Source organism: Lemur catta, chromosome 5, assembly GCF_020740605.2.
Source record: "Lemur catta isolate mLemCat1 chromosome 5, mLemCat1.pri, whole genome shotgun sequence".
NCBI lineage: Eukaryota > Metazoa > Chordata > Mammalia > Primates > Lemuridae > Lemur > Lemur catta.
This window is the reverse complement of record NC_059132.1, coordinates 22,644,399-22,788,577: the sequence shown is the minus strand read 5'-3', so window position 1 is coordinate 22,788,577 and position 144,179 is coordinate 22,644,399. Positions and strand designations below refer to the sequence as shown.

General features: G+C 44.1%; 1 protein-coding gene and 1 non-coding gene across 2 annotated transcripts; one reads left to right on the top strand and one right to left on the bottom strand.

Annotated features, from left to right (window-relative positions):
• Positions 1-45,014: 45,014 nt before the first annotated feature.
• On the bottom strand, positions 45,015-136,195 carry ATP10B (ATPase phospholipid transporting 10B (putative)). Its single transcript, XM_045551239.1, has 22 exons — positions 135,786-136,195; positions 134,302-134,496; positions 119,745-119,949; positions 104,749-104,834; positions 101,380-101,486; positions 97,658-97,789; positions 96,662-96,789; positions 94,821-95,073; positions 93,421-93,659; positions 83,247-83,438; positions 80,836-81,436; positions 78,240-78,349; positions 76,182-76,308; positions 72,652-72,836; positions 68,299-68,626; positions 65,368-65,444; positions 64,096-64,221; positions 60,098-60,298; positions 58,493-58,573; positions 57,027-57,131; positions 52,905-53,092; positions 45,015-47,823 (listed from the first exon to the last, which is right to left on the bottom strand). Exons 1-22 carry the CDS (start codon positions 136,151-136,153, stop codon positions 47,367-47,369), a joined length of 4,491 nt encoding a protein of 1,496 aa, XP_045407195.1. The 5' UTR covers positions 136,154-136,195; the 3' UTR covers positions 45,015-47,366.
• On the top strand, positions 104,036-104,152 carry LOC123638963. The gene has a single exon (XR_006735533.1). It is a non-coding gene; the product is annotated as a U5 spliceosomal RNA (small nuclear RNA).
• Positions 136,196-144,179: the final 7,984 nt, after the last annotated feature.

Here is a 144,179-nt window from a genome sequence, read left to right as displayed (position 1 = left end):
CAACAGTCAAATACACATGAGGACTTGTTAGTCTAAAATAATTTCTTGAAATTACAGAGCCATTTTTCCCTAAATGGTGCAAAGTAGTCCACAGAAACAAACAATCTAAATTCACCCTTGTGTCAATCTTGTAAAGAAGATAGCCAACATTTAACCTCCATTTCATGGACAGATGCTTACAGAAAGAGTTTGGGCAATTTATCAAATAGGCTGGAAAAAGACATCATTCATATTAAGAAGATCTCAATAGGCTGGAGGGATGGATGGGCTAAATTAAACAAAGTGAACTGTTTTAGGGGAAAATGTAAAATTTATCTCTTTGGCTCTGTTTCTTTTCTGTCTTTCTTTGTTTTTTGTACAATATGGAATGGGAGAATGTGACTTAATAGCAGATATGAAAAAGGCTTAGAGATTTTAGGTGGCTGAAGTTCAATGTGAAGCCATAGTGTGATCCATCCAGCCACCTAAATAAGCAAATGTAATCTTAGTTCTCGTAAAGAGAAGCAGGAAATTCAGAATGAGGAAGGTGGTGACTCCACTTAGTTGGCCCTTGTTAGACCACATGCTCTAACAGTGGGGATGGCAAGTAACTGGCATGCAGGCTGAGGTTTCTCGTTGGCATGCCCACGACAGACACCACTAATTAATCATATTCCACCGAACTTAGATGTAGCCTCTGAAACTTTTTCACGACAGTCTTTTAGGCAGCCAATTTTTTTTTTTTTTTTTTTTTTTTTTGAGACAGAGTCTCACTCTGTTGCCTGGGCTAGAGTGCTGTGGCGTCAGCCTAGCTCACAGCAACCTCAAATTCCTGGGCCCAGGCAATGCTTTTGCCTCAGCCTCCTGAGTAGCTGCGACTACAGGCGTGCGCCACCATGCCCAGCTAATTTTTTCTATATATTTTTAGTTGTCCAGCTAATTTCTTTCTATTTTTAGTAGAGACAGGATCTAGCTCTTGCTCAGGCTGGTCTCAAACTCTTGAGCTCAAATGATCCACCCGCCTTGGCCTCCCAGAGTGTTAGGATTATGGGCATGAGCCACTATGTACAGCTGGGCCAGCCAATATTTTGTATGGACAAAACCTATTGGTAACTGATGGACTCCTGGCTATTCCTACCTCTTCTTCTAAGGGGACAGCGCTTGCTTATATCATGTCGTCCAACCTTTTACCAGCCACAAAAGATTGGAAAAGGACTCAGGGGATGCCAATCTATAGGCTACTTTGAAGAGCTTTATCTAAACTGGGACAAGCTCACTCACTTGGATTCTCTCTTTTGGGAATTTCAACTGGGAAAAAGAAAGCAAATCAGGCAGTTGGTGGTGTGCCCAGAAGCTGAAGTGTTCATGGAGGGAAACCATGCCATTTTAGAGGCCCAAAGGGAGCATAAGGAAACAAGAAAACAGCAACAAGAATGAGGAAGCAGAGGCTATGCGGTAGAGAAAACCTTCATGGGGAACAATTGGTTGGTGGCAGCAGAAATAATAGAGGAGGCAGAGATAGCTGAGGACAATTAGATCCCTGCTGCTAAGGGACTAGCAAGGTCTCTTGTCCTCTGGGTAGAAATCCAGGTGCACTGCTATCTCTTCTCTCCCTCAGAGGCCTTCCCCTCCTGAGGTCCCTTGAGGCTGGCCATGAACGTGAGGTTCCTCTTTTTTTTACATCCAAAATAAGCACCTCCTTTCCTTGAGGTAGTCTGAGGGATATCTTTGTTCCTTGTAACCCCAAATGTCTACTCAAGGTTCCTTGTCTAGTTCTGGGTGCCATATTGGCAAAACGGAGCAGGTCCCCGAGAGGGAGATGAGGGTGGTAAAGAGGCCTGGGAGCTGCTCTCACACCAAAGGAGTTTGCAAAGGAATGAGGAGTGCTTATCCTGCCCTGTGGTTCTCAGAGTGTGATCACCAAGCAGCAGCAGTGGCATCTTGCAGATATACATTTCTGGGCCCACCCCAGACCAATTAAACCAGAACCCCCCCAGGGGTAGGACCCTGCCCCGTGTGGCTTAGCAAGATCTCCATGTCTGATGCATGCTTAAGTTTGAGAATCACTGGCCTAGAGAAGAGAAGTCCCAGGCAGATCATGAGGATGGTCTCCAGTTCTTTGAAGGAGTCAGGAGGAGGTGTGCTATGAGATCCTTGAGGGCAGCACTAGAACTGTTGGCTGGAAAAATGGGAGACAGATTTTGGGGTAATAGAAGGAAGAGTTTGCAAACAAGGCTGCTTTGAGAAAGATTTGGGCCTGGGGGTAGTGAGTTGCTTGTCCCTGGGGGTGTTCAAGGAACGACTGCGTGACCACCAGTTGGTAGATATTGCAGAGGACTGTGAATTACACAGGACAGAGAAGAGGGAACTGAAAGAGGAAGTGTGCATTAGGAAAGTTCTGCAAATCAGGAACAGCGATGGAAGACTGGCATCCCAGGGCTCTCTCATTGCCACGGTACCAGTGGGGGTGGGGGTGGTAACCAGCTAATTGTGTTTATGAGCTTCAGCTGGGGCTTTTTCCGGGCACTTTCTTGAGTAAGAGGCAGATCCAGGATCCTGGTCTCTGCCACACAACAAATTCTAACTCCTGGGACCAGGATCCCACTTGGGACTTGCTCATGTTCCCATCTCTAGATTCCAGCTCCTCACTAAACTGACTTGAGCAAAGGCAGAGACTCCAGTATGGGGGCAAACAGGTGGAGGAAATCTGATCACCTAACCAAACATCTTGGAATAGGAAACTGCATCTAGAGCAACTACATATTGGGTTTAGTGGGTAAAAGTGTTGGCCCTGCAGTCAGAAGGCTGGATATGGAATCGCAAAACTTTGAGAAAGTTACTTTTCTTTGCCTTATTTTCCTTATCTCTCACAATGAGGCTTATACTAGTTGCTGTCTTAAAGGATTGTTTTTGGATTAAGACAATAGCACTGTGCTAGTACATGAAAAGCACTCAATATATTTCAGCTATTATTATTGCTATGACTGTTTTAGCTCATTGAACTCCTAATGTGCCTATAAGAAGGGTAGAGTAGGTTTTATTAACCCCATTTTACAGCCTTAGAAACTGAGGCAAAGGATAAGTAAGACCCACTCTGACATCACACTGCTTCAGTATTACCGGTAGAATAGAACGAGGGCTTAGTTTTCCTGACTTCAAGTGGACAAGACAAAGGACAGATTCTGTATGTGTCTTCTAGAAAGGGGAGCAGAACTTATTTTTTGAAAAAGGCAATATATTGCATGTAAGAAAAATTCTACAAAAATGTGTGCAGTGAAAAATCAGTCTTATTCCCATCCCGTGACCCTCCAGTCATTTGGTGCCTTTCTGTTGGCAGTCTGTGCATCCTTGAGGAGCTCTTTCATGCACCTGTAAACCCAGTGTGTGTGCATATCCCTAGGAACTATCTCTCAGGCCCCATCCTGCTCCTGTCCCCGATGCAGGGGTGTGTGTGTGTGTGTGTGTGTGTGTGTGTGTGTGTGTGTGTATGTGCACGCGCACACAGGGGCAGGTGGACAGGGCTGACTCTGGAGGTTTTCTGGGGGCGGAAGCAGTGGTTTGGGATGAGAGGCTTGCCCTTGGGAAGAGAGGACAGTAGGTCTTGGGCAGCACCAATGATAGACCAAGGCCAGCACTGTCTCCCACCTCCCTCAGATCTGGAGCGTCTGAGCTCTTACTCTGTGCGGTAAGGCACAGGAGGGTGGCCTGGTGCGAAAGCTGGACCACTTGCCCCTCCCTTCCCCTGGCTTTTGTCTCCTTAAGATGCTGCCATTTCCCCTGCGGCCCTGACCTTCCTGGGGAATGCTCGTGGGGAACCCAGGCCCCAAGCTGCTGACTGTCAGGCTTGGAGCACAGGACATGTCATGGGGGTGTGGCTCACAGGCCCAGGGACCCCATCTCTTTGGCTCTTCCCTTCTCTCCGGGGGGGTCTCTGCTCACCTGACTTCTGGGGAAATGTCAGACTTGTTCAGCTTCAGTAATCCTGCCACTTTCCCAGCTATGAGGAATAGTCTTTGTGTTTATTATTACTATTATTGCTATTATTATTTAATATCTAGAAGCTGGTCCCTGACAAACACAGAATGGCTTTGGCTGCCTGCCATCCTGGCCAGGAGACTAGGGATGGGGCGGGCTGAGCATACAGTCCTCCCTGGGGTCTGCTGGGGCAGGCGGGGAAAGGCAGCTGAGACGAGGCCACCTGTCGGAGCCAGTTCCCACAGGCCTGTAGGTGTCAGAGGAGGTTTCTGTGCTCCCCAGTTGCTGCTTTTCTCCAGCTTTCACCTCTGTTTTCCCTCTTCCCTGGCCTGAGAATTCAGAGGGCGCTGGGTGAAAGCCTGGGTCCCCTGCTGCATGCATCCTCTGAGCCACCCTCGGCAAGACCCCGACTCTCTGATCCCCGAAACGATTTTAGAACATCCCTGTTCAACAGCTTTTTGCTGGCTGCTGCCAGCTTGAATATATCCAGTCATGGGGAACTCAGCACTTCCTGAATCTCTCCATTTCGTTCTTAGATGGTTCTAGAGGGAGGAGCAGAACTGGAATTTCTGTCTAGGGCTGTGGTGAATTGACAGCTTCTGGGCTCCTAACCACAAATTCCTCTGTCACTTAAAAAATCCTGTGGGCTCTTGCTATTCGTGTTTCCAGCTCTTCGGACACTTCCCTTAGGGTCAGGTGTCCAGTGGGCCCGTCTAAAACTTAAGTGAGCGGGGCCCATCGCCAGTGGGAAGGGGTGTAAGTGTAGCAGAAACCCATCTGTCACTAGGGAGAATCAGGTAGGGGATGGGCAAGGGGACTTCTTGGGTTCTGTCCTTGGCACTTGGGCTTCCACCTTCTTCCCTCATTCTACGAAGCAGGTCGGGTCTGCAATTCTTGGACCTTATCCTCACTCAGCACGAGGAAAACAAGTTGGAGAAGTGACAGTGTCCTGGGATGAGCCCAGCAGCCTTCTTCCTTTTCTCACTCAGCCTCTGCCTCTCTCCTCCTCCCCACCGTTTCCTGCCTGGGGCGGTACAGCCAGCAGCCAAAGCGCCTGAGCCCTGTTATTTAAAAATTCAGCCGTCACCATGGCAACCTGCATCCTGCTCCATTTCAACCAGAGATACAAAGAAGCAGTGAAAGGGAAAGTTTAATAAGATTTTTTTTTTTTTTTTTTTTTTATGAATCTCACTGACAGTGTCCATCTTTTTGGGAAATAGAAATGTTCCATTTTAGTGGTATTATCAAAATGTCATTTGTTTTCATGCCCTGTGGCTTCTGGAGGGTCAAAGTCACTGCTGGCTTTCTAGGGTGGCTGACGTCTCCCCTTTCCCCGTTCAGAGTGGGTGAGGAGTGTTATTGGGCGGTTAGCCTCTTGGAAAGGTTTGGGCTGGGCTCTCCCTAGAGAGTGTCCATGGCTTTATTCTCCCTTCCATTTCCCTGGTGTCAAATCCCAGAGTCACGGCAGGGTGAAAAGGCTGGAAGAGTCTTAAAGATCACTTACTCTGCGGTGCCGTTTTTGTTTTCGTGGGTCTAGCAACTGTTCCGCATCGTTCTGAGAGTGCTTCCTGATTACTCTCCTCGGAGCTTGGCCTCTGCCGGTGTCGTCCCTGTCATTCTCCTGGAGCCCAGTCTTTCCCCTGTCCACTGCAGTTGGCTCATGTGGCCCAAATGGCACCACTGAGGGACAGTTCTGGATCTCTTGTCTGCCACTTTTCTGCTGTGGGAATGAAAGCCTGGAGCTGCTGGAGACTCCCCCAGAGAAGGAACTTGCCTGCAAGCAGAGCAGAAGCAAGGGGAAACAGACCCTGTGGATGGAGAAGGGAAACCAGCCTGCGATGACGTTGCTTGAGATCCTGGACTGAGTTAACCCTGAATCCATGGCTTTGCAGTTCCATGAGCAATATGTTCCTTCTTTTCCCCTCTGAGCCAGTTTAAGATGGAGTTTCTGACATCTGAAAACTATGATTTTGATGTTACATACCCCAAGATCCTTCTTTTACAAATGGGACAATGGAGACCCAGTGCAGAGAGGCAACATCCAAGTTCGCCCAGGGAGGCAGTTCCGAGGATCAGGTCTCCTGATGTCCTCACAGCCTTTCAATCTACTTGCTCTTTGGTTCTCAGTTCTCAGACGGATTTCACTACCTCGGGATAAAAGCTGAGCCTATGGATGCTGCCCAGTAGAAAGTGTAATTTTGGTGAAGGCCTCTGCCTAGCTCCCCACCCCAGGGCCATGGTGAGCATTTGGGCTGCCAGTCAAGGGAAATCTCTACTCTCTGAAAGTTTATGTGACTTTTTGAGACTGCATGGCAAGAAAAGCACCTACCATAGCTGGCTCTGCAAAGCCCCCAGACAAATCCGACATGCAGTCCGCCTGCTTTCTCCACCGAGATAAGATCTGCTTGTTTAGTCTGTAAACAAATGTAATGCAGTCATTCAACCACTTAGGATTTTATTAATTTCATTGAACAGTATCAATGGAGAGCCTCTTATGTGCTAATCACTGTTTTGGGGGCACAGATTCAATAGTCAACAAGTCAGCCTCAATGTCCTTCCTCGCGGAACTTATACTTTACTGTGGGCATGAAAATAATCAGAGAAACATAAAATTAGGGACTGTGAAACATGTCTTATGCTGGGACAGTTCCCAATGCCATGAGAGTGTAAGATGAAGGGCCCATCTCATCTGCTGAGTCTGAGGACGCCCTGAGCTGAGACGTCCTCTGAGCAAAGGGAAGTAGCGTTAGAGACCAGGGGACTGAATGTTGGGCACAGCCTGTGCAAAGTTGCAGGGTACGGGAAGGGGGACAGGACTTTGAGTCGATCCATGCCGGTGTTGGTGGGGGCACCATATGCCGATGTCATCCTCTTTTGCCATTTTAAGCCCTTCGGTGACTGCCCTGTAGATTCCCTGAGCCCCCTTATTCTCACGAGTCCCCGAGTCAGTTATATAATCTATTTCTCAGCCCAGGATCCTTGGTGCCCAACTTCAGATCTGTTTCAGGCTAACGTCTAATTAGTCACGTTTTTGTGTGTGAGGTTAAAAACCTTTCCCATTGTAATGAAGCCTGCTTTTTTAGAGAAGGATGCAGGTTACCTTTGTCCTTCCCGAAAAGTATTATCTTCTCCCCAAATTTCCCTTCGATTTGTCGTCTGCAGACGAATGTGACGGAAGTAAAGTTTGTTGCCACTAGGGGGCAGGAGCACCAAGGCAAAGGCCCACGGCCCGAGAAGGCCGTGGAGTCCGCGGCAACACCGACCCTCCGGCCCGGTTTGCGCTGGCGGGGGCCGCGCCAGGTTCCAAGCCCAGGCTCTGCGTGTCTTGATTCAGATACACCGCGTCCACTTCCCCCGACGATTTCATGCTACACACTGTGATCGCTACAGATGCTAGTGCCAGAAAAGGAATTGTGAAAGAAGGGCTTTTGGTGGGGGAGGTTCCTACCGTTTGTAAAACAAAAGAATGGGGGCTTGGATTAGAATTTAACTTTTTAAGAGTCTTTTAAAATGTGCATTGGAGTCAGAGGGCCCCAATCCTGGTTCCTAATGTGCTGTGTGACCTCGCTTAAGAGACAAAGTCCCTCTGAGCCTAAGTTGTCCCTTCATAAAAGGATGCTATGATGTGAAAAGTCCCTTCTGATTCAAAGAATCCGAGCGGTGAAGACAGTTGAGACTGGAGAACTGCCCCCTTACATGCCTATTTGTGTCCTTTCTAATTTTGGGGGCTCTTTCCCACTGAGGGAGTTTTGTTTTCCTGACTCATACCTTTTTCATTTCAGCAGATGAATATACTTTAAGCACAAAGGAATGAAGAGTGAAGGCGGCATGCTGGCAAGGGGTGAGAGAGGTCCTCTGGGCTCTTTCCTGTGACATCAGGACAGTCAGTATTTTCTTTGCCTTGAGGGGGATGAGGCATCTGGCCCTGGTTTGGGAGACTTGGGGAGTATCTGCGAGAATTGAGTCTCTCCCCGAAACTCAGGCGAAACTCTCCATTACCCCGGGATCCAGAGCCTTACTGAAGCAGGGGCTGCCAGTTTGTGAACAGAGTGGAAACAGGACTGGTTTGGAAGTGAGGGATGATCTGCGAGACCCGTTTCTCACCATTCCAGAACGAGATTTATGCGCAGACAGGGACTCTCTTTAGCAGGCTGGGCCCCAGCTACAGGGGGAGCTTCTGCCTAAAGCCACAGTCTTTTTCTAAAAGGGCCCCAAAGGGACTGGGTCTACGCTCCTCCTGCTGCCTCAGGCTGGGGAAGGGTGGTGGATTGGGGTCTCCCTCCGTGCACTTGGCCATGGAACATCATGAAGACAAAACCCCAAAACGAATCAAGACGAGGCAAACACAAATCCTATCGAGAAACCTTTCTCTGGCAGCCCCAGTCTCTGGGAGTCACATTCCCAGACAAGTTAGTCTGAAAATACAGAGGGGAGGGGTCAGGAGGGGGGAGCTGGGGCTCTGCTGGGAGGCCCCTTCGGGTCCAGACCCCCGCGGACGCCCCTCCGCTGTCTGCGATCGCCTCCCGCGTTCCACGCCGCCTGATTGACGCCGAACGGCTGCTCCACGCTGCTGCTGCCACCCCGGCTTAGCGAGCTGTTATAAATGCCTTCAGTCTCAATTAATATAGATTAGCAACATTTTTTTTTTCCTGTAAAGCTGACTGTAATGGAAATTCATTTTTTTGTTGGGTGGTATCGGGACCGCGACTTTTAACGATGGTGGAGGGTTCGGTCACGACTGCCCACAGTTGCCTTGACCGGCTGCTCTCCGCCGGCGTCACCTGTTGCACGTCCTGTTAGGGCCGCCCTCGCTCCTGTCGCAGGCGGAATCACAGGATGCCAGGGGCCACCCTCTGCAGCCAGCCCTTCCCTGTTACAGAGAAGGGAGACGGCTTTCAGCTGAGGGCGGACTAGGCCTGGAACCCAGGTTTGCTGATTTCCCACCTGCTGCTGTTCCTGCCTTGTCAGCCTTACCCAGGGCAGGCGTGAGGGGAAGCAAAGGGACTTCGCAGTCCTGTGCACTAGACAATCTACAGACAACGAACACAAATGTCCGCTCACACATTTTTGCATTCTCTCCCATGCTTCTAGAATAAGTGTCCCCAGCTGACTGCTTATTGGCCACGTTTGGTCTCACCCTCCTTCCTGTGCCCCCAAACATCATTTAAAACCCCTCCTTCTCCTCTCCCAGTTCTGTCCCACCCCTGCGTCCCCCCCGCCAAGGGACGATTGAAATTCCCAAGGGCGATTGCCACACAGTGGCAGCAACCCAGTCACAAGACGGCTAAATATAAACGATGCAGACTGCAAATAAGCCTCCGCCGATCATCTGCTCCTTTGTTGAGTTTATTATCCGCCCGAATCAAACTCCAGAGGAGGCTCGCGCATCGTGCACGCTGGGCAGGACCTGTAGGGTGTTTGTGTCCGACAGGAAAAACCAAACAAACGGAGAAACTCTGCTGTGAGCCGAGTCATTCCTCTTCCGCAGCGGAGCAGGGCCTGCTTTTTAGATAAAGCCGGCAATCCCCAGGCTTTGATTTCCTAAGCAAATCACTGCGAATCACATCAATATTGGGAACAGATGCAGCAGTCTGGCCGACCAGCTGTGTGCAGCCAAGCAGCCAGGGACATGGAACCAGGAACAAAGAGGTGCTGGCATCGGGATGCATTTCATCTCTGCTGTCTCTGCCTCCCCCGGGGCAGGGGATGGGGAATGGAGACAATGAGGCTGGCAGGGGAACCGGGGTCTAGGCTGCACGGTGATGCCAGGACCGGAGGTACAGAGTCCCCCCAGAGACATACACTTCTAGGTGGAGCTTCTGATCCCTTCGTGATGTGGACCCAGGTTTGGTAGGTATTAAGAGGCACGCTGCATATTTCCCATCTTTGACATAGACGAAAGCAATCTTAGTATGTAGGATTTCTTATCACGTAGGGTAGAGTGGGGTCTCCAGGATGCTACAGGCTTAGCTGAAACAGTCATAGCGTTTGAGTCCTCAAGGAAGACTGGTTTTCCCAGAGGTTGGAGGTCACTTGGAATCTTGGATGACAATGGGTGCAAGAGACAGCAAAGAACTCGTGCTTGCAAAAGACCTGGAGTTTGATCTCTATCATGAAAGGGCACTGATGATGTCCATTGCTCATCCAATGGCTATTTTTCAGTCTTTATCCTAAATGAATCCTTATCAGCACTTTGTTCCTTCCCTGGCTTGTGAGCACTATCCTGCCTTTTCTTGTCTCTATGTTCTCTCCTCTGTTGCTCCTGGGGTTCCTCCTCCTCCACTGCTAAATGTCACGGTTCCTCTGTGCTGGCCCCAGGCCCATTCCTTTGCCCTCCCTGCATTCTCTCCCTAGGCGGTCTCATTCTAGCCAGTTACTGCAATTCCCACCTTCATGTATGTACTTAACATTTTATACCTGAGCCACGCAAAGCCTCTCAGCTCCAATGGCCTGACATCTCCACTAGGATGTATCAAATTCAACCTGCGATCTCCTGTTTGCCTCTAGTTTACTGTGATACAGGTTGAGCAGCCCTTATTTGAAATGCTTCGGACCACAAGAGTTTTGGATGCAGATTTGTCTTTATTCAGATCTGAAATGCGGGGACAACAGATCAGTCCTCTCGTGGCTTCTTCTCCATGACTCTGCGTGACTATGACTGGAGGCTGGATCACAGCTTGATGGCTCCCAGAGAAGGGCTGGGGTTTTAGTCTTGCTTGGGAAAAGACTGAGTGTGGGAGGAATGAAAGCCCCCAGTGTTCTGACAGAGAGTTAACGAGAGGTGAAAACATTCCACTGTGAATGAGCTCTTGTGACATCTTGAAATAAAAGTAGGTAGGCCACAGGAATGGAGAATCTGACAGCAGAAAGAGTCAAGGCAATGAAGCACCAGTGATCACAGGTTCCCAAATACAATCTGTATGTCTGAGAACACACCAGAAGTTTATGTATATGGTATAGGTTGCTGCATCTTCTTCAGTATGTCTGAATTAAAGACTTCTACAGCTGCAGAAGATTGCTGTTGGGTTGAATGAGCAGGAGGAATTCCTTTTGTTGAGGTGGCCTTTCTCTGGGAACTTTTCATTAGGCTGGAAACAAAAATACAGACATTTCCTTATCAAGGGCATGAATATGACACATGGCCAATCCGTGCACCATGTAGAGCAGGGATGGTAAATAAGGTCTGTTTCCTGTGGAATCCCTGACTGTATGGTGGCGGCTGTGTGGAACACTAGGATGAGTAAGATTTAAAAGCCAAACGTGGCATTGATGGGGAACCATGCGACAATGGATTAGCAATGTCTGCCATGGCTGAGGAATGATGCATCAGGAGTGTCAGTGCTGACCTGGAACAGCGCTACCCAAAGTGTGGTCTGCAAATGGGCCTAGGTCTACAAAATATCTGTTACTCATGAGGAAGTGAGTACAGAAGTGAGGAGCAAGCATTTAGAAACACTTATGGCAAGTTGACATTGCTGCCACATCCAAGCATACAATTTCTGTATTTTATAAAGTATCGATCTATGATAGATTGGAAATAAAAATGAAACTTGGCCCTTGACTAGAGGTCGTTTGAGAAGCACTGTCCTAGAGGACTACATTTGACCTCATTGGTTCCTGTGAAAGACTCTGAAATGCGCTGGACTTGGGAAGCTGGAGTCCTATGCACGTCATGTTTATATAGCATCGTTAATGGAGCATGGCTGTTTGCTAGTTTTCCTCCTCTTGCTTGGCAGAAGGATTATGACAATAACTACTCAGAGATTGCCAGAAATGCCTTCCCTCCTCTACCTGTTTCCACTTTCCATTTACACCATAAAGCCTTTGCTAACATTGGTTTTTCCTAGGAGTGTGTCAGTGCGGCCAGCAGAGTTGTGTCAGTAGAAGTACCGAAGGCTGATCTTAGAGCAGTGTCTAAATCAGCTGTGGAGCTGACCTGGGTGGCTGCTGAGGCCATTCATTTACCAATTCTTGCATTCTCACTCATTCATTCTGTCCTTCAGCAACTCTTTGCGGAATGCCAGCTCTCTGTGTCACAGTGCCAGGTCGGGGGGATATGAGGACGATCAAGACAGACAAGTTCTCTGCCTTCGTGAAAATGACAGTCTAGGAAGGGAGACAGGAATTAAATCCATAATGTATACAAGTAGTGATATAAATACTGCTAGGTGCTCCAGTGGGGAAACTCTGAGAATTTTTAGCAGGGGCCTTATCCTATCCTACGGTGTCTTGGAAGGGCCCCTGGAGAACTGATGTGTCTGCCAGTGTGGCTGGCCCATGGAGAGCCACCAGAGGACAAAGGAGGTGACTCGAGACGATCCTGCAGAGGTGAGCAAGGGACTGATGGTACAAGGCCTTGCAGGCTGCAAAGGAGTTTGCACTTGATCCTGAGAGTAGTGGGGGGCCAGATGGAGTTACAAATAGGGTCCCTGCTCTCACGACGCCGTCAGTCTGGTGGGGGAGAAAGATACCCAAGCAGCTAGCTGTGATGTCGTGTGGCCTGGGTTACATCGAGGTGTACACACAGGTGGGAAATGATGGGGTTAGGGAACTGAAATGATTTAACAGAAGAGGTCTGACCTTGTCACACTCCCGCTTTAAACACTTCTGTAGCTGCATGTTGTTCTTAGAATACAGTCACAATCTTTTTACTTGGCCCCCTGATCCAGTGGCTGCCTCCCTCCTCTGCCTCTTCTATGGCGGTCTCTCTCTCTCTCTCTCGCTCTCTCTCGCTCTCTCGCTCTCTCTGCGCCCGGTGTCCCAGCCCGTCTTTCTTCTCAGATGCCACAGGTCTTCTTCCTATCTCATGGTCTTTGTACGTGCTGTCCTTTCATTTGGGACGTTCTCCCTATGCCCTGCGCACACTGTTTGACGTGCTAATTCTCTAGTTTTCCAGGTCTTAGTCTAAATGTCTCCATTTCCCCAGAGAATCCTGCACTTCTCCCTCATAGTACTTAGGACAGTGCAATTATTTATTTGTATGATTAATTAAATATCTGTCTCCCTTGGTGCAGTAAATATCCATTAAATACTCCATGAATGAATGAATGAATGAATGGCTAAAAAGACAGCTGGCCTGGCGGGGGGCAATGAGCAGTACTGGCGTGAGAGACAGTGGATGTGGGGTGTGGCTGGGGCCAAGCGTGGAGAGTAGCGCATGACCAGTCCCAGAGCACAGCTGTTTCTTCTTGGTTGGCTTTTCCTCTTTCCCGAGCATGTGTGAAATGAACCACAACATGATGGGAGTTTCTGAAAGGCCACTTTCAAGGGATTATCAATGCCAATCCTTAGCTCTTTAGGGAAAGCAAACATCCCAGGTTAATAAACTGTGCTTAGTTCTATCTCTGTGAATTATAGGAAAATCCTTCAACTGTAAAATTGCTCAGGACTAAAGAGCTCCTTTTGGAATATGTGGCCCAGTGGGGTGAGGGGCATGTTGGAAGACTGGCGGCTGAGACAGCAGTCAGGCACAACTGGCCCTCCTCTGCCTTCCCCTCTGTCTTGAATGGATGAAGCCTTGCTGATCTTATGGTCTTCATTCGAGAATCAGGAGGCCCAATGTCTGTAAACATTCCTGCATTAGTCATCTAATGCTGTGTAACATCTTATTCCAAAATTTAGTGGCCTAAAATAATCATTTCATATCTCTCACAGTTTCTGCGGGTCAGGAATTGAGAGCACAGGGGCAGGACTTGTCTCTGTTCCAAGGTGCCTGGGGCCCCAGTTGGGATGGCTTGGAGGCTGGAATCATCTAAAGGCTCATTCACTTATGAGTCTGGTGGTTGATGCTGCTGTTGGCTGGGGGCTTCGCTGAGTCCGTTGGCCAGAACACCTAAGTGTGGCTTCTCCATGTGCTTGGGCTTCCTCACAACATGGCAGCCGAATCCCAAGGGCAAGCATGTCAAGACAGAGAGCAAGGTGAAAGCTGTATTTTTTTTAAGAACCCAGTTCTGGAAGTCACACAGCATCCTTTTTATCACACTTTATTTGTTAAAAGGGAAACACAAAATCCTCCCCATGTTCCAGGGAAAGGAAATTAGACTCCACCGTTTAGAGACGTATTTTAACACAACCACATTCTCTTAAAGAAAAGTTCAGAGAGGACCCTGGAATAGCAATACGAGTTCAAATTTTGCATCATAGCAAAAATGTCTCTTCTGAGATCTCATAGGACTCTACCCTGGACAGTGTTTTGGCAGCTGCCCTCTACCTTCCACCTCCTTTACGGAGATGCACTGGCTTTTGAGAAGCTTCTCTACCCTTGTTTAATTAAATGTAGGACAATCTAACTTTGTTGTGTTTGTGTCTATGTGTGGGGGGTGGAGGCCATCCATAGTTCACCTGAAACACTGCAGACACTGTAGTCCCTCTCTTGGAATATCGGGTAGATTCTCAAAGTTAAATTTGTGATATTTTAGAGCTGCCCAAAGAGAAAATAATTAAATAAGCCACATTAATGGTGAAGAGTTATATTTAAGAGAAGGTTCTTTGACTGAACTAGTTTAAATGTTAATTTTATTACTCAAGAGAGCACTTTGGAACTCCCTGTCATTATGGAACAATTAAACTGTAGTTCCTTATTAATTTTTACTGCCTTCCTAGGGTAATTAGTGGTATATAATGTGAATCGCAACCCATTAATGAATAGATTTTTGAATGTGAGTGGGCAAAATCTTTTATTTGGCTATCCAATGAGACAGGCCTAGGAATGGAACAAGTTAGGGCCCTTCCAGAATAGGCAGCCTCCACACCCCTCCCTGAGTCTAGGACTAACCCTGGCAATACCCTAAATAGAACATAAAGTCATCCAATGTTCGAGAAGGTACGATGGTTCTGGCTCCCTCCTTAATCATGAAGTTGGCAGTCAGAAAATGGATAATTCTTTTGGAACAGAGATTTGGAAATCAAGACAGAATATTGAGATTTCTGAAGTCCTAGTGGCAGATAATCACTGGAGGATTCATCTTTTTGTTTTGTTCGAAGTAGCATTTATGAAATACCCAGTTTGTCCTTGGCATTTTACTAGGCAATATAAACCTATTATTTAATTCTCAAAACTTGCTATTATTATCTCCACTTTATAGATGAGGAAACATATCTCAGGCTTAAAAACATAAAGTCATACAGTAAGTGACAGATCTCAGCCCTAAGCCCAGGTCTGGCCCAGTCCAGAGCCTGAACTCTCAGCCACTGCCTCACACTGCCCCTTGGTCGGGCCATATCTTTATATCCTCAGTTGCTCTGATTTTAACTCCATTCTTGTTTGTGTACACCTTAGCTACAAAACAGACCACAGTGTTAAAAGGATTTCAGACTGTGATGTGATCTCTGCATCTCTTAGATAAGGCAGCTGAGGCCCAGGGAGGAGCATGGACCATCTAAACCAGGGAGGGAGTCATGGATCCTATCCAGGCACAGCTCATGGGAGGGGGAATCTTGGCTGCCAGCAGTTCCCCGACGCCAGCCCTGTCTGCCCGGTCCTCAAATCCCCACGCAGAATTCTAACTCTGGTTTCTTGGGCACGTACTCACCAACCGTGTCACCTGCGCTGAGAATCTAGTTAGGCCAGCGTCATCTGTGTGGGAAACTGTAGCCAACTCTGTCTCGTTCAGTTGCAACCCAAATGTCACCAGCCTGTACAATACAAATTATGTTGGCACGAGCCCCCACCTGCTTGGTTGTCGGCATTTGGCCCCTCAAAGTATTCCCTGGATTTCCACGGCTTGTCTCGGGAGCACCATGGCCAGGCTGCAGCTGTGGCCTCCACATGGCCCCTCCGTGCTCTCTTCTGCCTCTCCCCAATCGCGTCCATTGCCTGGCAAGCTGCTTGCTGAAGCCTTGCTGATGCCCACCACAAGGGCATTGCTGGCTTTCCAGGCCAAAGGGACTCTCCCCGGAGGCTCCTAAAGCTTCCAATTTCTCATGGGCAGAGGATTGCTGGGTTTTGTGGTGCCCAGAGAAGGCCCCAGCCCCATGTTCTACTGCTACTGGGCCTTGTGAGCAGAGCCATGGGCTTCCGGCCGTCACCCCTTACCTAGAAACTCACCAGGGTGCTCCTGACGTAGGGGCCCATCAGTTTCTGGCCTTTAGTTCCTTAACCACAGAAGCTCAAACCCCTTCCAAGAATAGATGGGAAGCAGATGCCACCCCATTCCTTCCACCATTCATTCTTTGCTCCCCACTCCACACTCCTCCCTCCATCCTTGCAGAACAAAGGTGTTCACGGATTCATCGAATGTGCTTTCACTGGACACTGGCTATGTGCCAGGCCTTCTGCGGTGTGCTGGGTATACCGCTGGGACCGACATTGCTATTGGCTAATCTTCCTTTCTTCGTTTTTCATAGTATATCAGTTTTGTTTGGGGCAACAATTTGTCAGACCCCAGTGAAGAATCATTCATGAATGTTCTAAATTGATTAGGACGATACCTCCCCTTTCCCCCCCCATCTAGTGGACACGTGATCCTAACTAGATGGGATGTGAGAGGAAAGGAGGGTGTGACATGAAAGGGGGCCTGGGTGGTGCAGACTTGGGCGATGCTGCCACCTTCCTTCCGAGTTCCTGCATTGAACAGGGAGCTGATGCTCGGGGACCGAAAGCCTGGAGCATGGAGCCTGGGCAGGAAGAGCCCAGGTGGAGAGTGGCTGAGCAGATACAGGAAGAGCCTGGATCCTGATGGCGTGGTTGAGCTCTCAGACCAACTCTGAGCCTGCCTTCCTTTGGGCTTCTCACTTAGAAAACAACAAATGCGGAATGGTTTTAGACAGCCCATTTATGGGTCATTTCCGACTGAAAGCTATGTGATATGCTTTGGATGTTTGGCCCCTCCAAATTTCATGCTGAAATTTGGTCCCCAGTGTTGGAGGTGGGGCTGGTGGGAGGTGTTTGGGTCACGGGGGCGGATCCCTCACGAATGGCTTGGTGCCCTCCCCGAGATAATGAGTGAGTTCTCACTCTATTAGTTCACAGGAGAGCTGGTTGTTTAAAAGAGCCTGGCGCCACCTCCTCCTGCTCTTGCTCCTGCTGTCACCAGGTGACACACCTGCTCCCGTTCACCTTCTGCCTTGATTGGAAGCTCCCTGGAGCCCTCACCAGAAGCAGATGCTGGTGCCACGCTCCTCCTACAGTCTGTAGAACTGCGAGCCGAATCAAACTCTTCTCCTTATAAGTTACCCAGTCTCAGGTATTCCTTTAGAGCAATGCAAAACAGACTAACACACTCTCCTAACAGACACCAGAGTGGTGAGGGATACAGACACACACCCGGCCCCGGAGTTCGCAGGTACGTGCGTGGGTATCGGAGATGCTGCGAAGGGCATGGAGTTGCCAACTCAGGCAAATGCCTGGCACCAACCTGACCATTCCCTTTTGCTTTCTTTGTACACTGGGTCTTTGCTCTGTATAATTAAATCCCACCTCTATCTGCTTTGACTTTTAACTTCTCATTTCCTAGTGTAAATATGAGCCAGGAAGAGCTGATCAAGGAAGGAGCTGCTCCCACGGCCCTGGCTGGTCTGGGACCTGGCAGATCGCGAGCTCACTTAGAGGACACTAGATCGATGATGATTGCAGTTACACAGAGGCAGAGTGTTTGAAGCCAGTGATTCCGAGGGGTGGTGGGTGGTGATTGTTCCATTTGGAATGCTTGGGCAAAGGGTGAAGTCTCGTTCCTTCTCTCTTCCTCTTCTTAGGGAGAAGTAATTTCTTTTTTGGGCTGTAGGGTTGCTAGGTCAGTCAGCCCTAGGAAGGGCTGATTCACTGCTTAGGTTTTCTCCCAGAAGGGGCTAGTTTTGCTGGCGGAGATGCAGTGTCAGGTGGTGGGTAAGAGCTCCAGCTCTGAGAATCTGGATCTGCCTCTTTGCTGTGTGACCTTGGGCAAGTTACTCAGCCTGGCTGAGCCTCTATTTCTTTACCAGAGTATTCTGTGGATCATCACAGTGGATAACGCTTCTGTTGGCGCTTAGCAGGCCTTTGGTAAATCTTCTGAGCAGTGTGATTACCAAGGCGTGGAACTGTGGGGAAGTGGATTTGTGAAATGCATAGGAATAAATTCTAACAGCTGGGGGTGCAAGGCACAGGGGCAAAACAAAACAAAATAAAAATGCAAAACAAAATGCGAGCCGTGTTGGGGAGGGCACCTAGGGTGTTGCCAGGAGGGATGGGGAAGAGCTCATTTTTTGTCCACCGGTACTGCCAAGATCCTGTCCTGTGAGAAGTGCCTCATGTTAAGATTGAACTAAAACACTCCCCCAAGTATGGCGGCTGTAAATAAATATTTTAAATGATGTTCAAAGTTTCCATAGTTTGTATGGGGGAAATAGGCACCTTTATGCTGCTGGTGGATTGTGTCTTAATAAAATATTTTAGGAGCCCAATTTGACAATATGAATCAAGAGCCCTAAAAATGTTCATATTTTTTGACCTAGCAATGCCATTTTCAGGAAATGATTCTAACGAAATATAAATCTGGACATGGGAAAATTTAGTTAATGTGCTTTTTACACCATGTTGTAAAATTTAAGAGAAACTATCCAACAATTTCGTAAATAAATTCTGGTGAATCTGTACGTCGGAATACCAGGTTGCCATTAAAAAAAAGTAAAACAATATTGAAAACCTGAGAAGAGATTCAAGACAAATGCAGGTATGACACATGAAGACAATGGACTTATACTACTGGGGTTTAAACCTGCTTCTTCCACTTCCTAGCTGTGTGATGTTGGACAAATTACATAACCTGTCTGTGTCTAAGATTTTTCATCTGAAAATAGGGGTTATAGATAATAATCACTCTATGGGTTTGTCATAAGTAAGGTAATGATTGTAAAACTTGTAAAACAGTGACAAGCACATGGTAAGTGCCTTGCCTGTCATTCAGTGAAAACTATGAGGGTGTGTTTCAAAAATAAAAAAAAAAAGGAAGCAAGCAAGAAAAATATATATGCGCAAGGAAAAAAGATAGAATAGAATTAATCAATTGATTAATTAATTCTATACATATTTATTGAATACCCCCTATGTGCCAGGCTCTGGGATACACTGTGAACAAAAGAAATACAAATATCTATATTCAGAGGGTTTACAGTTCAGAGAAGTCTTCCTAAGAATGGTGCCTTTTAAAAATGTAGATGCTGGGGACCCATCCTTAGAAATCTTACTTTCTGCAGATGTGGGGGTAGGTCCAGGTGGCTTCATGTTTTGTCTGCACCAGGGGATTCTGCTGCAGGCCTTTCTTTTGAGATTATACTGGTAGGTATACCACCAAGCAATGGTTGGAAAGGGATTCGGAGTAACTTTAATTTTTTTTTTGTTTCCTGTGTTTTGTAAAATTTCTACATCAAGTAAGAATATATTTTTTTAATAATTAGAAAAAAGTAAACATATATATATATATACACACACACACACACACACACACACACACGCGCACACACACACAAATATGCAGCAGCTACGCCCTGCCAGTCTGTCTTCCCCTACACCCAACCAATCCTCATTTCTTGGACGATAACAGAAGCACATCGTACAGACTCCAGATTAGGAAAGGCCTCTGGGAATGGACGATGGGGGCTGTGATTCTCAGATAGCTGCAAAATCACAAGGAAAAGGTGGAAAATTTCTTGCCCAAATCATCTGCTTTTGTTTGAACATGCTCCAGCCCCGCCTCTCCTATGCAAAGGGACCTCTTTAAAGATACATTTCATTTGCTTTTGTTTTCCTGCAAATCTTCCTGACCTTGAGGTTTACCCAGTGGCTCTGGTAACTGGTGCAGTTTCCAGAATCATTTGTATGGACACTGTGTAATTCAGAGGTAGGGGGAGAAATCTCCACAGTCATCCTGCGCTTGTATCAGGTGAATTTGTATTTTATGGTTTTTGGTCAGATTGATTTTTGCAAAACACCCTGGGGTGTTTGCAAATATGAAAGTTCTTGTGGTGCTGGTTACTTGTTTGCATTTACAGGAAGAATAAAAAGAAGAAGAAAAAATCGTTCTCTCTGCCGACAAACTCCGTCTTCCCCAGGTGTGTGGTGGGGAAGGAGATGAAGGGTTTCCAACAGGAAGGAAAATGAGAGGCCATGAGCTCAGAGATCAGGGGGTGAAGCTGCCTGTGAGGGCTGATCTGCACCAGAAATCCTCGGCAGGCGAGGCAGCAAGCTCACGAATACTGGCTAGGTCTCACCAAAGAAACAGGTTAGGATAAACAAAACTTCTGTGATTAAAGGCTTTAAAATCCATAAACTCTGTGGTGAGTGGGCTCTGTGATCCTGCCTTGAGTTCATTCTGGGGTATAATGTCCATTTTGGGCTGGTCTTTTATATAGAATGCATACCTGCTAACTTGGTTATATAAATTGAAAAATATATCTTCCTCAACCCCAAACTAAAGCAAAGCAAAGCAAAGCAAAGCAAAGCAAACCAGATCACCTAACTTTCTGCACAAGTCAGTTCTCATGCCAGAAACACTTTTTATTTTGGTAAAAGTAGGCATGGTAAGCATGTAGCACATATAGCACTATTTCCTACTTCTGAGCCCATGGCAGACATTACTAATCAATTATAATACTCTCTATTGCTGAGGCTAGATGTTAGTACTAGTGCCTAATATTCTCACCTATAGTCTAGGGCAGAACATTCTTTTGGGTTGGTCTTAAGTGTATATAGAATGGGTGTTTAACCTAATTAGCAGAACTTGTAAGTCCTCCACTGCCCAATAAAACTTTCTCCATTAAGCAAACTTGATGCTTGAATTTGTCACTATCATAGTCATCCCTTTTGGATAAACTACGGTTGGCAGATACAAGGCATCTGCACCGCCATTCTTTCTTTTTTTCCCCCATAATCTTCAAAAACCTGGATGCACTGCCATTCTTACTGTAATTCCTCCTACTAATAATAAATCACAACACTCACGATGTGCTCAGGTGTGACCTTAGAATCTTTCTCAAAACAGTTTTCCACTCAGCTTCTACCAACAGATGGAATTTTGTAAGGAAAAGGAAAGGTGTTAGCCATTCCTGGGTTATCAGAAAATGAGGGAGCAAGGTGTCTGCCATTAACCCATTTGCAAATTAATTCATCAGATCAGTGTCACCAGGGAATGGAGGGAAAAAGTCAAGTGTAAACTCTGCAGCCTGAGATTTATGACCCTTCTTGGTTAAGCTTCCGTTTCTATTTCTAATCATGCAGCTTATATCTGCTCAATCTTTTCTACTTGTTTCCACACATCTTGTCATTTTCCTTTTTTAGTCCTCTGCTCACTCAGTTGCCCCCACCTGGAATACCCTTTCTCCTCCCCACGCATCCAATTCTTGCCATTTTCTAAGGCTCAGCTTGTGGTCCATATCTTTTGCTAAGTCTTTTCTGAATATGAGCAATGACTTCCCTGTGGTCTAAATTCCCATGGCATTTATAATTTCTTCAACTCACTTGGCATTGAATTTCTTCCCCCCGAAATGTTTATTCTCATTTAATGTCTATGTGTTTTAATTTGTTAACCACTACACTATAAGTCTTGCCAGCAGGGTCCAGGCCTTCATCCTCCTTTGTGTTAAATATATACATTGGGCAAGAGTCCTTTGTTTGTCCGGGGGTGGTGGGAGGAGAAGATGCTGCTAGAGGAGGGAGTGAACCCCCACTTCATCTGCTCTGCACTCTGGTTGAAGCCCATCTCTGTTTCCATTTCACATCTTTTAAAGAGGATCCAAAACATACATTAGGATGTCTGAGGGTTTTTCCAAGAAAAGCTAGCACAGCATCAAGAGATACTGAGAGGATCTGGAAGATGCCAAAACATTTACAAATCCCCAGGTGGTGGGATGTAGTACAAAATACGTTGCAGTTCCCTTTCTAAGAAGTTATGAAGATATTTAATATTCACAAGCATTTAATTCTCAGTCCTGGCATTGGGGAAGAATTGCATTTTATCAAGTCAACTAGCTTTGTTGTCCCTCTGCCCTGCTCAGCATTAGGCATCACACAAAATAAGAAGAGCTTATTTTGTATATTTGAAATATTTCTTAGTAAGTTTCAAAAAAAAAAATAAAGCTTCAGTGCTACATAAAAGTGATATAGTTTTTATCATTCAAAGCACAGAAGAGAAATAACAGAAATCAGATTTGATATTTGCTTTCTGAGTTTTTTCTATGTATTTCCAAATTATGTAATGATGTTTTTCTCCTAAACAATTTTCCTTACCTATAATGTCAACATATTTTTATTTTTATTTTATTTAGGGAACAAATTCATGGCAAACACACCAAGTTGTATAAAAATATTCAATGAAAAATTGGTATGCAAGTCACTGAGCACATACATGATCTGTTTTCTTCGTGGTTATGGAAGCTAAGGCGTAAGTTACTGAGATCAGAAAGTTTAATGGAGAAACTGAAACTCAAAGGATGAGGGTCTCTGCCAAGGTCCAGGCTTTGATAATACAACTTAAAAAATAAGCCCTAGATTTTTCTCCACTGCCTAGGATGTATACATCCTGTTTCCATAGCTAGCTGGTAAATCCCTTGATATTGGAGATCTAGTGTCTAGCTCAGGCAGTCAGTCCCTGATTAGCTGTGTGACCCTGGGCAAGCGGTTACACTGTCGATTCCCACAATCCTTGTCTGCAAAATGAAGAGATTCGCTGTGGGTTTCAAACTGTGCTCTCTGGTTCCCTGGGTAGGGAAAGAGGGCAGCTCTCCTTGTATCAAGCCCTTCCACTAGAGCAGCTCTGTTTTTAGTTATTGTTTTTTGGTGTTACAATTAAGATTTGATTTGGAAAAAATGGAGTGGATGGTATCTAAGTTGCTCAGCTTTAAAAAATTCTAATTCTATATCCGGGTTTTATTCCCGATGGTTAGTTCAGCCAACATGAAAGGGCTTAATAAGTTTTGTTGGCAAAGGAAATACAAGGAAAATTTTTGTGAATAATGGCTAACATTTATGGGATACCTATACTGTCTTTTAATTGCCAGGGAGGGGGAAAAAAAGAACATTAAAATGACAAGCTTCATAGAAGGGATCAGGATGGTAGCTCATTCCTTATCCTTAACAGAGTCTCTCCATTAGTTGTTTTTCTTATTCAGATTCTGGCATTGAAGAAATATTCAGTGTTGAAACATTAGGACATATTAATAAGTGAAAAGAAAAATACATAAGTGTCTATATTCTATTTAATGAAGAATAATGAGAATCAAGTCTAATCATCTTAATTGACGGTGGTGTTCAAGCGCACATGGTACATTTCGAGTTTGAGAAAATGAATGACTAGCAACAGATGCAGAGATTTTTTGTCACTGTTGCTTGTATGTGGAGGCAGATGAACCAAGCCCCCAAAACAAGAGTGATGTCCAAAACCTGTAACAGCTGATGTGGCCTGGACACTGGGGCCGGCCAGTACACAGCTCTGGTCCATGTTGATTGAACACCAACTCTCCAGATACATTTGACATAAGGGTACTAAGGTTCCTCTGCTGTCACCAAGCTACCCCACTTGCCTGTCACATTGTCTAAGGTTCCACCATTCTCTTGAGTAAAGATTTTTTTTTCTCAAAATAGTTTTTACTACCCAGTTAAATGTTTTTAAATCCAATTGTTCCCTTGACGTAATTTTGCTGACTTGCATACTGGTTTATATTCTCATTTATTAATTTTTTAGTTGGATTTTTTAAAAAAAATTTCAAAATATTAAAAGGGTACAAATGTTTTTGGTTATATGGGTTGCTTTTGTAGCGCTTGGGTCACGACTCTTAAGTGTGCTTGTCACCGAAATAGTGTCCATTGTACCCGTTAGGTAGCTTTTTGCCTGTCTCTTCTTTCCCTGCCGTCCTTGAGTAAAGATTTTATCTTCCCTGGGAGGTAAACACAGATACCCCTTTAAGGAGGGTGGGTGTGTGGGACTTTCCTCTCTGAATAGCTTTTGCTTTGGCCTTGATGACTTCATAGTTTATAATATAACATAAGCAGATTCTCCCTTTGAAAATTTCCCTGATGGATTGGACACGGGACATGTCAGTGTTGATGGGGAGAGAGAAAATTCAGGACTATGGAGTCCTGCCTGGGGAGAAAAGGCCTCACTCATGAAATATTCTTATCATTAGGGATGGGGGAATGGGAAAGGGGCTTGGAGATCAGTCTGGCCTGTTTTTATCATTTGCCAAGTAATTAACCTCGCCAAAGAATACCAGATCTATAAGGCACTGTACAGATGGCCCATTCTACTTGCTCCAATTTTCCTATGAGGAAACTGAACCCAGAGAGGGAAAGTGACATGGCCAAGGCCACACAGCTACTTAGTTGGGCAGGTGGGAAGAACTTGTGTCTGCAAAATGGGTCATAAGTTTCAAAACAATTTAAAACAATTCATACAAAAGACAATGAACATATGTCAAAGATTTTGTTCAGCACATTAATGAATGAATGATTCAGTAAGAAAGTAGAGCTGGTTCAACAAAAGAATTTGAGGAACAGAGATTTATATAGTAAATCAGTCAAAGAAATGTGGAAATGAATTTGCTTAAAGATAAGAATTGGTTAATGTTTTGCAGGGTAATGCGATTGTAACCTTTGGGACAGAAATCGATAAGTCAGCATTATTTTCACAATGTCTGTTTTTTGATCAAGTAGTGAAGGGCAGTATCAAATGAAGTCCTTGATAAATTCAATAATCCTCTCGTGAGTCTATTAATGACATTGAAAGGGCATGCATTGATCACCTTATTTTACTTCCAAATTTTAGATAATCTTTCTTAATAAGGATTAGCATGACGGTGTGATGAAAAAAGACTGTCTGAAGTGTTCCTCAAGTGTTACTATTAATATTTAGCAGGAAAATGTGTTTCTGGACTTTTCTGGGTCCTTGATTCTTTGAGAGTCCATCCATCTACATTTCTCCTATGTACACATTGCAGGAGAAAGTTGTCCTTGGAGGGAAAAAGTCTCTTTCTTTCAATCCTCCCAATACCAACCAGCCAAACTGCTGAATATTTGAGATCTCAGGCCCAGGAGGTGCCTAATCTTTGCTAGAAGCCAAAGTAAACAGACCCTTGTCAGTTCAGCCAACAATGTGTGGAAATAAGTCCATGTTTTAAAGTTTTTGGAGCAGAAGGCCTGATGAATTGGGGTGGGGGTTGGGCAGCTACAGCTGTCCCTTTCTTTTTTGAGGGGTAGAGCAGCAGTGCCTGAAATCATTTCACTTCCTTCTTTTCTCACCTCAGTGTCAAGATACAGCTACATGCTTTGGTGATTCTGCAAGTCTAGGCCTTGCCCGTAAGTTCTGGGCAGAGCTGAATCAGCCCCAGTCAAGGTTCTCTTGGGACCTCCTATTTCTGAATTTGTCTCTGTTTGCATTTCAAATGCTTTCATTATTTGATTAAGAAATTGGCTGTTTGTTCCTTGTTCTTAGACTGGCAGTGATCCCATGGAAATAGTTTGGAAATACCAAGTTTATTTGTATTAATATTTCCCACAGCTCACTGAGTCCCGGAGCTGAACTCTGTGCTCTCTCACATACCTGCAGAGGTGCTAGTTAGCTTCTAGCAAGGCTGTCTCTGGCCATGTTGTGACATGTTTGGAGCATGTTCTTCCCTGTACCTATGAACCTGTTAGACAGACAGCCCCCACCCCAGGCCTCCTATCTTCTACCCACCCCATCAAAGCTCTCATGTGGGTGATATACATTCCATTCACTCATGCCAAGGAATAAATGACTGGCTGATCTTAACTCGTTACCCATCCTAGAAATTTAATTTTTAAGAAATGTGTTTTTTTAATAAGAAAAAGTTTTTGTTTGTTATTAAAGGTTTAGAAAATACAGAAATGTATTAAGAAGAAAATGTAAATCACCTCTAATACCACTATCCAGAGATAATAAATGTTGTGTTGTTAATATTTTGGTGTATTTGTTTTCACATATACACATGCTTAAAAATTATTATTGTATTAACATTTTAATTGTGATGGAAGCTAGCTCCAAGGGTGAAATTTCACTTATCAATCAGGGGATTGAGGAGATTTTTTTTTGGAGGGGAAAGTGGAAGGATGTAAATGGGAGTGGGAGTGGGAGCATGTGGATGCCTATGAGCTAACACCCTGGAGGTCCAACCATCCAAAGAAATGATCCTCTGGCCACATGTTGAGTTGGCAGAGGTGATATCTTAGAAAGGGAAGATTTTTGGAGCTATTTGCAAGACTGTGTATGCAGGGGGCAGGTGAATCTAAGGCATTGTCTTTCTGGTTTGAGAATGTACTCCAGCCCTCCCCAGCTTTGTACATGGCACCACTGCCCACCTGGTTACCCAAGCTACCTTGCCTCACTGCCTGCATTTTGAATATTTTACCTTTAAAATATATCCAAAATCTGATCACTTCTCACCATCTTCACCGTTACCACCTTGATCTAAGTCTCTATCATTTCTTACCCAGATGAGTTCAGTTAATGCTTATGGAAATAAACTAAGACCACCCCAATGAGAACAGGCAAAGCCTGTCTATTCAGAGCTTGCTATAGCAAGGGAGTCAACCACAACCATTTGCATTTGGTAGCAGCTCAAAGGTAAACAGAGGGGTGGAAAAATTTTATATTAATAGTAGAAAAAAGTAAGGCTTCAGATATGCCCTGATTGGAGGCTGTTGGCAGGGGGAAGCTGGAGGCAGGCTGACTAGGAGTGGGAGTTGGTTAAGGGTGTATATTTGGGTTTCCCGGGTTGGTTCTAAGTTGGAAGCAGGAACAAGATTTAGTGAAGCTACCGGTTATTAATCAAGTCCTGCTTGTTTTGGTCTGGTTATACAGGGGATATTATTTGGCTTCCTGGGTTGTTTGCTTCTCTAGCCAACAATAGTCTAGTGGTCTGACTTCCTACAAAAGTGTGTCTTGGCTGGTTACTGAAGATAATGGTGTTATCCAGAAGACAACCAGGATGGCTGAATAGTAGAAAGGAGAGCTTTGTTGGTGATATCAGTTTGCAAACTAGGAAGAAACAGTCTCTGGCATGTGCCAACATTGATTTCTCTTTGTAAAGGAGAAAGGCAGGTTGAGTTTTATGCCTTGTGAAGCCTGTATCATACATACTCAGCAAGTTTTGGGGAAAATCTATAATATTTATGAGGGAGCCGAGTGCATGTGCAGTGAGAACAGAGGAGGAGGGATGAGGGGCTGGAGAGCCGGAGACAGGAGCCCCATCACGAATGACCTCCAATGCCACATTCACAGTTTGAACTTTTCTTGGAAAAGATTGTGTGTCATCGAAGGAGTATAAGCCAGACAGTGACTGGGTTTAAAGAAAAAGTGTTGAATTCAGTAAAAGAACCATTGTGTGATTTGCATTTGCATTATTCACATATGTATCTATGAATGCACAGGTATACTGAGGGCTGTTGGGAAAGTATCCAGCCACGGATATGATGAATATGTGGATATAATGCCTGGATACTTTCTGGACAGCACTTACATGTTGCTAAATGTTGGCTTCCATGATGCTAAATGTGAGGTTAGTTTCAGTTGTTTCATTTCAGGTTGTTTTGGCATCTGGACCCAACCAAATACTGAAGATTTAAGGCAGAGGCCAGAGCACTGAGTGGCTTAGTGAAGGGAGCTAAAGACCCCTAGTGATTACAAGGCTTTGCTGACACCTAGACCTGAATTTCATTTTCTCAGGTTGTCATTTAGTCATCTATACCCCAGGACAAATTGCTTAATTTCACTGACCTTCCTTACAGGTAAAATGAGAATAATAGTCCCTACTTGAAAGGTTTTGGTGTGGATTAAATGACATCATGCAGTAATGTACTTAGTAAAGTGACTGTCACATGTAAGTTCTCAGTAAATATTTCTTGTTATTTTCATGGTGTATTAGTGTCAAAGCCCACACATCTCTTACGTTACTTCCTCTGTGGTTTGGCTGCACATCGGAATCACCTTGTTCTAGTTTTTAAAAATACACATACCTTGGTCCTACCCATGGGATTGTGATGTAATTGGACAGGAGTATGGCCTGGGTGATTTTATAAGCTCTGCAAGGTAATTCTGTTGTGCAGTGAAGTTGAGTGCTGCTGATTCTCCAAGTGTTAGACCCTGAACCAACAGCATTGGCATCACCTGGGAACTAGTTAGCAATGCAAAACTTCCTAATCTACTGAATCAGAAAACCTGGGGTTAGGGCCCAGCGACCTGTGATTTAACAAGCTCCCCAGGTGATTCTAATGTACAACTTAGGTTTTAAAACCACTGGTCTAGGGCTAGCGATTCATAGTGGTCAGTTAGCCTTTCTGGTATCTCTTGAACTGAACCTTACAGGTATCTCAAGTCCCCAGACTGCCCCCTCACCTTTTTTTCTTACTGGTTAGATTTAGGGTTGAGATTTCTTGTTCTTTGGCTTATTTAATATCGTACTTTTTGTTTTTTTCCCAGAGATTCTTCCATACTCCCAACAAAATATAAGTGCTGGGTATTGATGATATGGAGCTGAATGAGGAAGACAGAGTTCCTAATCCCAAGAAATGTGGGGGGTGGGGTGGGAAAGTGGCTAGCTGTGCTGGCCTTTGGCAGATGCATGAAGGGTGATTTAGTTCCTCAGCCTGCCCATTTCTCATCATCTCTACCTGGAATCCTGTACTCTCTGCCCTGCCCATGTGAAAACCTATTCTCAGGTATGGCTCTAATCTCAGTCATTTGTAATTTAGTGTGAGCGATTCTGAGTGAGTCCTGTTTGCTTACCAGACTGCATGCACCTGGGGGAAGGGACTGTGTCTGTATTTCTTTGCACGCATGTGCTTCTCCCTAGCCCTCTTCCCAGTTCAGGTTCCTGCAATAACGTGCCACTTACATTTTAAGTGGTACAGTGCTAAAGAGTGCTGACTTTGGCACCATGGACATGGGTTTGAATATATGGTTTATTAGCTGTGTAATCTTGGGCAAATCGTGGCACTTCTTGGCAACCTCAATTTCCTCATCTATAAAGTGGGCTTAATAATTTTTTTTTTTTTGAGATAGGGTCTTTCTCTGTCACCCAGGCTGGAGTGCAGTGGCATGATCCTAGCTCACTGTAACTTCTAACTCCTGGGCTCAAGTGATCGTCTTGCCTCAACCTCCCCCAATAGCTGGACTATAGGCATATGCCACCACATCCTGCTAATTTTTAAAATTTTTGTAGAGATGAGGTCTTGTTATGTTGCCCAGGCTAGTCTCAAACTCCTGCCCTCAAGTGATCCTCCTACTTCGGCCTTCTAGAATGCTAGGATTACAAGCATGAACTACTATGCCTGGCTAGCTTGATAATTTTTAACCTCATACAATTGTTGTGGAGGCTATGAAAATAATGAATGGAAGGTGCTGAATTCTAGGATATAGAAAGCTGCAGTGAAAATGGATGGTATTTTAAGATAATAGTTATTAAACTTCATTTCCCTATATGGAAAGATAGGTTTTGTCAGGGGCAATATGCTAAACTCAGTGGCTCCCAGTGAGCCATTGGCAAGCTTTGGGGCAGAGTCTGTTGTCCCTGAAGCATAGTTTCCACGTTGACAATCCCTTTCCAAGCAGCCCGGAACCCACATCCGCTGATGCCTCCCGGCGCACTCACTGCCAGCCAAGCCCTTACGCTTCCTGCAGTCTCCCCAGTGCCGATGCTGAAGCTGGCTTCAGCCAGTCCTAAATCTTCTCTTCAGGGAATTTAATACCTTGCAAAAGCTTCAAGCCTATTTTAATTGAATTATTTCATTCAGTGTCAGGCTTAAAGAGCACCGTACAGGGCCTCAGTTCTGAATGAACACATTAAAAAATCAAACAGTATAGATTATGGCATAATCCTTGAGGGAGATATAAATAGAATCCCCTCCATTGCCTTTTCATTTCCCTACATTAGTTAATAAACACACTTTTATAGCATCTGATTTTTCTTTTCCTCCCCTAATCCTCTTTAGTTGCCTTAATAAGAAAGAGAATAAATGTCAGAATACAACAAAATGTTGGAAGAATTTACCATATTAATCTTCAGGGCTGGAAGGTATTTTAGACGTTATCTGGTCTAACCTCTACTTAATTTACCGGGGGTGGGCAGAGGTCTAGAAGAGGAGGTCATAGGAAGTCATAGAACTTCATCTCCGGTTCAACATCACTAATCATCAGGGAAATGCAAATCAAAACTACAGCGAGATATCATCTCATGCCAGTTAGAATGGCTATTGTCCAAAAGACAAATAGCAAATGCTGGCAAGGATGGAGTGAAAAGGAAACTAAATTAGTATAGCCATTATGGAAAACAGTATGGAAGTTCCTCAAAAAACTAAAAATAGAAGTACCACAAAATCCAGCAGTCTTCCTATTGGATATTTATCCAAAGAAAAGAAAATGAGTATATCAAAGGGATGCCTGCACCCCCAAGATACAGAATCAACATGCTTCCATCAACAGATGAATGGATAAAGAAAATGTGGTATGTATATACAATAGAATACTATTCAGCCATAAAAAAGAATAGAATCCTGGCATTTGCAGCACCATGGATAGAACTGGATGTTACTATATTAAGTGAAATAAGCTAGACCCAGAATGACAAATACCACATGTTCTTACTCATATGTGGGAGCTACAAAAGTTGACCTCATGGAGGTGGAGAGTAGAATGATGGTTACCAGAAGCTGGGAAGGATTGGGAGGAGTGAAGAGAGATTGGTTAATGGGTATGAACATACAGTTGGGTAGAAGGAATAAGTTCTAGTATTTGCTAGTGCAGTAGGGAGACTATAGTTAATAATTTGTTGTATATTTCAAAATGGCTAGAAGATTTGAAATGTTCCCAACACAAAGAAACGATAAATGTCTGAGGTGATGGATGTCCTAAATACCCTGATTTAATCACTACACATTGTATGCCTGTATCAAAATATCACATGTATCCCCTAGGCACAATTATGTATCAATAAAAATGAAATTAAGGACCATATATTTACATAAAAATGGATACAGTATTCATTGTGTGTGTGTATTGGATTTTGATTACAGAATACTGTGTACACACACATCAGTGGAGACAACTCTTTTCATTAGTATCTCTCTTGGGGAACACACTTTATGTCTTTAAAAAAAATACTTTGCTTGGGGTGGAAGTGGTCTGGGCTAAATCTTAAGTAACAGAAAATGGTGCTAAATTGCCCAAATAGTAAAGCAATGTTTTGGAGGGAAGGAGGGTCCAATAAGGCAGGACATTATGGATAGGAACAGGAGAGAAATTTTATATTCTTCCCTGGCCTCCCTTCTACCCTCTTTCTCCCTGATGTTCCCCCTCCTCTCCCCAAACACAGCCCAGGAGGGACTTTGAGACAACAGAGACCTAAAGAAGGAGATCAGAAGTGGTTTCCATGGAGTGTGTGATGTAAACGCCTTCTCCCTCTTTCCTCTGAGATCTGCACTCATCTGTTCCCTGCTCTTTTCAGTGAGTGTAGAAGAATATACTTAAGGTGTGGACAGTGATTGTTTTGGGGGTACTGGGAATTTGACTTCTTTCCTTATTGTTTATTTAAAACATATTAGTTTGTATTTAAAAACATCCCTTCTTTTTTCTTGGGTGAACTCAGAAGAATTGATCAGCCTGTTTTGTGTCTTCCCCTGAGGCAGGATTTGGGGTGCTCCTTCCTCCAGAGCAGGGGCAGGTGACTGGCTTCAGCGTTGGCTCTCCACATCTGTCACCATAGGAATGGGGACTTTTTGGCCATTATTATGGGAGAGTCTGTTCATGACTCTGATAGAAGTTTGAATCTGGGTATTTGGATCCATACCAGATTCATAGTGTTTCATTTTATTTTATTTTATTTTTTTTTTTTTGAGACAGAGTCTCGCTCTGTTGCCCGGGCTAGAGTGAGTGCCCTGGCGTCAGCCTAGCTCACAGCAACCTCAAACTCCTGGGCTTAAGCAATCCTACTGCCTCAGCCTCCCCAGTAGCTCGGACTACAGGCATGCACCACCATGCCTGGCTAATTTTTTCTGTATATATATTTTAGTTGGCCAGATAATTTCTTTCTATTTTTAGTAGAGGCAGGGTCTCGCTCTTGCTCAGGCTGGTCTTGAACTCCTGACCTCGAGCGATCCATCCGCCTCCGCCTCCCAGAGTGCTAGGATTATAGGCGTGAGCCACCGTGCCCTGCCGGTAGTGTTTCATTTTCTATTCTGCAATTCTACTTTAGAGAACAGAATCGGAGAAGAGAAAAACAAGACCTAACACATATTAAGTTTTTACAAACTTTGTTTCGTTTATTTTTCACAACAGACCTTATTTTGCAGCTGAGAAAATTTGAGGTTCAGAGAGCTTAATGACTTACAAAAAGTCACATAGTAGAGCTGAAATTATCTAAGATCAATCTGATGTCAGTTTTTTTTAAAAAATAATTCCAATGGGCCAAAGATGAAAGTTAAAGAATCTGGCTGGGGATATTTAAACTAAGAAAAGAAAGTGTTTTATTTATAGAAAATAGCCTTAAAAAAGGAGAAAATCCTGCCACTTGTGACAATAAGAATGAACTTAGAGGACAATGTTAAGTGAAATCAGCCAGACACAGAAAGACACATACTGCACAATCTCACTTGTATGTGGAATCTAAAGAAATTAAACTTACAGAAATAGGGAGTAGAAAAGTGGTTGCAAGGGGCTGGGAGGTGGGGGAACTGGAAGGATTTTGGTCAAAGGGTAAAAACTTTCAGTTATAAGATGAATAAGTTCTGGAGACCATATGTATAGCATGATGACTATAGTTAATGATAATGTATTGTATACTTGAAATTTGCTAAGACAGTAGATCTCAAGCATTCTCCCCACACTACACACACAGAGAGATAACTATAGTCATGCATCACTTAATGACAAGGATATGTTCTGAGAAATGTAAGGTGATTTTGTCATCATGCAAACATCATAGAGTGATGGCATAGCCTACTACACACTTAGGCTATATGGTATAGCCTATTGCTCCTAGGCTATAAACCTGAATAGCATGTGACTGTACTGAATACTGTAGGCAATTGACACAATGGTATTTGTATATCTATCTAAACATAGAAAAGATACAGTAAAATATGGCATTATAATCTTATGGTACCATCATCATATATGAGGTCTGTTGTTGAATGAAACATTGTTATTTGGTGCATGACTGTATATCTTGATGGTGGTAATCACTTCACAGTGTCTACAAAAATATCACATTGTACGTGTTAAATGCATACAATTTTTGTCAATTATAAATCCATAAAGGTGGGGGAGAGGGGCAAGACAATTTCTACCAGCCACTCTTTTTTCCTTCTGAGAAAGAAATAAGAGGAAAGAGACAAAAACTGCAGCTTGGGGGAACGAGGCTAATGATTACAGAAAAAAGAATCCTTGACAATGATGCGACATTCACTGGACACTGGAGTTGGTTGCCAGGTATTTAAACAGGCTGAGCAAGATTGGCCTGAAGGTAATCTTGTCTCTAAACTGCCTGACCGGGGAGAACGTGGACAGGGTGATCTCCTCAGCCCCTTGAAAGCTATGTTTGGTACAGAATGGTGTGAGACCACATGCATCAAAATTGCCTGGGGTGCTTGAATTGAGGTTTTACATTTTTAACAACTTTCCTTTATCAATCATGGTCCAGTCAGAAAAACAGCAATGGAGAGAGATTTAATGCAAGGAATCAGTTACTGTATCAGTTACCTATTGCAGGGTAACAAAACATCCTAAGATCAGTAGCTTAAAAGAACTATCATTTATGGTTGTTGTGAATAAGTAAGTCTACTGGTCAGCTGATTGTTGTTCTGGTCTTGGCTGGGCTCCTTCATATGCCTGGAGGATACCAGGTCAGCGAGGTGGCTCGGAATATCGGTCTGATGATTATTGGCTGGGGCCATGTGCTTCTCCTCTGTGATATCCCTCATCCTCCAGCAGCCTGGGCTTGTGCATGTAGCACCATGTAGCATGTAGGATTTCAAAAGAGAGCATGGAAGCATGCAAAGTCTCTTTAGATCTAGAATCGGAACTGACACAATAGTGCTTTTGCTGCAATTTATTGGCCAAAGGAAGTCATAAGGTCAGCTCAGATGCAAGAGGTAGAGAAATGGACTTCACATTTTGATGGGAGAAGCTTTAAAGTCACATTGCTAAGCACCATGGAGAGAGGGAAGGGATTCATTGGGACCATTTTCTGCCAATAGTCTACCATTGTTATAAAGGTGCTAGGAGGGCTGGGGGAATAGAATGAAGGAGTATGCTAAGGATTAAAAAGAAGAGGGGAGCCTCTTGATGAGGAAGCTCCGATCTGGAGCCCACATGGGTAGTGCTGGGGCCTCAGAGAGAGATGTGTCATGTCACCGCTGCTGCTGGAATTGCTCAAGAGACACCACCTTCCGCTGATGCTAGAATCAGGATGACTTCTCCTTTCTGGCTGCCAGTGATTCAGATCGGATGAACCTAACCAAAGCCCTGGCAAGAGAATCTGGGAAGTGCAACAGGCAGGATTCCAGGGCAAGCAGTATAGAGCAGGATACAGAAGTGGGAAAACAATTGTCACATTTTACGACATTCTTATCATATTACAATTTTGGGACCCATTGCTCTAACATGCTATGATTCTAGGGGTGTACTGAAGTGTAAACCCCATTCCAAAGAGGAGCACTGGCTGATTCAACTGTGAGCTGGTGAAGAATTCCCAGGGAAGTATCCATGTTAATTTTGCATTGTGGCTTGGCTGGGGGTAGAGATGTGGACTAGATAACTAGTTTGAAAAGGCAAGAAAGTCAGATTTTAATCGCATCATTATCTTGAAAGAGATAATCTCTAGGAAGAAAGAACAGATATAAAAATCTTGATGTTTGCTGTCTGACGTGTTGTTTAGTGAATGGTCTTAGCACAGAGTTTTCACAGGCAGGTGTACGTGAGTGGGGTACAGAGAGACAGGCAATCAGAAAGAAAAAGTGCAAGGATATTAATCAAATGGAAATGATTAAGCAAAAAGTCAGTCTATTAAAAGTCTTTCAAGACACAACTATAGATTCTTGAATGAGAAGAGATTTAGAGACATATTATTAGGGAAATCCAGTAGCTGCCACTTAGAGCCAATACTAACTACCCCAGCTGTGCAGACACCCACAGGATAGTGACAGGGGCAGGAGGAAGAAGGTAGGGCAACAAATAGTCCAAGGATGAGTCTGCTACGGAGGAGTTTATATTATACAAATTCCACAGCTTAATTATGGATCCTGGAGACATGTAAGTATATAATGGACTGGTCTGGCACACTAATGTGTTTTAAATATGCATTACTGTCCTGTAAGAACTATTTATCAGTGATTATTTATACTGGAGGTTAATGAATTACTGTTTGAAATTAGCCTGCCAATGTCAAAAACATACAGCCACGTAATCTTAAGATGCTGAAGAAATCACCTACTCTTTTCCCCTCACTGTGCATGTAATAAAACTGGAGCCCAGGAGCTGACATGGCTAGTTTGAGGTCACACAGCTGATGGAAGACAAAATCAGGACCAGACCTCAAGCTTCGTGTCCCCAGTCCAGTGGGTTTCTATGTCCCCAAGCTTTGACAAAATCTGCACCTTGTGTTTTGACAGAGGCTCGGCCTGTTTCTAAGTGAAACTTGAAGGCAATGTTTCTGAGACTCATCAGAATCACCTGCAGGTACGTTTTCAGACTCGATATGCTTGGGCCAAATGCAAGACTTCAGTGGCAGAACTCTGGGGTGGGGGAACAGAGACTTAGGAATGTTCATTTTCAAATAAACTTTGCTATGTGATTCTGATGTTCTGCTTGACATTTCTCTTGCCCCACTTTGTGCTAAGAGTATGGTTTTACACATCGATTGGCAGAAAGATGAATTCTTTCCAGGTGTCTACATAACGTCCATTTAGGTAGGGATTTTGCCTGAAGCTGCTCCTTGAGTGATTTCTTGAGAAGCTCACCTGGTTTCCGCCTTCAGTAGAGATTTCCATGGGCTTATCCTTCGTATTGAAGGTAATAGAAGGGAATTAGCCATCACCATGGTGGCTTCTCCAAGTTTCTGCAGTCCAGAAAAGTGTGGGACGCTGTCCAGTTCAGGCCACCTCGAGTATTGAACCCCAGGCACCAGGCTGTTGGCGTGTTTACTCAATGGTGAGTGTAAGTTACAATCAGGAAGGAAGTCAGCTCTAGGGGTAAGTGAATCAGAAGAGACCTTGTGTCTCTTGTCCAGTGCAGTATCTGCAGCTCCTAGAATAGTACCTGGAACATATTAGGTGTTCAGTAAAAATCTGCCGATTGAATGAATGGAAGGGAGTCCTGTATGGGTGCCAGCTGTGGAACATCTGTATTTGATGTATCTTGGGTCACTACATGTTCTCTCCCTAGAAGCATGGCTGGATTCTGAATGTAGTTGGGATTCATCCAGTAAAGCTCCACAAGGCCTAATGTACGGTGATAAATCTTAACCCTCCTAGGTATTCAGAATCAATTTCACACCTCATCTGTTATCATGGGCAGAGTGTGTGAGAAAGTCCCCTCACTGTGGTAATACATCAGCTCACAAAAATCAAAAACGCCTGAAGATCAGAAAAGGGAACACTGTTATAGTCCATGGTGCTTAATCAGCCACCCAGACATTGATGGATTTCAGGGGATATTTACATTTGAATCATGGCATCCAGAATGTCTCAGGCAGAATCCTTAGTTTATGGGCAGTGTGGAAGCAATTTTAAGAAATCATTTCTTATTATCTGTAGCCAGAAACGAGGTCTCTCTTTGTAGAAATATTCTCTAAGCAGAAAAACAAGAACAGAGCTGGGGATAAAGTACTGTCTAGATTAGAGCAACGAAAGTGCTGGGCTGCCTAAATCCTCACTGTGCCCATGACAGCCACGACAAGCTGCTCACAGTATATTTTCCTGCTGTGCCGGGCGCAGCCTCATTGCTTCTTAATCCAAGGCTCTAAGAAGCCACTGTCGGTTGATTCGAGTTGGCATGCTGAACCGAAACTCATTGACCATCGCTGATCTAGACTTTGTCTTTGACTATTGGTTCTCTGGAAAGACAACATTAGCAGGTAATGAGAGAGAATGAAGGAGAAAGCAAATGAAATACCATGGGTTTGGAAACAGTCTTGAATTAGGTCAGCTGGTTCTCTCCCATGCTTCTGGGCAGGATAAGAATATTTAAAGCCATGGACTAAAGGTGATTTCCTCAGTGGCAGTGTTTCACCAACTGAGATTTTGGTGCCAAATGCATCAGAATCACATTGGTGATAATGTAGGTGCTTGTGCCTCACTCAAGACTTACTGAATCAGAACCTCTGGGTTTGAAGCCAAGGATACTGCACTGGGACAAGTATCCCAAGGTGTCTAGGTTACTCCAAAGTTGGAGAACCACTGCCCTATGGAGACCTAGGTTCTAGTCCCAGCTCTGACATTCACTTATATGGTACATTCCCTGCTTGAACCTCAGTTTTCTTGTCTTAAGGAGAAATAATAACATCTGTGCTGTCTGGTCTACGTCATAGGACAGTCATGAGGCTCACTTGAGGATGCTTTGAAAAGAAATAAGTGCTATAAACATGGAGTATATTGTTGAGGAGTTGGGAAATTCAGGTAGATTTTTAAAAGTGTGTTATAACTTTATCAGGAGTCAGTGACCTACTAAAAACCACAATGACATAGGAGAAAAACAAAACAATTCTGCTGAGGAGGCCAGAGCAGTAGTCATCACCATGACTACAAATTAGAATCATCTGGGGGAGATTTTAAAACTAGTTAAGTCAGGGCCCTGTACAAGACACAGTTAAAGAGAATCCAGGAGGTAGAACCTGGGCCTTGGCTACTCTCATGGGAGGTACCTGGTTTCTGTCCTTCCCAAGGAATTGCTGACCTGTTTGCCTATTTGTCCTTGAAGCCTAATTGGCATTCCAATATTCACCCAACACATTTCTTTCTTTTTCTTTTTCTTTCATAGAGACAAAATCTCACTCTGTCACTCAGGCTGGAGTATAGTAGCACAATCATAGCTCACTGCAACCTCAAACTCCTGGGCTCAAGAGTCCTCCCAACTCAGCCTCCTGAGTAGCTAGGCCTACAGGCATGTGCCACTATGCCCAGCTAATTTTTTTATTTTCTGTAGATTCGGGATTTCACTATGTTGCTCAGGCTGGTCTTGAACTCCTGGTCTCAAGCAATCCTACCATCTTGGCCTCTCAAAACGCTGGGATTACAGGCATGAGCCCCTGCACCTGGTCCAAACACAGTTCTTTCTATTTAAGTTACTCAGGGTCATGTCTGTTGCTGGCAACCAGAAAACTCTAACTGACATCTTACTAGCAGATTAACTCCAAGAAACCAGGGAACCAAGGATGTCTCATTCACCTCTGGGTTGTGAGTGACTAGCACCATTCCTGATACACAGTAGCAATAAAAAATTTGCTTAACAAATAAATTGAGAGCTACCTAAGTGCTTATCCTAATTGGAACAGATTAAATCTAGGTTTCTTCAAAGCAAAGAGATAATGTACATAAAGTTCCTGGCTTTTATATGTGGATACTAAGGGAATAACTGCAGTGGTTGTTTTTGAACACTGTGGAGATACAAAGGTGAGTATGACTTAACATGAGTTTCCAGTAAATAAAATTTAAAAAGGAAGAAAGCAAGCTTTATTGGAACACAGCCATTCTCATTCATTTGTGTATTGTCTGTGACTGCTTTTGTGCTATAATAGCAGAGTTAAGTAGTAGTAACAGAGAGAATATGACCTGCAAATCCTAAAAGATTTTCTAGATGGCTCTTTACAAACATTTTTGCTGACCCCTGGTCTAAGGGTATAGATTTGAGACACGCTTGTGTGTAAGGTATCCTCTTTCTGCCCCCCTAGATCAACTTTTCATCCCTCCCACCCTGTTTTGCACCCCAGGAGGCTGACCTGTGTTGGGGGGCCTATGGCGGTGGTTCTCAACGTGTGCTCCTGGGGTCAGCATCATACCAGTATCACCTGCGATCTTGCAGCAACTTCTTAAGTACCACACCAGACCAACTGAACCAGACTCTCTAGGGATGGGGCCCAGGAATCTTTATTTTAACAGCCCTCCAGGTGGGCTCTGATGCTTGGTAAAGTTTGAGACCCACTGGCCTATGGCAATGAGCTCCCTTTCCCTTTAGCCTCCAGTTGAGTTCTGCCAGCGGGAGCATCGGCAAGAGATGGGAGGGAGGGAGCAGGGGAGTAGAGAGAGCAAGCTGAGGTATTTATTCACTGTCGCCCACCCTATGGGTATTTAATTTCTCATGCATCAGGTGGCCCTCTCTGGGCTGCCTTCTCTTTACCGGTTTCTATTAGCCACAACGGTTTCCTCCTCTCACCCCTTTTAGGCCTAGGAGTGGTTAGAGAAGATGCTGTTCCCAGACTTGGGGTTCATACTGGCTACTGTGGTTTCCCTATAATTTCCCAAAACTTTGTAAATAGGCCCTTTATTCAATATTCCTCAAATCATTCTAATTTGAATGTGCTTCTTGTTGGGATCTTGACAAATACAACATATAAAATGGTTACTTGAAAGGTGTCATATTATCAAGACAGAATAAATGACACTCAATAAGGGTTTTGAGAGCCCAGGGGACAGAAAATCTCTGCAAAAACTTTTGGGGGCTAGAGTGCTCACAGAAGTCTCCAGAGGAGGTGTAACCTTGGCTGGTCTCGTAAAGATGTGTAATATACATTTTAGCAGCAAAAAGCCTTTCGCACTGGGGGAGTGCTATACATAAAACACACAGGTAGGGAGTATATACCACTTTTTGGGCAACAGGGAGTCATTGAATTTGGCTGATGTATAATGCCGGGTTGGAGAACCACTGCTGTAGGCAGTAACTATTGAAACTTTCTAAGCAGGTAAGTGATATCGCCTCCTGTGACAGAAGCTTAAGAATGAGTCAGAACAAAACAGAATTTTGTGGGTAGGAACACAGGCTTTGGGATTGGAAGAACTAAAGTTAAAATCCAGCTTTGCTTCATACTAGCTGTGCGGCCATTTGTAAATAACAGAAATCTGTAAGCCATAATTTGCTCTGTAAAATAGAAATGGTGATACCTGGTACAGATGTCATAAAGATTAAGCGAAGAGTTGTAGGTAGAGCATGAGTACAGGGCCTCAAATACTGTACATGCTCAAGAAATGGTAGTTATCAGCGTGGACGCTCTTATTCTTCTTCTCAACCCTGAGAACTTAGTGCTTGATGGCTGTCAGCATTTGAAAGGGACGCACAGTGGCCTGGGCTCTAGCGGGTAGATGGTGCATCCTGATGGCATCAAGCATTGTCCTCCAATGCCATCTCCTTTCTCTTAAGCCCTTCTGGAGAAGTTGCTGTGCCCTGAGCAAGCTACTTTCCCTGCAGCCACCTCTAAGAGACATAGGGTCAAAAGGGTTTGCATTTAGGGTGTCAATATAGAAATTATTTGCGCATTTATAAGTGCAAGGGAGAAGGTAGAATTTTCTCCTTGGAGAAGGCCACAAAGAACAAAAATACATTGCATGTAAAGACATCGGTATTTCCTTGGTGCTCATTAGCACATGGTTTCATTTGGGGGGTCAGGTCTTTTTGGCCAATTAAAAAGTGAGCAAGAAAAAAAAATAAAAAGTGAGCGAGACCAAGACTTACTGGGGGGAGGCAGACAGAGGACTGGACGCCTCTGTTGTGGCATCTAGTTGTGGCAACCTCTGTTCTCTCCTAATGCCCCCAAACCCCCAAAATACGACTTGGAAATTTGATCCCCCACCCAAGTAGATACAGCTCCAAAAAATGTGCCTACTCTTTGGTGGGTTTATATCTTTATGCTTCCTTAACTCACATTCTAGTGGGATTTTAGGAGAAAGTAGAGACAGGTGCTATGCCAGTCCACTGTGTTTAACTGGAAGTTGAGCTGATGTTCTTATTTTATTATATGTTTCAAGAGATGACTTTGTCTGCCAGTTTGGGCTGTTTGGTTTGACCTGAGTTTCCTTAGCTAGAATAATTTGATTTCATCTTGGAAGACTCAAGGAGATTTCTTTTAGGTTTCAGAGTTTGCCTTCAGAAGATTTTCACCAAAGGTGCTGATACCTTCCTTGTTATTGAAGCTTATGTGGGTGAGCAATGCACCCCTTCCAGACAGAGGGGACAGAAAGTCTCATCCATCTGGACCTACCAGCCTGGACCAGAGGGACTTTCCCCCTGAGCTATGTCGGTTATGAAAAAAAGTCTACACACCCCCCGAAGTCATCCTTTTCAGGTCCTGTGCACTCTGTTTATATACACATGGTCATTCTTATCATCACTGGGTATTTTCTCTGCTTTGCTGGGATTCATGTTAATCCCCTTCCTCCTTCTGTCTCTCCCGTGTCTCTTTGCCACTCGAAAGACACTCACACAGCTGCTTCTGAGCTAGTACGGCGGATTCCTTATACCACTTCAGCTCTTACTACTTTAGAGACTCTAGTGCTATGGAGGGTTTTAGAGATCATCTAGTGATTCCAAACATGCATTCTGCAAATTAAAACGAAGAATTTTCTTTACACAAAATCTTAGGGGAACGCGTGGAATGTGAAGCAGGAAAGATGAGAGCAGCTTTGGTAACGTAGGGAAGGGGACCTGACCCTCTGCACCCTGCTTGCATCTACCCAGGGGTTTAAGGAACAGGGTTGAGACACCACTGAATACCACTGGTTCTGTTAACTCAGTTTGAAGATAACTGAGTCTACAAGAGGGAAAGTAATTTGTTCAAGGTCGCATGCTGGATTAGTCCAGGATTTGAATCGAGGCCTTTTTACACTTTACCACATCCTCTGGATCCACAAATAATGAAGCCTGAAGTGTGAATAGAGACCTTAAAGTGAGTGATCAACCAGTGGGTGCCTCCTCTTAGCCAGACTGCCTCTTTCTTCAAAGCCTCCTATCCCTCCCCTCCATCTATAGTGTTATATGAAAAATCATACATGAAAATTCTCCCCGAAACAGCCTCCTGCCTGCCGCAGTATTTGTGTCCTGCTGGCTTGTTAATTTCAGTTTGGGAGTCAGACACTTAGTGACAACCATTATCTTGCAGGGCTCCTTTGCTGCTCAATAAATGCTAATAAACCATAATCTGCAATCCTAACAATCCCTGCTGCCTGAACCAAAATGCAAGGGCAAAGATTACTTTGGTCTGAATTGGATTTGCAAAGGCTGAAAGAACAGGCTTTGAGTGCGCAGTGGAAATGCCAGTTGAATATTAATGACAGCAGCGCTGCTGGTCTGTGGAGAGTGCAATGGTTTAGCAATGAGAGCTGAAGAGGGCGATGGAATACGGACAAGATGCTCCTGCACGTGCAATCCAAGAGTGTGGCTTCATACAGAGCCCAGGGAGCCTTGGGGTGGCTTTCTGCAGCAATCCTGGTGCTCAGGGAGATCTTTCTGGTCTTCTAATTTGCTCTTCTTATTTACTTCTCAGAATCACCAGGATGACTTGGCCAGCAGCGATCTTAGGGGCAGGTTTTAATTAGTGGCTTGGGGATTCAGAAAATAGCAAGGCAGATGAGTGTTCCAGAACCTCTTTGCCCCACTAATTATTTCCCACATTCCAGGGACGGAATGCTCATGTCTCCGGTGATCCAGACTCATAATTACAATAACCCTGCTTTGCGCAGTAAGTATCTGCACACAAACACACAGAGCATTAGTAGAATGGGGTAGGGGGGTGTCGCAGAGATAGAGATTTGCTTAGGGACGTTCTGAGCCATAGGCGAGAGATGATTTCCATATATCTCAGCCCCTGGAATACTTCTAAATTATGTATACTGAATAATTTCCTACAGATCTAACTGCCCAATAGATTGCGTGACTAATTGTTTCTTTCCACTTAAAATGGGAACCTCCCGGTAGGCTGTCTGTTTTGGTGCAATTATGTCGGCTCCAGGCCAGGGCCAGGCCATTTTAGCCACCTGAGGAGTGTGCTAATTGTCCTGAAGTAGGCTGCCTGGTGTGTGCCTCATTGCTGTGGTGGTTTTAATGGGAACTTCTAATTACAAATAAGAAGAGAGTCAGGGCTGAGTGTATTTCTCCGGCATCAGGGTTGAGGCAGGGCCCCTTGGAGCAAGGCGGTGTGAGCCGGCCCATCGTGGGCACCAGCTGGGGCAGAAATTAATGTGCCTCTGGTTTGGTTTGTCTGCTAGGCATGGCGCAGGCTGTTGAAGCCGCCGTAATTAGAGCTGGGCCAATGTCAGCATGTCTTCCAGGACACCAGTCCTTCTCCCAGCACCATATCTGTGTTTGGAGTGAGTGGCCGGCTACAGAGAAGCTGGGAGAGAAGGAGGCTGGACAGTTTATGCAGCTGCCCCAGCCACGCCTACTAGACATTGATTTCTGGAGATGTGACCACTGCATCGCCATCTGGTTTTTGCTTATGGAGAAAAGAAGAAGGGGAGGGCAAGACAGAGACTTCCTGGCGTGCGAAAAGCCAGGGGAAATGTCTTTCCCCACCTTTGCCTCCTGGGCTGGTGGTCAGGACCAGATAAGGGAACACGCTTCTAAGCTTGTCCTCCACTATTGTTGGCCAAGGCGTGGTGCCGGCCTGGGGAAGACCTAAAGTTGAATCATTCATGGCCTGTGACTTCAGGCTTTGTCATCCCAGCAGAAGTGGTTAAAAAAACCCCACAGACATGAATAACTAGAAGCAAGTCTATATTGGGCTCCACAGCAAGGTGCTAAGAGCTTTGGCAGTTCAGTGCCTGGGGGAGCTTTATGGAGAAAGTGGTCTTCCGAGGTCTGAATCTGAGATCTGGGCTTTGAGCAGACATCCTGGGCACAGGGCATGGCTGGGGCAAAGGCACAGAGGTTGGAAAGTACAGAATGTGTTCAGAATGTCGACAGTGAGTAAAAGTTCCCACAGGGTTCCCACAAGCGTGGGCTCTGAGCCTGGCAGGGCAGGGCGAGCTCAGGGGACGGTGGGCGAGTGTGCACCTGTTAGAGGAGCTGTGGCATAAATAGAGCATGTGTCTTTTTGTTTATTTGCTTTGGGAGGTACCTCAATATCTTGCAGATTCCTTTCCTGCCACCTGCTTCCCCTCTCTGGCTCTCCCGACCCTTGATCTACGTGACTTGCTAATGCTTAGCCAATCAGCAGGCTTTCAGTTGACTTACTAGTGGCATTAATTATCCTTTCCAAGAGTTGGATCAGTCTGGCTTCTAATACATCTATCAAAACAAACAAACAAAAAGATTTCTTATTGATAGTTTGAGTGCTTGAGTGAAAGCTTCAAGGGCATTTAGGTGTGAACTGAGTATGTTCTCACAGATCAGAACCACAAATTCAGAAAACTCTGGAGCCCTTCGATGTCCTCCAGGCCAACCCCCTCATTTTACAGGTAAAGGAGAGGGGAAGAAAAAAGAAATTTGCAGATCTGAGAGCCCGGATTTCCTGACTAAACCGAGTCAGGGATTTCACTATACTATGGAAGGAGGGCAGCCTAGTAGGGGATATTTTGGACCCTCGAGTTGGGCAACTGGGGCTTGAATCTTGGCTCTCAGCCACATGCTTGCCTGTTGACTTTGGAAAAGGTATCAAACCTCAAGCTGTCCATCTATAAAATGGGACAAGGAAGGCAAATGGAGAAACACATTAGCGTTTGCAGGGAACAAGCAAAGGAGGTCTATTCCGTGTTTGTCATGTTGTATGAGGAGCACCCTGCTGTGTAGGCCATCACTACAATGGGGTCTTCGGCCTGTCACCCTGCCTTGAGAATCCTATGCCTGCTGCTTCTTCAGGATAAAGTGCCCCAAACTGCTGTCCTTTTGGTTTGTGTTGCACTCTGACATTGGGCCGAGTGTGTTCCTGATACTCTGTCTTGGAGGCAAGGTGTCCAACAAGACTATGAGCTTCTGTAAGACGGGGACTGAGCTCCTCACAGGTCCTAGCACATTGCCAAACATCTAGTAGGGCTTAACAGAAGTGTACTGAATAGATAAATGGATGGATGAAAAAATGAATGCAAAGGAAAATGAGCAGATGAGAGCATTTCAGAACAAGTGATAATGATATAAGGAAATAATAAGAACTTTAGCTTGGAAAGCAACTCTGAAAAACCATGTTTATTTCTTTAATAAAGGATGACTTATTTCCAATCAGTAAAACATCATAAAAGTATAAAAATGTTCTAAGTATAATCATTAGCATTATGTTATAGGGAAACAGCTATAAGTTTCCCCCCTAAGATGGCACATTGGATGGTCATAGTTGATTTACAAAGAGGGGCAAGAGTTGGTGACCAGTTGTGACAGTTGACCCAGTTTCCCAGGATGTGGAACTTTGTGAAAATGAGTAAGGCCCAGGGAAACTGGGACGGTTGGTCACGTAAGAAAAAGAGCAGCATCAGAACGTCGGGTAGTTTGGAATTTAGGAAGAGGGATCAGACATTTTTTTTTTCAACTTTCCCATCACCTCTTTCTCTCTCTTAATTCTGAAATAAAAATCTCTTGTGTTATTACTGAGGGTATTACAGCTTTCAAAGGGTTGTCACCACTGGGTTTCCTGCAATTTTGAATTGATCCTTATGCCAAGCCTGGGAGGTAGGGCAGTTCTAACCTAATTCGAGGGTGTGGGATCCTGGATCCTGGAGAGAACAGAGGCAGAGCAAAGGCGCAAACTCAGGTCTCCTGAGGCCGCTGTTCTGTTCCTTTCTGAAACATCCCACCTGGCTCTTACTGGCTTTTGGTAATAGGCAGGAATCGTCAGGGGAAAGAGGGGCCCTAAGATCCAAGATCTGACTCAGTCCCCTCACTTGGAACAATTCATATCGTCATTGCTTTGCCTGGTGGTTTTCCCTGTGCCTCCCTTGGCAACCTTCAGGTAGGATTCCCCCGAATACCCACCAGCCTGCTGGCGCTGGCATCGCTGCGTGGCAGAGGCAGTGAGAGAGAGTAGGTGTACCGGCTCCAGGATGATGCTCCAAATAGCCCCTCCAGTCCAGGTTTGCCAGGAAGACGGTCAGAGGGCCAGCCCAGTCTGTCATTTGCCAACTGGATTGTTGACTGGTTTTTGGCACCTTTGCTGAGGAGCTACCCAAGTGATTGGCCAACTCGTGGCTGGTGGCTATGACTCTTGGGCTCAAAGACCTGCCACACTCATATCCATCCCTTTTCCTCTTGCTTTATAGGCACAACCTTAAGGAGGGAGGGCTCAGTAACCCTCCCTGACTTATCTGAAAAGACTAGGGACAGGGTCTCCCTGCCCACAGAAACTTGGTTTCTCTGGACAGCCCATGAGAATTCCGTTGTCTATTTTTTTCTTTAAAGACTGTTTTGAACTCTTTTACATCTTCAGCATTTATGACCTCTAGGGATAAGAAGCCTGTGTAATCATTCCCTCCCTGTGAAGTGAAACTCTGACTCCCCTTATTTAACTGAAGCATGTGCTAGTGTCTTCCAGGAGGTGGTATTCTGGGATAGGCCGAATGAATGGGGTTTAAAGCCAGCCCTACCCTCGAAGATGTCACTGTTTGAGCTCAGAGTTGCTCCATCATGTGGGCCTATTCTGGGCGCAGATATGCTAATCTCCTGATCTTAGAGGGTTTTTTTTTAAATTCTAAGAACTGAATGAGGATGGGTAATTTTATTTAAAAATAAATACAATAAATAGATTTAAAAAAGAGTGCTGCCTGTGTCCTCTTGGCAGATTTCCCAGATGGTGAGACATATGGTCTATTAGCTAAAACAGGGGTCTCCATGCACCTGTTCCCTCCAGCAAGTCTATTCTTCTCGCCTCCTACACTAGCTGTGACTCTACAACCCCCAGAAGTGTCTGTGACACTGAGTTCAAATCCACTTTTCATCTTTAGATGTGGTTTTTCTTTGGCTTAGAGACAAAAAGCAGACCCACCTCTCTGTGAGTGGAAGGGATGTTAACACTGACTTGGCCATCAGAGCCCACACTTGAGATGAAGCCCTTGTATACATGGGTCTCTTCTGAAACTTTAACCCTTGGCACCACGGGGTGAAGTGATGGTTTGACAAGCCCAGTAACTTCCATATCCTGAGATATTGCCTGGGTTGATGCACTTCCTAGGACCTTGGAAGCTTACGGTCCAGTTGCATTGGGTCATAGGCTGTACTTATCTGGAGGGTCAGAAGAATGTCTCTGGGCTAAAAAATTTGATAACTCAATGCAACAGAAACATAGCCTCCTTATACAAACTGCTCTTTGCAACATGGACTGCCTGGAAGTGGCAGAAAACTGGAGACCGACAGGTTTTCCAGTCTTTTTGTGTCAAAGCCCTGACGGCCAGCACTTCCTCCAAGGAAGTCAAGCCTGGTGGGGAGAAAAGATTAAGACTGGCACATTCTTTCCCCTATGAAGAGGAAGGGTCAAGGGTTACCCGGGCCCATGATTCGGTAGCCTCTGCTGAGTTTGCACAGAGTTCTGCAGCCCCCTCATATGGTCAGAGAACTCTGAGATCGGCGATGGCTGCTGCTCTTTGAGCGCCGGGACATGTTGGTCTGTCCACTTGGGTAGGGTCTGGGTGCCATTGTCCTGTTAGGCCCCAGAAGGTGTTCCCCTGATGACAGTTTAGCAGAGGAGTCCATTGAGCATGGGTCATCTTTCATGTGCTCTCTGCTGCCTCTCTGCCCATGGAGCACCCAGTGTTCAATGTGCTTCTGCTTGGGAGGGCTGGAGCTCCTTGGGGTGCTGGCTCTGAAGGCCTGTTCTGGGCCAGGTGGTGCTGGATGGTGGGTGGGCCCCGACACACCAGGGACAAGGGCGGGCCTCTGTCTGCTTCTCCAACTCTGGATTTCTAGGTCTCTTTTATCCATGGGGAGTTGGTCAATTTTCTGAGCTTTTGAGATAAGAGACTTCCCATAGGTCCCTTGGAGAGACAGGAAAAAGTACCTGGTGGGAAATAACAGAGTACAGATAATTCCTGATGTCTGTTGACTTTTTAAATTTCAGCATTGAAAATGGTCTTAGCATTCAACTCCCTGCCCAGGGCGAGGTCCTTTACTGCACTAACTGATGGTTATCAAATCCATGCCCAGAACCTCTAGTGTTGAGGAGCTCAACAACAACAACAACAACAACAACAACAACAACAATAATAACAACAACAAAATGTAACAACAGTTATTATGTACCAGGATTATTCTAAGTGCTTTACATATAATTAACTCATTTTATTTTCTGGACAATCCCATGTGGTTAGTACTTTAGTTTCCCTCTGTGTACAGATGAGGAAACTGAGGCACTAAGAGATTTAGTGGTTTGTCCAGAGCCACACAGTGGTTAAGCTATGGTCAGAACCAAGCTCTCTAGACCCAGAGGCTTGTCTCTTATCTACCATGCACGAGGCAGTCCATTGTATTTCTGGGCTATTCTAATTTAGGCAAATTCAATTGCTTTGTAATGTTAAGCTTTAAGTAGTTTTAAAGTCCATATTCTTTTCTTGAATCTGTGGCCCATGCTGACTTGACAGTGTCATAGTATTATTGCTATTTGCTAGATAAAGAGACTGAGGTCCCAAGTGGTGAGGTGAGATTCTCGAGGTCTTTGAGAAGTTAAGAGAGCTCCCTACTGACTGGCCCAGGTTTTTTTTTCCCTCTGCCAAGCTGTACGCAGCATGTAGTAGACTCTGGAATTGGGAGTTTCTGTCTGTGCCTAGAATCTTCTCTCTGTTTGACGTGTAGTCAGGGAAGGGGTGAGAAGGTAAATAAAACTATATAGTCTATGAGGAAAGCATACAGCAGTCTGTGACACTGGGCAACTACCCCCCCTCCATGTGTCAGCTGCTTTATCTAAAAGGTAATCCATTTAGCCCAGAGGATATCTAAGGTCATTTCTAAAAACAGTCTCTTTAAAAAAAATTTGTTTTGGCTGGGCATGGTGGCTCATGCCTGTAGTCCTAGCTTCCTGGGAGGCCAAAGTGGGAGGATAACTGCAGCTCAGGGGTTTGACACCAGCCTGAGCACAGTGAGACCCTGTCTCTATAAAAATTAAAAAATAAAAATAAAAAAAGAATAAAAGAATTTTTTTTTAAGCCTTATAAGCAGGGAGGCTCCCATTTTCCCACTATGTCTAAAAGCTGCAAGGTGACCCCACAGTGGGCAAGAGGTTCCTGAAGACTACAATAGATCCCGAGGCATCAGATAAGATTTTCTCCATTCTTTCGTATCTTGCCCCTGAGGTAGTTGGGGCCACGTATGTGATCCAGGGAAGATTTGGCTTCTTGCTTGGAAACTGGAATTTCCTTAGTGTAAACCTTTCCTCCAAGCCACCACCTTCCTCCTCCACCCATTTATTCAACAAATACTTTTCAAGTCCCCACAGTGGGCCAGGCTCCAAGGAAGTAAGACAAGGCTCTTGCTCTCATGTAACATGTGAATACAGTTATAAACGGAGGGAGCAATGAAAGTAACAAGCACCTGATCCCGTCTGGAAGACCTTCCTTGAGGAAGAAATACAGGAGGTAGCCAGGGAAAGGGGGTGAGAACCAAAACCCAGACATAATGACCCAATTGTGGCGAGTAAGGACTAGAACAGGGAAATAGGACCCAGAAGGGCTTGGCAAGAACTGTGGGCCGGGTTTTGGTTTTCATGCTTTATTGCAAAGGTCTTAGGGAAGCCCTTAGAAAACTATAAATAGGTGACATAATTACACTTTGATACAATGATAAGGGACTAGAGTAAGACCCCATGGGAGACTACTCAAGTAATTGGGTGAAAGGGTAATTAATAGTCTACCTGAGGTGGTGGCCATAGAAATGGAAATAGCAGATGAATTTGAGAAACACATAGCAGGTAGAGCTGTCAGGACTTGGCGACAGGTTAGATATAGGCCTGAGTTAGCAGGTGATGCCAAGGATCACTCCCAGGGCCCTGCCTTGGTCCTGAGTGGGTGGCATCTGCTGTGGAAACTCTAGAAGAGACCCAGGTTTCTGGGATGGTGGTGGTGGGAGAGGGTGGAGTCATGAATAAATTGTAGATGTCTCCCAGTTTCTTCAGACTTAATATGCCCAGGGGTGGTGATGAATAGGTAGCTGGAAAGATGTGTGTGGAATTCAGAAGAGAGGTCTGGGCTGGGAATTTATGGGGAGATTCATGTGTTGAAAATCATTTTTAAATCCATAGCAGTGATGGCTATGTTTATGGGGAAAACATAAAGTTAGAAGACAAGAGAACCTAGGACAAAGGCTTGACCTACACCATGCCAAGGACAGGAGTCAGCAAAGGAAATAAAGTAGAAGTAGGAGAAAAACCAAGAGTGTGTTGAGTCACCAACGCCAAGATAGAAGTGTCCAAGGACTGTTACTGTGTATTGTAGCTAATTAAGAATCTGCATTGGGTTTTAAGGTTAGTACACTAGTTACTTTTGTTTTATCTGTAAAATAATTTACATGAATTTATATTTCTAGTTTAAGAGAGTTTCCTCTGTCCTGTGTACTGGTTGAATTAATTAGACCAAGATTAGTGAGGTCATGGTTAGTGGGCTAATTATCACATGCTTGGTGAGTAAAATCAATCTCCGTTATGATAAACATCGGTTACAACTTTCAGTGAACACAGACACTTTTCTACAGCAAACATTCATTATGCAGCTTTCTGCAAACAAACAGTCATTTTCCAAGGTTACAAGTCAGCAGTCTTTAGAACTATTAGAATAATCCTTTCACTATCAGAGGAAATCTCTTTGCCTTTCTTAGTAAACAGAGTTAAACAGAAATCCAGCTTTATTATGATACTATAGAATAAGCAAAGATTTAACTTATGTGTTATAGCAAGTAAATATTTGCTAACTTTTTCCTAACTTGCTCCTCATCTGTTTAACAAGCCGCAAGGCGGAGTGCTTGTCTTCCCCAAACACATGAGCCAACCGTCTTTGCATAATTTTTAAGGCCCCTCATCAAACTCCTGCTTCAGCCTTGTAGACTCTGGCTCCAAGTATGTTTTCTAGTCAAGGCAGAGATAGAGAATGTGGGGCTTATACATTTCTCTTTCCATACCCCAAATAAGGTACAGAATAGAGGAGCTCACACTTGGCCAGTGGTGATCACAACTGTGTTTAGCCTTAAAAGTGGGGACAAAATATTTAACCTACATGTGTGATGACCCTTCTACCCAAGGGCATGATGCTCATGGCCTCTCCCAGGTTCTTCTCTCCCCAGGGGTTGGGCTGAAGAAGGGGGTGGTGGGGGTGGGTGGGGGGACTTGTGCTTGTTCTTGATTGTGTCCCGCTTTCTGCCCTCAGGGCCTTTGTTAATACCAGTCACTTTCACCTGTGTCATGGTCAGACTTACTTCCAAAGCATCCACCGGAGAGCAGGCTATTAACAGCCAGGGCCCTGTTTTATTCGTCGTTTTGTTCTTTTGGCATCTATTGCTCATTCCTCTCTGGGCACAGATTACATGACAGGAACTGTGCCAGGTGAAGGTTAAATAAAGATAAGGAGACACCTTGTCTCCAGGAGGTGATGGTCAGACGGAGGACATATAAATAACTTATAATAAATGGGAAAGAGGTAGGGACAGAGATACACCCAGATGATGGGGACATATGAGAAGGGATGTGTTTCAGTTCCAGGAAGGCAGGTGAAGTCACAGAGCCTCTGGAATTGGTCGTGTCTGACATGATGCCAAAGGGTGAGGTTTGGTGATGGGAAGGGAATTCCAAATAGATGGAATAGCGTGAGAAAAGGCAGGGAGGTGAGAAGCCCTGGGCCCTTTAAGGAAGTTCAAGTAGTTTGGTGACATGAAGCCCAGAGTTTGAAGCAAGGAGTCAGGAAATGAAGTGTAGAGGACCAGCCGGGGCCGAGCAGGGAGGTTGTGCACACAGCAAATACTTAGAACTCAGCCAATGCTGACTGGAGTTCACTGACTCCAATGGTATTTGCCATCTTGGTATTTTCAGCCTCCAACCCAGCCCTTGGGGTCAAGGTTCTGAAATAGCTTAAGAAAAAAGGAGACCAAACTAGGTTCAGCAAGTCACTAAACTTATTAAAGGAAGCAAGGTCTGTTGATGGTCTCTGCCCAATTTGGGGACAGAAAACATTTTGCACAACGTTGCAATTGCCTATTGACTATAGCTTAGAATGACAAAGTGGCTCAATTTGATGTTCGGAGTGGTGAGAGTCTGGAGATGGAGAGAGGCTAAGTCTCGCCTATGGGCTCATCATTGTCAAGGTCACTGATTGCTCTGATGGGAGTGTGGGCTGCAGAATAGCACTGGCCTCTGAGTTGTGGTGGGCTTATAGACACATTCTGGTCCTTCTTGAGACTTGAGCTGTCCCACGAGCAAGTGGGACTAGAACCATTGCTCTGCCCAACTGTTAGCTGATGGCAAAAGCAAAATGAGAGGCTAGATAGGAGAGCGTATGCTGAGAGCGAGCTCCAAGGCAAGGCAAGACGTTGTTGCTGTTGCTATTTTTCTGGAAAAGCTGAAGGCAGAGGTTTTACCTTGGAAACGTCAGAAATAGTCTGTGGGCATGGATGATTTATGTGGCTAATGCAGATTTTGTACGGGGTGTGTGAGTGTTTAAACAAGTTTGAGTAATATTGAAATCTTTCTTCCAATATCTGCACTTCATCTGGCTTGCTGCGGTTGCTTGCGGGTCCCTGCAGGCATTTGAGTGTGAGATGCTTAAGCTAATACACAAGGGACCCAGAGAGCTTTTCAAAATGATTACTTATCACACAATAACATTTTAAAGGCAGGAGGGTAGGAGTCATGACTCCCATTTTACAGATGTTACGACTGAGGCCACACCAGCTTTGGTGACTTTGCTACTCTGTGGCTGACTTGAGACCAGAGTCCGTGTTATTTGCCTCCTGGTTCATTGTTCTTTCTGTCCTAGGACGCTGACTCTAGAACAATAGCCTGGAGGATCCCAGCAGAAATCAAACTCATGACTCTTGGGTTATGAGAATAGCTTATTAAGGGGGTGACTGGTAATACGAGGGATGAAACAGCCCTGGTGCACGAACCTTGGGAGAAGAGCCACAACCGGTGTGAGGAGGCAGACGAGGTAGAAAGTGGGGTCTGAGAGCTGGTTTTCCATCACCCAGTAGGGATTGGTGGGGCTGTTGCAGACGACGCAGGTGGCGTTGTACAGCAGGGATACCACAAAGTACAACAGGAAGCTGCCTAGGAGGGCTAGCCCGTGGATAAAGGTCTGTGGAGAGAAAGAAGTAGACACGGTTGAAGGTACAGCTTAGGGGCAGTGCCATCACGCTTCTTGGCTAACACTGTGTTAAAATTTTTAAAAATGCAACACCTGTTTTAAAAATTTTAAAAAGTACATAGTTTAATGGATCATTATAAAGCAAACACCCACATTGCTACCAGAATTTGAACACGCGTATACCCCCAAGACCCCTAAGTCTGCTGCCTTGCCCCTGACTTTGGTGATAATTTCCATGCTATCCTTTGCAGTTTTACCACCTATCTAGGTTTCCCTATATAACCCGTTTTTAAGTATTGGATAGATAGAATCATCTTTTCCCCCCTCAATATTATGTTTGTGTGCTGAGTCCATTTTTTCTGTATGTGGTGGTAGTTTATTCACTTTCAAAGCAGTGCAGTGTTCTGTTGTCTGATTACATTTTGTCCTGCTTGTTTTGTGCTTCTCTTTTTCCATGCTTGTCCTTCTTTTATTTTTATTTTGTAAAAAATTTTATTTTTTTAAAATTGATACATATTAGATGTATCTATTTTGGGAGTACATGTGATAATTTGATACTTTCATATAATCAAATCAGGGTAATTGGGATATCCATCACCTTAAATATTTGTTTTTCTTTATGTTAGGAAGATTCAAGTTATTATCTTCTAGCTATTTTGAAATGTGCAATTGATTAATGTTAATTAAATCACCCTACTGTTCATTAAAAATTATTGACTATTTTGTATAATTTTGTTTTCCCTCTTCACTAGTTTGGACATTATATACTTCATTTCTATTTCTTTCAATAATGTTTCAATAAATGATAACAAGCAATCTTAATTTACTACAGTCTAAAGTATACAACTAGTTTTCCCTTCTCCTGAATTACACAAGAGCTTTAGAGCACTTCAACTCTCTGACTTATATGCTATTGATGCTGTTTATTTTACTTATATCATCTTTTAAAATCAAGTGATTGATCTATCAATAATTGTTTAATATGGTGATTTTTCACTAACATCTACTTACATGTTTATCACTTTCCATGCCTTCATTCCCTCTTGCATCTTGGATCTCCATGTGAGATATCTTTCTTTTTGCTTTAAGAACATCCTTTAAAATTTCTGTTCATGGGAGTATAATGGTGATATACTCTCTAATGATTTGTCTCATCCTCATTCTTGAAAGATATTTTGATGAATATAGAATTCTTGTTTGGCAGCTATTCTGTCAGCATAGTTAAGATAGGATTCCACTGTCTTCTGTCTTCCACTGTTGCTATTGAGAAGTTAGCAATCTCTTTATCAGTTGTTCCTTATAAGGAAATCTTTGTGCCTTAAAATACACCTGCTTTCATAATTTTTATTTTGCATTTTTTTGTTCTATGGTTTCCTTATGATATAACAAGTGTGGGATTCTTTTTATTTATCTTTCTTGGGTTTTGCAGACCTTGAATCATCACTTCTGCAAAACTCTCATCATAAACTTTCAAATATTGCCTTTGTTTTATTCTCTTTTCTTTCTGAGATGCTGATAAAATGTTTCCTAGACCTTTTCAGATCCTATTCTATCTTCTATGTTTCTTAATACCACTTCTATAATTTTTATTTTTTCCCTCTGTTTTATATTCTGGATAATTTCTTTTGACCAATTCACTAATTCTCCCCTTAGCTGTGTCTAATTTCCTATTAAGCCAATCATCAAAACTTAAGTTATACTTATAGTAGTTCTTATTTCTAAATGTTCTATTTGGTCTCTTTTCAAATCTGTTAGGTTGCTTTGTGTAGTTTACCAATCACTGCAGATATTTTAAAGCTTATTCTTTAGACATAGTAAACATAGAGCTTTTCTATAACTTATATCATATCTAATAATTTCAATATCTGAAGTATTTGTTTCTGATATTTATGATCCTCACTCATGGATTCTCGTTTCCTTGTGAGCTTCTTTATTTTTGAATGTGTGATGCTTATTGTCCTTGAAAAATAAGTACGAACAATTTTGAGGCTTAGGATAAAGATGACTTTGTTCAGAAAGGGTATATATGTGTTTAGCAATGCTTCTAGGCACTGCCAGTTTTGAGTCACTAAACTGAATTCATAGGTCAAAATTTGCCCAGGTAATATGAATCTGCACTACAAATCTATGTGAGGCCAGCCCATGGCCATAATTTTTCAGGTCCTTTATGTTCTCTCTGCTCTGTTTAGCTGCAGTCTCTGCTAAGGAGGCTGTGGGAGGGGGGTACATACAGGTACACTTTTGGGCATATCCTTACCCTGGAGGTATAGCCTTTGGGGTCCTAATTTAATGTGGTCTTTTAGTAGACTCCTACCTTGGAAGGCTGACTTTTTTTTTTTTTTTTTTTTGAGACAGAGTCTCACTCTGTTACCTGGGCTAGAGTGCCATAGTCAGCCCAGCTCACAGCAACCTCAAACTCCTGGGCTCAAGCAATTCTTCTGCCTCAGCCTCCCGAGTAGTTGGGACTACAGGCATGTGCCACCATGCCCGGCTAATTTTTTCTATATATTTTTAGTTGTCCAGATAATTTCTTTCTATTTTTTAGTAGAGACAGGGTCTCGCTCTTGCTCAGGCTGGTCTCAAACTCCTGAGCTCAAATGATCCTCCCAGAGTGCTAGGATTACAGGCGTGAGTCACCGCGCCTGGCCAGAATTGATAATTTTCTACATTTCTTTTTTTCTTTCCACTTTTGAAGTGGTGAACCTTGAGTTTTTAAGATATTAAATAAGTGTAGACTTTTATAGTTTTAGCTTTTATGTCCTTGAAAAGTACAATACTTAGTAGGGCCTATGAATAATAAACTTTAAAGTGTTTGTGTATCTGAAAATATAATTTATTTTGCCCTACTCTTAAGTGATAGTGTAGCCGCTCCAGTTTTTTCCCTTCGGATCTTTGAAGATAATTACTCCATTATTTTCTGGCTTCTGTTGTTTGATAGTCAGTATAACTGCTGCTCCTTTTCAATTAATTTGTCCATAGTCTCTGATAGACTTAAAAATTGTCTTGGTGTCTTTTAGATTGTACAGTTTCATTATGATATATCCAGGCAATGCTTCCAGATTTGTTTTCATAAATTTTCATTCACAATGACTATTTCTTTGAATATTTCTTCTCCACCATTCTTTCCCTTGTTTTCTCCTATGACTCGCATTGTGTAGATGCTATTCTGTAGAGGTATTCCAGCCACCACTCCTCTCACTTTTTTGTATTTCTCTGTCATTCTGTATGAGTTCCCAATAATCCCCTCCAATTTGGCAGTTTACTTTTTGCCAGTGTCTGATCTAGAGTGGATCCCACAGATTGCATTTTTAATTTCAATGATGATTTTTCATTTTCCAGAGTCTAAATGTTTCCTTGGCTTGGTGCAGCTCCTAAGATCAAAGTTATGTCTCTGATTCTTGCCTCCCTTGTTCACAGCTTCTGAAAAAACTATAATTCCAAACAGCTTGTCACTGTCGTCTTTTCTTTAGCTTTCTTCCTTGAGTGGGGAACTTGGACCTGGTGATAAATGGGGCTCTAGTGTCCCCCACCCTGAAGATGTGGTTCCCTGGAGGCAGTTTTCTACTCTTTTGATATTAAATAGGGAGCATCCTCGCTAACCCAGCCTCAGGTATGGTCAGTCTAATGTTTTCCTTGTTTCTGAAACACCCCTGAACTTTTTATCAATATTATCTATTTTTGCAGCTAATTGTCTCATTGTTTTATGTGTGTTAGTTTTATCACCCTGGCTAGATGACAAGCAAGTTGAGGCCAGGAATTTTACCTTTTTTACCTCTTTCATCCCTGTACAAATGGGACATAGGTAAAAGCTCAGTGTGTATTTACTGAGAGTATCAATAATACAGAGTGAAACAACTCAGAAATCTAAACGTAGCCAATGAACAGGAGCACAGTTTTTAAGCCCAAGGGGCCCTGGGACCCTTACCCACGTCTTCATTTCCATCGCCTGGTGCAAGAGGATTGTGGTGAGGGAGATGGTGTTAATTGGTGTCCCAAAGCTAAAGACGTCGATATCAGAGTCCTTGTAGGTCTGCAGAGGAGGAACAAGCAGGCATTGTCTACTGTGCCCATGGACTTTCGGCATTGGCTTTGACACAGTGATTATAAAGCATCAGTGAAGGCAGGTGTCAAGGGAGGGGAAGGAACAGGGAGAGAAGGAGGTATCCAGTTGCCCATCCATGTGAAACTGACCCAAGGAACAGAACAAGGTGAGAAGCGAGTTGATAGTATTAAATTATTTAGAAGCATGTTTGTCAGAGGAAGCCACAGTGGGGGTTGTAAAACCGTTATGGAATGAATGAAGAAAGAATTTATCAAGCACCCACCGGGCACTGTGCTAATGCTGAGGATACTTGTGTGTCTACCATCAAGGAGATTACAGTCTACTAGGCAGGGCAGATGCAGTACAATTTAAATACTATAATAGAGGCAAGTACAAGGTACCCTGGAAACACAGAAGAGAGGACATATCAGCAGAAACCAGAATAAGGGAGGTTAATCACTTGAAAGTGGGAGAAAATGCAGTTCCAACACAGGAACTGAGGGTGGACACGGGGGGTCTGCAGAACTCCAGAGCCCTACGCCACAGGTCTATTGAGCACATGGAAGGGCAAAAGATACGGTAGGAAAGGCAAGCAAGAGGACTGGCCAGAGAGGGTATTGTAAGCCAGGAAATTCAAACAGAGCACAAAATGCCTGCCTCCCCTAACCCCATTGTATTGCTAATTGCAAAAGAATGTGAGCCTAGAGGCTGGGTAAGCACCAGTGTTTACCTGGTGGCAATTGCCGCATATACTGGCCCCCTGTCCCAGAAGAATACAGGAATCCTTTGCTTATCTAAATTCTATTTAAACTGGGAAATCAAACTGAGATTGGGCTATCTGCATTCTTGCTATTTATTTCAGATAATATAGAATCTTCTATTATCAGAACTTGCTGCCTTGAACACTTGCTGCCTTGACCTTGGAAGCACAAATCTTTATAAAAATCAAGAATAGTAAATTCAAATACCTTCAGTGGTCAAGTAGGAAACAGTTAATGAATGAAGATGGCCAGGTGTAAGACAAAGGGGAGTGGTGGGGACTTTGGCAAACTGGAGAACATGCTCCCCATCTGAGCAGAGTTACAAGTCTACCCCAGGTTTTTGCTATGAGGGAAAACTGACTTGGTGAAAAGATAGCTTTTGGTTTTTCAAGAGCCACCCGAAGTTAAGATGTTTGGGTAAAGTGTTCCGACTTTTCAAACACCCAGGGTTGGATGTGGCCTGCAGGCCACTTGTTTGGAGCTTCTGTTCTGAAGTGTCCAGAAAGACATTACCAGTCTGAAATTTCATATAAATAGGATCAGGTCTACCTGTGATTTGTATGGTTTGAATAGGACGATATTACTTACCAGGTAAGGGATAAAGAAACAGACGAGGCTCTGGTAGAACGCATCCACCATGGAAATCCAGAAAATTGACAGGTTATAGCACTGCCAGGAAAGAACATGCCATCAGTTACCCCCATCCAAGTAAGCCTCTAATTTTTGCAAGCAGCTTCCTTGTGCATGGCTGGGGCAGATGATATGGCATTTACACAGTGCCTCTTACATTCGTGGCAATATTCAATAGAATGCAGTGATTAAGAGCACAGGCTTGAGGGTGACAGACCTCAGTTCAAGTCTCGGCTCTACCATTAACTATGTGACCTTGTGAAAATTACTAAACTGCTCTGAGAACTGATTTCTTCTACCATGAAATGTGGACAAAAATAACACCACCTGTTTTCTTGGGGCTCGAGAGGACTAAATGCAATCATGCCTTAGTATCTAGTAGGTATCCAGTTATTCATTAGTGCTGTTGCTAGTGCTACTGCAAACTTGGTAAGTGTAGAGATTCTAAGGTTTCTAAGTGGCATCTGAAAGGGAGGTTTCAATCACAGCCCGGGATCATAGGTTCCCGAGAGACAGAGCTCAACGGCTTCAGGGATGAGCCTTCTCATTTCATGCTTCACTTTTTGTGCCTTCCCTAGGAGAAGTGAAACCTTTACAGTTTTTGGTGTTTGGTATGTTAACCTCTTGGGTAGATACTCCAGGAGTTGGGGGTGCAGCCAGCATGCTGATAGGAGGGGTAGACTTAGAAGAGCCCAAGATGTACATGTCCACCCTACCCCATGCCTCCTTTGTCTGAACTGCGTGGGCTGCTGTCGCTGTCCCCCAGTCTTTGGGTGACCACTGGGCTTATTTCCTTGCTGGCTGTCTACAGCAAATCACCTGTTCTCAAACACCACATCTGGCTTTGCCCTCTTTTCCCCCAGGTGCAAAGATACTCTCTGGCATTTCGAAGTCCCTTTTCCTAGTGATCCCCCTTTGAGGTGGCCGTGGTCCCTTCATCCCACCTCCTTGTTGGGCCTGGACTGCCTGCCCCTGACACCTCCAAATCAGTCAGGGCTGCAGTGCGGCCTCTCCGGGCCTCCTCGGAAGCCCCACGATGGTTTCTTAGGCCTTCTTTTGTCCCCTTGACACCAGCAAGTTCTAGACCCTACATAATCTTGAGTTCTAAGCTTTGCCTTTCCTGATTGGAATGGAAGCATTCGCTTATGTGTGCCTTCCCCAGTGATGAGAAAACTATGACAGCTGCCAGTCTCACGGGCTCCCACACTGGGTGCTGTTGTTACTCCCCAGGGCCTGAAGGTGCCCCCTAAGAGGCCTAGAATTTTCTGCCTGCCCTCTCCCCTTCCGCTAGGGCTGTCCCAGATATCAACGTGTGATATAATTAAGAAATGATTAAAAAGAAAAAATACCCACTGATCTGCTCCAATATCCTCAACACCAAATGAGAAACAGGCCAGGAATGGGGAGAGAAGCTACTCAAAGTCACATGAGAGGTAAGTGGCATCACAGTGGCAGAATTCAGGCTCCTGACGCCTGGCCCAGGGCTCTTTCTCTGATGCCTTCAGGGACAAGGGAGAGGTCAGGGACATGCTGAGGCCACCTCCCTCGGGCTGAGCCCCTTACCTCGGAGTTCTGGCCACTCTTGTACAGCTCCGGCAGTGCCAGGAGGGTTTCTGCAGAGATGTCTTTGTCCAGGATTCCAAAGATGAGAGGCGGCACAGAGGTGAAGAAGAGATTGAAGAAGACCATCTGCCAGTTGTCGATCATGGTAGAGGCAGAGAAACCACAGAAGAACTGGTACCAGAAGAGCAGGTTGACGTAGCACTGCAGGCAGAGAGCGTGGCCTTGTGAGAGACCCCGAGTGCAGCCGGTCTTGTGAGAGACCCCAACTGTAGCCGGTCGGCAGTGGCTGCCTAGGAGCTCCCACGTGGCTGGAGCATCAGTCTCCTGCTTTGTAACACGCAGGGTTGTGCCAGGATTCAAGGTAATTCTCATCCTGCCAGCAGTAGCTGCTGCCCCTCCTCCTGCTATATTACTATTAACGTTCTTCAGGACCGGAGGGGAGCTTGTTAAGGTGAGTATACAGTCCGTCCTCACTTAACGTTGTCAATAGGCTCTTAGAAACTACGACTTTAAGCAAAATGATGTATAACACAAACATTTTTTTTTTATCCGTGTTAAAACAATGTTAGGATGAAATGATGTTATTCGAGGTCCTGCTGTGCATCAGTTTGCTTAAAGTGGCAGTTTCTAGGAACCTACTGATGACATGAAGTGAGGACTTGCTGTACGATAGGGGTTAAGAGCAGAATCTTTTGGAGGCAGAAAGGCCTGGCTTTGAAACCCCAATTCTGTCACTTAGTAGCTGTGTGATCTTGGAAAAACTGCTTAACTTTTCTGAACATAATTCTCTCATCTGTCAGAGGAGAATAGTAGTACTCAGACCAGGGCATATGAGAAACATTGATGACAGTAGTGTGGTAACAAAAAGGGATGTCGCCGAGGAAGTCACGGAAGAAAGAAAGACTGAACCATGAGCAGGAAGCCTGGTGGGAAGATGACCTCGTGAGAAGGTTCACCTCACAATACCTTCCCAGTGGTCGTGGAACTCGGAGATGAATAAGGACATCTTATGCCTCAATATTGCTTATTTTTTCTAAAACTCTTTCACACTTAAGATCTCCCTATCTGTGAATGGACTGGGTCGCTGTCATTGCCTACCGTATTGTCATATGGTTTGGTGATTTGACCAAGGTCACGTAAGCAGCTGGTCCTGGAGTAAGGACTAGAACTCAGTTCTGCGGGACTGAGGCACAGGGACATGAAGGGTCTTAAAAGAAATCCTTCGGTACATTTGTTTTCAAACTAGAATTCTCATTTCCTAACTGCTGGGCCCATGTTATTTTGATGAAGCTCTCTATTCATTATTATTATTAATAGTAATAATATTAGCACATTAATATTGTCACTAGTGGTAACACCAATTATTTTTATTGGAGCTTCTATATGTACCAGGTGTGTGATGTGCATTATAGTATATCAGTATATTAGTATATAGTACCTTATTAGATGTGCAGTACCCACTATAGTTTGTCCTAACAGCTTTGCAAGATTAATATTGTTGCTAATAATATTAATAGTATTATATTTTTATATTATATTAATATAACATCACATATTGATAAGAACGTTAACAATAATGTTAATATTATTAGCCCCACTCTACAGACGAGGAATCTGAGGCTTTGAGCTATGCAGTTGCCCCTTGTCCAAGTTCAGAGCTAGAAAGTGGTACCACCAGCATCTGAATTTTCAAAGTTCTTTAAGAACCCCCGACCTTTCTCAGTACTCTCTTTGGCTTACACAATGAGCTGAAAGTATTTTTTATCTGGCCTTTGCAGAAAAGCTTGCTGAGCCCTGATGTAGAAGGTAAAGCTCATGGGGGCAGGGACTGTGGCTGGCTTCATTCCCGCTCTATACCCATTGCCGATACTGCTCCCGACACACGGCAGACATTCAGTAGTTATTGGAGGAAACGAAGTTAATCCTAGTTCTGTTGTTCTAACACTCATCCTGGAGTTTTAACATTGCAGGATGCTTCTTTCCTCCCGGTGCCCTGGTAGGATCTTGCCTGTTTTCTACTTCTTCTGCCTAGAGCTGAAATCTTTGCACCTTGCAGGGAGTGCGCTGAACCCTGCGACAGCATCACTGAGATTGGATGCCTGCTCTTCCTCTCGAGAAGCCACAGTGCAGTAATTAATTCATTGTTCAAATTTCAGAGCAGGCAGGGTTTTACTCCCCCTCTGAAATTGGTTTCGGATGTGAAAGTCATAGTTCTCCACCCTCTAATCGCAACGGGGAGATGATGCGGCATCAGTCCCGCAATGTGGAACGTGGCATTGGGCTAGAAATAAATATCACTTAAGCTTTGAATGAGTGGCTGGCTGGAAACATTTTCTTTTCTATTTCACAAATTTAATGCAGAGAGGAGGCTGTGCTTATTCAAAAGAATGATTCCTTTGGATACAAAAAAAATAAAATTAAACAAGCATTTTGAATTCTAAGTAAACAGCCTTTCATGCTCAGAGTGAGTTTCAAGTCAAACGGAGTGACTTGTTTGCGTAGACTTGCTGAGATAATGCTACCATCCAGTTGATCGAATTTACATTATTTTTTGTTGTGCTGTTTATCTCACTCCTGAGCGAGAGTGACTATGTCAGAACCTGAAAGGAAGACGGGGAGAATGAAGCAAGAGGGAAAAAAATTTGCAATTTTGTTGCACTGCTTGGCTAATATATTTCTTTTCCATCACCTTGGTCTAATCCTTCGCTTTTCCTCATGCGAAGAGGAATCAGATTCTATCTGAGACTTACGGGGACTGCTGAAAGGTCCTTGAACTAGATAATGAAAAACACAGGCCTTTGTTCCCTCCGTTCGTACGGCAATGTTCTGACTTCTTATATCCGTTGTTAATCAAGGGCTTTTCAAAGGAGATCTTTTGACAGTTTTAATACTACCTCAGTTGGTGCATGCTTGCTCTGGGCCCTTATCAACATGACAGAAACCAACACATTTTAAAGGAGACCCAACAATATCTCCATAACATTGTTGGTACCGTGCTATGTGCTTGTCAGGGCTCTGACACTAAAGCCTCTTAATAACACTTCTAGGGACAGAGAGAGTCATAGTCTCCCCATATTATTGATTAGGAAACTGAGGCTAAGAGAGATTAAGTGGCCTTTCCAGGGTCCCACAGCATGCTAGAGTCACGTGAGGTTACAACCCAGATGATCCCCCCACCCCAAACATCTTTGCCAATAGATATTTTATTTAGTGTCCTGTCTCCCAGGAACTCCCTTGTAAGGGAGCCTGGTGGTGCCGAAGTGACGTGCAGGTCTCAGGTTGAAGCCATGGGCTCCAGTCTTATATTCTGTGAGGAACTGTCACCTCTACTCTCCCAAGGCCTGGGGTGTAGCTCTTAACATTGGGGGGGCCCTATCCGGGGAGGAAATCTAAGATGCAAGTCAAGCTAGTTTTTCTTCAAATCATTCTTCCTTGAAATCAGAAAATAATCTGACTTGTGAAATTTAACTCTAAGAGTAATGACAGCAACAATGATAATAAAGAAATAATGGCTAACCTTAGAGAGTGATCGCTACATGCTAATTACTTTATATACAACTCTCATTTAATCTTCGCAGCAAATACATGAGAAAGGTACTACGACCACCCCCATTCTACAGATGGTGAAACTGAGGTTTAGGGACATCACCAGCTATGGGAGTCTGGATTGGAACCCAATGTGCTGGACTCCAGAGTCCATGCTCATAAATATTCAAGCTGTCTCCTACTTGTCAAGTGCTTTCCATATAGTATCATTAATTCTCATAGTAATTTCACAAAAATAGAAAATATTAGCTCTATTCTATCAGAGAGGAAATTGAGGTCCAAGAGAAGTGAATAGTCTGGCCCAAGGTCACTGAGCTAGTAAGGAAGAATTTCAGGATCCGAAATCCAGGCCAGCCTGACTCCTTCCCTTTCGCTGAGATGCTGTGGGGAGATCTGGCTCCGTGGCGAGGACTCCCCAGGCCTGGGAGGGCGGGTACCCCGGGGCCACTCACCACGTTCTTGTAGAAGTAGTACACCACCATCCTGGCCAGGCGTGAGTAGCACCAGTGACCGTGCACCAGCAGCAGCTTCTTGAGGTGCCTGAAGCGGGAGATGGCGAAGTCGCTGGACATGACAGCCTGAGAGGGGACAGCAGACACGTCAGCTTCCATCCGTGGCCACCGATGCCCAAGGAGGCTCCCTCAAGGGTGACGCCTTGTTTTAGGTCCACAGCCGGCAGGGTCTGAACGACCCCTTGGTCGCTATGTGTTTACTCTTGGGTGGCTCTTTGGATTCTGACACCCCACCCTCTCCTCTGGGAAATCAAAACCTCACTGGAATCCAAGAAGGGCAGATCAGAAGGACCAGTGGTGTAGGCAGGTCCTTCGTCCATTTACCCTGCAAGCATTTATGTGGCCCAGGATGTGTCAGGCACTGCGCCAGGGATGTGATGTTAACCAGAGAGTAGAGGCTTCCGTTCAAGTAACTCCCAAATCTCTGAACACCCTCCCCATCCCCCGAGGCAGGCCATTGGCTCCTTCGCAGAGGGAGCTGCTGGTCAGTTAGATAGCTCTTCCTCTACGTGGAGCTCGGGATTACTCAGAATCAGACATAGCTTATATGCACTTTTAAAGCACGGAGCCAGGTTTAGACGTGCCTTGTCATAAATCCCGATATGAATCTTGGTCTGGCTATTTAAACTCCCTGAGCCTCAGTTTCTCCATCCGAAAAAAATGGAGTAACAATCCCTAACACACAGGGTTGAGGTGATTATTAAAATCAGTGAGATACTAAATGTGAAGTGTCTAACAGAGTGCAGGCATGTGGCAGACACTCAAAGGGAACTACTCAGAGCTATCTGTGGCTTCCCCATCAATGCTCTTTTATCCTCATCAATGAATTTAGGCAACACCAAATGTCTGCACTGGTGGTGGGAATATTATTGTTAATGGTTCAAAAAGCACAAACTGGGGTCATTTCAATGGGAGAAGCTAGCATTCAAGTTTATATGCTTATTCCAAGCTGAATATTGACTAAATTAGGTCCTCCACGAAGGTGTATCAAGCAATTTATGGGTTAAACTAGCCATCAGGACTAAAATGGCAATTGAAAGATGTTTTCAAATGTCCTTATGTCTGTCATTGCTTATGGAGGGCACGGCAACTGTGGATGTAGGTGGAAGTTCTTGAACAGAAGTGCCTCCAACACTGTGGGGAGTTCCTTAAATCTCCAATAAGGATAAAGAAGAGCAAGGAAGAAACAGGAACAGTTCAGGGGGACAATACCTGCATTCCTTCCTGTCCAGATATGCCAATGCCAATATCAGCAGCTTGAATCATGCTTACATCATTGGCTCCATCACCTGAAAGAAGACGGGTCATGAGATTCCTTTATTCCTGGTCCAACTGCTCAGTGACAATGAGATGGCTCTAAAGTGTCCCCATTCCTTTTAACATTGCTCTGAATAGATCTATAGAAAGTCACTGCTACAGTACTTAGCCTGAGAGATGTCTTTTCTTCTTTGGACAAGAAGCCCTACTTTTTTCTTTATCATTCAACAAATACAGTACTGATTAAGTGTCTTTTTTTCTAGGCACAATGCTAGGTATTGGGGATACAATGGTGATCGAGAGAGACGTGGGCAGGGGTTTGTAGTTTACGAAAAAGGGCCTTCACGAATGTTACAATGGACTTTACTGATGAGCAAATGTAGAATATGAGCAATTCAGAGATTGTTAAGGGTAATCCAGCCAGAGAAGGGACCCAGGAGAATCAGAGCTCAGATCTTTCTGATTCCGGGGCTCATAGGCTTCCCTGACTCAGTCAAACTTGAAATACTGATGGAATTAAGACGACTGAAGAGTTTGGACACGAAAGATTTTGAATGATGTCCAAGGAGAGGACAGCATTCAGTTTTGTTTCTGAATTTAGAAAAGTGAAATTGAGGAATCTTTTTATTGGGATCCACTTGGTCACATTGAGTTCTCATTCAATGGACTGAGTTGTTTTGGGAAGCTGCAGGTAAGGCCATGGAAACACACACACACACACACACACACACACACACACACACACGCATGCACACATGCACACATGCACACGCATGTACACACAGACATGGCTTCCCTTTAAATAGTTTTTTCTATGATGATGGAAATGTTCTGTATCTGCACTGTTCAGTACAGAAACCACTAGATACATGTGGCTATGGAAACCAGGCTGGCGAAATTCCACGTAACTTTAATTAAATTTGAGGGGCCACAGTGAGCTCTATACAGTGAGGCCTTCCCCAGAGGCCAGACTCTCCCCAGTGCTTTATCTTTTAGAGCAGAGTTTAGCAAACTTTTTCTGTAAAGGGTCAGATAGTAAATATTTTAGGTTTTGTGAGCCCAGAAGCAAAATCGAACAATTGCTATTGCTGAAAGGCTATTAGTCTTTTACAAATTTTACATTTAAAAATAGAAAAACTGTTTTTAGCATCTGTACAAAACCATGCAGTGGGCTGGATCGGGCCTGCAGGCTGTAGCGTGCCAGCCCCTGCTGCAGACCATGTGGCCTTCGTCCTCCTCCTGGCCCCACCTCTTTTCCCAGTGGCTTCTCAGCATAAGCTGCGATTAAATTTATATTATTCATCATAGAGAATATGGCATTAGGGGAAAGAATAATTCTTCCCCACATTATTTGGTAACAGATTTACTGATCTTAAAAATTTTGTCATTGTATGTAACCTTTGTTCTCATAATTTTTTTTTTGATCACATAGTATATATAATTTTAATCTTCCCCATGGCAGAACAAATCCAACCTTTAACCTCTTCTGTTAGCTAACTGAGATAAGTAGAAGTGTGAAACCAGGCTATTTCTCGCCCTACTGGTTTTGTTTCCATTGTTATGGCACTGAAACCAATATCTAACCTCAGGGACTCAGTCCTGGGCTATTGCCTTGTGTGTGTCTGAATTTCTGAAGAGGACAATTCAGGGTATAAAAGTAGGATGCAGTTGCTAAGGTTCTGCTCCCCCGCGTGCTTTCTTCCTCCACTTTTTTGTTTTTCTGAACTGTATTTACCTGAAGACCAGGAAAAAACCCATCATGTGTCATAGGCCTCTTGTTTGAAATGTCAGGAAAGAAAATCTCTTTCCATGCCTGTGCAAGAGGAAGAGAGGTTGGCACCGTCTGTGAGAATGTCCCTAACTGAATGCAATATTCGCTATGTGCTTGGCATGTGCTGGGCCTGGGATCCAACAGTGAATAAGGCTGACATTGCTCCTATACTCAAGGAATGCATAGGCCCTGGCCATCACAGGAGGTGTAACAGTGCTTTGGAGCTATGAGTGCTGGGTGCTGTGGGAGCCCCTAGAAAAAAGCAAAGTTAGATGGGATTGAGAGTGTTTTCCAGAGGAAATAACTTGTGCAAAGACCTGGAAGTGAGAGAGGACAAGGCCCATGAAAAATGGCAAACAGTTTCATTAGGTTGGAACACTTGGGAGCCAAGTGTTGGGAAGAAGAAGGCAATCATGGTAAGAGATGCGACTGAGGGGCCTGAAGACCGGATCATGAAGATTCTTGTAAACCAAACCAGGTTTGGTTGCTCCTGGAAGGTGTTAAATAAGTGCAGTTTGTAGCTCTCTGCCTCAGTATTATTAAAGTTTAGCCCCTTCTGGGCAATTCTTTACCAACCAACTAGCTAGCCTTTACTGAGAATATGGTTTGCGCTGGCCTTGTATTTAGAAATGAGCATACAAAATTAAACATGAGACAGCTCTGATCTTTCAAATATCCCCACCGGCCATCAACCCCCAGAAGAATATCAAGTCCATAAACACCCGAGGCCGTGCCCTGTGTAAAGTATTGAAGGGGAAATGCTTTGCATCCCAGAGTTGAGGTGGCCCGAGTATGTATTGTTGATGGTAACACTTCTTGAGCTACCTGGATGTCCTGAATTCAAGGCCCCTGTTGGTTTTGGCCTCCATCTAAGTCCTGATTTTTCTTTAGTTGATTTGCTAGTCCGGAGATCTTTGATGCACTCTCCCCCTCTACTCAGCCTCTGCTTCATCTCCGAGTTGCCACATCTTGACTGTCATTCTGTACTCTCTCCCCCTGAGACAATGACCCGTAGGCTAAGCGTCTTGACTATACTTGTCCTCCCACCTCTGGCCCACGCCTCTCGTCGCATCATCCCTGCCAAGCTGCCACCTGAGTCTCAGCACAGTGGATACCTATGGCAAGCGTCATGACGCTCAGCTTGTCTCGCACCAGCTTGACGATCATACTCTTCTGGAGTGGGGTGCAGCGGCAGCACAGGACAGACCGACAGTACTGGGTCAACTCCAGGAACTTCTTCTCCAGCTTTCCCTGGGAAATGGCATTCAGTGTCTTCCCATTAATGACCAGTCCAACTTCTGGAACCATGGCCCCTGAGCTGGTGGACGGTGTCTTGGAACACGGGCGGAACCCAAAGAGCCTGCGGTCTGGCTTCTGTGAAATTGGTTCGTGAAATTGCTTGACCTCTTCCAATGCACAATTGAGGATGGATTCACAGGTTTCCTGTAAAGAGTTATAATAATCTAGTATTAGTAAGCAACCTTGGAAATGGATGCTAACAATCTCACTTTATTCTTTAGTAAGATAGTCGTAAAACTCTACTGCCGTAGACTACTTAGGAGTCATTCTCTAATTTTTACATTTCTCTGCAGTATTTGAAATAGCAAAGAAATAATAACTTGGAACCAAATTAATGGTCAAACTAAGAGACACTTCTTGGGAATGGAAGTGACTGAAAATAGCTCAGCAAGATGGAGACTGATAAGGCACACTATAAAACAATAAATGATACTAATATGATGTTAAATTATTACAATGTGTCATGCTGATGTGGTGCTCTCTATTTCTCACAGGTCATTTAAGTTCTCCTTTGTTCTTTAGAACATTCCTGTGTGATAGGTTGGGTGTTTATTGCAGATCTTAATTTAGAAAGGAGGAAGTGGAAATAAGATCTTTAGTAACTTATCCAAGGTCACCCAAACTCAGTAGTGGCGGCAGAGTCATTACTACTTGAACTGTGTTTCCTAATTAAAAAGAATACATTGTCCCTGTGTTTATCCATTGGTCTACTCCATGAAGGGTGTTAAAAACTGTGGTTCTTCTTACTGATTTTTTTCTGATGTTTACCTTGAAACATAGTAGGAAAGTTATTTCCTTTTAGTGATTTTCTTCTATTACTTTTTATTATATCAAAGATAAAGTCAGATTTTGGTTCTAATTGTATTCTTAATATCTCTTTTAACTTCTGTGAACGTCACCTTTTTTTTTTTTTTTTTGAGACAGAGGAGCTAGAATGCCATGGTGTCTGTCAGCCTAGGTCACAGCAACCTCAAACTCCTGGCCTCAAGCTATCCTCCTGTCTCAGCCTCCTGAGTAGCTGGGACTACAGGCATGCACCACCACACCTGGCTAATTTTTTCTATTTTTAGTAGAGACGAGGTCTCTCTCTTCCTCAGGCTGGTCTCGAACTCCTGAGCTCAAGTGATCCTCCCACTTTGGCCTCCCAGAGTGCTAGGATTATAGGCGTGAGCCACCATGCCTGGCCAATATCACTTTTTAATAAAGGTAAAGTTACAGCACACAATATTATTATCAATTTTAACAGCATTGTTTTCTTCACATGCTCTTCATATTACAGTGTTCTTTTATCCATAGCAAGAGATGATGACTTTTTATTGATGTGCTAAAAATTTCTTCTAAAAATAAACAATGTTCAAAGTGAGTCAATTTAAATGAAATCATTAAGTAAAAAACAGTACAGATCATATGTGGATTTTGGAGAAAATTGTGAAGGTAGTTCTGAAGGGACAGGTATGAGGAACACCGATCTACAGATTTCTGTCTGGGAATGTCTAGAATCATTTCTTTTGGAAGGAATAGAGGCACACCTCATTATTCCTGAGTCTTCCTTTTAGCTGCTAAATTGAGCGTTGCAGGCAATAGGGTTGCACAGAGCCTAGAGGGGCCACAGGAAGTGGAAGCAGAACTCCTTCCCACTCCCACACCACCCACCCAACTGGGCCTTCAGATGAGCCCGCAGCCCTGACTGACAGCTTGATTGCAACCTCAAGAGAGACCTTACACTTGAGGCACACAGCTAAGATGTTCCTGGATTCCTAACCTACAGAAACCATGGGGTAGTACATGTCTATTGTTTCAGCTGCTAAGATTTGGGATAATTTATTATTCAGCAATAGATAACTAATATAAGTACTGTGATAAGTAAGAACTTTTCTTCTATGATTTTATTTAATCCTCCCAGTATCCTGTGACATAATTATTTTTAACCTCTATTTTACAGATGACGAGAAGGGAAGTGCAAAAACCATGGTATTTGGACCACATTAAATCTTCAATATATGTTAATAATAACAATAATACTGATTGTTATTATTTGTTCCTATTGAATATAGTCCCTTTTAAAACTCCTCGACAAATCAACACTTCCAGTGATGCGTTAGTAAGTCCCTCATCTTGTGGATGGGAACCCTGAAGTCCAGGTAGGTCTCATAACTTGCTTATTGCTTTAAGATACATAGCAAAGAGACAGTAGCCCTAAATCAATTTATAGTGAATTAGGCAAATTAAAACCTTTGGAGGAAATATCCACTGAATATGTAATTACATTAAACTGGGGTTTAGATAAATTTAAGATTTGGAATGTATTTCCCCAGTTTCTGGCTTAACATATTTATGCATCTCTAATTTATTCTTAGGCAAAGGGATGAGAAAGACTAATGTTACAGGTTTAGTGGGCCCCGGGGTGTAGGCAGGGTTGAGGATTCAGGCACCCTCTTGGAGGGTCCTGGACAGTGTTAAAAGAATTGACATTGACCTAATTAAAGATGGTATGTAGCTGACTGTTCCTTAGGAACTTTGAGTATTTAACCAACAAATGTCTTCAGCTTCCTACAGGAATGCATGGCATTTAACAACCCATGGAAGCCCACTCCACCCTTCTTGGGCTGGCTGCCTCCCTGGTTTGCAGATGTCCTCCCTTTCCAGAATTACCTGGAGTGGAAGAATCATTGCAAACCAAATTTCCATCACAAGCAGGACAGGCAGGCACAGGGATCAAGCACTTGAGCAAGCTGAAAATTACTTTCTTTCCTAATCATAATATTAAAGCCAAAGTGTTTTTTTTCCCCTCAGATTATTTTTCTTCTGAAAATTCACTGGGGGTTAATCTAATCATAGCATAATCTGTGCACCTGATAGGAAAGTAAATGATTTCTGCAATTTGTCTAAAAGGGCCTCAGTGTATATGGTTTCTTCAGGGAATAGAACCCAAATATAAATCCCCCTGAACTTCTATTCTGGGTCTTGATCAGCTGGCGCCGTGGCTCATGTCTGTAATCCTAGCATTTTGGAAAGCCAAGGTGGGAGGATCACTTGAGCCCAAGAGTTGAGGTTGCTGTGAGCTATAATGATGCTACTGCATTCTAGCCAGGGCATCAGAGAGAGACTCTGTCCAAAAAAAAAAAAAAAGGGGAGATTGCAGTGTTTTCCCTGCCTCTGTTTCTGGAAGCTTCCCTCTTCTTGTCTTCCTCCCTCCTCTCTGTTCTTTTCCCCATGGGATCCCTGGGGCTCCAGAGACCCTCTGCCCACCACCTCTGCAGTACGGTGCTTTCCTCGTTAGTCTCCTCCATAAAATCCAGTGCCTGCTCCCTTCTGATAGGACCACATATCTCATTGCCCCTCGCATCTTCATGAGCCAAGAAGATGGTGGAACTTTGCCTTCTTCTGCAACTTGCATGGTGAAAACACACTTTTCCTTCTACATACAAGATTGTATTAGAGCTTTGAATATGCTTCTTCAGATTTCCCACAGTCCTGTCTCCAAATCTCACTGCCGGACACCCATGCCCAATTCTGATTGAAAATTGCAGTTTTAGGATGTGGCTTCTTCATTCTTTCTCTCTTCCATTCCATCAAAATGTACTGGCCTCATGTATTATTCCCTTCAGGCTTCTGCTATGTGACAGACCAATGTGACATAGAAATTGGTGCTGAAATTTTAAACTCAGGATAATTTCAGTTTAATTGGGACTTTTTCAATGGATGAGTTGATCTTTAGTAGCAAGAAACTGACACTTGAGGTTCTATGAGTGAACAGTGTGGTAGAATGTAAATAGCGCCAGTCCAGCAGAACAGAGCTCTAGACTTAGTTCTGTTGTTTATCAGAAACTATCAGGGTGAACCTGGGCAAGTGATTCAGCCCCAGTGATCTTCAGTTTCCTTACCTATAAAATGGGGAGATGGGACCAAGGGTAGAATTTGGGAGAGGTAAAACTTTCTATTAAGCAGTGTTAGACTAAGTAATATGAAAGATGCTAGTCAACCATGTGTGGGGATGAGGTGGAAGACATTGGGCGGGATGACTTCCAGGGTCCTCCAAAATCCAAGATTCCGTGATGTTTTGGGGGTGGGAGTACTTTCCCAGTGTACCCAAATCCCACCCATAGGCCTGTCTCCTGTTGTCCTAGGGGCTGCTCTGTACTTGGACATCTGGTCCCTACTGGTCTCACCTGATTCTCTGTATTAATGGTGTAAACAGTGTCAGTTTGATCCAAGAGTCTACAGGAATAGGCGATATTGACCGCTGTCTCCTGCTTGTCTCCAGTCAAGACCCAGAGCTGGATGCCAGCCTCCCGCAGAGCAGCGATTGTGTCTGGAACTCCTTCCTGCAGCCGATCTTCGATCCCAGTCGCTCCTGGAGTGACCAAAGATACCAGAGCTCACGTTTATGGTCAAAGAGTAGCTGCTTGATCCCTCCAAAGCTCTGTGAAGCCAGGCAATGTTTAGTCGATATGGTCCCTGTGCTAGGCTGTGCTAGGCCCCCAGGGCACACAGTGAACTAGAGAGAGCTGGTCTCTAACCTATCAGAGCTCAAAGGTTGTCGAATAAGTATTTGTAACTGCCCTGTATGATGACAGAAGGTCAGGGTGCCATGTGAATCTATATCAGGAGACGCTGCCTTCACCTAGAAGACCAGGGCGGGCCTTGCTGGGGAAGTGCCATTTAAGCTCAGACCTGGAAGACAAAGCCAGGAGGTGGCAGAGGAGGAGAATTCCAGGTACACGAATCAGCATGAATGGAGGCCCAGAGGTTAGAGTACCAGACACAGAAAGAGAGGCAGAGTGAGATGAGAGATGAGGCCGGGAGGGAGGTAAGGACCGTGGGATCATGCAGAGTCTTGCCAGGGCCTGAGGGATTTGCAATTTATTTGGTAGCAAAGAAAGCTATTCAAGGGTATTAAGCTGGGGAGTGACAGAATCAGTTTTAAGTTTTAAGATTATTCTAGAGAATAGATTGGAAATTGGAAGAAGGGGATAGGATTCAGGGCTAGCACCTACGTATGAGGCCGGCTCGGCGTGCAGAGGAGCGCAGACAGCGGCCTGGAGCTGTAGGAACAAGGAAGTGGGGAGACTGACATCTCTGATCACAGCATGAACAGGGGCTCACATTTTTGATAATATTCTTGGAGGGAATTAAACATGCAGATTCCATAATTTTTGAATGAGCTCAAGCTCAGCATCAACCCTGATGAATATATACCGAAGTGGTGAATAGTTGCTAAGAGATGAAGTGAAAATAAATCTGCATTTCAATTGAGATTCATTTCAGACCGCAGACTAATGGCTATGCCCATCTCACTCTGGACAGGAGCGAGGCATTTTGTTTCTTTTGATAATCCAGGGTGACAATAGGTTGGCAAAGCACCTACATTGGATGCATATTGAAAAGATCATTTCATATTTTGAGACTGCGCGAAGGCAACGCAGCGTTTTAATGGTGTGCTAGTTTGTCGGTGTGAAGATGAAATCTCTTTTCAGCCCAGTCCTCTCCTTTCCAAGCCCCCTTGGGGGAGGAAAACAACCTCTCTATCCGGAAGGGCACCTGTTTTGCATTTCAGGTTCAAGCACACCGGTAAACAGCCCCATGGAAAGTGATGGTTTGAGCCTTGTCTTTCCTTTCGTGGGCTAGTCTGGAAGGTGAGATGCTGAGGCTGATTTATATGACAGTGAGGCAGAATGAAGGAGAGACGAGGAAAAACACATTTATTTGTGTGAAAGAGAAAATGAAACAGGAAGGTCGTGAAAGCCTTTCCCAGCCAGGAGGGAAGCGACAGGTTCTGACAAGTGTGTTCTGTTTGTGCAGAACCAGCTGATGAACACCTCCCACAGACGGGACCAGAGTGCTGCTTGGAAACAAAGGAGCTCTCGGGGCCCGGGTGCCCTAATGGGATGATTTTCTGGTGGCCGTGTGTGACAGATCGAGTTGTCTGGCCTAGCCACCCTCTGGTTCTTGTTATTAATAAAATGAGTCCACGTGTCCAGCCTGAAAGGGGGCCTTTTGAGGCAGCATGCAAAGGCCTCTGCAGCCAAGACATAAGACACAGAAGGCTGAAGGAAGTGGGAGCAAATTCTCTCCCTGCCTTGCCAGTTATCCCGGCAACTCAATCTTGTTACTACCTTTTATATGCATAGGCATCACCACGCGACAGCGACCTGGGGTCTTTCCCCTCGAATCCCTGCCTGGCTGCGCAGCGCATGCAGTATAATTCTTTTTTTTTTTTATTTCAGCTCATCATGGGGGTGCATAAGTTCAGGTCATATACATTGTCCATGTCCTGCCCATCCCCCCGAGTCAGAGTCCCAAGCGCGTCCGTTCTCATTCTCCAGACAGTGTGCCTGGCACTCATCATGTAGTCCTACCTCCATCCCCTCCCCCCCCCCCCCACCTCCCCGGGTCTGCACCTTCAAGCATGACCATTCCCCAGAGGGTGTGCAACGCACTCGTCATGTAGGCATACACCCATCCCCTCCCCCCACCCCCCATCCCAGTCTGATATCCAATTGGTATCCTTCCCCGATGTACATTTAGGTGATGATCAGGGAAACCAGTTTTCTGGTGAGTACATGTGATGCTTATGCAGTATAATTCAACCAGAGGAGAAGTCAAGGCTCGGAGGGGTGCAGGGGCATGTTCCTGGGCACATAGCAAGGTCATGACGGGGCTGGAACTTGAGCCTCACCCCCAGGCTAGCATTGCCCACCGGGATGAAGGAAGGCTTTTGCCACGTGGTCGGAGCACGCTGTTTGGGCATTGCTTACCTAGATCTTGCTCCCAAGGTAGGGGGAGATTAATCCTGATCAATAAAGCCTCTCCTTGGCCGCTTGGTAATACTTTTTCCCCAACAGACACACAACCTGTCTCTTACCTAGTCTCTGTCTTCTCATCTTTCCCCCAGTGCAGCAACCTAACTTCTGCGCAGCTGCAGCCAGAGTAACTTTTGTAACGCACAGCCTGTCCCTGCTTTCACCCCCTGGCCTTCCCCAAACTTTTAGCCTATGACGTATACGGCGATTTGTAATCTGGGTCCTGCTGACCTCTGTCCCCTCACACCATTTCTTCCCCACACCCTGCGGTCCAGCCACAGCAGACCTCTGTGTTTCCTGCCAGCCCAGGGTCCTACCTCTGGGCCTTCATTTGGGCCCTTTCGTCTGCCTGGCAAGCTCCTCTTCTTCCTCTCAGTTAATGGCCTTCCTAGACCTGCCCTGGCTCCCCGGTTAGGTTGGCATCACCTGCTTTGTGCTTTCATCCCACCTGGTCCATCTTCCAGCCCAGTTCTCATCACACTTTGTTAAGATCACTTGCCTAATTGTCCAGCATCCTCCTAGAGCTCTTGGAGAACAGACTCTGTGGCTCCTGTTCCTTATTGTAGCCCTATTGCCTAGCATGCTATTTGGTACATAGTAGGTGCTCAACAAACATTTAAATGAACGAAGGAGTGTGCTGTTGGAGAAGGAGCCAAACTCAGCAGCTTCCTCCTGCAGAGAGCACAGTAACGCTCCCAGGGCATCCTCAGGAAGCTGTGTGTGGAGTCTGGGTTGGGTATCGGCACAGCCCATTTATGCCAAATGCCTGGAAGGGCACCCCAGGGAAGGCTGCTAATTGAGACATATTTGTAGCAGTGTCAGAATCAGGGCCAAGAACTTCCTCCCCAACTTGCCGCTTTCCTTTTTTCATATAATGATGACTTATTTTTAGCTACCGAGTAAGGTGAGTTGATTCTCCAGATCCTGTGCTGTCTCCATTAGAAGCTCATCTCGATTTTCGAGGGATGCCTCGGCCTCATGCCGGGAACTGGCCCACTTCTGGAAGTCCTCTTCACTTATGACCTATGGCACAGGAAAATGCTCTTTAGCAATCTCTGGTGGGTTGACAAGAGAATTCCCTCCCCCTTCCCTATCTGTTGGGCCTCCCATGGGCCTGTTTGAACCTCACTACGTATTAATAATTAGATGGGGCTTTCTCCTCCTTGATATTGTTTTTGAATGCCTGAATTCATGAAGATTGATTCTTACGTTCCATTACCACCAAGCATCCATTGAGTCCTTACTGTGCGCAGGGCACTGGAGATGATGAAGACAGACAAGGTCCCTGTCTGCCTGGGCTTACGTCTGGTGGAGGGTGTGAGATAATATCCAAGCATAAAATTTAAAAGAATAGATCATTTCAAGGGGTGCTATGCAGAAAATCAGGGTGATATGATGGAGTATAATGGGGTGGGGGAATAACTGTAGGGAGGGGCTGCTTTCTTTTGGATGTTCAGGTCTCCTTGACAAGGTGACATGCAAGCTAAGATTCAAAGACAAGAGAGGGTCAGTCCTGGAGAAGACCAAGTGCAAAGGCTGGGAAACAGCAATGGACTTGCCCTTATTTCTGTTCCTTGAATAGATCAGGTGGTGGGAGGATGGAAATCAAGGTGGAGAAGGTTCAGAAATGAGGCTGGAAAGAAGAGCAGCAGCCAGATCTTGCACAGCCTGCCGACCACCCCAGCAGGAATGGTGTCACACACTGGCGGTGCCTGAGAGCTGGCAGAATCCAGCTAGCGGTCACATCGTCCTCCCTTGGGGTCCCATAGCACTCTCAGACCCTTCTGTTGGCATTGCACGCACACTGTCTCTTATAGCAATGAAGGATTCTTTTGTCTAAGCATCAGATATTCCTTGAGTCCCTCTGCATAGTACTACAGGGAAAACCAAAGGGACAAAGGTAGGCCTTTTGCTTCTGAGGAATGCACAGTATCTTAGGGGAGGCAAAACATGCATAAAAAACTTCAATGGAAAGTAGAAGGTGGTAAGGATATAATTCCAATGCATAGCGTGGTATTAAGGATTCATCGCTGTCCCAGATGCTGTGCACATGTTATCTTAGTTATTCTCCATGACAACTGCATGAGGTAGGAAGGATTAGCACCATTTTATAGATAAAACTTAGAGAGACGAAGAAATTCGATTAAGGTCATGTATCTAAAAGTAGTGATATTTAGACTTTCACCCAGGTGGGTCTGGTTTTTAAAGTGGGTGCTCAACTTCAATACTGTATTAAGTACTATCAAAGAGATGCAGAGCCCTGGGGATTTATGGAGGGGAAACCACTCTAGCTATCTAGAAATGTACACCCATCATAGCACCCCTACTAGATTTTAGGTGACTCATTAGATGCCCTTGCTCTGTGTTTCACAGAAATCACTGCAGGGGTTACAAAGTCAAAGATCTGCAGAACATGAGGTGGATAATATACATGACTATGCCTAGGCCAAGGGCAATGCAATAGGGAGTGGTAGGGACTATGGCCAAGTGCAGAACACAACTGAACATATCTCCCATCAAAGGAATTGACTGCTGCCTGGTTGTAGCTGATCGCTACCATTAAAAAATGGAGAGTTTGCCAGATCCTCTAAATTTTCAAGAGAAACCAGAAATCTAGGTTTTTATGTGAATACAAAAAAGCTCCCCAAATTTAAGTTCAGGCAAATAGTGCAAATTTTAAAAGGATCCTTTGAAGACAAAATTATAACTTAAATTATCTTACAAATTATGGGTTACCTATTAATGAAAAGCAGGAAATGACAAAGCCACAGTGATACGGGACCTCTGCTCCCAGAAAATGGTTAGTTACGGGTTTTTGTGGTGAGTTAGAATAGCTAACCTTGAAAATATTAAAACAACCAACTCTAAGGGTCTTTTATAAAGAAAATAAGACAGAAGCAGGGTTGAGGCCATTGAGCAATGACATTCGAAGCACACTTGGAAGAATTTGTTACCTTCTTGGCGATACACAGCGTGCGCAAACCATCCCTTGCATACAAGTCCAGGTGCTTTTGGGTCCGGGCTTGGATTTTCTTCAGCTTCTTTTCCACATCCTTGTTAGTCACTGTGAAATAGTCATTGTCCCCATGAGGCCATGTACAAATGCTTAGAGGTCCCCATCCCCAGCACCCTGGGATCTTCCCAGCAGGCTGCAAATGCTTTAGAGAAGGAATTCCCTTCACAGCCCACCCTAGAAACGCAGAGGAGCTCTCTTGGCTGTCAGGTTGGACTAGCAGGTGACAACTCCAGGAGTCCTGACATTTCCCACTCTCTTTATCTTATCTTCAAAAGCCTGGCTGAGAAAAATGCTATTTAAGGAAGGTAGGGGTCTAAGGCACTGCTCCTAATCACCTGTTCTCATGAGAATCACCTGGGAACTTAATCAAATACTAGAGATTCTCAGGTCCAATTGAAGCCCAGCAGAATCGGGGGACCAGAAGTCTGAACCTTGATTGTCACCTAAGGTGTTTTGTGTCACCACCTGAGCCCTGGATGGCCACCTGACTTCGGAAACTGTTCTCAGTCTTAGACTATTGTCCTGTCTGTCATCTACTTCGGTTCTTGTACCAAATTAGATCCCAAGACGGCCACAAACCTGGATCTCACTAGCTAAGTTCTTCACTGCATTGGGTTTGCTGAGTTAGATTTTTTTTCTATGCAAGAAATGGTCCTAGAAAAAACTTTTTTTTGCATTTCCTGTAAAACTAGCGCTAAAAATATTTTAGTGTGTTGCTCAAAGTCCCCTTTGTGAAGTTCTACATAAGTTTCTCTCAGAAGTGATTTGTTTTTTTCTCTTGAAATTTCAGTTCTTTTATCTATTTAATTCTGTAATAAGAAGTTCTAAGCCTGGATTGGCTAATGTGTATGGTGAATTGATGTCAAACCATTTTGTTTATCTAAGCTGCCACCGGTATCACTTATCAATCACAGAACTTTGTAAAGCTGAGCTTGGGAAAGGCTTTAGAATTTTTTTTATTTAACTAGGGCTGGATTGCGATTCTTAGAAGGCCTCGTAGTGAACAGAATCTGTGCACCTCATTCATCCCTGCATTTAATGGAAAATTAAAAATATAATTCTTAATAACGAGGTAAGTATAGGGAAGCCCAACAAAATTCTAATTTTTTCCCATGATACTACTCTAAGGCTGTCTTTATGTAATATAAAAATACTTTCAAAGACTAGTTTAATAATGATATTATTTAAAAATGTTAATGGGCACTGTGATTCATTTTTCAGGTGCTCCTGTTTTCCTGGTGCCTTAAACACAGTCTTCATTGGTGTGTTTTCTTATGGAGCGCCATTTACAATGTTTTATTTTGAAAGACACCAGCTCCTGAGATTAAACCTTTTCTGTTTTCTATTTGCCAGCCTTTGAATTTACCTTTTCACTCAGGCTGCCAGGAACCTCCGCGTCAAATTGAATATTCAAGCACCATAAATATTGTTAAACCTGGGGTTATTCCCCCCGCCCCCATTCAAAGTTTTGTTTCTTAATTCTCAGAGTAACATTGTGTATGTGCCTTTTATTGGAAACGTCTCTAATCTATTTTGCAATCAGATGAGGAGCAAATAAAGAAACATCTCCAGAGCTGCTCGGATGGCTGCTGCCCAGGGATAAGCCCCTTAACTCAAAAGCACTGAATTTACTTGTCTGCCAGAGTTTGGGATAAAGAGAACTAATTAGCTCCTTTCCCATTCTAAACACTAATCAATCCCCACGAACCTCTTGGCCCCGATCCACGGCTGATAACGCAGGAGGCACAGGGCTGCCTGGGTGATTCTAAAGCTTGGCTACAGTCTACTACCCTGGGAGAATCATAGCCCCATAACTGTCTTTGCCTTGTTAGCAATCAGAAAGCTGCTGCACACTAATTCATGCCACTCCAAAATCGGACAATGACATGGATGGACCTTGGAACATTTTTTGGCTCAGTGCAAGTTTATGAAAAATCCATCTGGGGAAGGCCGGGGGGGGAAAAGGATGAGAAAGAAGGACACCTGAGGCTTCCCAGAGTGCCCTGAGCCCGATGCAGGATTCTGGCAGCATGAAACAAGACCTGAACAGAAATTCAGGATACTTGGGCCTGGGATTTAACACCAGTTAGCTGTGTCACCTCTGCTAAGTCACTTCTCTTTATAGGTTGGTTTGGATTCTCGCCAAAGTGAAGAGTTAGGACCACAGTGTGTTCTAGGGTATGTTAATGGACATTCTTGTGCAAAAAATTGTGTGTGAACAATCCATGTTTAAATGGGTTTGGAAAACTGGAAATTGGGATCAATGAGGATAAAGACGTTTCTCTGCTATAAGACTGTATAGTCCTTAATATGCTAATGCACACTGTGATGCTCCAGGCCAAGGAGATGTAACATACAGTGTGTTTTAAGGATCTTGCTTTGAGGAGAGCATTTTGTGGGCCTGTATTCCAGTTAGGACCTGCCGGGCCAGGTGGCCAGGTGGCACTGTAACCTGAGCCCCTGATTCCCATTGCACACGGCCTCTTAAACTCCAGAGCCCTTTGTCCCCGGAGCCCTGGTGAGGCAGGACTCACCGCAGGCTGGGTCTTCCAGCAGGTCCATGATGACTGAGTCAGCGCCCTTGGTGTAGACGATGATCTCCCCAGTCAGGGGGTGCCTCACAACCACAGACATTCTCTTCCTGACGGAGTCAAAGCCCAGGGTGCAGAGGAGGTCGAAGGTGAGACAGATGCCCTGGGGCAGGCGCACGGTCACCTGCTCAGGCGTCCGGGACACCAGTGTGAAGCTGTAGGCATGGGCAGCGTGCACAAGGGCCGCCTCGTCAGGGCTCTCGGCCTCGTAACAGAGCTCGGGCCCAGCCAGGCCTGGAGCTGGGGCTTCCAGCACCTCCTCCGCAGGTGTGCCCGCCCCAGAACCCAGACTGTCACCTTGGTCCCACATGCTGCTCCTGTAGCCACCGTCGGTAGAGTAGCCTCCACTGCACACAGACGCATCGTCTCTCTCATCCGAGTCTGGGGTGGGCGCGTTGGCCCCCAGGCTCTCCCCCAGGTCTGTGTCAGAGGGCGCAGTGGACGAGAATGACTGGCTGAGGCTTGATAGCTTCAACCTCTGGAAGAGCTGATGAATCTTCTCCAGGGACATCCCCAGAGCCTTGGATGAGGGTGGGATGCTGACCTTGTGGCCAAAAGAGGAAAGTAGAGCATTACTTTCAATGCTGGAAATACTATCAAGCTGTCTTATGCAGAATGTGAAGGCAATTTTGCAACACGTGGACTATTTGGGCATTTTGTGTTTGTGGCCAAGTCTCTTCTCCTCTGTGGGCCTCAGTTTACCTAACCATAAAATGAGGGAGTTAGGGCAGATGTTTCTTTCCAGCCCTGACATTCTTGGGGTTGGCAGTGCTCATTTTCCTCTATCTTTTGATCATTCTAATCTGAGCATGGGCAAAAGAAAGAAAAGGAGATGAGAGTTCACATTTCTTTAATACTTATCATAACCTTTTCTACTTCATCTTAGTGTGCAGTAACTCATTTCATTCTCTCAGCAACTCTATGGGATACTACCATTATCCCACAAAGAAGTTAAATAAATTGGCCATGATCACCCATGTGCAGGGAGGAGAGCTTGGTCTCAAAGCTGGGTCTACTTGGCCCAGAGACTGGGCTCTGGAGCTCTCTGCCAGCTAAAGCTCCCGTGTTAACTTGGAAATTGGGAGTCAGGTATTGTCCTTAAAATGTCACTTCTTCACCCCTCAAAAATACAGTTAATTTCTCAGATATTATTTCCTGTCTCCCCAAACTCCCTGAAGACCTCTGATAACCTGGTGACTTTTCAGAGTGCTTTAGAATCTGGGCATAGCAAGGAAAAGCTGTGGTGTAGACATGAGTGAACCCTCTTGTCTTGGTTTCATAGACACGAGTTGTACCACTTAATTATTCCTGTCAGTGACTCCACAAGGGAGCAGCTTGGCTGAGAGTTTGTGGAAAATTGAAGACAAAACTACCTTCAGTAGATTTCAAAGTATAACTCTACATAAATGACCATCCGACTGCATTATTTCCATGGGAAGAACATAACAGTATTAATTATTTTGAACTCCTGTGTATAAATAAAAGCAGAGAGCAGTGTCACCATGCTATTAGGAGTTGTTATGGAGTCACATGGATGGTTCCGCCATGTGTTGATTGTACATCCTTTGTTAAGTTACCCAAGTTCTCTGAGCTGCCATTTTTTTTTTACTTATTAGGTCCAAGGACATATCAACTCATAGAGTTGTTGGGCTGTGAGAATTAAATGATAGTGCAGGTAAAGTTTTTAGCATGAGGCTTGGCACAAAGCCAAGTGCTGAGTAAATATTAACCCTTAATAGCTACCCTGCAGACAGAAAGACAAAGTTTGGAAGCTAGACAAAGAGCTCATAGATAGCATCTTCAATTTTTTTTTTTTTTTTTGAGATAGAGTCTCGCTCTGTTGCCTGGGCTAGAGTGAGTGCCGTGGCGTCAGCCTTGCTCACAGCAACCTCAAACTCCTGGGCTCAAGCGATCCTCCTGCCTCAGCCTCCAGAGTAGCTGGGACTACAGGCATGCGCCACCATGCCCGTCTAATTTTTTTCTATATATATATATATATTTTTTTTTAGTTGTCCAGATAATTTCTTTCTATTTTTAGTAGAGACAGGGTCTCGCTCTTGCTGAGGCTGGTCTCGAACTCCTGACATCGAGCGATCCACCCACCTCGGCCTCCCAGAGTGCTAGGATTACAGGCGTGAGCCACTGTGTCCAGCCTTCAATTTTATTTAAAATTGAAGAAACGGACTCAGAGAGGGTAAGAGGTCTGTTCCAGTTCTCACAGTGATGGAATGGTGACACCACGGCCAGGACCCAGGCATCATGTCTCCTTGATCAGGGCTTCCCACATCCCCCCGCCCTGCCTTCTGCTCCCCTATCTCCCCTCCCCTCCACCCCCAACCTTCACCCGTCCTTACCCTCTGCCTGGGCTTGGTGGTTGTGGACACCATGACGGAGTTGCAGATGGTTAGGGCGAGGAAGAAGTCAGCAATGGAGGAGGCGGTGCAGAGGGAACGCTTGGTGGGTCTGCTGTCTGACAAGGTCTCCAGCCACAGGGCAGCATCTCGAACCTTGGTCAGTAGGTTTCTATCTGGAGTCACGTCTTTTTCCTGGAAGAGAAAGGCCTGAGTGAGAGCCTTTCCTGAAGGGCCTGGGAAGGAAGAGCCCTGCAGCGCATTCTTTGCATAGCCGGGGAAAGGATGATACAGTCTACACTGCAGTCTTGCATCCTGCATGTTCCCCTCTCCCACAGGCCTGATCATTGCCCATTCTTGTTTGATTTCTTCTTGCTCCTCAACCCCACATGTCTATTAACTGCCAGTTCTTCCCTCCCAGTATCTCCCCACCATTTAGTGCCCATTCCTGCTGCTTCTAGCCATGCTCAGACCCTCTATTCTGGATTGCTGCATCAGCCTCTAGCCAACGTTGCTGCCTCTCACCTTTTTTCTTTTTAACCTTTCATAGGTATGTGAAGTGCAATCTTCCTAAAACTTCATTTTCCTCCTTGACCTCAGAAAACCTTCAGGAGCTCTCCCTTGTTAGCACAATTCCCCTGTCAATTCCCCTGACATTTAGATTCTTTGGCAGTTTGCATCTCCACTCCCAACACTTCCCAGCGTGGACTCTCAGCTCAGCCTAGGGGTCTGTTTGTTGCCTCCTGGCTGGACCTCTCCCTCTATGAGCACACTTTGTTTGAAAAATCCTTTTATCTACCAAAATCCTACCTAGAATTCAACAACCATGAGAAATCCCACCTGTTCATGGGATCGTATTCAGCTCACAAGAATTCTCTTTTTTTGAGCCACAATGGCAGGTTCTTGAAGTCAGAATGTCCACAGGAGTCAGGCATGTAAGGTGAATGAGGGACGTGGGTCACGGTACTGATGAGGACATGGTGGGATGGGGGAGTGGTGAGATCTGGGTCCTACCCTATCTGAAGGGTGGCAACTGCTTTGCTGAGTGAAATGCTCCAATGCTGGTTCAGTTGGCCAAATCTGATTTTTCAAGATAAAGCAGACATGATGCATAATGGTTTTCTTTTCTTTTCTCTTCTTTTCTTTTCTTCTTTCTTTATCTCTCTCTTTCTTTCTTCTTTCTTTCTCTCTCTCTCTCTCTCTCTCTCTCTCTCTCTCTCTCTCTCTCTCTGCTGGATCTAACTCATGGGTTTCCAATTTTTTCCATCTTTGTAGAAATTGCCACTTGAACTATCCCTTTGGAATTCTCCGCGTATTGACCTATATCTTCTTTTATCATTTGTTTGTTTATTTATTTTCTGTTGCTCTGCCTTCTCTATTGCTTCCAAGGATCTGATGCCCTGACAGCTTCTCCCAGGTGGTGAGAACTTGAAGACCCAGAAACAATTGGAGCAGAGGTGCTGGCGGCAGCGGCAGCAGTGGTGTTACGCTCTGCCTACCTCCCCACCGGCATCTTGACTTGACCTGTATTTTAAATTCACTTTTCTTATGTCCGTGTTTAATCTCCCTAGAGATAAGGTAAGAGCCTTCAAGATAGAGAGATTGAATTTTCCACGAGGCTGTATCTTTTAGAGCTCTAATGACAGCTTTGTTTGAAGCAGAAGCTCAGCAAACACCAGCTCTCAATAGTTCGATATGACAAAGCCATTTTGCAAAGAAGCTTTCACATAAGACCCTTTCTGCCAGTGCTCAGAGTTCACAGATAAATTATAGTTTAGAAGAAAGTCAATGGTTGAAAAAGATAGACCGAGGGAATCTTGATTGATTCACGCAGGGTGAAGACTGAGGGCCAATGAGTTGTACAAATATGAACCCAAGTTCAGATTTAAAAAAAAATCTCACAGGAAAAGAGTCCTCAGACCGTTTTTCCTGACTGTCAAATGCAGTGACTTCCAGAAGTGTGCTTCTGTCCTCCCTGGAGCTGCTACTAGCGGGGAGGAAACAGATACATCCCGCTAGAGTGGAGCGCACACTCTCCAAGAGTTCCAGCCTCTATTTCCGGTGCTCTCCATGAGTCAATATTCACACCCTAACTTGTTCATGCCATCTTAAGAAGACAACTTCCAGGACAAAAGTCTGCTCATCACAAGGAAGAGTGTTACTAATAATAAAACTGCATCCAATCTGCATTTCCTTCCATCGCCTTGTAAGCAATGGTGAACTATCCATACCATGTGGAGTAGTTATTTTTGGAAAGCTTGGTAAAGACGCATGCATTATCCGTCCTCTCTGGCTTTGAGTGCAGTCTTCCTAACAGGCGCTCACATGTGTGAAGCTCTTCCTACCTTCCCAAGCAAAGTCATTTATACAATCTCACCAGATTCTCACAGTCCCAAATTGAGATGAAACTAATCCTAACTTGAAATTGAATTGAAACCCAGAGAGCTTGGTTGATTTAACCAATGTCACCCAGTGCCTCAGTGTAAAGCCAGACTCAGAGCTCAGACACCTGGATTGCTACTCCAAAGTTTTTCCTTTCTGTGATCACAGTAAAAGAGCTGTGTTTTCTTATTAATGCTCCTCTGCAAACTCCTTGAACCAGATTTCGGGGCCTGACATCAGCTCACCAGCACCACTGCAGGAACTCCGAACTGACTTCTCATGATAGCAAGGGAGCTATTCACGTGGTGTTTATGTTGCGGGACACCCACTGTCTCATTGCATCCTGCAGCAACATCATCTGTCGAGTGCTGCTAGCCTCCCAATTACCTCTGTCTTTCCTATGAGGAAACTGATGCTGGGGAAGTTAAGTGTCTTGCTCAAGCTCACACAGTGAGTGGGAGGAATTTCTTCAGTTGAATCCAGATAGTCTGACTCCAGAATTCATGCTGTTTAACACCCATGCCAGGCAAGTCATGAGAAGGAAGGGGACTTTGAGACTGCCAGCCAGGGTCTTTAGTGCCTGGCATCCCACGCACAATAAATGGTCTTGTATATCTTTAAGCCTCAGCAGACAGTCCACGAGATTATGAAGGGGATTGTGGAAATCTTCCTTTTTCAAAGAATAGATTTTTTTGGGGGGTGGTGTATGAATGGGATGCTATTAACCCTTAACACAGATACCCAGAGTTGGGGAGCAAGTTTGGAGGCCTTCAAAGCCAAATCCCCTTTTTGTCTGATGATGAAACTGAGTGTCAGAGAGGAAGTAAGGGAACTGCTTGAGGTTGTGCACTGACTTAGGGTCAGAGCTAGGACAGCTTTCGCACCACCGGACTCCCAGCCTCTTACAATGCCCTGCTTTGCTCCAAGCTATGCATCATGTATTTCCAAATTGTAACACAGTTAAAATGATTTAACAGTTATTTATTTCATGTTCATTTACCCTCTAGTCTATAAGTGCCACGAGGGCAGAGACTGTCTCTGATGGGCCCATGGTGCCTGGCAGATTACAGACATTTAAGACATTGATCGACTGACTGCTATCTAGGATGCTACCTCACCACAAATTAACTCTTGGTGTTTCTTTGTTAAAATGATTCTTTAATATATAGCAATGCATTAAAAAAAGTCTTCTCTGCGGAGGGCCCACCTCTCTGGTTGGCAGCCAGCCCAGCCTGCAGGTCCCAGGAGCAGATGTCAGCTAACCTTTATCGAGTCACCATAGACCTTCCCCTGCGGGACAAGGCTCTTCATGATTCCTTTTGCTCCAGGCCACTGGTTTCCCATATGGCCCATTAACATTTAGGAACATGCTCCCTAGAACACTATAAAGAAAGCAGCACCCTCACCCACTGCTGGCCCTTTGTCCAGCCTATTTCTCTGAAGGAAAAGAAATGTAGATTTGTAGGGCCACCTGTTTTCAAACTAGAACTTTGTGGCAGCCAGATAGGTAACAGGTTGGATTTCTTTCTACTGCAGAACACCTAAAACTCATACACACCCTCTTTGAGGAAGGTGATCTTTGGGCTCTAACTACACCCTCGAGGGTCCTATCGCCATCACTAGAGAATATTACTGAGAACGTACAGCAAAGTCAGGCACGGGGCTAAGTGCTTTCACATCTATCCTCTAATCATCATTGATATAGCCACTAACATTCCATTTTAATTATGAAGGAAATGAAGCTCATCAAAGTTAAGTAACTTGTCCAAGGTCACAAAGTCACAAATGATATGCAGGGACTTAAATCCAGTTCTGTCTGATGCCGAAGCCTGAACCCTTAAACACTATGCCAGCACTTCCCAAATTTTAACGTGCACACAAATAAACTGGGGTTCTTATTAAAATGCAGCTTCTAACTCGGCAGGTCTGGAGTAAATACTGAGCATCTGCATTTTGACAACCCCCCCAGGTGGTGTTCATGCTGCTGGTCCAAGAACCCCAGTTTGCGTAGCAAGGTCTATGCTACGTGGCTACCCTATTGCTCCTGTTTCCTTTCTGGTTGGGATGTGTTCCCACACTGAAGGCTGGGAAAAGGAGGCCACACTCCATTCTGCTGTTCTTCTCTCAGTTTCAGTAATAACTCACCCAAGTTTACACTGACGAGTGTCACTGATTGGATGCAACAGTTTGCTGCTGCGGGAATCCACAGAGCCAGCTGTGGAAATAAACGGGAACTTTGGTGCCCGGGCCTGGAAGAAAACCCTTTGTGGCATAGCTCCTCCTGTGTCTCCGTCTCCTCGTTCTCCTCTCCCCAACGTGCAGCTTTCACTCCAGCTACTCCTGAGAACCTCGATTCTCCATCTTGCTTACATAGATTATTTCCTCTGACAACAACTTGCCCTCCTCACCTCCTCCCCACTAGATGGTCCCCTCGTTCTCCTGGTTAACCTTTTATCTTGTCTAAAATTCAGCTTAGGTGCTGACCCTTCCAGGAAGCCCCCCTGATACCCCAGTATGATGTAGCTGCACCTCTTCTAAGCTCCCGTGGCACCCCTGCACCCACGCATCCCAGTGCAGAGAGCACTGTCCTGTAGCCACTGGGGCTCTTCTTGTCCCTTCATTGGGCTGTACACTCATGAAGTCAGGGTCAATGCCATATCAGGATCCCCAGTGTCTGGCATGGTATATGCCATAGAGTGGATGCTCTCTGAATGGTTGTTGACTGACTGATGGACCAAGTAAATTAAAGTCTATTTTAAACAACTGGGAGGAAGCAGACCCTTCTATTTGTTGTTGGTGAGGGTCTCAACTGGTACAACATCTTCAGAAGACTCAATCAAAATAAAAAAATGTACATACTGGCCAATTTTGCAATTATGCTCTAAGAATTAATACTGTAGAGAAACTCATGCACATATAAACAGATGATGATGGCTCAACCATCCAACAAATTCTAATAGCCATTAATAAAAAGACAAAGCAGCTCTCTATTGAATAGCTACCTGTCTGTCTGCACATAGGAGATATTATCCAAGATTTGTTAGGTTAAAAAAAAAGTGAAGTCCAAAACAGTGTGTACAGTATGCTTCCACCTGTGTACGCCACATTTGTGGGCCACTGTGCCCTTCTGGGGTGGGTACACAAGAGCTGCTAATAATGATTGTCTCCGAGTGGTGGGAACAGAGGAGGTGGGCAGTGGTGGTGGTGGGGGACATACTTTTTTCCACCATTTGGCCTCGGGTTCCTCCTGCATACTTAACTCTGTGGTGTATCACTATCATGGAAACAGATTTTCTTGGTTGCTGGCGAGCTGGAGGCTCAAATATTGCTCAGGGCAGTGATATTTTTGCCTGGGCTGAGGTGGTCACCCTGATGATATTTGGTTTGGATAAAGAACTAGCAAAGCCTAATGTTAGTAAATATGCACTCAAGTAGGAGCACATGGATTGTTGGGGTAAGCTTTTCCCAAATGGGACATAAGCCCACGAGAAAAAACTCAGTGGTCCAGCAAGAGGGGAATTTTCCAGATCTTGCCAGACCCCACCTCTTGTGAACAGTGTCACTGCAGCCGCACCCCCCACCCCCATTTGGGACACTGGGGGCCAACAGGAGCATAGATCGACTTCATTTGTTCCTGCCCTGTGTGGTCCTATCACTTCCAGAAAGATTTTGTGTGCTTGGCTAATTAAATCGGGACTCTTACCTAACCCGACAGTGGGCGGGTGTGTGTGTGGGCTGTCCTACCAATCTGGAGCAGACTGGGAGTGCTGCAGAAATCTCTTCCAAAGAAAGAAAGGAGGGCCAAGGTTAGGGAAAGGAGGCAGAGGTCCAATGACACAACCTTCGCTCTTCTCTATTGCATTTTCTCTGTGGGGGAAGGCGAGATGCCCATAGAAGGGAGCAGTGGGGAAGTTTGGAGGAGCCTAGCTGGCCCCAGTGCAAAGTTTACAATTAGGAAGCTATTCTTTGGTCTGATGATTCTGAAAAACATTCTGCAAGTGACACTTTTAAACCAAGACTGTCTGCTCAAATCTTGGTTGCTTACAGACCATGAAAAAAAAAAGCATTTCATTTTCCATCTGCCAGTACTATTAAACATTGGCTCAGAACTCACCATTTTTATAAGGATATTACTCCCACCTTAAAGCCACGGAGTTTATAGCAGGCAATTAGGCGACAATCACTGATGCTTCCTTGTTTTTTGTAGTAAAAGAAAAAAACCCCCTAGGTTTTGTTGTTGCTGCTCTTGTTGATTCTTGTTTTATTTTTGGCTTAGAGCAAAGTGCCAAGGAATCCAACAACTGGTTTCTTTAGAATGTGATGGAATGTTCCCTGGGGGTTTCAGCAAGTTCTGCCTGAGTTCACAAAGGGAAGGTAAAGCACTGGTGGTTCCAAGAGATGATCAGACCAGACCTAATGCCAGATGGGCAGGTGAGGGCAGGTGAGGGCAGGCGTGGCAGGCAGGTGGGAGAGGGGCAAACTTAGGGCCTGCCAATGGTGGGTGGGGGTGGGCGCCATGGGACCCTCCTGAGGCTGCCACAGAAGCTCTCTGGGATTACTTTAAGGATCTGGCTGCAGCCAGAGGAAATTGATGGGGTGGCATGAGACTGCTTAGGTGGCATAAATCATGCCCTTTGACTAATGTCTTCCAGACTGTAGGAGGTGCCTATTTGAGCCAAATGAAGACTGTTTCCTGGGGGAACATCGGTCTGCTTACAGAGGTTCTCAATCTTGGCTGTTCACTAGAATCATCAGAAATAAAAATAAGAATGCCCAGGCCCTACCCTAGATCAAAATACCAGCATCTTAGGGGAGAGAGCGCAACCACTGTATTCTGTGAAAACTCTATTCCCCTCTGTGACGTCCATATGTGAATATTTATATAAGGCAGACAGCTTTCCTTTAGAAATATCATTAAAACTTCTATTAGGTATCCATCTGCCTAGAACACATGATTTTAAGATCAAATCCTCAAAATAAACTCAAGCCTGAACAATCATGTTCATTTGAACAACGGGGAAGTGAAGGCTTAAGTTGACCACAGCCACGACCTAACTCATGGTGCAGCTGAGATGGAAACCTGGGGTTTTGGACCCCAAATGTGCCTAGTTCATAGCTGGAAGTGAACTTGCAGATTTTATTTGATCTTTAGAAGGTTTGGTGAGAATTTTAAGTAAAGTATTTGCAGGTGATGGAAGAGAGCTAGACAGAGGTTTAACATGTCACTTAAGGTTACCCAGCAAGCCAGTAGCAGAGCTAAAACCAGAACCTGCGTTTCCTGACTCCTAGACCAGTGGCCTCCCCAGCAACCACCCAAGGATGCTACTGCCCACTAACCCCATATTTTCAAGTGACCCGATTATAGAACAGTGTACTTAGTTGCTCATAAAAATAGCACATCACCATCTCCACCTGCCCAGGCAACAACAATTGGGTCTTGTGTCAATTTCCTTATTGGTCCTTAATGAACTTTGCCAGAACTTGCCTTTGGAACTGCCAGCCAGGGCAGGATGATGACATCCAGGATCTGGAGGTAGCTCTAGGGTTAGTGTGCTCCTATCAGCTAAGGGCCCTGAATAAAAGGTATACAGCCTGGTTCAGGGCTGCAGTTTTTCTGGGCTGCTGAGATTTTTCAGGCTGAACAAGGGGCAGTGAATTGGTGTGTCCCAACTGAGATCCACAAAGGAAAGTGTCCTTTTTCTCTCCTTGTGTTCTGGGGAAAGACATTCTCAGGCAATGGGATGCCAGTGGTACCTAGAACTGGAAGGTGACCAAAGACATGTAGAATCTATGCATAATGAGAATTCAGGAAGGTCATTTGACAAATATTTAGGGAAAGAGCTGGGGGAAGTGCATTCCATTTATAGGGGGCAGAATTAAAGAAGAGAAAGACTTGATAATAGGCACGTCCTGTTGTTATTTCACTTGGGAAAGTCAAAGAGAAAAAAAAAAACAAAACCCACAGAATTCTTCCCAGAGGCATCTGTGGACCATTGCACTTGTGTATTTATGAGGATCATACGTCTTAACATCCTGTTCTTGTTCTATCCTTGCTAATGTTGCATTTCTGTGCATGACAATGATGCAAGAGAGTTAACTCAACTTTGTACTCACCCAAAGTTAGATGAGTAACAACTCAGAACACAGACTCACAGAATTTTTCTTTGTCACACGTCAGAAAACACAGTCCTGGGTTATGAATACTAAGTAGCAATATGAAAAATGCTTTTGATAGCATGTTCAGTTAAAAAAAAAAAACCTGTGCTACTTAACTCTGCAAGAAAGAAAGAAAGGAAGGAAGGAAGAAAGAAAGAAAGAAAGAAAGAAAGAAAGAAAGAAAGAAAGAAAGAAAGAAAGAAAGAACGAACCCCTGGCACCTACAGTTGATATGTACCATGATTGCAAATAATGTTTAACATATATAGTTATGTGTGTATGTGTGTACTCATGGAGGAAGTAAAAGACTGGAAGGAAATTGACCAAAAGGATCATTTTTATAATCTAGGTCCCATCTGTTAGTATGTGTCTCTTGTTCAAGATAGCTAGGGCTCCCTGTGGCCTTTTCTGCAAGTGCAGAGATTCCAGATGATGTGGTTTTGTGTTCCCTGGAGAAAGAACAGATGCAGAGGAGAGAGGAATAGCACAGGAGTCAGGAGGCCCAGTTCTGGCCTTGACTTCTAAGGGATACTGGGTAATTTCGGGGGAGGAACTCAGCTTCTTCACTTGCTGCCTGGATGTTTGCTGATGGCTGTCCTAATGGCTCAAATGACCACATGCAGAAAGCCCCAGACCGAAGTCACAAACTCGAATGCTCTCAAGGGCCATTAACCTAAGGTAATGATGTAGGCTGGATAATTTTGATATAGATAGATATTCTTTGCTTTATAACTATTTAAGACTAACTTTTAATTATCACCAAAAAGTATATTCTCCTATTTTTCTTCAAACATAAGACTTACAGGCTTATCTTTTGCTTTTCCACTTTGTAGAAACATGGGCATAACAAATATTTCTCATTTCTCTTAATTGTATAATTTCTCTCTCTCTCCCCCCTTTTTTTTTAAGAGACAAGGTCTCACGATGTTGCCTAGGCTGGAGTGCAGTGGCACGATAATAGCTCACTGGAGCCTTGAACTCCTGGCTTGGGTAATTCTCTTGGCTCAGTCTCCCAAGTAGTTAGGACTACAGGTATGTGTGAACACACATGGCTAATTTTTTTTTTTTTTTTGTACAGACAAGGTCTTGCTATGTTGCCTAAGCTGGTTTTGAACCCCTGGCCTCAAGCAATCCTCCCAGCTCAGCCTCCCAAAGTGCTGGGGTTATAGGCATGAGCCAGGCCTTAATTTCATAATTTAAAAAACATGCATAACTAACACGCTGCTGGCTCTCAGCTCAGTGGTAGGATAAATGGAGAAGGGTGGGGAGGGGGCTGTGATGAGCTGAAGACTCCATGCTCACTCTAAGTAGTATGGACTCCTCAACTCAAACCAACTGTTGCCATGAAAAAATGGTGACTTAGTGTGTAGAATTTCTGAAATTCAAGTTTTTAAAGAGAAGCAAGAATCTATATGTTTATGTGAAATCTCCTGATTTCTAAACATTGAGCATTTCAAATTAACAAAAATTATTTATGAAAACGAAACACACGTGTGGACTACATGCAAGACCAAGGGTGCCATTTTGAGAGCTCTTGAGGGTGTGTACAATCTTTTCTCTTTCACATCCCAGAGTCCTTTCCCACCTCTTCCTACCATGGGACACTTGCAGTTCAAAGCGGGGAAAGGCAAGGACTTACTATGGAGCTGCTGAAGGCCACTGGAGGCTGCGAGCTTTCACAGCGTCCCATGGACCTTTGTCGGGAGTGACCCTGGATGGGCACCCGGGCACTCTGGGACCTCCTCAGGGGCTGGGCACCTCTTTGGCTTCTTATAGTTGCTGGACCCTGGGCCCATCTGGTTGGGAAGGACAGGCATTGATATTGGGTCCACTCTTCACTGTCTGAGTCCAGCTCCTTTGGGGTTTCCAGTCGCTTGGCTGCAAGAAAGGAGTCTTGTTATTGCACCAGTCATAAGTTGGCCGGGCTATAGTTGGATGATCCTTGACTTTGGGGTTGGGCAAGCCCACAGGTCCTTGAGCCATTCCTAGAAGTGAGTGCGCTTTGGAGGACCTAGCCTTCTTCCATATGACATAGCTCTGTGTGTGTGTGTGTGTGTGTGAGTGTGTACTCATTTAGCTTGGGAAAATTGGCAATGGAGCTACTGAGATTGGAGAAAGAGGGGTGCCACCAAGTCCTACAGATTTAAACCCTGGCTCTATTACCTGCTAGTTATGTGACTTTGAGCTTTGACTTAACCTAACTCTCTATTTCCCCAATTAGGGTTTTTAAAAAAATGCCCAACTCATAGGGTTGTTTTGAAGATTTAATGATATAAAGTGTTAAAGTGATTAGCACACTCTAAGTACTGGTAATGGTAGGTGTTATTATTATTAAAAAGAGATCGAGAGCTCCCATGTAAATGGTCAACTATCACCAGGGCAAAGGGGATAGGGCCATCTATAATATTCCCTCGTCTCTCTTTCTCCATCCTTCCTGCCCAAAAGTATGAACGTTGCTCTCTTGAGAGTGTCTTTTCTCAGTTAGAAAGTGTGTGTCGGGGGGTGGTGGTGGTGGCTGAGGGAATCAGGTCAGCTTTATGGGCCACCTTCAGTCCATGCAAGATAACAGTCCCGGTGTCTTACAGCCCTATCTCCCAAATCAAAACTTTGCCCCAGGGAAAATCATTTTCTGGATCTGTCAAATCTGAGCATGTGCCTTGCCCTAGACCTGTCCTGACAGGTCAGGTTAGGTGACCTGAGAAATTCCGAAGCCTTGGTTGTATGATTGACACATAACTGGGAAATGTCCCCAATCTATTGCTCACAGGTAAAAATCCCATGTTGTAGATGGTACCAGATAAAGATCTAATGGAGGGGCTGGAATTGCTTCCAGTCTTTGTGAACAAATGAAAGCTTACAGGTAATTACAACGGCACTGATCTGCTACAAGGAAGACCACAGGGATACAGGAAGCAACTTGCCAAAATGCCACACAGCCTCTATGGGGAGCCAGGATAGTATCTTTCATCTCCCTTCTCGTGGAAGAGCAAGATGTTTCCTTTTAGAAAGAGGGATGGAGGCCCTTGGGGGCCCTCGTACCATTTTCTTGGTGAGAATACTCGCTGCCCATGATGGTGCAGCGCCGGAACACCATCTTGTTCTCTGTCAGGGTTCCTGTCTTGTCCGAGAAGATGTACTGGATCTGGCCCAGGTCCTCAGTGATGTTGAGGGCTCGACACTGAATGGACGATTCGGTCTCTTCATCATACAGGTCGAGGTCATTGTGCAGGAAGAATACTTGCCCGAGCTTCACCAGCTCAATGGAGACGTACAGAGAGATTGGGATGAGCACCTGTGGGAAGACGGATTCCCACCGTGTCAGAAACCAGGCAGTTTCCTGCCTCAGCACTCTCACCGGCAGGTGGAAAGGCATTTATTAGAATACAGGATGGACTTTCTCTGAGAAATTAAAGGTCAATGACGTCACGTCTCTCTTGGAATTCTTAGGGGGAATCTGAAGACGCAATATGCCTTCTTCACCTGGGGTGTCTGATGGGAGAAAGGCACTCCCCACTGGGCGTCAGTGACTGAGCTGGCAGGGAGAGAAGCATCCTCTGCCCAGAGTCCCCTGACGGCCCTCGGATCTCTATACCACTGAGGGCTGCCACCCACTTTTACAGGTACTCAGATCCACGGTTGATTTCTGCCCACTGATTTGACACCTAATATTTGTCGAGTGCTTGCTGTGTGTTGCATGCTGTTCCAAGTCCTGGAAATGGGAGTCAACCGAACAGAATCCCCTGCCCTTGAAGAACTCACATTCCAGTGACAGTAAAAAAACAAATAAATATATATTGGTGGCGGTGAGTCTCATGAGAAGGAACAAAGAAAAGTAAAGAGGGCAGGGTGATGGCCGGGAGGGGCTCTTTTATAAATCATGACCTTTGAGCAGAGACCTGAAGACATGAGGGTGTGAGTCACGAGGTTATCTGTGGGAGGAGGTTCTGGGCAGAGGAAAAGGCCAGGCAAAGGCTGGGCACTGGGGGCGGGCAGGTGTTTGGGGAGTAACTATGAGCAGCTCTTGGACGTGAGAGAGGAGGGGGAAGGAGAAGCAGGCAAAGTTAGAGAGAGGGTCAAGGTCCAGACCACTTAGGGCTGTGTTGGCCACGGTAATGACTTTGAAGGGCACTTTGAGCAGATGTGAAGTCACTGGAGGGTTCTGTGGACAGGAAGGGCACAATCTGATTCACATTTAAAAAAGATTGCTGGATGAATGAATGAAGGGAAAGGGTTCACCGACAAGAGGGCAGTGAAACATTCTCAAATACCATGAAAAATCTAATGTAGATGGAGCCTCACTAAAGCAAAATTGTACTTCCCTCACCTTTTCAGAGATCGTTATTTTCTTAGAATGAAGATTCTTTATTCACCTCTTTTTCCCTTACTGCCTCACATTTTGTAGATGCTCTCTCTGTTTTTTTTTTTTTTCCTTTTACATAGGGACAAGTCTGTTTTCTTCCATCTCAATCAACCAAATGTTAAAACACAAACTGGGAGGTTTCTCTCTCTACGTTTGGAGCCTAAGAGTTCTCTTTAGCTTATTGTCCTGCTTCGTCTCCTTTTGTTCCTAGATCATTAATATTTTACCTGTTCTATACCTGAAAAAAGGGACAGACACATGTGGGTCACCGCTGTAATTTAAACAGAAAAGCCTGATAAGTGTTTTCCTCTAGATATTATCTGGGGGCAGGGTCCCCTCCATAATGCAGGGTGATCCTGACATTTCCCAAAATGTAAATACTTTCCAAGCAATAAGCATCTCCTCTTCTCAGTCCAGTTAGTTCCTCTTGGGGCCAGTACAAACGTTTCTTTATTTTGCATAGTTATAGGGGTATTGGCCACATAAATTCTCAGGCCTCTGGTTAGGGAGGGCTTCCTACCTGGAGCAGGATGATCATTGACAGGAACGTGTAGACACCCTCAAGGGCAGAGGGAAGGAAGTTGCCGTCGGCTTCTGGCACGTCAAAGGGAGGGCGTTCTTCAAAGGTCTCATTCCAGAGGATGTGACCTGAGAAGAGGCAAAACAAGGGACTAGACAGAATCTCCCCTTAGTCCTGAAGTTGGTCAATTACATCAGCCCTTGACCCATTCCTAGAAATGAGTGTGCTTTGGAGGACCCAGCCTTCTTCCACATGAGATAGCTCTATGTGTGTGTGTGTGTGTGTGTGTGTGTGTGTGTGTGTGTGTGTGTACTCATTTAACTCTAAAGTGGTCCTTCATATATCCTACATTTCAATGCCTAGGCATTAAGTCTGCCAAACCGAGGAGCGCAGGCAACCATGAGAAGCTGAAAAAGACATGGAACAATTCTTCCCTCAAGAGCCTTCAGAAGGAACCAGACCTGCCAATACCTGGACTTCAACCCAACGAAACTGATTTGGGACTTCTGACCTCCAGAGCGGTAGCAGAATAAATTTGTGTTGTTTTGAACAACTAGGTGTGTGTTAATGTGTTACAGCAGCGTGGAGAAAAATACAGTTCCCGTGTACGGCCTCATGGAGTGGGGCAGACTATATTCATGGTTCTGCCCACGTGTTTGAGTCCTTGCTAGACTATAACAGGAGCTCTTTGAGGACCAGTCCTGTGATTGATTCCTTTTCTTATCCTTCCATGCTAAGACAGTGCCTGGGTCCTGTCAATATTCCTTGAACAAATAAATGATAGACGATATTCCTAATATTTAAAGAGCACATACTGCTTTCGGGAGATTTTCACTTGCATTTTCCTTTCATGGCATCCTGTTAAAGAGGTGGGGTAGGCTTTATTTTTTATTAGCCCTATTTTATAGACTATGAAACTGACACTCAAGAGAATTGAAGCAACTTGTCCAAAGAAAAAGATTACTGTGCTCTTGTTCTTTCCAGAATATTCCATACCTACAGCTCCAATGAGGCACATGAGGAAGAGAAGCCCGACGCAGAAGAAGATGTCAGTGTTCATGCGCCGCTCAATCTTGCTGCGTTTGTACCGGGGGCCGCTGTTGTTCAGCATGGCTTTTGTCTCATGGCCTTTGAGAGAAAATGAGGAAATCAGATCCTTGGTTTTTGTTGCCTCCATTTTAGACCACGCCCTTGGCTCCTCTCACAGGAGCTTGTGATAAAAGAGAGGCTTCCTTCTTTAAACCCAACCAGTCCTGCCTCTGGGAGGTTGCTGAGACTAGCTGTAGAGGCCTCATATACTGTGTCAGCAGGTATTCACTGAACATCCCCTGCATGCCAAGCATTGTGGTGGGCACTGAAGAAGCTAGCATGCACAGGTTGTGCACTGCACAACTCTGGAGAGTACCCTTCATTTTGAAGTTGTCAAAGATTTGTAAGTTTATTATGACAACTTTCTGGCAAATGACAGTCAGCTGTCTTGAGGAAGTGCTATCTTCTACTTTGTACAAAGGTGCTGTTCTGGCTGTTACGGGCTAGCGGTGGTATACAACAGAATGACAGATGGTTCACATTTTGGTGAAGATATGACGAAACAAACAAATAGGATGATTACTTTTATTAATAAGTCCCATGAAATAAATGACAAACAATAAACAAAAGGCCAAGGCAGATAAGAGATAGCATTAGAGAGCACGCTCAGGGAAAGTTTCTTTGAGGAGGTGACATTTAAGGGGAAACCTGAAGGGACAGAGAAAAGTTAGGAGCAGAGAGTTTTAGGCTCGTGGAACTGTATGTGCAAAGGCCCTGTGGTAGGACAGTACTTAGGGCCCATATTTTCCATACTTGTTTCCTTGGTTGTGTGTAAGCTGTTGGTGTTGCCTATGTAAGAATAGTAGGGACCAAAGGCCCCCATCTCACCATTAACTCTGAGCAGCTCCACTCCTATATTGGACTTCTGTATAAAGTTTTGTTCAAAGAAAAGGTGACAAAGTTTTAAAACTAACAATCTCTTATGGTCACCTCCTTTCCCAATTGGGGAAACTGAGGACCAGAGAGTAAAAGGGATCTTCCCAAAGTGAAAGAATAAATTAATATATTAGAGTCACAGTGGGAACCCAAGATTCTGCTTCCCAGTCAATTTCTCCTTCCACCAACCCGTGGTACTCAAGGCTACACAGCTAAGAGCTAAGAGTCAAACTGAGACTTTGTCTTTACAACCTCTTATTCGGGGCTGCTGAATTTTAACTACTATGCTGTACTCCTCAGCAGTCAAATTAAAAAAGAAAATGCCAGGCATATATTTTCTATGCAAAATTAAAGCAAACCAATACAGCTCCAGAAGCAAATGGCTTTAATGCTGTTTAACTGGTTGCCTTGTGGATTTAAAGTAGCTAAAAAACAGTAGGAGCGAACAAACTCCAGGCTTTTAAAATTAGACACAAGTAGCTGCAGTTGGAGGGGGTTCCAGAAGAACGATGGGCACAGACCAACTGCACTGATGGCCCGTAGCCTCTCCGCCTGCCTCTCACGCTCACTCCATACAAGGGGTCCTGGGACCACCCCCTTTCACCCACCTTCTCCTTGCCTTCTGAGACCTTCTGCACTTTTGGTAAGAGTTGGGTTCAAGGGGGAGGCAGTATGGTATAGTGGTTAGAATGTGGGCTCTAGAGGCAGACAGAGCTCAGCTCTGCAGATGCTTGATCTCGGGTTGTAGAAAGTTACTCTCAGGGCATATGTGACCTTGGGTGAATGAATGCCTGTGTGCCTCAATTCCTCTGAAAAAATGGGAGATAAGGTCATGTGTGTGCAGGAGGAAATCAATATACACAAAGTACTTAAATTAGTTTCTGAGCCACAGTAGGGGCTCAGTAAATGTTTGTTGTAAGAAGCACACACCTCTACAGTGGATCTCTTCCTTCTGGAAAGCTCAGCTTGGCCTGTCTGGGCCTCTGACTCCGAGGTCCTGCTGTTTTGCCCATTGATAATATCAAGAGAGAAATAACTCTGGGCCCAGTTGTTCTCAACCAGGGGTGGTTGTACTCCCCAGGGGACATGTGACAATGTTTTGAGAAATTTTTGGCTATCACAGCTTGGGGGGTGGGGTGGGGCTAATGCTCCTGGGGATAGAGGCCCAGGATGCTGCTATACACCCTACGGGACAGCCCCTGGCCACAAACAACAATCTGGATCAAAACACCAAGCATGCCAAGGTCGAGAACCCCTACTCTAAATAATAGTACTAAAAACAATGTGTTATTTTTGCTCCCATTTTTGACAGCCTAATATACTTCCGGCATTGTTAGGCCCTTTTCACAGATAATCTTATTTGAACCTTATAACCCTACAAGGAAGGAACTATTAGTCCCTCTTATGTTGAAAGTTTAACCAACTTGCTCAAGACATGCAGAACACGAGTGCATTTTACCCTAGGCAGCCTGCTGCCCTGGGGCAAGGGTTAACACTCTTCCCCCAATCTGCCCCCTCATACACCACTCCAATCACCCACTCAGGGTTTCTTCTTTGTTTCTATTCAGGCGGAGAAGCAAAGCTCTAAGCCTATGCATGTGTTTTTTTTTTTTTTTTTTGTAGGGTGGAGATTGCTGGAGAGTTCATTTTTAGTAGATCTACCAGATGGCGTTGAACTCCATTGCTTGAGACCCTTCGAGGAAGTCACCTAAACTGGCAAATATAATCCTCCTCCCCCAAATTAGGGAAAGCTAGTTAGATTGTGACTTTATTTTTAAAAAGATCTGTTTTTCTTTGACAATCCCAAGAAGTGAATTTTAAGGTAGATGGGTATTTAAGTGTTCTTCTGTGTCCATCAAAAGTGGGATTCTACTCAGATCAAACCAAACCAAACCATACCAAAAAAAAAAAAAAAAAATCAAAATATTCCCACGTGTCCCAGTGAGTGGAAGACTCAGAGGGAAACATATTCTAGAGTCTTCCAGTTTGAGCAGATACTCCAGGGAGTCTGTGTTTCCTCTGCGGTGGAAGAAGTCTTCAGTTCTTCATATTACTTGTTAAACATCTCCCTAGGGCTGGCCTTAGGCACTGGAGATATAACAGTCCCAAGACTGCCCTCCAAGACTTCAGATGTCATTGTGAGATGTGCAACTATTACCTTTTATTCCTTGAGAAGCAAAATCAAGGAGCAAAGGAGAGCTAGGCTTCCGTATCGGGAGCCATAAAATAAACAGATAACAGTAAATACGTAACTGCAAACCCAGAAGCTGAAACCCACTGAGCCCTCGCTTCACTGGAGACAGTGTTGGGTGCTTTCCATGTGTTGGGTCATTTGATCCTCGTGCGTATTCTATGAGGCAGATACAAATATTCTTCCCACTGTACAAACGAGGAAATGGAGGCACAAAAGGTGAAGTTGTTAAGTTCGGTGAGGTTATTCCACCGGATCAAGGAGATGCTCTTCATCCTGCCTCTAGTTAGCATCACAAAACCACTGGGGTGGATGAGTGTGCAGCCCTCTCCCTGTCTTGTTAGGGTGAGTGATATCAACTTGGAATCTCATTTTATCTCTTGTGGATGGAGTGAACCGCTGTGATTTCCAGTCTCAGTGTGTTGAGCTGAGAAATGGGAAGTTACATGATTCTACACTGCCTGAAGATGGGTTTGGAGGAGGGGATACAGGAGGGAGGATAAAGGGGAGTGTGGACAAAACAAACAAACAAACAAACAAAAAAACACCCAGAGACAATGACCTGCATAGATGACAATGCCAACAGCCACCTCGGTGTTTCTGACGGTGCAGCCTCGAAGCAGAAGATTCTCACTGTCAAAGCCAGTCCTGGTCTGGTCAGGATGCTCCCTGGGGGTGAGGAATAAAAGATGGGGTAGTTTGGTGACTTCTCCATGCTGCCACTGGCTAGTGTCACAGAACAAGAAGTGGTGAGTGAACATGATCTCTCTCCTCTCTGTGTTTATAAACTGCATTTAGTTACATGATTGTATTTGACTCTTCGTAGTTCTGGGAAGTTAGCAGGGTGACTGTGCTTACTCATGAAAAAGCTGAAGCTCAGAGTGGCTGAGAGATTTTTCCAAGGCCACACAGCTGGTGCAAGGAACATCCTAAGACTGGGGAATCCAGGTCACAGATACCAACCCCGTTGTGATTTTCACTACTCTAGAGATCCCAAAGTGCAACCCCATCCACTCACCCTGAATCAGACATTCATTTCCATTTTCAATTCTGCTGTATCTATCAAGAAGTATGTCTCCATTTGACGCTGGCATGTTGTTAACCCTATCCTAACACTTGTTTACCCTACTTTTTAGCACAGAGGTGGCTTTGGCAAATACTAATCTGAATTTAGAATATCATGATAACTTTTGATTTCATTGTATTAATTTTTACTATTACCTGCTATGTATAACAAGTGATAGCGGTTTCCCATAGGGCCAGTGATCTAAAATTTGCTTCTGAAATAAATTTAAGAAAAAGTAAGGCAATTAAAAATTTGGTAGACAAAAGTATAGATCTTTATGAATATGATGAAAATCATAAAGGTGGTCCAAACATGGCTGAAGTTCAGGATCCACCATGGCTCGCCCTGTTGTCAAGGAGGAGGCTGGCCGTGGACTGAATGCTGAGCTAAGGAGTCTTGCTTGCCTCACTGTCAGTAACCTGTGGTTTCACGAACATTTTTATGATACTCTGAGATGTTAACATAAGACAGAGGCTTCTCCTTCTCCCAGTCATAAGGTCCCCTTTTCATTGGATGGTGGAAAAGGATTAGCTATCTCCCAGCTGCTGTTGTTTGGTGCTCTTGGTTTACGGGGATGCTCTATTTAACTGACTCCAAAGCAGCATTTCTCAACCTTGGCTCTATGAACGTTTTGGACTGGACGGTTCTCTGGTAGGGGTGGCTGTCCTGTGCATTGCAGGACCCCTGTCCTCCACCCACTCAATGCCAGCAGCACCCCTCCCCAAAAATGTTTCCAGACATTGCCAAATGTCCCCTGGTTGGGGAGCTGGTGATGGTGATCGTCTCTGGTTGACGACCACTGCTCTGTCTGCTCTATAGGGATCCTTTTGTTTAAAAGCTGCATTTTCAAGTCTGACACCCCCAATCTTCAGTTTGTTAAAAGCTGTTCATCTGCTAGCTGGCCTGTGTAGTCTCGGGGAACTTCTGAATTAGTGGGACCCAGGGAGACTTCTGGGAAACCCAGAGGGTCAGACCAGCGGGTCTGCCCAGGAAGAGGGTGCAGACCCCCCGTGGGTGCCGGGCCTCAGGACATTCTCCTTGCCAAGCACAGCGAGTCTGCAGGACCACAGCGAAGGGTTCTCCATCACCGCGTGGGGTGGCTCCCGGGCTGCCATGGAGGACTTTTAGGGCTCATCCATGAGGCCCCGGCAGGTTGGGGAAAGACAAGTCTCCAGGAGCATTCACCAGGGAGAGGGGGTGCTGGGGGCTGAGCGAAGCTGGGAAAGTTCTGTCCTGAAATCCTTCTGAGAGGGGCGGGCTGGAGCCCAGGTGGAAAGCTGAGAAAGGACAGCATGAGCTGTCTGGGGACAGAAAGGTCATAACACAAACCCAGCGATGAGGCTGTTCTCTCAGAGGGCAAGGAGAGTGGCTCAAGGCACGGGCGGTTTGGGATGAACCAAATCTACAAAGCTCGGCACGAGCAGTGCACTCCTTTCAAGGACAGTGACCGCCTCTCCCTCGCCGGATGCCTGCAGTGAAGTCCTCCTCTTCAGAGTCCTCCCTCTTCCGCGGGACCCCTGCCCTTCTCTGCCTGTCTCCATCTGCTCTCTCTGTGCATTTTAAAAGTCACTTGCCTTTAAAAGCTACTGTTTCTCTTGTCTTGTTCTTATTCTTTCCCCTCTTGTATTCCTCCTCATGACATCCCATATGGCCCGAGAAAACGTGGGTGGAGGAAAGCAGAGACATCTGCGTTCTGAGGCGGCTTCCCAAGCCCCCTTCCAGGCCGTAACAGGGCCGAGCTCTGCACTGCACAGCAATGGAAAACGCACTGGGGCTGGCGTCAAAAGACCCAGATTCAAGTCCTGGCTTTGTCTTGTACCTGCTGTGTGACTTTGGCAGCATCTTGCAAAGTCTTAGATCATCGGAATCCCTGTCTGAGCAATGGAGGTCATGACACTCCTTTTGGTGGTTGTGAAGATTACGTGAGATGATGTTCTGTGGAAGGACTCTAGAAACTTCTAAAGCATTGTATGAGGGCGTTGACTCACATCTCTTACTATTGCTCTTATTTTGCAGGAAGACCAGTAATTCGATGTGGGAGCAGAAGTACAGTAAAATTCTTAGTCTTAACCAAAGTTAAGGAGTAAGAATAACAATATTTCCAACAGCAGCAGCCACCATTAACTGTTTACTCTTTGAAATTGCTGTGCTAATACTCTGGTTTCTCTTCAAAACGTGCAAATCTTTCACCTTTTACTAGAGATTTCCATGGAGAGGGACAGATATGAGTTGTCAACCAAATTTTTTGAGGTCTTGCTTAGGCAAGGCTAAAAAAAAAAAAAAAAAAAATTGCTGTGCTAAGAGCTCTGTGTATGAATAACAACTTAATTCCTACAAAAGAAACATCTTATGATGTAGATATTACAATCTTCATTTTATAGATCTGGAAACAAGGCCCAGAGAGGTTAATTAAGTTATCCAAGGTCACACAGCTTGTAATTGGTAGAACCCTGTTACAAACCCAGGTCTGTCAAACTTCAAAGTCCCTGTTCTTACCTACAATACAATACAGGCCCTTTTAGAAAATCAATCTTAATTAAATCATATTTGCCTCCCATGAATCAGAGTACAATCTTGACTTTGCTGCTATTTCAGAAAGGTTCTTAAAAAGCCCACTGATGAATTGAATTTAGCCTTGCAAGATAAATATAACTATCACTCAGCAAAAAAAAAAAAAAAAAAGAAAAAAAAAATAGAAAAAGTTTTCCAACTTAGATTTCTCTAGTCCTTCTTTATAGAAATAAATATAAAAGAAACAAACTTCCTCAGGATCCAGATGCTTATCTGTTTGATGATTTCAAGAAAACGTATTTTCTAGCTGGAGAGGAGGCATTTCCTAGCAGTACAGGTACGTCGGATACTTACATATAACCCTTGAATTTGTTGAGGTGGTTGTTGGGCTTCTCGCACACGATGGTGTTGCGGAAATGTTCTGGTTCGAACTGCACCTCCTGTGGGAGAGGGGACGCTGTGAGGTTATTAATTCAGAGGGATCTAGTCTTAATAGGATCACGGGGAGAGCTAATCACTGTTAGAACCATTGCAAATAAGGTAATCCCTGCTTTGTCACACCGTGATAGTAGTAATGTGTTAAGAGTGAAATCCTCATTAAGGAGGAGAAAGTAGATGCAAATGTGCAGTTGGATGCAGGGTGGAGGGCGTCACTCCCCTGACTGTGTTTCTCTGGCGGGCCTGGGTTTGGGGCTCCAGCCCAGTGTGGTACCATACATAGAACTTCCTGCAATGAGGGAAATGTTCTAAGTCTGCATTGTGCTGTATAGAAGCCACACATCACAGGTGGCGATTGAGCACTTCAGTTGTGGTAGTTTGCCCGAGAAACAGTTTTTTTCATTTAATTTAATTTTGATTAATTTAACGTTAAATAGCTGCATGTGGCTAGTGGCTACCACGTTAGACACCACAGAAATAGATGACGAAAAAGGAGGGATTCTAAATCACACCACCTAGAGATACATGCAGTTAAATGCTTGTGAATATCTCTAGGTGTGTGTGTGTATATAACCACACACACATATATTTATGTAACTATAAAAGTATACATTTATGCATTTCAAAAATAAGATCTAGTGTTCAGATATCTTGGCCATTTTTACATGTTATTAAATTTTTCTACACACACATATATTTATGTAACTATACAAGTATACATTTATGCATTTCAAAAATAAGATCTAGTGTTCAGATATCTTGGCCATTTTTACATGTTATTAAATTTTTCTACATCATCATTAACACCTGTTCCAAAATCTATCGTACCAATGAATCGTATTTCCTTTAACCATTTCACTACTGAATATTTACATTGTTTCAATTTGTTTTGCTATTGTAAAAATGCCGTGAAAATAGTAGCTAATAAAACAAAATAAATAGCATTTACTAGCTGGACTCATACTTCTGCCAGACACTGTGATGAGAACTTTATACATAGCATTTATTTTCAAGCTTACAATTATTTTTTGAAGTAGGAACTGTAATGATCCCCTTTCTTTAGAAATGAGAAATCTGTGACTCAGAAAGGTGAAGTAGGCTGCCCATGGTAATACCAGGGCTAGGATTTGAATCCATGTCTAACTGGAGCCCCTCTGTTCTTTACTTGTATAACACATTGCCTCTGGTGAACAATCTTATAGCTAAATACTTTAAACCCATCCTCCACTCTTTGCCTCTTTAAGGTGTTTTAGCTGTCCAAGCTGGTAGAGTCGAATGTGGGTAAAACACAACTAGAGGTGGGGAGATCTTGCTTCCAACTGTCCTCCACATCGACTAATACTATGTTCAAATCTGAAGCCTCAGTTTCTTCATCTGTAGAATGGGGCTAACACCACCTGCCCTGCCAGACTCATTTGTGCCGCAGAAAACAGAATCTTTGTGGAGAAGTTTTGAAACTTGTTTCATGCTATGCAAATAGGAGGTAGAAGTGCTAAAGGTGAGCTTGGAAATGGTTTCCTGGGTAGAGCTTTTAGCACGGGGAGTGAATTTATCACTGCAAGCTTCAAGGTACAGCTGTTTTGTTCAAAGGGACAAATTGATTCTAAGAAATGATAGGATTTTCTGGCTTCGTGTAAATATACTGTCCATCGGATCTGTGGGGGTGCCAAGATAAATAAATTCTCTACTCACTTGAGATAAATTTCCCATCCAGGAGTTTCTAAAAATATGGCCCTTTCCCCCCGCCAGGGAATCGATTCTTTCAGGGACAAATGCTTGCTGAGTTCTGAGATGATGACAAATCACACTGTAATTTGTCAGTTGCTTTCTCGCCCCTGATGAAGTCGTGCGCTTCACTCTGCTCCGCACCGCTGGTCCCAAGGCTGGGTTCCTAAATCCAAGCTCATTTCAGACATGAGAGGCAGTGGGGTTTGAGAGCTAATGATCCTTCTGCGGTGCCTCTGAGCCCTGTTGTCAGTTTAATCATATCCCCCGTGTCCCCAGCAATGGCGAAGTTTGACTATCTTGTTCCTCCGTTGGGGCATCCCAGCAACCTTCCTCCTGCAGTGTCCCTTTCCCGGTTCCGAGTTCTCCTTTCCTTCCAGGTGCTGGCCTTTGGTCCTCTGTCTGTCTTCCTCTCTTCATGGAGGGGTGACCTTGCTCTTCTTAGCTACCTGTCCCCAGGCTCCTTTCTTCCCTCCCCGAGATGGGCAGTGGAGAGGGCTTTTAAGGATTTGCCCTGGCTCACTCCAAGGGAGCTGCCGGGCCAGCCCAAGGACGGAGGGAATTGCCTGGCCTTGCAACTCTGTCGAGGTTCTCATTTTAACCTCATCCAGGAGTTTCTGATTCCTTCCTGAGATGGGGTGGGGTCCCCTCACCACCCTCACAGTTTTTCTTAACTTATGGATGGAGCTCACCTAACTGACCATGTCTTTTGACCCAACCTTTTATCTAAGGCATTTCACTTGGCTGAAAGTCCCACTAACTGGAAAAAGGCCTGGGGAGTCATCAGGGTACAGGAAAAGACAAGCTCTTTCCAGAGGAGAGTTATGTCTCTGCAGTTCCTTAGGCCAGACCTACCTATCCTGAGCACGTACTGTGTGCCAGGCACTTGTCCTTAAGTTCTCACAGTCACCTTAAGAGGTTTGACAGATGTGCAGATGGAGACTGATGTAAAGTGATTATCTCACGGTTGGTAGGTAACAGAGCCAGGATTGCAACTCACATCATCAGAATCCAAAACCAATCATTGTTGCTGTCATCATCATCATCATCATCATCATCATCATCATCATCATCACCATCTTTATTCATTTTCCTCCTCCTGTTATTATTGCTATAGCACTTATTGAATGCTTAGTTACTATGTACCAAGAACCAACTAAATATTATATACATGCCATCTTCTTTAATGCTTACAAGAACTCTATCAGGTAGGTACCATTATGATTCCTAGTTCACAGATGAAAAAAATTAAGGCTTAGGGAGAATTCATGACTCCCCCAGTGCCATTCAGCCAGCAATGCAGGCTTTGACCTTAGCACCACTGACTCCCCGAGAGTCTGCTCTCTTACCTGCAGTGTGATTTGGGTGCACAGAGGAAAGACTAGCATCTAAGCTCTCCTCCTGGCCCTATTTCCCTTTCTATATTCACTTCCCACTTCCTATGATTGAAATACCTGATATAATAAATGTATTCATTCTCTAATATACAGTAGAAAATATATCACGATTACTATGACTAATAAACAATGCAATGTGTTACCTCTTCCAAGTCTGTTTGCATTTTAAAGTAAGGTACCTACAACGGGTAAAGGTAAAGGTTAAGGCACTAAATTGCCAAGAGGACATTCTTTTGAGGATTTTTATTTTATTTTAAATTTTTAAGCATTTAACAGTTTTTTTTGGCCACCCCCTCTATGAAGCTTACTATAATCTCCACAGACCTTCTCCCGCCATCCAGACAGAATTAATTGCTCCTTTTGATGTGCTTCCACCCACACTGTTATGCCTCCATCGGACACTAATGTGCCTAGATCTGTGCATCCTCCAGTAGACCGTCCACTTCCTCTGGGGCACCTCCTGCAATGCCTTGTTTTTTAGCAGGTACACCATAAAGATGTGTTGAGGCAAGGTTAGTACGGAGGGGGGGGGGTGATGTGGGGAATGTACATATTGAAAGGTGATCATGAGGAACTACAAAGTAGACCTCACCGCACAGACTGGCCCAGGTACAATCTTAACTTTGATTCATGGGAGTAGGACCACTTCTTTCATGGTAATTCTTTGGCTCAACTAGTAAAAATTGTCATCAAAGTCCTGGATTCCGACTTGGACCGGTCTAGACTCCCATTCATTCATTCTTGCATTCAAGCACTTATTGAATACCTGTGATAGGCGAGCCAGGTGGGAAAGTAAGAGAGAGTCCGAGGGAAGAAAGGGGTTATTGACACAAATCAATGATTACAGCCATAAGACAACTCAAGGTTCCCAGTCCAGTTCAGGTGTGCCAATAGCAGTAACTTTCAAAGCAAAGGCAAGTGGGCCTCGTGCCAGCATGTAATAACTCCCTGGGGTTGAGGTACTCCTTGCTGACCCGTGTCCCAGATGCAGCAAGCCTGCTCCCTCCCAGAGCTGCTGGAGAGGCCAAGATAGAGCATTCAGGCTGGAATGGATTCCAGCAGCTAGAATCAGCCATTTCCTTGGTGCTTGCCTCAAGGTTTACTTTTCTAGGCTAATTTTCCACTATTCTTCACAACTGATAATCAAATTCATCAATACCTGTGTTTAAATAAATGTATGAATGATCTTTTGAGATTGTTTGTAGTGGTTAATGGTTAGTTTTCTGGCTGCCCACCTTCTGTCCCAGCCTTCCTGTATAGCAACCCTCTGACTTCCTTCTGGGAAATGACTGTGTCTAGACGCCCCACCCATCAGACTCACCCACCGTGGGACTTTGACTTGAGTGAAATGATTCAAGGAAGGAAAAGATAAAATGAGACCATCAACTAATTTCTGCCACTAAGCTGTTTCTGTCAACCAGTGTTTCCCAACTGGTAGATGAAGCCATTGCAACTTGTCTACACATCCTCTTATAGGCACCAAAGTGCTATCTGTAGACAGAATAAAGATAAGTCTCACACACACATATCACTAGTTTTCAAATTTCTGTAGGAATTCTTGAGATTAACACATTAAAAATCCATTTAAAAAGTCATTAAATTTATAGTAGCTTTTTGTTTGAATGTATTTTCTTAAAAATGAACACTTAAAGGGAAAACACTTTTTTTGATAGTCACGAAGTCTTTATGTTAAAAGAAAGGGACCCTATCCCTAAATTCTTAGAGGACAGGAAGCACATCTTAGACCACTTTGAAACCCCTCTATGGCATTCAAAAAAGATTTTGTTGATTGAAGAAAGAGAAACCAGCTAAACTCTTTCCTCAAACACAGAACACATTTACTTATTGAAATTTTACTAGGAGCCAAGAACATTTGTGAAAAGGAGGAGTTGGACCAGTGATCACCATGCTCTATGCAGCTCTCAGAGTCTTTTCCTACATGATCGTCAGGGCAGAGGACTACAGAGGAGAACCACCACCACCTGGGGACGAGGATGGCAAAGCAGCCACCATGACCCTCCCGCGGGGACTGCTCACCTGGGCCGAACCGAGGAGCAGGGGCTAGAGGTAGGCAAACCACGCCAACCAGGGAAGGCACACTGGGGGTGCGCTGCGGACTCATAAGGATACTGTTTAAAGATTTTTCTTTGTTTGTTTTTGTTTTTAAGTTTACTAGTTTGTCTAAATGGTGAAAGCAAATGTTCTTCACACCCCAGCTGCTGATCTAGGTGATTGAGGTTTTCTTCCTGGCATGCAAATTAAGCAAACCCCATATTTCTGAGAATCCTATCTGAAAACTAATAAGAGTGACCAACACTTGATAACCTTTGTGCTTCCTTGTAGGTGGAGGTTCTTTTCAAGACAACCCACAAGGGAGTGACTGGCAGTGACTTTCCTCTGGCTCTGGGTGAGGAAATGGTTTGCATTTTCAATCACCCCAGAGTTCCCTGCTTGCTCCAGTGAATCTCCCACAAAAGCACACAGATCGGGGCTGCAGGGTGCTGTGAGGAAGACTCTGTCTTAGGGATTCCTTACATTCTGAATTCTCCCTTTCATCAAGGGACAAATACTCTATTTCTCAATAGGGATGACTAAATGTAATCTTTTTTTTTGGACCAGTATAAACTTATTTTTATTTTATTATAATAAATGTTTAGCATTTATGAAGTGTACATAGCTAACTCATTCCTCCTGGTATCAAAGCCATTAGCTAAGCATGACTATAGCAATAGGAATTTGATAGGAGGGTTTGTGCTTATGTGAAAAATCCAGTTACAAGCACAGGACAGGCAGAATTCAACATTTTGAACAGTTGGTAAGTTGTGCATGTCATCACCCCCTGATCAATTAACTGGCAATGGTTTAAATATTGAAAACCATGCATGCAGCTCCTCAGGCCTCTTGCTGATCCCCAGACAGACTTCTGCATCATGGCCTTTCCCCTGCTTTTCCTCCACCTGGAATATTTTCCACCCAACTATTTCTCTGAGTACTAAATGTAATCTTGAGACCTTGCTATGGAATTTCCCATGGGTTTGGCCTGCCGTACAAACCCTGGAAAAAGGATGAATTCTTCTGTCACTTCTAAAATTAATTGTTGATGGAACTGTTTGTTAATGACTGCTTGTGTAATTCCCTGTTGGAGTAGACATTCCGGCCTGAATCTCTCTTGTATATTCCTGAGCAATAGCATCCAGCACATAGAAGGCCTTCAATACATATTTGATGAATGAATGAGTGAGCGGCAGGATGCCTGAAATAAGGGTAGGTGCCCCCAGATGGACAGGGGTGCCTTCAGGGAGTATTGCATGGACAAATCTTTTCTATACAATTTTTTTTCTGGCTGTGGATAACAGGGACGCAAGAAAATGATATGAGATCCAAGGTTTTGTAGCTCATGTTTTTGGCAAAAGAGGTCACAAAGAAGAGAGTATGAATTCCAGTTTGAGAAACTATATTAAGTTGTTCACAGAAGATATGATTATAATGTGTCACCTCTGCTGATTAACAGCAATAATACAAATCCTAGCACAGTATCTGGCAGCAGGAGGACCCCACCAGACGTTGGTTGGGTAAGTGAATTTATGGAATGAACTATACTAGTTGAGAGTGGCTAGAACAAAGTGCACGGGAGCACAGAGAAAGCAGTGATCCCCTCTGGGCACACTGTACAGAACACTGCCTGGCAGAGCAAGGCCAGGTGGAGGAGAGGGAGAGCACTAGGACCAGAGGGCATCCCTCTCTGCAAGGATGGATGACTGTGGTCACGTGTAAGTCAGGCTTATATACCCCGGATGTGTAATAGATGTAATGACTATTTATTGCTGTGCTTCTCAGAACTCTCCTACTCCATAGACCAATTTCAACCATGAAGTTGAAGTTCAAGTGGATGATGACAATCACAGGATGCTTCCCTTCTGGCCAGAATTAATTGGTCTAGGAATGGGTACTTTCCCTGGGGTGCTTTTCAATCTGGCCATGTGGGAAGGTTGCAAGTCCCTCTCTAGGGTTAAGCTGCAAGACAAGTACCATTGGTGCCATGTTTCCTTCCACATGGAGGAAGCTGGTTTGAGAGATTGAAGCCAAACAAAATCAGAAACAAAGACAAGAGATGGACGTTGTACTCATGGATTCTGAATTCCGTGTTCACATGGGGACTCTAAGGCCCATCTCACCCCTAGATTCTCCCAATAAGTTCCGATTTTGTCCAAGCTACTTTGAATCAGGGTTTTGTTATATGCAGCCAAGAGCCTAAACTAATCCACATACTGTATTAGACTAATATGGTTCTCATTTGAGACATCAAATATTTTCCACATTGACCTTAAATACTCACAATTATCCTTAGTGCTTAAAGCAGTGAAGGCCAATACTGAAATATAAATATGTTATCTTGGGATATTGAGGTAGTAGGAAGGAGAAAAACTTTAAGCTATCATCCATTGTTAACACCTTAGCATGAGTACGTCTTTCACATAACCTAGCAGAGTTTTCTCAGAAGTCCCTGAAGGGATAAAAATGGAAAAAAGATGTTTTAATGGAAGTGTGCAAATAATGCTAAACATTGGGGAGGGGGGAGGTAAAAAATAAAAAATAAATGTAAAAAACAAATGTAAGTTTTTCATTGGGTCACTCCATCGCTATTGTTATTATTATAAATAATAATAACCTAAAACTTACATAGCTTTAGTATTTTCATATATATGAAAATTATATCTATTTGGGAAATAAATACATATAAAGGCATGTAAGAATTACTTTAGTGATGGGAAAAGTAATCAGGTACATTAGAATTGCATTCTCATTTGGGCTCAACGCCAGATTATCTGGGTAATCTTTAACAAATTCCATCTCTCTGAAATTGTTTCCTCATCTCTAAAATGTTGTTAGTTCCTTGCTTTTCTACCTCAAAGAATTCCTGTGAGTGTCAAATATCAAAAGGAGATGGTGTAGCACAGTGGTTAAGGACTTTGCCTGGTGTGGGACACAGACTTACGTATTTAATATTGATGAGGTGGAGTAAAAACCTCTAGTCCTAAAGTGGAAGTGAGATATCAGCATGAATTCTAATATATTTAACCTTTAAAAAAGTCCTAGTTTTGTTCACTTAAATGGCATAGAAATAATGGGCAACCCGATAGCAATGAATACCTCTAGCATATACTTATTATGGTTTCTAAATATCATTTCCTAGTAAAAGGAACCAGATCTGTCAAAAACTACTGAGGTCATCAAAACAACTAAGGAGCTACTTCTTTTCAAGAAGTTCCCACTGGCTAGAGGCGGAGTAATCAGGAAAGATAACAACTGCAGTGATTTCACATACATCAGATATGTTGAAATCCATGAGTTCATATTGATGCTAAAAAGAAAAACTCACTGGACACTTTCGTAGGATGCTAGGGAAACCAACTCAATATTTTGAAAACTGATAAATAAGAGGAAAGAAGCAAACACTCATCCTGTATTTTCTCTACAGAGGAAACCTCAGAAGAACCAAATACTTAATGAGGAGAAATTTTTCTTTAAAAATGAATTAGAATATCACCAGCTAGTAAATTCCATTGAATTAATGGATCTAAACAACCGTCATAAATGATTATTAACACTGAAGAAAGACAGTCAGATGTTGTGCCTCAAGACAGCAGTACGCTGTATTTCCCGTGATGTAACATTGGCATGAACATACACAAACACCAAATCTAACCTGAATCTGATTTCAGCACTAGCTCCTACTACCAATCTCTGGAAATATGGTGGTCAGGGAAACATCTTAAATGATACCACAGGGAGATAATGCAATAGCACAATCCAGACCATGGGAAATTTTACAGGACAAACAACCTGGTTCATTAAGCAACAAACACTAAATATGCATTTAAAACAAGAGAGTGCTAAATGGGGAACCTATAGAGTAAAAGAGATTAATGAAACTAATCTCAGTATTTGGACTTATTTGGATCCTGATTTGAACAAACTTGAAAATATTGGCCACTGACTTTAAAGTTGATTATCAAGGAATTATTGCTAACTTTTAAGGTATAATAATGGTATGATTGTATATATTAAATATATTTAATAATTTAATTTAATTTAGTATATGTTAAATGTCCTATCCTTTAGAGATACATATTGAAATATTTACAGATAAAATGTGATATTCAAAATCAAAGTCAAAATAATTTGCAGAGAGCAGAGTGTGGGGATATAGATAGAACAAGATTGGTGATGAGTTGATTGTTGAAGTTATGTGATGAGTTTGTAAAAATTTGTCGTATTAATTTCTATAGTTTTGTATATACTTAAAAATTTCCATAATAAAAAGTAAAAAACAAAACAAACAAAAAAATATCACAACCCAACTCTGCCTGAGTTTAAATCTGAACTCAGTCAACCTAGTAACCCAGCGGGATTATTTAACTGCTCCTGCCTCATTTGTCAAATGGGACAACAAAAGCACCTGTCTTGTAGGGTTATTTGTGAGGAATAGAAAGAGATAATAGGTACAGAACACCTAGAAGAACTGCCTATGGCACACAGTTTGTGCTCAATGCAGTTATCTATCATTATTACTTGTTATTATATATTGTTATGTAGTCCTATTTTAAAAGAATCCTAGAAAATGTAATTTGCGTTCAACATTTAAGCAGCAATCAACAGGTAGAAAGCACTAAGTATCATTCTTAAAGGAAATTTGGAACAACCTGTCTGGAGCAGGTCTCATTACAAATCCATCAGGAAAGAGGACGGTTCTCTGGTTCTCAAGGGCAGGCAAGGTTAGAGGACAGGCAGCTACCTTTTGCTTCATTTGAGGCTTGCCATTACTGAACTGGGATGGTGATAAATTTCCCCCTACCGAACCTCAACTCTATGTCAGCAAAATGCTCCCTTGTCTAAATACGTTAAGTCAGTGCACTCTTTTCACTGCAGAGGATCCAAACTGCCCCAGCTGTTCCCAACCGAGCAAATGGCTTATTAGCACTAACCATCAGTGGAACTGAAGTCAGTCTAAAGGGAGACTCAATGAAGAATTAACTTGAGCAATAAACAGATAAACACGATGGTTACATTCATCAGTGATGGCCAAGGCCAGTGCTTTTCAAACTTTCCTGTGCACGTGAATCACTGTGGGTCTTGTTAAAATGCAGATTCTGGCTCAGTCTGGGGTGGGGCTGAGATTCCACGTTTCTGATGAGCTGTCAGGTGGTGCTGACTGCAGAGGCTAGTCCACAGATCATACTTGGCGTAGCAAGTGTCCAGTTGGCACTGGGAAGTGATCCGACACATACGTCAGTAGCACTTAGGCTTCAGTGATTTGGATAATATATAACCAGGAATATGTTTGATCTGAAATACTAATTGGAAGAACTCATTTCTGACTCTTTGGCTTTGGTAACTGTTCCATGTATCAAAGTGAATGGCACATACTCCTTTTCAGGTATTAAATCTCTAGGTTAAACCCTTTTAAAGAAGTTGTTTCGGGTATCAGAATGTGACCAAAGAGAAAACTGTACAATTTAATTCTCTAATAAAGTCTTCTTGCCAGCTGGGCAGACTTTAGTATAATCCTGATTTTGAATACCTTCCTTTTATCTCCTTTTCCTGGCAATGGGAAATGAGAAGGAATATTTAAAAAAAAATAGGTCAATAATTTTATAAATTCAAAGATGGCCCATTGTGTTAAAAGCTTCAATTGATTTAAAAAAAAAATTGGCCCAAGATGAATTCTGATAAAAAAATTTTTGAACTCCTTAGCAACCTTGAGAATAATCTACAATGTCATGGGAGGAAGACCCTTTTAAGAAGCCCATTCATGTTTATAATTTCATTTGAACCTGAACAGGAAAGGGAAGAATGAACTGCCTAAGCCATGATAATTGTTAGCTTCTCTGTACCATAATCTAGGTTAATATTTCCCCCAAATTTCCATGGGAATGTTAATAATATTTGTGTGGAAAAAGTAATTCTGAGGTTAAATAAGTTTGGAGAGCTCAGGGTCAAAGAAAGTTTAACAGGTCTGTTGGCTCCAGGCCTTCTCAGAGACTTTAATATGTTAATGAACATTGGAACCTTCAAGAGGAGTCCACAGGACGCAAGCTCTCCAATCTGACTTGCCCATGTTTTCCAAGAACTTTCTCTTGGGATAAGTGTTAGGCAGAGTCTACCTTGAGAAATGTTGATCCAGGGAGCTGGGACAAGGTATATCTTGCTGACTTTGAATTAACAGAATATAGTAATCTCTCATCATCCACAAATAGTGAAAATGAGTGTGAGTGTATATGTGGCTGGGAAGTTTCTAGAAATCTCTGTGGTTAGTAAAAACCTTTTAATGAGGTAAAGGTCTCACAGACAATAATGATTTAGATGGAGAACAAACTAACAAAAGCCACTAATACTTATTATTTAAGACATTAAACTTCCAAACAAACCATATTGGTAGGTGTTCAAAATCTTCTCTGAGACAGTGAGATTTGCCTTTTCTGGGCCTCAGAGTTTTCATCTGTAAAATGGGGATAATAATGCCCACCTCTCAGGGTGGTTGTCAGGCCTAAAAGAGACAGTGCAGGCCACAGCCCTGGCCCCAAGTAAGAGGCACATAGATGGTAGTTTTGTTCTCAGTGTGACAGGTGGGATTTTATAGTACTTGAGATGCTGCCTTCAGATGCTGTACTTTTGTTGTACAGGTTTTTTCAAGGAGGTGGTGATAAGTTCATCTCAAGGTCATCTAAGGGGACACTTTCAAGATATGCAGGATGAGGCCTGTACTCAGTCCTGGTGAATCATAATTTAGTGGTGGTTATAGGGAAGGATGCATGTATATTTTTAAAAAACTTCCCCCGTGGTTATGATACTACACTCTAGACACCTGTAATGTATTTGTAGCAAATCCCTAAGTGGGGATCCCACCCCTCCTGCAGTAGTTCTGGGGTATGTTCCTTGGAATAAAAGGTTTCTGTGCTTAATATTCACAAATGCTACATGCCAGTACCTGCCCCTTCTCCTCCTTGGGGCTTATTAAAATATCAGAGAAGTTCTACAGTACACAATATTTAAAAACTTATAGTTTATTGTCTTCTGATCTTATATGGCCTTGCGTTTATTTTTCTTGCAACTCTCATCATTTTTGCTCAACACACCTGGGAAATCCTATGGTATGGAGTTAGCCAGAAGTGGGTTCCGTCCACACTCAGAAATGTGTCTGCACTGAACGTACAGGGAGCAAAGGAGCGGAGCAAGGAGCAGTCGCGATTCCTGCCCCAGGGATTGGGCCCCTTCCTGCCACCTGCTACATGTATGTGGCGAGAATGTTGAAAATGATAAATGCATGCTTTCCAAAGTCAGCTTTTCCTGGCAAACTCAAGGAAACAGTCCAAGGGCCACGGAGATGAGCTACTGCGGACTTCAAGAGCCCAGACGCACAGGACGAAGCTGGCTTCGAATCCCGGATCCAGCACTTCCCAGCTCAAGACCTCGGACAAGTTACAAGATCTCTCTATGCCACATTTCCTATGTGTAAAATGGAGACAAAAATAGTACCCATCTCATTGGGCTGTTGTGAGGATAAACGAGATAACCATCAAAGCCCTTAGTATGAGCTCAAAAGTTTATTATTATTATTGAGATGGAAAAACACACTGGAACAAATGAGGGGGAGAAATCAAGAACTGAGACAGAATAGAACAGAGAACTTTTAGAAACTTTAAGCTCAAATAAACCTCCTTCCTTTCACATACACAGTTACCTCTTTTTTATATATATTTTTTAAATCATTATATCCAGTACCCTGTGAGAATTCAGGGTTAGAGTTTGAGAGACTTATCAATTGGCTGGTCTATTGCACTGGAATGTGAATGACCCTTTTGTCTGACTCTTCCTTCCAGTTAAACCCCAAACTATCTGACTAATTAATATTCAAGAAACCCACTTGGGAGCTGCTGCCAAAGACAGAAAGAAAAGTCACTGGTTGAAATGCAACAACACTGAAATGACTGCCCGAGAGAGCAAAAATGACGCAGGATTGAATGTGGATGTCGGTGCGGGGAGGCTGGAGGGGAGATCTGTCAGCAAATGCAAGCCTCCCGGCTCCTAGAACTTTAAACAAAAAAGAAACAGAAGAGAAAGTCTCAGAATGCCTCGCATGTGGTAAGGCGAAGGCGCCAATCTCACACACTCTCACACGTGTGCACGTGTGTGTGTAATATGTATTTCTCGTTGTGAGTCACAGTGGAAAAGATCTGAAGACGTATGGCCCGGCGGGCAGGCCACAGGGCACACAGCCCAGGAATAGACTGGTATTGCTTGTCTAGAATGACTTTGTGAACTCAGGCTAGATCTCGCCCTGCCTTTTTGCAAACACTGGGGGGATTCAGCGAATATGGTCATGACAAGGGAGGGAAAACTCAGAGGCCAGGCCCCACTCAGGGACTGACTCAGAGCCTGGAGACCGGGGGCCATGCTGGGGACGGCAGGGCGTGATGGTGGTTTCCGTTTCCAGTGGTGGGTGACACTGCAGCCCCCGTGGCAGCAAGAGTTCCCATCTACTGTGTGTCTACTAGGTACCAAACCCTGCATTTTGTTCTTTACTTTCCTTATCCCATATGAATGTCACCGTAAAACTATGGGATAGCATTATGATTCCCACTGGAAGGATGAGAGAACTGAGGACTGAGTCATTCATACAAAAAGGGCCTTAGGAGAAGAGACCAGTGCAGGGTGAGGTAGTATGAGCTGTCTGCTTTGGGGAAGTTTCAGTCTAGAAAACTGAACCCCAGCTCGTGAAAATCTCTGAGGAAGGAAGCATGTGCCTTCTTTCTCCTAAATCCCCTGACTCATTCAGTTTCTCCTCAGCCAAAGGCTGGCAGAATGAAGAAAGGTGATAGAATTTTGTTGTTTTCCATGTTTAGAGAAAGACACTATATTGGAAATCAACACTTCCAAGGGGAATTTTCATTGCAAATTGGAAAATCATACATCAGCCAGTCAACATATATTGCCTACCAAAGCCATTGCTCTTAATACTAACTACTTACTGGTCTCTTCTTCTATGCCTGCCTTCATGCTAAGTATTCATGTACCTATCATTCAGTCTTGAAAACTACCCTAAAGAGAGGGTGCCATTTTTGTCCCCATTTTCCAGATGAGGGAAATAATAACTTGCCCAAGGTAAGACAGCTGATCAGTGGTGGGACTTGGGCTTTGAACCCACTGTGTCAGACCCCAGAACTTGAGCTCTTACCTACCAAACAGCAATGACTTCTCCATGAGCTTTTAGGTCCTGTTTATGCAAGGGTGGGGATCAAACAAAAGTGTCAATGATCACTGTTGAGGTGCTAAGGCACACAGAAATGGAAAACTAGTTAGTCACACCTTGCTGCAGTTTAGGAGGGGTCAGAGGAGTGTTAGAGAGGATCCACAGAGGGAGAGGTGACAGACCTGGGGTGGGATGAGTGCAGTGAGGAGGTTGGCCCCAAGGGTGATTGAACAGATATTAGACTCCTTTAGAGCAGAGAGGATAATTTTCTTAGTTGAACAGAGTGGGTCCCCATTTAGAAACTCTCAGGCCTTCAGCAGGTTATTTAACTTTTCTAAGCCTCAGTTTCCTCATCTGTAATATGGGGATAATAACATCTCAGGGGGCTCCTGGGAGGACTAAGTGCATCTAAAGTGCCTGGGACAAGGAGGCACCCACTACTTTCCCCTCTACCCACCAGGTTAAGTTCAATTTTCCAGTGGAGTTGACTTGCTTCCTCCCCTTGACTTGGCCACTGAAGACTGTAGAAAGAGCCCTACCTGCTGTGAGAAGCCCCTCACAACACGCCTTTGTTTGAGGTTCGTCTCTCCATCCAAGTTGGCGGTTTCCAGGTGGCATATCCCGCTGGGGTCCGAGGAAAAGAGGAGGAGGATATCCGCTGGGATGATCTCGTTGCATTGCACTTGGATGAAGTCTCCCACGCGCACGTCCTTCCAGCGCTTCTTCACGTAGCTCTGCTGTTTTCTTGGGTGGGAGAAAGACAGGGGTGTGAGTGAGCTTTAAGCTTCCTCAGAAAATTAATGGGTGAATAGAGGAAGGTCCCACCTGAACCTTAATATCGTCCAAGTCAGCCCGTCGTGAGACTGCCCTGTATTCTCCCTTGCCCCTGAAGACCACCATCAGGGTCTATCTAGAGCCAGGCATGAGCTATGGAATCCTGCTAGTGAGAGATCTGCCCTCAGGATCATTTAGAATTTTGATTGACTGCCAAGTCTTGGCCAGGTCCTGGGTTCAGCCGTTGCTTCTTAGCAGGAGAAACATCTAAAAGAGGACGGTAACTGCACTGTCCTATTAACCTGGTACTCTTAATACACATCATTTACCAGAATAGCCAGTTATCGCCAAAGAAAGCAGGGTTTCAAGGAACTGGGATAGAGGCAAGTTTGTTTTTGATTATGGAGAGAAGAGTGGCAATAGGAAAGGTGAGGATATTGCCATTGTCTAGGAAGACCTGTTGTGAAGCTAAAACGGAAACCTCCGGGCAGTCAGGGAATTAGGAAGAAGGCCCCAGGAACATTGATGGAGTGGGACCCACAGTAAATATTGAATCAGAGGCCGAAGAAATCTGAGCAAATTAGGCATTTTATCTTCCCATCCAATTTATCAAGCTGAGATAATAACAGTGGCAGCAACGTGAGCAAATTTAGTGTTTCTTACCTGCCAAGCACTAGTGTTAATTAACATTTCATTTGCTTGCATAAAATAACCCACAGGAGTGGATATCATCATACCATCTTCACAAATGAGGAAATTGAGGGTTAAAAAACAATTTCCCACGTCTCACAGAAGCAGAGCTGGGACCTGAGCCCGGGGCCAGCTTGACACCAAAGCCCACAGTTTTCACTGCTCAGGTAACCTACCCCCCTCCGTGGGTATCATAGCCTCAGGTTTTCCACTTCCAGCAAAGAAACACCTTCCTTCCCAAGGCAATGCTTTCCGTTTTCAAAGATCTCTCATTTCAGAAAGTCTTCCTTCTCCCTGGCCAAATATTTAAACGGTTCTGCTCCTCCAGCCAATATGGTCATTCTTTAAATATTTTAAGGCATTCGTTGGGTGTTCCATGAAGCCTTTGGACATGTCAAGCCAAATTTAACCTTCCTGGTGCCCTCATTTAATTCTTGTGTGACACAGTCTCCAGATCCGTCCTGAAGGTATGGGGTCTTCTAAGTCTTTGGAAATGTCCCTCTTTAAATGTGGGATTCAGAACCAAACCAGTATTCCACATGTGGTCTTTTCAATGGAGCCCAGCTGGCTCGAGGCCGGGCACCTCTGAACGCAGCCAGGCCTGGAGAGGGAGGCTCCCCCGTGCTGTGCTTCTCCACTGATGCCTCCGGGCATGTCATTGTTTCTGTTTCTGTTGGAATCTGAGCTGCCCTGGGCATGACAAGTCCATGCTTCCAACAGAGAAAGAGATGGGAATAGAATTCCACTTTCCTGCTTTGACTTCACAGAAGTCCGTGATCCGGACGAGGGGTTTGCTATCTTCCTCCCTTCCTCCGGACCCTCTGGAGATCCCCAGAAGAGTCTTCCAAAGATCCCATCTTCCTGGTCATAAAAGAGTCTCCCAGAGGACTCCCCCAGCCCCCTGAAATAAAGGTGCTTCCATCTGGAAGGCCAAGGTAAGACCTGATCAGAGTCTATAAACTAAACAGGGACATGAGAACCGGGGAGCAGCCTTGTGACATGGAAGAACCACAGAGTTCTGTGGCAGTGCCCCATGGCTCTGGGAGGTGAGTGCAGCAGCCACAGCTAAATCAATCCATGGACAATATCATCCACACGGCTATGGAGATCACCTCTGAGAACGTTGGAGAAAACGCATCTCTGTAGCATTTTAGTAATAATTCTTCCTTATGTTCAAAAGCACATAACAGGTTTCCAAGCACTTTTCACTCGATCAGCTCATTCTGTGCTTCTGCTCTGCCCAATCTCTTCATTTTTTTGCATGAAGAATAGGGGAAGTCACCCCAGATTTGTTTCTCTGTGTCATTTTGGAAATACATTTGTTTATTTAAAAATCTATTTGTTTATGTGTATATTTACGGTGGATATTCCTCCACTAAGATTGCTGTTGTAACTGTCAAAAGCTTCATGATCTCTGGGCTGGGAATGATTTTTTTTTTCCTTCAAAGCAGCCCTGAGAACACTTGTTACATATCCAAGCACAGGGCTCCTTTGCACTGGCACGGTCCATACTCACTATGAGAAAAGAAATCTCATAGAGTGAAGGAGGGACTGATTTTCTACTGTTTTTTTTTTTTTTCTTTTTGAGAGAGTGCTTCTAAAAAAGGGAATATTAACTATTACAGCAAAACTCTCCCAAGGAACAAGGAATTATAACTCATCTTGTCTGCATCCCCTCTTCTTTTCCTCCTTTGGCTTTTGTAGCCCATTGGATAATGCTTTTGGGAACATAGGATATCAGTTGCTTGCTACAATCTCAGCATTCTACCCAGTATTTGAGATTGGATTTAGGGAGAGAACACCTTGAGCAATATCCTAATGGCCAACACTTCCAGAGTACATTGGTTCTGCAGGTTTTGGCAAACGTTAGTTGGCTAGTATCTGCATACACAGGCATCTCAAAGACAAGAAGGCAAGAATCTCATTCTTCCCCTTTTTAATAAAAGATGCCACTGCTTATTATGGGATGTGGGTTATGAAGGTGCTGGAAGATGGAGAGCTATGGAGATGAGCTTATGGAGTATGTAGTTTTATGAACAGTCCCTTCTGTGAGTGGAGAGTGGAGCTGGATCATCGTCTTGTCAAATCCCATTATGATGCAGGATCACAAGGTCAACGGAGCCACCCACAAGCTGTGAGGCAGACTAGACTCTGTCTCTTTTATATTAATATTATTTCTTGGATCCCAACGAGGTCACTGCTGTGCTGGTAATAATTGCCTGTCTTCCCTTTGGATGTAATCCTTTCTTTTTTAGGATGACATGCAGCAGTAAAGGAACATTCTCAGTCCCTGTCATAGGCTTGCCCTCCCCGAGACAGACTGTCCCTCTTCAGGGTTGTGCTCCTCACACAAAAGCACACGGACGTCCAGGAGACCCTGCTGGGTGTCCAGGAATACTGAAGCTATGGGATCCACATAACTTTGGTGTGTTTGTTTTAAAAAAAGATTCTTTTGGAGGATATAGTTTAGTAATTCACCTGGTACAAACTTTGAAGAATGCTATTTATAGTAACCTAAAAATAGTTATGTTATGGAATCAGAGGAAATTTTATAGGGATTTTAGGGATAAAGCAGGGAGGCCTCAGGGTCATTTCCATCTTATACTGGGTCACTTTGTGCCGGTCTCCAGATTCTTCGGGGTCCACTTGTCTGCTCAACTGTCAAAACCATGTCTGCGGAAAAGCCAGGGATGCGTGGCCCAAGGGGGTGCAGCCAGGGGAGGTGATGGGTGTCTGAATCCAGCCGAAGCGGAAAAGCAGCATGTTCCTTCGCTGAGCGACGCCCAGACGTGACCAGCAGCTGGCCGGGAGCCTCCTGGGGCAGTCATTCCCCCGTTAGTTCAGCCTGTTTGGAACAGCTGCCCCAGGTGGACGCATCTACACACTCTGGATTGTCCCCCTGCTCAGTGAGTCCACACCTGGGAACCGACTGCTATTTCAGTGTCATGCGATGTTTACTGCTGTTTAAAAATAAGACAAATCAACATGGCTTGGGACGAAGGCTCCATCTGGCAGATTCTGCCTGGAGGAGAAATTAAGTGGTGCAGCACTAAACGGCTTTCTGAGAGGAGCTAGGGCTTATTAAGAGGTAAACAAACAGCAAGAGAGGTTTGAAGCTGCCTGGATGCCATGGGGGAGCAGGTGACAGAGGGGAAACGGAGGGGGAGAGGATGTTTAAGGCTCCATTTCTCAAGTTGTCTGGGTTTTATGAAAAGAATTGCAGGGCACTAGAGCAGAGGGGATCTGTCAGGAGGGTTAGTTGTCCCGTGGTACTTCCTATTCACCTGTGCTGTCCTTCGGGAGGCTGGAATGCCAGGCCCAGTGTGCTCAGCATCCTAGCCTGCATGGTGGGGTTTGGGGGGGAGGGGGCAGGGAGTGGAATGCCCCAGAAAATGACAACTGTGTAGGGATTAAGAGAGGGTTTGAATCCCAGCTTCCCTGCTTAACGACCTATGTGACTTAGGGCAAATCATGTAACCTCTCAGAACCTCTGTTTCCTCATCTGTTAGTCAAAGGCACTAAGTGCACTTGCCTCAGAGGGTTGTTGAAAGGCTTGGTGTTATGACGCCTGTAAGGAACTGAGCTCAGGACTTTGCCCTTAGTAAGTACTCAATAAAAGCAGGCTTTTATGATAATGGTAACCATGAAAACAAAGATTGCTCTTGTTCTAGTGAAAGCTAACCACCATCTGCAGGCCGCTTTTCTTCTTCGTGCCATTTTATGCTCATGATTACCTTTTATGGCTTGAGCCCAGGTACAAAATACCCTGCAAACATAAGAAGCTCTAAAATCCAAACCGTTCCCCCAAGCCCAAAAGAGAGGGATCCAAGCTCGGTAGATTGAAAACTCTGGCTACTGAGACAAATTCTCAGAAATGCATATTCTTAAAATCCAGGCTGGAGGGGATTTGGTACCTGTCCAATTCAACCCCCACTGTTCAGAGGAGGAAGCTGCGGCTGTGAGAAGGGGAGTAACCGGTGGGGCTGCACAGTAACAAGGCTCAGGCTGGAGCCTCTCCTTCTTCATGGCTCCCAGGAGGAGAACCGAGGGCCCGGGGGCTGATTCAGGAAGACTCGCGGTGGCCCCTTGTTCGGGCAGCGGTGTGTTGAGGTTGAGGCAGTGCTGTGGAGTGGTTAAGCGCTTTGGAATCAGGTGAACTGCATTTGAAACCTGGAACTAGCACATACATGTAGTGTGACCTTGAACCTGCTCCTTGACTTCCCACTCTCCAGTGTATTCATCTACTATATGGGATAAACCCACAGGTTGTAGTGAGCATTACAATAGTGTATGAAAAGTGCCTAATAATCTTGCAGCAAATGGTATTTATCGCTGCTATTATTGTCATCGTAGTTATTATTGGCTTGCAGCAGACGAGATGGCTGCCGTGGAGACAGTGAACTAGAGACTGCGAAGGCTGTTTTCATTAGCGGGTTTGAATGAGGTGTGGGATGTCTTGGCTGGAGGAGGAGGCCAGCAAAAGGGAGTAGGAGGGAGAGAGAGGAGTGAGACCTCAGCCCCTGATCCGGCCCCAGGAAATGGAACAGCAGCTGAAGGAGTTCCATTAAAGACAGCCTGGGCCTGGGGCAGAGGGCAGCGGGTGCACTGGCTTCTCCCCATGTGGCTATTCTTTGTCCCCTGCCCCTGACCATCTGCTGCAGACCACGGATGTGGGGGCAGGGGGTGTTTGGACTTGGAGGGCCCAGGGAAGCACCAGGAGGGAACAGCTGAGGTCAGAGGAGCAGAAGGGGACCAGGACCCCTGGCTGGGCTGGATCTACTGGGGGACATGACTGATATTTACCATATCTGATATATCATGAGGCCCGGTGCCTTTGGGTAACATTGGTACAGTAGAAAGTTCTTCATACTGGGAGGATGTCGAAGCCCCAGGTCTGGGAGTAGCCCACCCTGACCTCTTTCACTGTGTGGCTGCCACATACGGAAAGCAGAACTGAACACAGAATGTGTCACCAAGCAGTGATGGCCATGGAAACATCATGCATCAGAGGACATAGAAGTCACAGGTGTTGTCCACAAGGTCATGGCCACAGGTCATGCAGAAGCAGCCTGGGGGTACTGAAAGGCATACAATGCAGCCTGAAATGTTCTTCCTCTACCCTCTGAAAATCCAAATGCTGCCTTTCTATTTTCACTCCTGGGCACTGGGACATCCACGGTATACATCTTTTTGCCACATTTCCTTTCCTCTTACGGTCCTGTTTCCTAACTGTTTCCTGTATCTTCTATTTTAAACTATGTAAAGTTTTAGAAGTTTAGAAGAAGCTTAGATGAAGCTTGCTAAGGGCTAGGATAATCCTGGGTCTTATATTTCTGTACCTATATAGGGCCGAGTATGATGTCTACCACATGGGGCGTGTTCAGTAAATATTTATTTGTAGATTCTTGGTAGATTTGTCTTGAACACAAGGCAGTAGAAAGAAAGCCTTTCCTAGCCTTTAGACATTTTGACATCTAATCTATCTTTTTTGTAATGGACACCCTAGTGGAAACGTCTAATGATGATATCATCCTGTACTATTAGCTTTCATGTACTGGGTGCTTACAATGAACCCAGAACTTAATCTACATGAGCATTTAGCTGCCTTATGATGAAATAGCTTTTATTATAATTATTATCCCTATCTTACAGATGAGGAAACTGTGGCTCAGAAAGATTAACTTGCACAAGGTCACACAGGTATGTCTACAAGGACACATGAGTGACAGCGTGGGGGTGTCGTGGCTCAATGTGGCCTTGTGGTTCTGTTTGGGAATGAGGCTCAAAGTACATGGGGGCTCAGAGAAGGTGATGTGAACCTAGCAGAGGCTGGGCTGAGAACAGGAGCCTCCCCTTTTGGAATTCTGAGCTCCTTAATGGCAAAAAAGACCCTATAAATCCTCACCCACTGAAGTACAAATCATGCCTGGTGACAAGAGTGCAGAGCTTCAGGGACACTTGAATTCTTGTTTTATGACTCTCCCACCCATTGAGTTTGGGGGAGGACATAATGCATTCTCCCCTGAAATGACAAACGGAATTGGCCCAAATGGTTTATGGCCTTCTGTGAGCACAGGGCGAGGCAGTGGGAGTAGCACGGGCACTTGCAAAATTGATACTTCAGAGAGAAGCCGGCTTTGCTGGTGCCAAATGCAGAGCAAAGACCTGGGGGCTGGACACAACGGTCTGCTGGTCTGTAAACTCCAGCCGTGACATTTTTCACAGCCATGCCTCACGTGATTCTCTGCGGTGTGCATTTTTCAGAGTCTCCCCCAAGGGTTATTTTGCTGTGTTATTAGAGCTTGGAGTCAAATTCTATGGTTAAAGATGTTTGTCTTCTCTCCTGCCATTCCAAACTCCCGGCAGTGGTCATTCTTACTCCCCTTGGGCCAAGCTCATGGTGACTTCTGGTCACCAAGGATATAGAACTCTCCTTAGCATTATTTTAGCTAACATTTTCTGAGTGCTACTGAATGCCAGGCACTAAAGTAAGCATTTTCCATGCATTAACTCATTTAACACCTATAGCAACCCCAGGATATAGACTTAGGGCAAAGGTGGGTTTATGATTGTATTGTGATGTTAGGATGGCTTTGACAAAGCTTAAATTCTGCACTGTCAATCACCTATCTCCTTTTGGGAGTTTCTCAGAGAGCTGTTATTCAGAGGAAATAATAGAAGAACAGGGACCAAATAGCTGCTTTGTTACAGCTGCAGAAACATGATATTCTAATGCACACTCTACGTTAGAAGTTGGGTTGGACCAAGCGGCTTAGGCTCTGGGCTAGATGAAACCACCTACATCCCTTCTCTGAATCTGAATCTTGGTGGGGGTGTGCTCAGGTGTGCCATGGATAGGGAGAGGAAAAAGAGGGCCAGATTCCAGAGAGGTTTCCTGAATTCAGATTTTAAAATCCTGACACAGAGAACAGGAGACACAAATGAGAGAGCAGAGCACAGGTTTTTGCTTTTAAACCATTGTAACCTGTCCACTGGTAAATGAGGCTCAGTGAATGTCCTTGGCTTGCACCAATAAAACTAGCAATTTCTCCCTTGTATGCATGGGGCACATAGCAGGAAGGATGAAGGCTCAGGCTGGGACTGGCACTGAAAAAATTAGAGTTGAGATGATTGGAAATTTGAAAATATTACTTAGCGCTACTTCTGGTGTAGGCACTTAAGCGATTTACAAGGATGATCTCATCGGATCCACGGGACCCTGGGAGAGGGGTGCTAGGATTGTCCTCGTTTTATAGATGTTGAAATGGAGGCTTAAGTGATCAAATAACTACATGTGGCCACACATTTGGTAAGTGGCAGCTCTGAGATGCCCAGGTCCCACGCCAAAGCCCTCAACGCCAAGCATCCAGGAAGATCACTGGTGAGACTGCGTTCCGCCCCCTCCCGTGGCATCGTATTCTGCAGCTTGTTTCCGTTGCTCCATTGTTTTCAAGCCCTCTTGAGTGTCATCTGCACATCTTTTCACAAAATATCCCAGAGAGAGCTTATGATTACTATTTAAAGATGAGAAAACATGGGGCTCTGACTGCTTAAGTGGCTTCATTTAAGTCATATAGTTCACTAATAATACAACCAAGATTGAGACCTCTCGTTTCCTCATTGGCAGGTTTTCCTGAGGACACAGGCACAAAAGGCAACTCACAGACAAAAACAGGAATAGGGTTCAGGGCAGACCAAGCCCCCAGTGCCGTGTTGTCAGAGCCTGGCTGTTCTCCCGCAGCACAGGAAGTTATTTTTATGTTATAGCCACCTGACTTGCAGAAGAGAGACTCTCCAAGTCTTGGTATAAAGATTTTTAAATATTCTGATCTGGGTGATTTTTTCCCTAAATTTCTGACCTTACTTGGTCCTGGTCTTTCTGATACCAGCATAAGCCACACATGCAACTTTTCATTGACACGTGCATAAGCTGTGAGCTGCAATGTGTCCCCCTCTGCCTGGTTAAATGTGGCTCCTCCTTCTGTGCTCTCCCGAGATTTCACCTCTTCAGGGAAGGCTTTCTTCAGCCTTGGTGTTTCTTGGTGGCAGACAAGTCACTACGTCCCCTGTATTCCTGTGTCCCTTTGAATGTGGACTACCAAAGCACATGGGACACTGTAGCTGTTCATAAAGTCCTCGTGACCCCTGGACTGAGAGTCCCTTCAGGACACACAGGGTCTGCCATGGCAGTGCGCACACTAAGTCCTAGATTAATATTTGCTGAACAGATGAATAAGTGAGTGACCGGCTGCTTACAACTCTGGAAGGCTTTTGTTTCACTACCATAGGGGGACAAAAACCTCCCTGGCTTCCCTTGGTTCCTATCCCTCTCTCCATACTGCATGTTTTCTGAATACAAATGAAAATTTACTAAGCAGGATGGAAAAATACAAATCTCTTGGCTGGGTATGGTTTCTAGATTCATTAAACTGAGCCCTGGGAGAAACTAAACTAATACAATTCTGAAGCTAATCTCTCCTCGAAGTCATTCCATAAATCTGATTAATGGGTCACCTTTAGACCACAAGCACAGTTGCTGTATTAAAAGAAAATGTTCTAATGGGATGGTAATTCTGTTAACAAGTCTTCTGCTGTTTGTAAAAAGAGATTTTTCTCACAGTATAAACAAGTCTAGGCTGGATGATGCATGGGATTAGGTCACGAGCAAAAGTCTTAGGGCTCTAGTACTCAATTGCACACAAATGAAAAACAAAGAGCATCAGTTTCTCAAATGCGTAAATCTGAGATGAAATGGATAAAATGGATAAAGCCAGTGTGTGAGATATAAGCTTTTGTGTTGCTTCTCAGAAAAAAAAAAAATTGTCCTCTCAGATCTCGTATTCTTTGCTGACATATGTCGTATGTCACTGGTATTTGGCAAGAGGATATGCCCTTTAGCATTGATCAGTTAAGATAATAACTACACTTATCTAGAATTTCCCAACTTCCTATGCTGGAGTCTTTCACAGAATCAATGAGTTGGAAGAACTTTAGGGACATATAGTATAGTATGTCCCAAAGTGTGTATATTCCTGTTAATATGTGGAAACCAATTCATAAGTAAAGGCTCAAAAATATTTTAAAATGTTAGTGTTGAGGACATGGAGGTGGCCTCTCCAACATTTGTTTCCCTTCTCTTGGAAACTATTTCATTTTTCCGTTGGGTTTTCATCTTCCCTGTATGGCTCATATGCTTTCAGGGAAGCTGACTTTTTGCTGGGCTCTGTGGGTGGGGATTGTGGCTCAGGTATAATCTAATTAGCACAATCCCATCCCCTGCCCCTAGGGATTGGTTCAGGGATGGGCATGTGACCAACTGGTGGCCACTGAGATGTGAGGAAGATCTAAAGAGTGAGCTTTCTTGACCTTTGGAGAGTACTACCAAAAGTATCTTTCTTTTCTCCTTTGTGAATTAGCACATGTAGATGTGAGGGCTGGAGCTGTTGCAGCTATCTTGCTGCCATGAGGGAAGTCTGCCTGAGAGTTAAGATGACAGAGGGGAGCTGAATTTAAAGAACTGCTGAGAGCTGGATCTAGAACACTGATTGAACCATGCTGATCACCTGCCTACCTTAGGACACTTGAAGTGACTTAAGCCAATAGAGTCCCTTGGTTGTTTAAACCTGTTTGAGTGGAGGTTTCTACTACTTGCAGCAGAGAACCCCTCAGCTGACACAGCTGAGTTAAACAAATCAGATAGGCTACTTCCTGAGGGTGGTCCCAGAATCTTTAATGTATTAATGTGCAAATTTATTTGGCTGTGGGTTCTGTTCTTTCATAGTGCATGTCACAGGACAAGATCTTGTCTGACTCCCAAATTTTGCAAAAGTGGAAACTGAGATCCAGAGATTTAAGTGACTTTCCTAAGCTATGAATAGGAGTTGTAGATCCGGGCCTAGAGTGCAGGCCTCTGGCTTCCAGGCTTGCATTCTCACCTCAAGGTCACACTCTCTTTCTGCCCAAAGAGGTTCCCACATTGAGGACAAACTTCAAAAGAAGAACCATCTTTTGCAGAGACTGCAGATTTCTAGGATATTTTAAAGTAAAGTTTGAAAATTAGGGTGCTCACAGGCAAAATAGAACCTTAGGTCAAATAAAATAGGTCTGAAGCGTTTGAGAAAATTACATCAGTCACCAACTAACATAAAAATCAGTTAAAATCAGGTTATTTCAAATAAAAATAAAAATATTAATTTCTAGCTTCCCTAATAAATCTCAGATAATCTGGCAGCACTAGGCCTATATTTCCACATGATAACAACTAGCAGGGGCTGAGTGGCCAGCTGTGCCTCCCCAGTTTGCCACAGTCCCCACCATTCTCTACTGCATCCCAACACTGATGCCAAGTGTCATTTGCCATTTATAAGTACATGGGTAATATTGCTTTTAAAAAATATTCATTTCATTTCATTTAATTATCTATCTGGCCCCTGTAGCCAATTGATTTGCTATATTTGAAAAAGTAAAATTTCTCAACTTAGGTATTAAAAAAAACTTCCAAGTCCCAGTTTGGAAGCAATACTGAATTAGTTAAAGATTAATAGATTTTTTTCCTGTGTCCCTTTCCTTAGTCCTTTATGGGCCATGGGTCAGGAGGGCTGGCATACATTTTTTGGCCATAGGTATCTTTTTTTCAGAGAACATTTCTTTGTCACTGTTATTCTACTGAATATACTTTGGGAAATACTGCCAGGAAAACTCTTTATGTCCCTTCCTGCCAGTGAGCTGGTGGACTAATGTCTCTTTCTTTGAGATTATCATCACCTCAGCTTTCTTAACGTTCCTTGGAAGCTACTCTGAGAACAGAACAACAGCCTGGCCTTGGTCCAGCCAGCTCCCAGCACGGGTGAGTCTGTGGTCTGATACACACTGAGATTATTCCCAAGAACAAGTCCATTATATTAAGATGTTCTGGCAGAGCGGGGCGAACAGGATCAGGCTCGTTAAGGCCCACATATGCATTCCTCCCCAACGAACCAGCTTCCTGGCTGGGCACTCTGCATCTTCTATGAACAAAACAACAAAGGAGAAAGGTGGAAAACAAAAAGTGATGGTGTATTGGTGCCAAAAGAAAAAAAATGTTTTCTTAAAAATCTCTTCTTCAAAGAAAGTCATCACACCCCAGCAGTCATTTCTTTCTCTCTTGATAATTTTCTTATTTAAAGGTGAGGAATGATTAAATCTTAACTCTGGGTGTCCAGCCTGCTCACAACATTCAAGACAATTAGATCTAGCTAAAGAAAAAATACCCTTCAGACTAATTTTTCTAGATGTGCAATTGTGGCCCTCCAAGCAAAGAGGCCAGAAGCTCATTTGCAGCTGAGGGACAAGCATGATGTTTCTTGTAGGGGTTCTTTAGAGATGGTTAAGTCCTTCTATTAGGTATTCCTTGGAGGCTTTCTCTGGCTACAGCTTTCCAAGTGGAGTTTGGCTCATAAACCCTTTCAGCTGCCAGCTCCAACTTGGTCACCTTTCATTCCCCCTGGGAAGAGAACTCTTCCTTAGAAGTAAGCTGTCCCTAAATGGCTGGAGCGCACAGCTCAAAGCAAATCCCTTTCATTCTAATCAGGACCTCAGCCACGGGTTCAGTTTGATCATTTGCTCAATCGAACCTTTGCAGAACAACGGCATGTATAAAGTTACATTAAATAAGTGACAAGACAGGTGGGATAGAGTCTTTGCTTTGGTTGCGACAACATCGGAGGGAACTCTCAAGGACGGGCTTAATGATGAAGAAAATATGAGTGTTACATTCTAAAAATAAAGCAATCGCAGGTTGCATTTACTGAGCATTTATTATGTCAGGTGTAGTACTAAGCATTTTTTAAGGATTGCCTTGTGTGTGCAATTCTCACGACCACCCCAGTTCTAAGAATGACAAAATGAGGCTGAGAGAATTTACTTCACTTGCCTGAGGTCATGCGGTTAGGAAGAGGTGGAAATCGTGTTCAACCCAGGCGATGTGGCTCTTGCCCTCGTTCTCCTAACACAACAGTCCACTGCTCCCCTTAAAAACAGAGATGCTTCTTCCCTCCCAGTGTCCCCAAACATGCTTGAATGTGCGTGTGGCCACACTGCACTAACAAGGGGTGAGAATTCATGTAAAATTCTTAAATGCTGGACAAATTTGAAACAGTAAAGAACCACATAATAAAGACCTCCTAATTTTAAAAGACGGACTCAATGCTTTTTTTTTTGGTTTTGAATTTTAGACAATAATTCTTACTGTAAAAAAAAAAATCGAATAGCTTCCCTGAGATAAAATAATGATATCTGCCTACTCCATCCCTTAATAAGCAGTAGCTGCAGTGGTAGCAGCCACAGGAAGGACTGAGTGGGGCCAGCGAGTCTTCCCTGGAGTTTGTGCCTTACCTGCTGTAGAAGAGGCACTCTTGGTTATTGATGACCTTATCCGATCTGAACCTCCGGAGGTCTTCCCACGCATCCTTGATGGCAGTGACTGCCAGGATGGCACAGATTGGAATCATGCTCACCACAGGCTGGAAAGCATTGACCTCAGGAACAAAATTCAGCATCGCAATGCCCACAAAATAGAGATTGGCAAACCGGTGTAGCTGCTCAAAGATGTTCTTGGGGACGAAGGACAACACGGTGTACTTGCTGGTCTTAATTTGATTCCCACAATGAAGTCTGTTGGGGTTCTCTTTCTGGGACTTTCCTTCAAAGGGCAGATTGGAGACCACCACTCGTTTCTTGTCTTCTTTCCTTTTCCGCCATTTCCTCCCTTCCCTTCTCATCTCTGCTCAATCCTGTCTCTTTAATTCTCATACTTTAATTCTCATCTTTTACTTGCCTTCTCTGCTGACAATTTTTGTCTTCTTTCAAAAGGAAACTAAAAATGAAAAGCCAGCGCACAAACAGCAGGGGAGAAATGTGACAAGGACGGAGCTTACAGAGAACAGGTGTGTATCCACCTAGCCACTTCCTTTTACTTCTTTGAGACTCCACCTGTTGGAATGTAGATGACGTCACCCACAGGTATCTTCCTTTTCCACCCCGGGCAGCCACGAACAGGTGTACTAACTCTGGGTCCTAAAACCTACCTGGTTAGGTTTTAAAAGCAAGGATGATCTTTGCCCAAGAAACTCAGAGCCTTTAAAGATGGCATAGACTTTCTTGTTTGAGAGACATTGCTTGACATCCTTTAAAGAATTTCTCCTGAACTTAGTCTCCTGAGATGATTCAGTCATCCTAGAGTTTAATTCTTGAGCTTTGCAACCCACTCTGAATAATGTAACATCCTTGTGTTTAATAATATGAGTGTTTACACAAGTTAAAACAAGGTTTCTTAACCTCAGCCTATTGACATTTTTGACTGGGTAATGATTCTTCCCCGGGGAGGCTGCGTTGTGAGTTGTAGGATGTCTAGCAGCACCCAGCTTCTACCCACTAGATGCCAGGAACACCCTTCCTCCCAGTATGACAACCAGAAATGTCTTCAGACATTACCAAATGACCACTGGGGTCAAAACTGCCCCCAGTTGAGAATCACTGAATTAAATGAATTTAAGGAAATATGACGTAAGAAAAGAGACCAATCCTTTAACCATGCTGGTGAGTTTGCAGCACCTTTTTGCACAAGAGAACACAGAGAGATGATTTCTCCCTTACCTTTCATATATTCGAATGTTGGAACAGTTTATCTCTTTATCAAAGCGGTGTCGCTTGAAGTCCTCTACGCCGTCTTTGACCATGATGATGAACAGGACAATGACCAGTGGCAGCATGGTGATTTCCCTGTGGAAGACTTCCATGGAGGGTATCCAGTTCAGAATCACCAGGAACAGGAAATAGAGGTTAGCCCATCTGGAAGGGGCAAGCACGGTGTGTGTAAAATCCATGGAGAAGAAAAATACACTCTCTCCTCTAATTCTTCCCCACTGTTGGCTCCTACCAAGTAAAATGATGCTCTTCTTTCAATGTCACCTCAAACATTCCGGAAAGTGCTTTGAAGCCCAACCGATCTATATTTAAACTCTTTTCCTATTGTTTAATAGTTTTGTGACCTTCCTGAGCTTATTTCCTCTTGTGTAAAATGGGGATAGAACTACCTTCTTTAAAGGGATCTTTATGTATATTTATAAATATTACATGGTATTGCTGGGGACGGTGGCTCACACCTGTAATCCTAGCACTCTGGGAGGCTGAGGTGGGAGGATTACTCAAGGTCAGGAGTTCGAGACCAGCCTGAGCAAGAGTGAGACCCTGTCTCTACTAAAAATAGAAAAATTAGCCAGGCATGGTGGCGTGCATGCCTGTAGTCCCCGCTACTTGGGAGGCTGAGGCAGGAAGATCGCTTGAGTCCAGGGGTTTGAGGTTGATGTGTTAGGCTGATGCCCCGGCACTCTAGCCTGGGTGACAGAGGGAGACTCTGTCTCAAAAATAAAAATAAATAAATAAATATTACATGGTATAATATTTGCTAGGTACATAGTAGAGGGTTCTGGAGCATATTAGTTGCTCAATAAATAATAATTACAAAATTTAGGATGATATATAAGCACATATTTTGACCTTTAATTAAAAATGATCCCATATATTATCTCAAAAGAGTGGTTTATGTTTTTAAGTTTTTAAAGTGCATCTTGTTCTCCCTTGCCACAGTGCCTTTGCACATGCAGGTCTGTCTGCAGGAGCATTTTCCTGGCCCCCCTTTCTGACTTCTCTCTGCCCCTTTTCACCCAGTTAACGCATTCTCTTCTTTCAGGTTATACTTCAATTCCCTGACTTCCTCAACCAGACCAGATTTTCCTATTATTCACTATAATAACACCATATACCTCTCCTTGGAAGTATCTATTCTAGTTATAACTTTATATCAATTTACATCATTAAAAAATTAATATCTATCTCTTTCACTAGACATACACTCAATGAGGACAGTCTCTCTCTCTCTTTCTCATGTATTCCTAGCACCCAACACACAGCCTGAAACAGAATAGAACCTGATAAATATTTGTGAAATGAATGAATGAATGACAAAAACTTCTTAAGGTACATGCATTTGGATATTAAAGGAAAAGGGTGGCTCTCGGTTCATTTAAATGGCAAATACTTGATTAAAATGTGTCTTGTTTGAACAAGCGGGTCTGTACCTGTGAAACTGCTCAAAGAGATTTTGGGGCAGGAAGGTGAAGAGGGTATACTTGGTGGTGCAGATTCTGTTGCCGAGGTAGCTCTTGGAGACCTTTTCCCAGTCCCGGTGGAAGGTGCTGTTGTTGGGGACCACGACCCGCTGCTGTGTCAGGTTGTAGCTCCGCCTCCCCTTCTCTGGAGAGAGCAGGGGTGTGGTTTCCGATGGAGACTGTGGGGACCTGTCCCTGACCCGCCACTGCCACCGGTGCCAAGAGGAGTCCACTGAGAGGGCCATTCCTGGCAGCAGGCTAAGGTCCGAAAACAGACACGTGAAGTCACTGTGGCCTGCAGAAATGTGTGGCACGTCGGCCTGTTCACGGGCTCCCATCCATGCAGGGTAGACACTGGGCTATGGTGTGAGGAACGTAGGCTCGATCCCTGTGATCCACAAGTTCAGAATCTAGGGAGAGAGACGTCAATCAAACAATCATGTCAATGACCATAGAACTCACAGTGTGGTAAGCGTCATGGAAGCATGTAAGTGGGATGGAAGGTGTTGAGGGCCTAGCTGGGGCCGTCAGAGAAATGCTAAAGGATGGCCTAGTGGGCTAGGACTCTGGAGATCAGAATTCTAGTTCTGGAACATTCCTAACGCTGAACTGTCTCTTCTCAGTTTTTTCACCCTGAAATGAGGAAAACTATTCTTACTATACTTTTTTTCACGAGATTTTTGTGAGGAACAATTTGGACAGTACATAAAAATACGTTGTGACATGTCTTGAAATAAAGTGGAAGGTATTTATTCTTTAGGTTTTTCTTCAGCTCTCAAATTTTCTGATACTGATGACATTTTGGAGAAACTCATGTGGGGTCAGAACCTCAAATGAGAGTGATTACGTGGACTAGAGGAGACAGGCCCTTTCCTAGGAAATTTGGGCCTGAGGGGACTGGGCTGTGCTACTCTCATTCCATGGCTTTTTCTGACCTGGTTGGCTGGGGGTGGGGACGGGGGATCCCTTCTTTTCTCTCCACTCCATTTGGTAGATTCTGAAACCAAGCACTTGGTCAAGCGGACACTCTTCCCAGATGGCAAAGGAGTGCAGCTTTATCTAGGATGCTTCAGTTTCTGAGTGCTCTTAATGGAACCTACAAGGAAACCCTGAAAGTTCCTTTTGGCCAAATTTTGCTTAAAAGGCCAGAAGGGTATTATTCAAAGATATACTTTGTAAAGTTAGAATTTGGGTATAATGGGCCTTCTCACTTAGTAGGCTCATAGGATGATTTTCTTTTGAATAAGTGGATGAGAGAATGTCAAGTATTATTAGTCTTACAATGAACAACCCAGTCTGTAATTGCAAATGTGATCGCTTAGGAAAAAGAATTTTATTTCTACTTTAAATGATAATATTTTATCTTCTGGATGCCCATATGATCTGATCTGCATCATAATTCTCCTCATAGCTTTAATCAATCCAAATGATTTTCAATCCACAGACCCCAAGGCTGTGGGAAGCTCTTCAGAGCCTCAGTAAGCCCTTGTAGCAAGCATGAAAAAAATAAATGCAATTACGATATCTATCATAACGTGACTAAAAGCAATATGATGACATTTTAGCAAGCCAGAAATAATATCCTATATCTTCTTTTTCATTATAAAAAAATATGCTCCCTTCATGGATTTTTTTTTAATGCAAAGAAAAAGGAAATGAAAAGATAATTCACAAACAGAGTTGAAAATGCAAATGAGAAATCTTGCCTTGGCTAACACCATACATATCAGAATTTCTCTCACTTTTAGGTGGCAAGATTATCTTTAATTAAGAGATTGGATTGATATGGCAGATGTAGGTGGGGTACTTTAAAAGACCATTTATCATAATTTTTATTTTTCTTTTTTAACAATGTAAAATAAGCTTCCTTAAAAATAAAGCAGATGTAACATGGATGCCAAATTAGTAGATGAAAATTTGATGAGGAACTATGTATTTCCATAGTTTTCAAGATATCTTCCCCCAATATCATTAATTACAATGATTCAAATGAATCACTTTGTAGTGGAGAAATCTGACAGACACCACCGTACCCAAGAGATCAAAGCAAGTGTCACCATATTGGGATAAGCTGACACCTTGTGCCTCCTGATGTGATGTACTGAGAAGAACACGAGTCGCTTCGGTGGTAGGAACATTAAAAAACCTCAAATTGAGGGCTATTCTACAGAATAAATAGCCTGTGTTTTTCAAGTGGAAAAGGTCAAAGAAAGGCAGAGGAACTGTTTATGATTAAAGGAAGCTAAAAATACGTGAAAACTAAATGTAACGTGTGATGCTGTGTTGAATCCTGGACTCGGGGGAGATAAAATAGATATTATATAAAGATATTTTTGGGCAATGTGCAAAATTTGAATATGAGCCACAGATTGGGTCATGGTATTTTAATAATGTCTAATTTCCTGATTATGATGATTATATGGTGGTCACATACAAAAATGTTCTGTTCTTAGGAAATCCTCCTTTAAGTATTTAGTGGTAAAGGGCAAGATGTCTCAATGATTCAGAAAAAAACATGTATATGTATACATATACACACATACACACACACATACACACACAGTGGCAGAGTCAGGAAAGGTTTCCTGGAAAAAGGAACATTTATTTAAACAGTTACCTGAAGAAACATGTTAAGAGTTAGCTAGGTAGAGAGACTGGCGAAGGGTGCTCCAGCTGGAGGAACCAGTTCCAGAAACAGAAAGTTACTCTATAGAGTACAGGGAAGTGGGGGGACGAAGGCGGGCAAAAGTTGAGGCTGGGCCAGATGAGGTGGCTCATGCCAGTAATCCTAGCACTCTGGGAGGCCGAGGCGGGAGGATCGTTTGAGCTCAGGAGTTTGAGACCAGCCTGAGCAAGAGCGAGACCCCGTCTCTACTAAAAATAGAAAGAAATTAGCTGGACAACTAAAAATATATAGAAAAAATTAGCCAGGCATGGTGGTGCATGCCTGTAGTCCCAGCTACTTGGGAGGCTGAGGCAGGAGGATTGCTTGAGCTCAGGAGTTTGAGGTTTTAGTGAGCTAGGCTGACACCACAGCACTCTAGTCTGGGCAACAGAGCAAGACTCTGTCTCAAAAAAAAAAAAAAAAAAAAGTTGAGGCTGGAGAGACAGACCGGGTCAGAGGGCCTGGTGAGGCTACTATGCTGAAAGCAAGAAGGAGTCCTGAAGAGTTTTAGGCAAGGAAGTGACATGATGCCACTTATTCAGGCCAAAGCACTTAAGAGGGACTGGAGGGACACAAACTGGGGGCCAGAGAGCAGCTCTCTAACACTCCGCCCCTTCTCTCCTCCAGATAAAGTATTTCTTCCCAACAGTGGAGCAGGAAACAAAGGGGATTGTGCAATCCTTTATCTGAGGTGTGGTTTATTACTGGTTTCAGAAACTGTAGGGAGGAGCCTAAACCAACTCCCCAAGGTCCTTTCAGTTGTAAAGTCTCTCATTATAGTTTTTCCGAAATGGCACCTCCCACTAAAAATAAACTTGGTTGCCTAGTTGTGCTAATTACACTCCAATCAACTCTGGCTAGAAGTGGTGATCCTCTCAAGCACAGCCCTTATTGTCCTCAGGGCAGAATGTCTTCTAGATGGTCGGGGACAATTCTACGTGGTAGACCATGGCTTAACATACTGCGTCAACTACAATTTTCTCAGGAATCTTGTTTCTCTTTCCCATACTTTTTCTCCACCCTTCCTGGCCAACATTTCTAATGGACTCTAGTTCCTTTCTTTTTCATTTTAATGAACCCAAATAAAACCCATCTTTAGCAAATTCCATTTTCACAGTTCGGGGGTCAAACAACTAGTTGATCATTGAATCAACAAATACTTATTGAACCCTTGTTTGTACCGGGTGAGTAAAATCTACACATGTATCCCTCTCCACCCGAGCTTATATTACTGCAGCTGAGAGATTTTAAAAACATGCTCCTAGAAATAAATATTAATATATATTCACCAAACGGCATAAATCCCACTGTCAAAAGACAAATCACAACAGGTTTAGTTTAAAGATTTTAACTGGCTTTATCTGCAATTCTAGAATTGGGCAACATATTTTATAAAATAGAATAAGTGTTCCAATGAGCTGAGCAGAGGAAATTGGTTTTATAGACAGAAAGGGCTGAAGAAAGCAGAAATAAGGAACAAAAAGTGGATTGGTCATTTCTAAGGTAGTTTCCTTGTAAGGCCAGAACAGAGAAACAATAGAAAAATAACTGATGGTTACTTTAGATTACTGTTTGTTGTAAGGATTAAGGGCAGAGGGAACTTCATTATACTGATGGAAACTGGCCTGTTTGGGAAATTTGGCTATTAACCCTCTCTCCTGATTGTTTGCAACGTCAGAAAACAACTTAGTTTCAGTTTGGTGACATAGTTTTAGTATGAGTGAGTCCACTTTGATTTTTAGTCTGGTCTGTGGGGGCCTAGTGCAGGAACTTAGTCGGAAAAAATGGCCCCCTCTAATTTTTATTAACATCCCAAAGGAGAGCAGGGTACAGTGAGATCACATTACAGAGAAACATGACCTTGCCTTCGAAATGGTGAGGCTTGAGCTGAGATAGAGAAATGAGAGAGAAGTGGCTGGGACAAGAGCTGTGCATGGTGCGTGTGTTTCTGTGAGCGAGCACGTTAGGAAGAGGATGCCACGTGTGGAAGCCTCCTGTGGCCACAGCAAACCAGTTGACTTTGGCTTTCAATTAAACGCAGGAGTTTTTATTTTTTTTTTATTTTATTTATTTTATTATTATTTTTTTTTGGAGACAGAGTCTTGCTCTGTTGCCCGGGCTAGAGTGCTGTGGCGTCAGCCTAGCTCACAGCAACCTCAAACTCCTGGGCTCAAGCGATCCTTCTGCCTTAGCCTCCCGAGTAGCTGGGACTACAGGCATGCGCCACTGTGCCCGGCTAATTTTCTATATATATTTTTAGTTGTCTGGCTAATTTCTTTCTATTTTTAGTAGAGACGGGGTCTCGCTCTTGCTCAGGCTGGTCTTGAACTCCTGACCTCAAACGATCCTCCTGCCTCGGCCTCCCAGAGTGTTAGGATTACAGGCGTGAGCCACCGCGCCCGGCCCAACACAGTTTTTGAAGCACTCTACCTTGAGGATAAACTGTGTAAATATGTAAATCTCAAAAAAAAAAAATATTCCTATTAGACACTTAGCTAACAAACAATAACCACCTTGGAAGAAATGGTCTGGACTTAGCATGTCTTCAAACCAATCAGTTCTATCAGTTTTCCTCAAACTGCAATCATCATTGAATCCCTTTCCCAATTTTTACCACATCCAAATAGCATTTGTTTTAGCAAATGCAATCTATTTTTTACTTTAAGTCAACTCACTTCTCAAAAGCTTAAGTATTAACTTTGGCTTTGTGCTAAAGCCTTGATATCCAAAATGAAGGGGATTTGACAGTCTTGTTATTTTTCGTAATAGGCAATAATAATAAGTATTTTTATTAAAATAAAAACTGTGCGTCCGTTATGACAACATTGCCCTACATCTTCTAGGTCTCTATTTGTCGTTCTGGGAACCAGGGTCAGAAAGGTCAACACTCACGTCATTTCCCTTATTTGAGGCCCACCTACTAAGGCAGGACAGGCTGATAACATGGTTTGCAAAGTACCCCCCAGCCCCTGCCCCCAGAGGGGTGAAAACAATGGCTACAGGTTTTTCATCAACCTTCAGTTCAGTAAAAATTTCAGTGAACCAGACTCCTATCCATTTTGCAAGCCTTCTAGTAGATCAAGGAAGGATTTGCAATAAAGCAATCTGATTATCAGTTTCTTATTCCTTTTGTTTTTTTCCACTTATTTTGATTGGATTTGCTTGAGGAAATGGCCATTGCTTTTGTGTAGTCTTTCACTGATTTTACGCAAACCCATTTACAGATGAAGAAATGAACGTCGGGGCAATAGGATGATTTCTCTTCGGAGCCTGTAATGTCTTCGTTCTCCCTTTCAATAAAAGCTATATGTACTAGAATCCAAGATGTCATTTTTGTTTCACATTTTAATATTTCAAACCTCGATTATTTCACACAATTGATATGGTAGTGTTTATTTATTTAATTGTTTTTACATACTCAAAAGTATTATTAAACTTATGGCGTCTTAGATTCCAGAAAATCCATGTAGTCGCAGAAACATATGCCAGAAAACAGAAATCACCACTTGAAAGACTCTCAATAAGTTTTCTAGTTCTGGGACCTCCCCAGGAAAGCTCAGTAAGGTCTTGGTGGGAAAGGACTAGTCCAAGGGGAGACCTTACTCTGCAGTCGGGTTTGGAGAGGCGAGACACATGGGGAAGGCTGAAATTCAGAATCCTCATCTACGTTGCACTCAGCCACGGGAGTCTACATCCAGTGCTTGTCTGTAATCAGTTCTTAGAAGCACCAGAAAGTGCTCTGTCCTTCCCAATGGGAAGAGCAAGAGCTGGAATTGTGCCTCATTCACAGATGACAAAACCTGTCTTATAGTTAGGATGCCACATGCTAACTTCTGCTAGAGAGGAAGAAATATTGAGTACGAATGTGTGCAGGGGTGGGATAGGGGTTGTCCCCCACTATGAAGAGTGGGAAAGGTGGGCGAGAGTGAGAAAGAAATAGTAACTGCCTTAAATAACATTAATCAAAGGATATCATTCTGTAGAAGATAATTAAAGCCCATGACAAATGAAATCCTACAGAATGGGCCTTTGTGGGAAGCGGAGACCTTCTCGTGCCGTGGCATCATCAGCCTGCCTTGCTTAACCTCTGTCTTTGCGCTGATGCTCTGATTGGTTTTCTCCTAGCTCCCCAGCCCATAAGAGCCTCGTAATAGATTTTCAAGGACAAATATGTTTTAAACAGACAAGAAGATATTTCTTCTCTACCATGTTATATACCTCATCATCCCCCCAAATTCATGAGAGTTTAGGGTACCACTAGTTAGTTACCTGGCAAGCTGGTCTCCCATTTGGTGTATTTGGAGCTCAGACCTCTCTCATGGGCTTCACATCAGAGTATCCCATTGCTGATTTGGCATCTCTACCTCAAGCATGCAAGTGTTCTCTCTCTCTCCCCGCCACACCCCTGTAGGCATTTAGTAGTTCCTTTCCTTTAAAAGCTCTTTCTTCACTCTTTGCCTAGCATCTTAGTCAAGGTAGGCTAGGATATGCTGTAAAAACAAATAAAGCCCCAAATCTCAGTGGCTTAGAACAACCCACGAAGAGTTTGCAGGTGTAGGTGACTCTCCTCCATCCAATGACACTGGGATCCAGGCTCCCTCCACCTCATATCTCGCCATGTGGCTTTGAACATAGCCACACAGGGACCCAGAAGAGAACTGCACCACTTTGCTCGTAGTCTAATGGCCAGAACTACTTTCATGGCCTCATCCCAACTGCAGGGGAGGCTAGGCTATGTGGGAAGCACATAGAATCTTTTTATGAAAACATTTTTAAATGATACATAATAATTATACATGTTTATGGAGTACGTGTGAGATTTTGATACACGTATACAAAGTGTAGTGATTAAATCAAGGTATTTAGGATATCCATCAACTCAAATATTTATCATTTCTTTGTGTTGGCGACATTTAAAGTCTTCTCTTCTAGGTATTTTATAATATACAACATACTGTTGTAAACTGTCATTATCCTACTGTGCTATTGAACACTAGACTTCTACCTAACTATATATTTGTACTCATTGATCACCCCTCCCATTATGCTCTCTACCTCCATGAGATTAACTTTTTTAGCTCCGCTGTAAGAGTGAGAATGTGCAATATTTGTCTTTCCAACAGAATATTTAGAGATCACTATCTCTCCAGGTCCCAGATTAAATGACATTTCTTCAGAGAGTTGGGTATAGCACTAATCCAGTGAGGTCTACTGGAGTAATTTTATGGCAATAGGGTATGGCTGGACCTGTCATTATTGGTTTGTTAACTGAAAAATGTATTCCATAATTTCCAAACACTGACACCCTTCTATTTGGGTGCCTCACTCCAAATTTGAGGCCAGAGAGTTGCCCCTAAACCCTGGCCCTGAGATAGGCTACTAATGGCACGATGTCAGAGAATTCATACGTGCTCCTGATGTAGATGGAACATATTATATGCTTCATACATATGGGAGCCACTATTTTTAAGCATAATGTTGAGATTGATATATTGCAAATTTATTCAAAGGCATTACTGATTTCACGGTAAAATTTGCAATAATATAATTTCCTCAATCCATGAATACTAAAATTATAGCTACTTGCAAACAGAAGTTGTGAATTTTTTGATGATAAAAGGGATCTTTGGGCTCAGAAAGGCTGTTCACACTGGTGTAGCACAGGGAGCCCAGAGCTAAAAGCAGGTTACTAGGTGACG

What these genes read in the sequence shown, in the direction of transcription:
- ATP10B (XM_045551239.1), bottom strand. Translation starts at nt 136,153, where the DNA reads ATGGGAGCCCGTGAACAGGCCGACGTGCCACACATTTCTGCAGGCCAC. An exon ending in AACATTCGAATATATGAAAG is followed by an intron (nt 119,950 to 134,301) that starts GTAAGGGAGAAA and finishes CTCCCACCCAAG; the next exon opens with AAAACAGCAGAGCTACGTGA. An exon ending in GTTGTGGCTCTTCTCCCAAG is followed by an intron (nt 47,824 to 52,904) that starts GTTCGTGCACCA and finishes ATTTCCCACCAG; the next exon opens with GTACTTTTTCCTGTCTCTCC.